Source organism: Theropithecus gelada, chromosome 15 (assembly GCF_003255815.1).
Source record: "Theropithecus gelada isolate Dixy chromosome 15, Tgel_1.0, whole genome shotgun sequence".
Classification (NCBI taxonomy): domain Eukaryota; kingdom Metazoa; phylum Chordata; class Mammalia; order Primates; family Cercopithecidae; genus Theropithecus; species Theropithecus gelada.
The window spans coordinates 2,345,065-2,473,345 of record NC_037683.1 but is presented as its reverse complement, the minus strand read 5'-3'; the positions used below and the strand labels follow the sequence as shown (position 1 = coordinate 2,473,345).

The following is a 128,281-nucleotide window of genomic DNA, read 5'->3' as shown; positions in this document are numbered from 1 at the left end:
CCCAGGCTGGAGTGCAGTGGCCGGATCTCAGCTCACTGCAAGCTCCGCCTCCCGGGTTCACTCCATTCTCCTGCCTCAGCCTCCCGAGTAGCTGGGACTACAGGCGCCCGCCACCTCGCCCGGCTAGTTTTTTGTATTTTTTAGTAGAGACGCGGTTTCACCGTGTTAGCCAGGATGGTCTCGATCTCCTGACCTCATGATCCGCCCGTCTCGGCCTCCCAAAGTGCTGGGATTACAGGCTTGAGCCACCACGCCCGGCCCATCTTCAACTTTGATTCCCCTTCCCTGTGTAACAAAACACCCAGAGGTCAGAATATGGACATCTCTGAGGGTGCAGGGAGAGCACTGCTCTGCTCACCAGAGACCAATGGACTTGAAGTACGGAAACAAAACCACAGCAAAACTGGCACTGCCAAACAGTGGAGGAGGGATGGCGTATCCAAGAAGTGGCTCTGGGATCATTAGATACCCTCATAGAAAACAAATTATATGGACCTTCCACCTCATTCACAAGCCCGATAAAAGCCAAATCCAGGTGCGTAATAATAGGCTGAAATACAAAACCCAAAGGAAAAAAGAAAAAGGTCTAGAAGGTAGTTTCAAAAATACCTTCATGACTCCACGGTAGGGAAAGAATTCTTTTTTTTTTTTTTTCTTCTCTGACAGGCAGTCTCAATCTGTCGCCGAGGCTGGAGTGCCGTGGCACTGTGTCAGCTCACTGCAACCTCCGTCTCCTGGGTTCAAGCGATTCTCCTGCCTCAACCTCCTGAGTAGCTGGGATTACAGGCGCCCACCACCACGCCCGGCTAGTTTTTATATTTTTAGTAGAGATGAGGTTTCACCATGTTGACCAGGCCGGTGGTCTTGAACTCCTGACCTCAGATGATCCACCTGCCTCGGCCTCCCAAAGTGCTGGGATTACAGGCGTGAGCCACTGTGCCAGGCCTAGATTTCTTTTTTTCTTTCTTTTTTTGAGACAGAGTCTTGCTCTGTTGCCCATGCTGGAGTGCAGTAGCATGATCTCGGCTCACTGCAAGCTCCGCCTCCCGGGTTCACGCCATTCTCCTGCCTCAGCCTCCCAGGTAGCTGGGACTACAGGTGCCCACCACCATGCCCGGCTAAGTTTTTGTATTTTTAGTAAAGATGGGGTTTCACCGCATTAGCCAGGATGGTCTCGATCTCCTGACCTCGTGATCCGCCCGCCTCGNACGTACACCCCCACCGGTGCTGTATACACTTCAACATCTTTGAAAGCAGAGCATCTTAACATCAACAACGTGGCATAGTTTCATGGGCAGCATTTCTTTCCTGGTGACACAAAATCATGATGCATCTTAAAATGAAGGACATCCTAGATTCCGTGAAATACGAAGTTGTCACTGGACGCTGCTATCCTCATCTGCCTGTGCACTGGCCGGCCCGTAAGCTCCAGGAGGGCAGGGTTGGTAAGCACTGGTGCAGGTGCATCTGCTCATGCGGTGACACCGGTGTGGGGTGCACGGTGTGGAGAGGGGTGTAGCCATTCAGAGAGTCTGGAGACACCAACAGCCATGTGCTGTGGGGAAGGGGCAGGGCAGGGCAGCTTTTTGTTCTGTTCTCTCCTGTGCACTTCCGAACTGTTTGCACAGCTGATACTTTCAAGGAAAGCATATATATATATATATCTCAAGGGCTGTGTATGCAATCAATTCACTTCCAGTGCAGGGCAAGGATATTAACTCCAAAGGAGAGACTGCAGCCCAGAGCTTCCTGCAGGGCACCCACCTGGGTGTGTTCCGGGAAGAAAAGAGGCGCCAGCGCCCACCACAGCCCCAGCCAGGCTTGTGGGAAACCCCCCTCACCCCTTGCCTCGCACTTCAGAACAAGGCCTTTCCTTTGTACCGTAAATCTCCAAGGCTGACATGCTACTTCTGTAGGGCTTCTAAAACAAGATCTACATGACCAGCTTTTATTTGAAAGCATAGAAGTCAGCCCTGCAGCTTCTCAGTAAATAGAGGAAAACCCATTTGCTTCTGAATTCTCAGACAAAAAAGAAGATGCAGACCGGGCTTGGTGGCTCACGCCTGTAATCCCAGCACTTTGGGAGGCCGAGATGGGCGGATCACCTGAGGTCAGGAGTTCGAGACCAGCCTGGCCAACATGGTGAAACCCTGTCTCTACCAAAAATACAAAAATCAGTCAGGCCAGGCGTGCTGGCGTGTGCCTGTAGTCACAGCTACTCGGGAGGCTGAGGCAGGAGAATCACTTGAACCTGGGAGGCGGAGGTTGTAGTGAGCTGAGATCGCACCACTGCACTCCAGCCTGGGTGACAGAGTGAGGGTCCATCTCAAAAAGAAAAAAACAAAAAGCAGATCCATCTTCAAAACAATACATGAACCCTCTACCACCCACTTGCCAGCTGGGTCCACACCTTGCCCAAGTGCTCTGCAGGGAGGGCGTGGCTGGTGCTGTCCCTAAGGGACGGAGTATGGGGAGGTGATCCTCAGCCTAACCGCCAATTGTCTGCTGTCGCCCCCTCCCAGCACCAGGTCGAAATCTGCACACTCACAAGACTGCTCCACCCACAACAGGCTGTTCACAGGCGGCGTTTGTGACACGGCTGCTCTGCAGGAACTGCCAGCCTGGCACACTGTGGGCTCTGCCCTGTGTACCCCCTGTTCCTCGCTTGACGTAGCTCCTGTACCTGCCACACACACACACACACACACACACACACACACACACTCCGCCCAAGCCTCCTCCTGAGGAAGTCAGTGGGAGGCTGACTGGAACAGCCCTCTCCACTGTGCCCAGCCCAGGACTAGGACTCAACCACGAGGCTCAGGGTGCCGCCGCCTCATCCCATGTCTGGCCTGCTGTGTGCACCGCAGCCCTCCAGAGGGCGCTCCCGAGCCACTGGGCACTGGGCGTGCGCGCAGCCCACGGGCTCTCACCGCTCCTGGAAGGCAGGGCTTAGGCCGGGAGCCCCACGGTCTCCACCGTTTAGACACAGTCTTTGCACCAAAGGACTTGAAGTTTTGCAGCTTAGTTTAAAAACCTGATTTGGGCCGGGCGCGGTGGCTCAAGCCTGTAATCCCAGCACTTTGGGAGGCCAAGGCGGGCAGATCACGAGGTCAGGAGATCGAGACCATGGTGAAACCCCGTCTCTACTAAAAATAGAAAAAATTAGCCGGGCGCAGCGGCGGGCGCCTGTAGTCCCAGCTACTCGGGAGGCTGAGGCAGGAGAATGGCGTGAACCCGGGAGGCGGAGCTTGCAGTGAGCTGAGATCTGGCCACTGCACTCCAGCCTGGGCGATAGAGCGAAACTCTGTCTCAAAAAAAAAAAAAAAAAAAAAAAACCCGATTTGTAGCCAAAATAGTCACATAAGTGGTGATCTCATTTCTTTTCTTTCCCTAACAGATAGACCCACAGTTATTAAGGCTAATTTTATCTGACTACTCCGTGGCTACCATTCTTCCCTAAAAAATGTTCCCCCTTCCCTTGAGAACATGGTGGCATTCTTACAACAAGCGGGCTTCCAGGCAGAGCCTCCACCAAGACCCGGGCCCAGGCCGGCATCCTCACCATGCACTGACTGTCCCGTGCGCCGGCCACTGGCACTCACCCAGCACCCGCAGGGAAGACAGCCCGGCCTCTGCCCACTGGCCCACGGCTGCTCTCTGACCCGAACTGCAAAGCTCAGGGTGGTCGCACCCTCCCCTTTGCCTTCCGCGGCCGCCACCACCACATCACCACATCCTGTGGGCTGCACGGGACGCTGATGTACACAACACAGGCTTCCTCTGTTGGAGGAGCGAGGGCGGTGTCGCTGACCTCACCCCAACAGGAGGCTTCACCGGCCTTTACCAACACCTCCTGGTGCAGCCACCACGATCTAAGAGCCAAGCACAGCCCACCAAGGAAAAGGCCTCGCCGTGCCCGCGGATGTGCATGGGTGGGTCCCCGCGTCCCTCACCTGGCTGTGTGCCACCTGGGGCTACACTGTCCACCTCTGGCCCTTGAAGACTGTCATGGAAGAACGACAGCAAAAGTCATCCTCAAGGAAAATAAACATCAAATGCCCAGGTCTGCAACCGGCAGGTCTGCTCCAGGACCGAGCGTGCAGCCAGCCGGCAGTCGGGAGTGTCTTCCCCAGGAATGACAACGCTTGTGCCCCAGCAAGTTGATTTCCTGGGATGAGGAAACACCACCCAAGAAACAACGCAGCGACCTGCAAGCTGAACGAGAGTCCGACCTGAAGAAACATACACAGAAATGATGTCAATAATGGAACAGAAATCCGCGTGCCCACCAGAGGCCCAACACTCTGCCTCCACAGCACCTCCAAGGGGCCACAGGGACTGTCCAGCTTGTCAGTCAACCTTGCCAGGCCGACTTGTACTGGCAGTCAGATGTCTACTAAAACAGAGCAAAGATATGTATCGAGAAATATAATTTAGGAGCCAGATGTTACAGGGGGGAACTTTGGTGACAAATATTGGGAACCACTGATTTTAAAACCAGAACACGTACTTTGCCAAAAGTTTATTGGGCTGGATGCTGGGAATCTGCTTTTCTCTAAGTATGTTCTACTTTAAACTTTGAAAGAATAAGGATTGCATTGTAATGAAAACAAAAATTTACCACCTGGCATAAAAAGAAAAAAAAAAAAAAAGGTCTCCTGGAAAAAATGGAAATTAGAGAGATTTATCAGCTCAACTAAAAAATCAGTTTTTAAAAAACCCAAGATGTATTTATTTATTTTTGAGACGGAGTCTCACTCTGTCATCCAGGCTGGAGTGTAGTGGCGCGATCTCAGCTCACTGCAAGCTCCGTCTCCCAGGTTCAAGCGATTCTCCTGCCGCTGGGACCACAGGCGCCCGCCACCGCACTCGGCTAATTTTTGTATTTTTAATGGAAATGGGGTTTCACCCTTTTGGCCAGGCTGGTCTCAAACTCCTGACCTGTCAGGTAATCTTCCCACCTCAGCCTCCCAAAGTGCTAGGATTACAGACGTGGGCCACCACACCCGGCCTGAAAAAACTCAAGACTTTAAATGCCCGTCCTGAAGCGTCAGCACCCCATGGTGCACACCGTCGCAGGCCCAGGGGCTGCCTGGGGAAGACATAAAGCAAGCACCCACTGGGGTCCTCTGGGCCCAACTCCAACAGCTGATGCCTCTGCCAGCACACCCATCGTACAGGAGTCTCCGTCCATCCAAACCCACCTTGTTATTAATCATTTCAACTATAAAGCGAACTTAACTTTTCATGATAGCATAAAACTAGAAGGATGTGTGTCCTTCTTGCCACAATGAGAGAGAAAGGACATGAGATCTCCAACTGGGAGTAAGCAAGATGGGTGCCACGTGGGCTTTTCTCGACCTTGCCCTGTGGCAGCAACATGGATCCTGCAAGCATCATCCCTGTGTGCCCCCGACAGCATGTCTGGAGCCCCGTTAGTGGCAAGCCACACTCAGAGCAGGATCATCATCCTCCTGAAGGCTGTGTGCACAGATGAAGCCAACACGCTATGCACATCTGAATGGCAGGCTGCACCCTGAATCTCAGGCTGTCAGAGCTAAAGTATCTTAGTTTGCAGTTCGGGAGCATCATTTACCAGATGAAAAAAGAGAGCTACTGAGAAGCGGCTCCAAGGCCAAACTGGTTAGTTGCTGACCATCATCGTGATACTAGCGTAGAAATTCATTCGTATGGGAAATGTGGTTTAATACTTTTGAACCAGAAGCAACCCAAATTTTTCATTGCAAATAAATGTTCTACCCTGAAACAAATCACTCAGCAATTCATTCACAAGTTTTGTGCCTGGGTTTGTCTACGTGGAGTCTGCTAATCTATTCCTTTCCCCTGTCATTCATTCCCATTATATGTTGCTTTGGCAAAGTATTGCTACATGAGAAATAACTGGGGAAATTTAACTTGCTCTTTCTAAAGGAGAAAGAACAAAACGAGGCATCTGCAAACAGCTTGCAGGTGGAGATCACCCCTCTTCTAGATGGTGGAGGGACGAGGGCACTCACTTCCACAGCTGAAATTTACTTTCCTAGTTCATAATCCTGAAAAATGGCACGAGGAGGAAGGAGAGGAACTTGCCATCTGTACGGCGAGATGCTCCCCAGAGTCCAAGTTTCTTACAAGAGCAAGTTCGGCTCTCTGAAACCTCTAACAAACCCCACAGCCTGGGCCTTCAAATGTGATAAATTGTAGCAAATGGAGACTGTGAATGACAGAGTATCCTACATGGCTCCGCTGATGACGTCCGAATCCCCTGGACTGTCCTTAAAAATACACCTCCACCTTCCACACCAGAAAAAACTCTAGACAACAGCAAGGCACCCACTCAAGCCCTATAAGAAAAGGCAGGTGTGAAAGTCAGAGATGCAGTCCTGGGTGTGTCTGCTTCCCAGTAACACAGACAGACTTGACCAAAACAATGATGGAGAGATACAGCTACTGTCCTTTTCAAAAACATTCCCAGAAAAGGTGAAACGCAACTGCTGTAGAGATGCCCGTTGGCACTTCTCACAAGTCAAATCCCATTGCACAAAATAAATCACAATCAATTGTAAAACATTCTCCAAGTTGATGAATTTTTAACAGAAAATTTTATTTCAATAAATATTTTGCCCTCCAAGTGACAACTACAATTTCAGGGAGGTAAAAGTATAACCTAGAAGTAATTTAGAATTATTCCACTTTTCAATTTTGCCTGAGTGAAGAATACAGTTTGGGCCTGAAGTCTGCTAAGAGACTGCACCGCAGTGACACGCGTAGAAAGTCAAAAGGACACATGGAAAGCAGTGCATTTGGTGCACGCACACAGCCATGTGCACGCACATGTGTGGGTAGAACGTATCTGCACATACACGTGTAAAATAATAGGACTCACACAAGTTTCATTTCTCTTTCAACCCTTCTGGGCTCCCAGAATTCTAGCATACCAAGGATTTACACATAAACTTTGTCATACATTGAATCATTTGGTTTACACTTTCTTTACAAAGTGATATCCTAAATGGGTAGAGCAGCTTGTCTTAAATAACAAGGTTAGAATTCTGAGAGGCAAGGAAAGATGTGCAAGCTTTCCGCTGAAAGAAATTTGCAACGAGACACAAATACCACTGCAGAGGCTTTGAAAATGGCAGACATTGATAACAGAGCTATCGGTCAGTGTTATCAACTGCAAAATCATGACTTTACCACCACCCAAGCCAGAAAGGCCCAAAGCACCACCACGAAAATTAATCCTGTGTCCGAACCTTTTCAAGACAAATTAAAAGGGTTGCTGTGTCCAAGCATGAAGAATGCAGGGACGGTTCTGTCAACCATTAGGCAAACAATGGCCTGGGGACTTGGGACATCAGGAATGTCCGTGCCATGTTGGTGCTTACTCGCAACAAACAGTGAAAAATCCTATATGCTCAAGGACAAGTTTCAGGATGTTCCACAAACTGACTCATTCCATGGAGAAAATCCAGAATTGACTCAGAAGTCCCATGGGAATGCAACTTTCCAGCTCTATGACAGACATTTTCTAGCTCTTCATTAAAAATAATCCAATTCCACTGACTTCAATAGGGCCATGGTTAAAAAAAAAAAAAAAAAAAAAACAACGTGAAACTCCTATAAAGCAAGGAGTTGGTGTCGCCTGGTCAGAGAAATGAGCCACAGCAACCTCACACATACGATTCAATGTAAAGCAAATTAGTTCATCACTTTATTACATCTTAGTGCTTTCTTAAAATAAATACGGTAATATCATATCAAACATACAGTGAGAAATAAAGCCCACGTGTGAAAGTATGGTAACAGAAAGCTCACTCAGGATGTGTAACTCAGCACTTGAGAAATCATACAGCCTTTAGTTCCCTATTTACAGGACAGAGAGCGGCTGTGTTGAACACGATATATACAAAATCGCAAGAGACTGTCCTTTTCTTCAAAGGACTGAGGAAAGGGGAATAAGACCTGTAATTCCTTCTAGCCTTCTGTACCACGTTCCCGCCTTCCTTATGTACACGACTCACGTTTCTTATCTAAAATTATGTAACAGTTACACTTGTCTCTAACTTTTTCTCCCTATTGATCTTTTTTTCTGCAGTTCGAGATAGATTCAAGTAACACTCCCAAGAAAATATGTGCAAAACTAATGTTAGTGGCTCCAGAATCTTCCGGCAGCTAGTCAGTCGCTGCAGTGTCTGGCAGCTGTGGCTGGCACGCACCTGCTCCCGGGAATGTCCGGTCCGCAGAAGCATCAACACCATTGGGACCAAGGCAGAAAGCACCCAAAGCCATCCACTTACTTGGAGTTCTGAAATAACTGCAAATAACCACTTGTTTTCAAATAGGCAACAAAACAAAACTATCCATCTACACGGAAAAGAGCATGCTCCTCTGAGAGCATGCAGCGCTTCCAGATGCAGAATCCAGACAGGACAAGCCGTGACCTAACAAAACCACTAAAGGGACTGTCAGCTTAAGTGCATCACCTTATGGGACAAACATGCTCAGAATGAAAAATATTCTACTTCACCAAAATCTGTCTTTATTACAGTGAACAAATCATTAGAGTACTATCTGAAACTTAATTAATGATGGCTGCAGTTGGCTTGGCTTGCCTACTTTAAATGAAGCAAACATCAGCTCCTAGTGCCATTCCCCATCCTCATGACTGTGTGCCAGAAATAATCATCTTCACATTTGTAAACGTTATTTTAGCAGAAGACAGACTTTGCAGATTTCAGTGCTTTTAGTGAACTGGTATTTTCAGTAAACTCTTTCTGAGCAGCAAGGGATAAGAATTTTTTTTCAGAAATCTTAGAATATAAATGTTGGCAGTAGACACAATCAATAAGTATCATACAATTTCTCAAATGAAAAAGATTTCCCATTATGAATTCCTTTGCTATAGACATTCAAACACCCCAAGCCAAGATTGAGCCTCAGTCCTACAGTCACATGAGATTACAGCTGGCCAACATGAGGGTGTCAGGCAATGTGCAAGGGGGTGAGGTGAGAAGCGAGAAAGCAAAGTGGATCGCATCTAATCTATGCTGAAGGAGAACTTCAAGTAAGGGAGCTCCGTGGCCTGGGACCTCGCTGTGAACACCCTCCTCCGGGAGCCTCAGTGGTCAGTGGTGGCCACAGCAGTGCGAGCCACTGCAAAGGCGGCATCTACTCCCCCATCCTCGCCCTGCCTGGCATCCTCTGCGTGAGATGAGCGCTGAGAGAAGGGTTTTCTTCTGTTGTCTAGAAACGTCTTTGCAAAAGGTCTGTGACTTTGCACACTTCGTACCCAAATAGATGAAAACAATAAATAAGGACCCCGTGGCACCCTCTGGATGCCAGCCACGAGGGCGTCATTTACGAGTCTGGGTCACCCTTCGGACACCGGCTGCACCGGGGTCATTTACGAGTCTGGCCCTTCTTTGGCACTGCGGGCCGCTTGGGCTGCCACAGGTGGTTGTGGATTGTGAGTGCATCCACACTGACAGACATGGTTTTGGCTGGGATCAAGTTAAACTGTTTTCGGTCTGAGCTGTATTTATACAGCTTGTCGATCATTTTCTTGGTGATGTTCTTTGGCCCCGTGCCAGTGAGTTTGTAGATTTCCTCAGTGTCAGGATAGTAGCAGTAAAGTGCCCTGAACTGGCAGCCAGCATCACGAAACAGTATGATGTAGTGATTGGCGTCACACTTCTCCAGCTCCTGTGTGGAGAGAGAAAAGAGAAAGAGACAAACACTTCAAGGCCACTCCAATCGCCATGAGTTAGGCTCCCACAGCGGCTCAACCGGCACTGCTCCGTGGGAAGCTCCCCCACCTGTCACCTACAGCCTGCCTGTTGTAAACAATTATGGCAGACCCGTCCTACAGCATTACGTGCCACTGAGACTTGACTTAAGAAGTCTAGGCAAGCAAGGGGAAAAAATGCTTTTACAATTAAGTGGAAAAGTCTATGAAAAGATGCTCATCATTAGCCACCAGAGAAATGCCAGTCAGAAAGAGACGCCGCGTCATGCCCACAAGGCGGCTGGAACCCAGAAACAGGGCGGCAATGAGTGCTGGCGAGCCACGGGGCTCGTTCACTGCGGAAGCATGCAGAGCACAGCAGCTGCTGTGAAAAACAACTTGGCCGCTCTCCAAACTGTCAGGCAGTTACCGTGGGACGCAGCAATTCCTCTCTCACGTATGTACTCAAGGGAAATGAAAACAGACATCCACACAAAACACTGCATACAAATAACAGCACCATCCCTCACAGGCAAAAAGCAGAAACAAAAACATCACATGTACCCCCAAAAACATGTACATCTGTTCTGTATCGATAAAAAATGTTTTAAGTAGAATCAACCCAAGTGTGCATCAGCAGATGACGAGATGAACAGTACGGGGTCCGAGCATGCAATGGAGCATTACCCAGCTGTGAAAAGGAACGGAGTCCCGGTACACATTACACTGAGAAACCTCAGAGCATCATGCTAAGTGAAAGAAGTCCAACCCAAAAGGTCATATAAATTATGATTCCATTTATATAAATGCCCAGAACAGACAAATCCATGGAGACAGACAGCAGACTGGTAACTGCCAAGAGCTGGGGCGCAGGAAGACTAGGGGAGTGACTGTTCACGGGGGCGGAGTTTCTTTTTGTGAGGATGAAAATGTTCTGGAATTAGGCGGTGGTGATGGTTCTGCTATTCTATGAATGTACTAAAAACCAATGAATGGTATAGTTTAAAAGGGTAAATTTTACGGTATATGAATGATATCTCACAAAGCTGTTTGGGCCGAGCGCCGTGGCTCACACCTGTAATGCCAGCACTTTGGGAGGCTAAGGTGGGCGGATCACTTGAGGTCAGGAGTTCAAGACTAGCCTGGCCAGTATGGTGAAACCCCATCTCTACTAACAATACAAAAATTAGCCAGGCATGGTGGCACATGCCTGTAGTCCCAGCTACTCAGAGAATCACTTGAGCCTGGAGGGGTGGAGGTTGCAGTGAGCTGAGGTCACATCACCACACTCCAGCCTGGGCGACAGAGCGAGATTCCATCTCAAAAAAAAAGAAGAATCTGAAGTAAATATGACAAACCGCTGATGCCTGTCGCAGTGTTTGTTGATTGTATTCTAAAGTTTAAAACATATCTTCAAGTGTTTTGGTAACTTTTAAAAACAGACCCTCCACATGCCTGGGAATGGGAGCACATGGGTCTGCCCCAGCAGTTCTCCACATGTGGCCCAGGCGTCCTGAGGCCTTCCCAGGAATCTCAGGGTCAAACCCTTGACCTCGAAAGGCTACGGCCTCATTGCCTCTCACGAGTGTGCGGCGGAACCTTCCCAAGGTCCTGGGCCGTGTGGCTGTAATGGACGGAGGGCACGAGCGGCTGAGATGTCAGCCCTCTTATGTCAATGCCACTCTTCTATTTATTTGCCTTTAGAAAAGTTACTTTTCATAAATACACAATGTATCAGCATATAATGGGGCTTATTATTTTAAATAATATATATATTTTAAAAGAATCCAAAAGTGTATATATAATACTGATTTCAACCCTACAAACACTGTGTTTAAATATGAACAGAATTAGATGCCAAAAAGAAAGAAACATTTAATTTGTAGGGGCAGTGGGACTGTGGGGAGTGGGGTTCATCTTATTTACTTATTGCTGCCTGCGCGGTAAGGAAGCATGTGGTGCCTACAGCTTACGTGGCACAGCTGAGATGGCTGCTGTCCTGCCTGCTGGGCGGCCCTCAGCGGGCGCCTGGGAACTTGCTATCTGCAGAGCTCCCAGTCACTCACTGGCTGACAGGAGGGCCTCCCTGAGTCTCAACTGCTGGTCCGCACGCTAACGCTGGTTTCCTCCCAGGCATCAGGCACACTGCTGGACACTAGGCAAGGGGTGTGCCTCGTGACCAGCCCCCAGCGAGAGCTCAGGACATCCAGTCTCAAAAGGGCTTTCCATGGCCCACAGGCTGCTGTGGATCTGCTGCTGGAAGAACGAGAACAGAGGGAGCTGCACAGGGACTGGCCCTGCCTCTGTCTTCTCCCTCTTCACCCTGTGGCTCTGGCTCCCTCCACAGTGCTGGAATAAATCTAAGCCATGGGTCGACTCCACACTGAGGGCCACGAGTCCTTCCAGTGCATCTCCGCATGCAAGGTGATCCTGGGGGCCACTAATACAAGGGGCCAACCACCTCTCCATGTGGAAATCTAAGCAGGAAGGGCATGACCATGGCCGCTTCTGTCCCCAGTCCCATGAGACCTGCCTAGGTCGGGGCCATTCTTAGTCCAGATGATCTTCTCTCCGTGTGGAAATCTAAGCAGGAAGGGCATGACCATGGCCACTTCCGTCCCCAGTCCCATGAGACCTGCCTAGGCTGGAGCCACTCTTAGTCTAGATGATCTTCACTACCAAGAAGAACACATCCGTTTTAAAGTGGGTCACAAATTCCGTATGTCACTTTAATTTTTACAACCAAACCACTAAGGACCAGGGGTTAGTCTTAATTATTAAAAAGCAGAATTTCTGGTGGGTGACAGACTGTTGCATAATTTTCATTCACAAGCTGTTGTATCCCAAGGTCAGCAACTTAAGGCCACACACGGGCCTGAATCTGGGGCGGGTTCCAGTGGCTCTGCCTCCTCTCCCCTGGAATTCCAGTCCTGCCCCTCAGGGGCCAGCCTAGACCCCACGCAGGACCCTCAGATTCCAGCTTCCAATCCCCTCCCTGGGCATGCACACTGTGTGCTCCGGAGTCCACACGCTCAGCAGGTGCATGCCTCCTCCCGCCCTCCCCGCTCCGTCCTCCCCACCCCACCACTCCGGCCCTGGCCCCTGTTCCTCACTCACCACCAGGCTGCCTCCCTGGCTTCCCTGCTGACTGCTCTGATCTACTGGGAAGGGCAGGTGGGTTCCTGGCTCTCCTCTGCCCACACCTGCATCCACTGTCTCACTCTGAGTAAAGCTGAGTCTTTCCTCAGCCCACAGAGGCCCCACACAGGGATGTAGCCTCTGAACCCCGCCCCGTCCTCCTGGGTGTTCCTCCAGCACAGGCTCGCTGCAGCCCCTGGACCTTGGCACGCCTCACTCCCACCTGCCTGGAACGGCCTTCCCTGAAATCTGCATCCTCCCTAGCAACTCTCGTTCATCAAAGATTTGGGGTGTTTTCTTGTAGAAGGAATGCTTAATTTATAAACATTTTTTACTTCACATAAAAACAGGTTGAAACGTGATACTTGCCTCCAATATGGAATTCTTGTGGGGTTCATTCACTTTTCCAGCCAGGCAGCAATGGGATATGGCATTGTGAATAATCGGCTTGTTTGATTTGCTACTGGGCTCCTTAAAGAGCTTGGGACCTAAGAAACGAGGCCAGGATTGGCAAAATTATTATTTCAAGGCACGAACACGCACACACAAAAAAACCCAACGATGTCTTAGAAGCAAGCAATGGGTAAGGTGAATTATAGATATTTATGATTATTTAAAAATGGGAAGTAAAAGTCACTTAAAATTTATTCAAAACAATTTTAAGTTATAAACTTTTAGACAACTAAAGACGAAAGTAATCAATAATTTATCCCCTTTCTAAATTCAGTGTCTTAACTATAAAAAAAAAGACAAAACCAGGAAAAAAACTTGTAAAAAGTCTAAAGTTCAAAGGCCCCAGGACAGACTCCTCAGCCACAGCAGCACCTCCAGTTCACCGTGCCCTGAGCCCACACCTGCTCCAAGGGCAGCTGGTGAGAGCCAAGCACTCCTACCACTCCCGGGCTCGGCTCTGCCACTCCCGGGCTCTGCCGCCCCCAGGTCTGCTGCCCCCTACACAGCAGACAGCAAGGCATATGGCTAGGAGGGCAAGGCAGGACTAAGAGCTTCTACTAAACTACATGCCAATTTCAGCACCAAAGAGCTAAAAATAGCTCTCTCTCACTAAATAAAACATCTTTGTTAGAAAAATACTTTTTAGACCAAAACAGAGAACAGACATTGAAAGAGCCACGCAAAGGCATGCGGCCATGCCCACGATGACCTCTAAGGAGGGCGAAGGCCGTCACCTGTGTACTCAGCCACCGAGGCCAAGGAAGACGCTGCCGATGCAGTCTCCCAGTCTCGGTCTGTGCTCCTGCTCGGGTTACGGCTCAGTATGGGCAGGGCTTCCATCGATTCCACTCTGCGGGCAGAAACAGACAAGAGACAGGCAGGTGAAGCGCTGGCTTCCTCTCACCACCGCTGGCAAGGGGCCGGCCCGCAACAAGGACAGGAAGCACATCAGCAGGGGAGGAGGCTTCCAGTGACGGTGAGGGCTTGGGTCGCCACAACCCCCACACAGTACAGACACTCCGAGCAAAATACAAAAGCAAACACTTCAGGTACTAGGGAGTGATGAGGACAGAGGGGAGTCAGTCCTTCAACGAAGGGGTTCACCTCCACGCAGCCCTTGCTCGAGGCATCACCCCCTTGAGCAGGGCACAGGCACAGAACAGGGCACAGTGCTGCAGGCTCAGAAAGCCAGAGGATGAAGTTTGGACCACTTGTGCTGCTGCCCAGCCAGGGATGAGGCCTAGGGAAGGAGGGGCCACAGTGGGCCGAGTCTGAAAACCTGGGCCCCAGTGACTCTGATCCCTGGAAGGCCTGAGCTCCACCCTGCAGGGAGTCTCCACTGAGCACCAAAGATGCCAAAAGGCTGAACACAGCTGCTCAGAGATGTCGGCTGCTGCTCTCACAAATCAGGCAGCCAGTGCCGGAGTCTGAATCCAGCCACGGTAACTGACCACCAGAACAAAACCCCAAACAGAATCTGCAGTCCCTCGGAGGGATCCGCCACAAAGCCCAGAGACAACAAGGAGCCACGAGTCGGGTGAAGAGACAAGAAAACATGGTCCATAGGTGCAGACAGAACAGGGGCCACACGGTGTGCACATAAAAATAAAGGGACACGGCCGGGCGCGGTGGCTCAAGCCTGTAATCCCAGCACTTTGGGAGGCCGAGACGGGCGGATCACGAGGTCAGGAGATCGAGACCATCCTGGTTAATATGGTGAAACCCCGTCTCTACTAAAAAGTACAAAAAAAAAACTAGCCGGGCGTGGTGACGGGCGCCTGTAGTCCCAGCTACTTGGGAGGCTGAGGCAGGAGAATGGCGTGAACCCGGGAGGCAGAGCTTGTAGTGAGCTGAGATCCGGCCACTGCACTCCAGCCTGGGCGATAGAGCGAAACTCCGTCTCAAAAAAAATAAAAAATAAAAAATAAAAATAAATAAAGGGACACATGGGCGGGGGAGGCCCTTGCTCCCACGGGAGCTGACAGCACACGTGGAGGAAGCAGTGAGCAGGAGCTCCACAGTGATCACTAAAGCCCTTGTGGACAGTTCCGTGAGGTCCAGACCAGTCCCCAGCCTCTCTCCCGAAGTTACTTCCTCACCACAGGAGCAGTCCTGGGGCCCACCTGAGAGGCTGCGTTGAGAAAGACACACGCTCACTTCTGGGCTGCTCAGTCAGAAGCGTGAGGCCCCAGTCTCATCACAGGAAACCGAAACTGAGAGGCAGCCAGAAGGATAACTGACCTGTGGTTACCAAAAGTCAAGGTCCAGAAAGGCACAGAAAGGCTAAGGAACTGCTCTGGATGGAAGGAGACTAAAGGGACATGGCATTTCAAGGCCATTCGTCACCCCAAACCAGATCCTAGACTAGGGAACACCACGGTTGTCAGGGACACTCTTGAGACAACTGAGGACAGCTGAATGGGGACCGCAAATTGGATGAAAGTGCTGGCTTGGTAACTGATTACACGAGAAAACTTCCTCGTTCCAGGAAATACACACTGAAGTATTAAAGCAAAAAAGGCCCAACATCTCCAACGGAGTGGTTTTTTTCTGTTTGGTTTTCAGGTTTTTGGCAGCATCTCACTGTCGCCCAGGCTGGAGTGCAGTAGTGTGAGCATAGCTCACTGCAGCCTCAACTTCCTGGGCTCAAGTGATGCTACCACCTCAGCTTCCTAAGTAGCTGGGACTATAGGTGCATACCACCACACCCAGCTAACTTTTTTTGTATTTTTTGTAGAGATGGGGGTCTCACTCTGTTGTGCAGGCTGGTCTGGGACTCCAGGGCCTAAGTGATCCTCCTGCCTCAGCCTCCAAAAGTGCTGGAATCATGGGGGTAAGCCACCATGCTTGGACTCCAAGGGACTCATAATGATGAAGAAGCAGGCGTGCATGTGTGGGGTGGGGGAAAGGGGAGGGTGATAAGGCAAAGGCTGCCAAGTTTAACCAGTTGGGGAGCCCGTGTGAAGGGCACTGGAATTCCTGATGACATTATTGCAACTGTTCTGTAAATGTGAAATTCTATCAAAACTAAAGTTACAAAAGTCTTTCTCATTGTTTTTAATCAGGAAGTCCCACCCTGGGCCCCGCCCACCCCCCCCACCAACGTGCTCCAGCCTCGGGCCTGCGGCCGTCTCCAGTCCCTTACCGCTGAGAGGGTGTGCCCCCAGAATGAACGCTCTCGGGTTCTGTCGTTGCCGCAGAGGCCAAGGACAGGCTGGAGCCTGACTGAGTCCGGCTCAAGTTATCAGCTGCCAGAGACAGAAACAGATGATGGTTCATGAACAGATTCCGACAGACACGTACCTGTCCTCTGTACCTTTACCCCTCACCTGGCTCTGCAGAGCTCGGCCAGAGAGGCCACGACCCCACCCCGCCCCAGGGAGCCAGGCTGTGCCTGGATGTGCCGCACATCTCAGAGCCTCTGGTCTCAACACTGTCATCCGTGAAACGGGGAAAATCATCCCCACCCTTCCTGCCTCACACCACTCTTGACAAAACTGCAATGAGCTGAAGAACATGAGGCCGCCGCCCACGGAAGGAAGCGCTGCCCGCGTGAGGGCCAGGGCCGCTTACGGGTGGAGGAGCACTTGGTGCCGGAGTCGCTGCACGACTCTTCCCGGTGCACCGACTTCGGCCGCGGCTTCTTCGGCTTTGACTTGGGCTTGCCGAGCCCCTGCTCCTCTAGGATCTGCTGCTGCTTCCTCCGCAGGTACTCCTGCTTGATGAGCTCGCGCCGCGCCTTCTCCTCCTCCTTCCGGACCCGGTCTTCCTCAGCTTTGCGCCTGAGAGAAACAGAGGCCCAGACACTGCTCGCTCACCGGGCTTCTTCTACGACGCCTGCGCCGCGGCGCTCTGTCCAGGCGCGTTTCTCGGGTTCTCCCCGGCCGCTGGGACCAAGGGTGGCCAGCCTCCACAAGCGGGCACAGAGGCTGCAAGGGCAGTCCTGCAGATGAGCCACCAGGCCACACAGCCTCACTGGCCACCGGCAACGCACATCCTCACTGCAGATCAGCAGGGGCCGTGAAAGTTCAGGGAGGCCACCCATGGGAGGAGTACGACCCTCAGAGGCACTCACTGCCATGGTCCATGGCCAGTGCCAGGAACGGGACGGGGGCCGCCAGGGACCCACCAGGCTCCTGCCCGGTCTGCTTTCCGCCGCCGCGGGAGGCTTACCGGGCTTCATCACGCTTGAGCTCCACCTCTGCTTCCAGCTGCTGCTTGCGCACACGGGCCTCCTCGGCCTTGCGCTGCTGCTTCAGGAGGAAGGCCGCCCGCTTCTTGGCGAGCTCATCTTCAGCTTTCTGTTCGTCCTGCAAGACAGAAGCCACACAGAGCATGACAGGAACCCCCTCAGACGCCCGACACGGCCGCACTCGACCCAGCAGCCGACTGTCACTACACCTTTAAAAGTTTAACGCATAAAGACTTCTACACTTTTCTTTAACTGTTACAGACTCTAAAATACGAATGAAGACAAACCAGTGCATTTCAAAGGCGCTCCGCATCAACCCAACTTTCCAAACATCTCACGTGAGATCCAGTTTGCCTTAAAAAGTACACGTATATTTCCAAAATAAGAGCGAGGCTGGGCACAGTGGCTCATTCCTGTAATCCCAGCACTTTGGGAGGCTGAAGTGGGTGAATCACTTGAGGTCAGGAGTTCAAGACCAGCCTGCCCAACATGGCGAAACCCTGTCTCTACTAAAAATACAAAAATTGGCTAGGTGGGGTGGCTCACACCTGTAATCCTAGCACTTTGGGAGGCCAAGGAGTGTGGATCACCTGAGGTCAGGAGTTCAAGACCAGTCTGGCCAACATGGCAAAACCCTGTCTCCACTAAAAAAAAAAAAAAAAAAAAAAAAAATTAGCCGGGCATGGTGGCACACGCCTGTAATCCCAGCTACTCAGGAGGCTGAGGCAGGAGAATCGTTTCAACTCGGGAGACAGAGGTTGCAGTGAGCCAAGATCATGCCCTTTTACTACAGCCTGGGTGACAGAGCCAGACTCTGTCCAAAAAAAAGCAAAAATGAGAATACTGAAATTGGTCACTAATTTGTTTACATTTCAGAAGTGCAACCACCAAATAAAGCTTGCCTCTTTTGCTAAGATCCGCCTGATGATTTGGTATCCTCTCAGTCAAATTCATAATTACCTGGAGGCAAAGCAGAAACAGTCGCGTGTCCCTTGCCGAGAGAAAACATTCTGAGAAATAGGTCCTTAGGCGACTTCGCTGTCCTGTGAGCATCACGCAGTGTGTGCGCACCTGGCTGGCAGCGCCCCCCACAGGCCTCAGTGAGGTCAGCCACTGCTCCTAGGCCACAGACCTGTATGGCACATTACTGCACCCAATACCGTAACTGTGTATCAACATCTGTCTCAACATTGAAAAGCTACAACAAAAATATGGTCTTATCATCTTAGGAGATGACGAATGTCACAGCGAAACATCATGTGATGCACTATTTAAACAGTTCAGTTTACGCTTCCCTTCATCTCTAAGAAAAAAAATTACAAGAAAGACATATAAAAAATGTTTTTTGAAGTTGCTGTATCAGAGGTTGGCAAACTTCAGCCCACAGGCCAGGCCTGGCCACCGCCAGAGCATTCTAACGATGAACGCTTTTTACACTTTGGGGTGGGATGGGGCGACAACAGGGTTTTGACTGGAAAACCAGCAAAGCAAACAATGTTGAAAATCACATGAAATTCCAGTTTTAGGGCTCATAACAAAGTCATCTCAGCCACGCCACGCTCCCTTGCATTCGTACTGCCCAGGGCTGCCTCTGGCCAAGTGGAGTCCTCGGGACAGAGACTCTGTGGCCCATAAGGCTAAACACACGCATCCCTTGGCCTCTTACAGGAGCGGCAGGCCAGCCTGGCACAGATCTGTGTTTTCTAACTCACTCACAATCACGAGTGCCTGAAACAGATGCTACTGATCCCTTACCTTGAAGAAGAAGCCGACCCCCGGCTTCTGGTCGCCTTCGCTGATGAGGTCCGCCGAGCCGTCGAGGCTTGCCAGCTCCCCGTCCTCGTCGGGGGCCTTCAGGTCAGAGAGGTCCACTTCAATGAGGCTGGCCCTGCTCCTCAGAGGCTCCTCCACGGGGATGCTCTCTTTTCCCGAGACATCTGAGGAGCTGGGCCCCGTCTCCTTCACACTTGCATCCAGAACTTCTTTGAGGCTCATCTGCTCCGAAAGAATGTTGGTGTCTTTGGAAGAGGAGAGAGTAAGTGTCCGCTGGTTGCTTTCATCGTGGAGCCTGTAACTATCGAAGAGACACTTCCCATGTGGGTCACTGCTGGGCTCCAGGGCACCGTCCAGGCCAGGGTCCGTGGGCGTCCGAGGGTGGCTGCTGGCAGGGAAGGGTCTCAAGTGCGGGAGCGTCTCTACACTGGGCGTTGGGGTTTTACTTCGGGAGGAGCCCTGTGGCCTGTCTTTTGGGACCTTCAGCTCCGCCGGCCTTCCGGAACGGGAATTCCGGCCCTGACCCAGCCGGGGGGCTTTGCGGTGGCCAGCCACGCCCGTAGGAGAGAGTGGCTCCACGAAGTGGACTGGCGCCTTCACTTTGTGGTCCTGCGAGTTACTCTTAGAGCCCGGCACTGGGACTGTGGGAGACTTCAGGAGAAGCTGCTCCTGCTGCTGAGAGATTTTCAGGATGGCCTGCTGCAGCGTACTGATGGTTTCGTTGAGCTTCTCGATGGAAAGGTCGCATTCGTTCACGTCAACCACCTCCCCAACGGTGTCCTCCAGGAGGGCGGCGGAGATCACCTTATTTCTCTCCAGCTCGTGCAGAGCCACAGGGTCTTTGGCTTTATGTTGCTGAGCAAAGGCCAGGCTCTCTTTGTCCACATCCTGAGGCTCCTGAAGGAGCTCCTCTCTTTGCTCCTCCTTCACGAGGAAGTCTTCAGTTTTGGAAACGCCATCCCCACAGTCCTCCCCGTTGTGCTGAGAGTACTCCTTTGAAAAGTGCTCCGGCCTGAGGGGCAGGGCAGCCTCGGCCTTGCCCTTCTTCACCACATGCAGGAACGCAGCCTTGCCGAGCTTCAGGCGCTGCCTTGCCGACAGCGCCTCCATCTTCTTCTTCTGGGCCTCGATGGCCCTGCGCTTCTCCTCCAGCTGCATGTGCAGCTGTACCAGCTCAGACGCCAAGAGGCTGGCGGGGTCCCTGCCGTGCCGGCCCGGGCTCTGCTCCCTTTTCTGCCTCCATGTCGTCAGAGGGGCCGGGCAGCTCTCGGACGCATCTGGTGTGGTCTTTTGGGAGCTGCTGGTGCTGGACTTGGTCTCGCAGCTGTTGAGTCTCTGGAGCTTCCTCTCTGCAAAGCTGGTCATCTTCACACTCCCACTCGCCACAGAGACGCTGCTCATCTGAGACGCTGTGCTCAGGCAGGGGCTCGAGCGGCCACTGGCGTCATCTTTGTCTTCATGTTCCTTCACCTTCATGTCCTCCTGCAGTTTAGCCGACTCTTCCTCCCCGATGTATCTGCTGAGAACCACAGGATGGGCCTCACCCAGGAAATCATGCTCGGCTTCCTCTATGTCCACCACATCCGAGTCAGAATCCTGCCTGAGGAGAGTCCACGGCTCTGAATCGTGGGAGTTGGGGCTTTTTGAACAACTAACATACAACCTTCCCTCAGTGTCCTCATCAGCCCTGTCTACATGAAGGAAGAAGCCATCTGTGGATGGTCCCAGGGGGAACGGATCGAATCCGCCAAGGGCCAGAGGCCCCCCACACACCTCTCCCACGGTCTCCACTGACTGCGGTCCTGTCTCGGTGGGGTCGATGCCCATGGGAAATTCTGAGCATGGAATTGGGGTAAAAGTCCTATTCAAGTCACGGCTACCAGTCACTTTCCTTCGTACCAAAGGCTGGGGGCCCTCGCTGGGCCTCCTGGACGCAATGCTCCTGGGTCTCCCTTCCCCCCGTTCATCCTCCTTGGTGATCACCTGCTTCTCCTTCGCTGGCTTAAGCACCGCTGGCATCAAAGGCTCCAAGAAAAAACTGTCAGGCTTACTTTCTGAGGTGTCCAGTTGTCCTTGGGGAGACCGGGCACTTGCTATAAGGCCTGAGGCCCGGGGTGAGGCCCTGGGGAACTCCAGGTCAGCCTGCTGGGGAGCCACATCTGCTCTAACGATAGCCACAAGCTCCTCTTCCTCATCCTCAATACTGACATTGTTCAGGAGGCTCTTCCCATGGGTCTTCACGGCCGTGGGGTGTGGCTGGTTCTGCGGGGTCAGATTAACAATATTGGATGCCAAGCTGTCTTTGCTGATGGAGCGGGCCAAGCTGACGCTGTCACCAGAGCTGGGATCCACTTCACAACTCGCAGCGTGATGGAGAGCAAAAGGTGTCGGCTGGGACGCAGGCCTGAAACACAGGGAAGGCCCACTGGGTGCGCTGCTGTATACACAGAGACCCCCAACACGGGCCGGCCATGCAACGAGAATACGCCTCTCATGCGCGGGAGATTTAAACTCATCCTTCCGCGAGGCAGAAGGAAATCAGAGATCATTTCAGCTTTGGGATTCTCACTCTAGTCCCAGGACCTCCTGATACCCTTAAAAATTACTGAGGACCCCAAAGAGCTTTTGTTTCTATTTATCAGTATTAATCTCTATTTATCATCCTAGAAATTAAAGCTCAGACATTTTCTAAACATTGATTGAAATTACAGTAATTAGTCCATTCCATGATAAATGACGACATTCTCCAGAAGGGAAGTTTCCAGTGTAAGGCCAGGCACTATTTGACACCTGTGTAGCTCTGGGATCTGGCTGGATCCTCATACCTGACTCCACCTGCTGCCACACCACATGGCGTGCAGACTCCGAAAAATCCCACGGCACACTCACGAGCATGAGGCTGCAGAGAGGCAGTAACTTCCTAGTGTTGTTATAAAAATAATTCTGATCACAGAGACTTCCTAAAAGGGTCTCGGTGATCCTCAGGGGGTTGGGGCGACATCTTAAGAACTGCTGTTTAGTATAAAGAAATTCCAAACAGAAACATCGCTGAAACAGAGACTCACCTGGTTTTTTTTTCTGGCCATGCTATTGCTGCTCCTCGAGGCTGACCATCAACTCGGGTCAAAGAATTCGATCGATGTCGCTGATCTGCAGTTCAGAGGAAACAGACAGTGCTGAGTAACCAATTTTCTATCACTGGAAATTCTTTCAGTATGACCATTTCTCCAGAAAAATGCCTCGCAAGTTAGTACACTAGAAGGGCCTCACGGAAAGCAGAGAGGCAAAACCACACACTTGTCCCACATTTTGATGGTCACACACGGTTCAACAGCGACCGACCCAACGAAGTAACCAGAACTGTGAGAGCTTCAGCGTGAGTGAGCTCCTGCTTATGTCGCAGTTACTCTGTGTCTACTACACAGAAGGTAATCGCTCTCAACGATAGTTTCACAGCAAGACTATAAATTCTGAGATACATCAACACAAGTTAAAATTTATCTGGCCACAGTCTTAACTAAAATGACTACATTGGCCAGGCACAGTGGCTCACACCTGTAATCCCAGTACTTTGGGAGGCCGAGGTGGGCAGATCACGAGGCTAGGAGATGGAGACCATCCTGGCCGACATGATGAAACCCTGTTTCTACTAAAAATACAAAAATTAGCTAGGCATGGTGGCAAGTGCTTGTAATCCCAGCTACATGGGAGCCTGAGGCAGGAGAATCGCTTGAACCAGGGAGCCTGGTTACAGAGCAAGACTCCATCTCAAAACAAAACAAAAAAAAATACATCAGAAAAAAATGAGTTAATTTTGAGAAATATGATTGTACTAATCTATAGTCACGAGAAATTAAGGAAAAAAGATGAGGAGGAAACATTCTTACCGGGGATGTCCTCTCCCTGTATGGATTTCTGCTGTTTCTGTCGCAGTGGCAATAAAGGATGAGATGGGCTGAAGGCAGCAGTTCCTTTCCCACTAAATGGAAAAAGAATTACAGGGAAAATCCCTCCTTTATCACACTTCAAGGTCAACAGCAAATGCACGAGTATACAGGACCATCCTGAATTCACACCAGGTTTTGAGAAACTCGGACTGTTTGGGAAAAATGAGCCAAGAGTACCAGGAACTTCCAACTTGGGATGGACATGCACACACCGTGAACAGGGGCACACCGACCCTCCGATGTGTCTACAACACAACCAGCTTCCACGGGAAAAGCAAAACCCAAGCGTGCAATTAGAGTGATTTTTTGAGATAAACGAAAGTAAAAAGAAAAAGTGATCCTTTGACAAGCAACAGTTTTCAAAAATGCACATTACTGCCTCAATAAAAAAATGAGAGAGAGAGAACTTCAGAGATAAAATAGACCACAAGGATGATGCCCACTGTACTAAGCCACAACTGTGAAGATACTGATGAGTAACTTAAACCCATCACAGACAGCAGCATGAACATTCCCACACTGCTGGTGGGAGGGTAAAAATGTACATTTTTAGAGGACAATATGGCAATATCTATAAAAACCTCTTAAAATCACTCACACCTTTACCACTCCTTGGATTACAGCTTAAGGGAAAGAACGATGAGAGGTGCACACAGAGGCACGGGTGTGAGAAGGATGAGAGGTGCACACAGAGGCACGGGTGTGAGGGCCTCAATCCCGGGAAGAACGGCACGTGCAGGAAAGGCCGAGGTCACACGTGTGCAGATCGCACAGTTCTGACAGAGAAACACCCGTGAGACCGGCACCCAGCAGCCCCTGCCACCCCACAGGCACCAGCTCCCGAGAAACAAGCACGCTCACACTGCAGGGCAGCTATCTTGGTTGTTTCACTTTGGGGAGAATTTGGTAAAGGGATAATTTGCCAGGTGCAGACGGGCTGGGGAAATCGCAGGGGACAGCTCAGCACCCTGGACCAGAGTTAGCACACCTAGGCCCGAAGAGGCAAAGACGGACAGAGGACACCAGAGTCAGGACACAGACACCACAGAGACACAGTGAGAGCACGTGTGCAGGAGCACATAAGCGAAAGGGCTGCGGAGAGAGGGGCTCAGGGCAGGGAGACCGGGGAAGCTGGGCAGAGCATCAATGGCACAGGGACCTGTGTCAGGGCCACAATGCAAACCCTGCAGCCTGGATACCGTGGGGACAGTGGACGCTCACAGCACACCCGTGACGTGAAAGACTGGGTAGCTGTTGAAACTGTGGCAGAGGAGGATGTACCAAGTGGGAAAATTCTCACCACAGGCTGCTGGGTGCAAACAGCAGGTCACAGAGCAGTGTGTACACGGGCACCAGCTTCTTGTGCGCGCGCGCACACACACACACACTGGGCTCAACAACAGACACGCAAAGACCAGAGAAAGGATGCCAAGTGTCCGCGCTGGCCCATGTGAGGGATGGCTCAGCCTCGAGGCATTCTCCTCACTCAGTGACCTCGCCTGTGCCCGCGGGCACGGAGTTACCGCCCCACCTCTGCTCTGAGCTCTGGGGACACACACCAGTCTCAAAGCCCCCCAACACAGAACACATCCAAACCCCTCCCTCAGCTAAGCCCCGCCCCTGGGTGTGCACCCGCCTCACTGCCTGTATCACAAGGCCTCTCAACTCCTTCCTCCCGGCTCCGGCAGCCCCGGCAGCCCAACCCTCAACACGGTCGCCAGTTTTAGCTCCTCAAACAACCTGAAACAAATGAGTTCGTTCTATGCCATGCTGTCCCACTGAACCATTCCTTTATGTGATTATTTAAAATCACTTTTAAATAGTGTTTTCCTCTGAAATCGCCACATGTTAACAGTGTTTATCCACTTTAGGTGTGCTAACTGGCTCCAGGCTGGAATCAGCTGTGGGCCCTCCTACCACATGAAACACAAAGCTCACTCTTACTCCAAGGGAAGGTGCCTTCATCCCCTCCCCCAGTTCTGGGACAATCACTCTAGCTCAGATATGGTTATCCAAATTAGGTCTTCGTGATGAAAATTCATTTTCCAAAAAACGCTTTTTAAACAACTCTTTTTCTAGAGTTGTTTAGCCTTTAAGCAGCTCTATAAACTTTTTCACTAGAATCAAATTAATTATTCCCCAAAGTTAATGAAGCAAACAAATACTCTTCTTTGAAGACTTCACAATATTTGAAATGCAAGAGGATCTCACTCTTTATGTCTATCAGACCATAAACAGCACATCTAAACCGTCAATTCAACTTTCTAATCTTTAGATCATTTCTTAAACAGTGTAACACATGGTGGAAAAGAGAAGAGAAAAACACCTGTTCCATAAACAATGTTAGAATTAGGTACACATCCTTGAAGGAATTTCCTGCTAGTATCATTCCCGGCCTCTGCAGAGGGGACCGAGTGGCCAGAAGGGCAGTGGCAGAAAGAAAACCTTTCATAAGCTACTACAGATTGCTTATGTTAAAAAAGGTAACTTCAATTAATATTTTAAAGTAACACAAATAGGGACACAAGATGGTGAACTGATTCTGAAAGCAGACAGACAGACTTACAGGTATTCAGGTTCTTCAGGGTGCAGGTAGTGCCTGTGACAGCCGTCCGCCGGCAGCTGCGCGGGGGGCTGCAGGTCAGCCGAGGTCCCTGCAGCAGGGCTGCCTAGGAAACTGCGTTTGGTCGCATTGGAGATAGGTACAGGAGGCCGGCTGCTTTTCTGGTGTAACACTGTTTTAGCTGCAGAAATAGTGTTTTTGCATCGTTACTTACAACACTAACTGAAAGCACAGAAAAATCCTGCAGCTTTTATAAGCACCAACTCAACCTTTTCTTGAAACCAAACTTCTGCCAAAAAAAAAAAAACAAACAAAAAACTGGTTTCAAGTTTAACAAATGCATTCTACAATAATAAGTACTGTAAATATTGTACAAAAATAAATACTAAAATTAAAAGACACAACACACATGAGAAGAAGAAGAACTGAGAGGAAACGTAAGCCCAGCTGATGGGCTCTGTCTTGGTCATCGTTTAGCACCCGCACAAAAGTCCTCCACTCCACTGGTGAGCTGCTTCCAAAACCACATGCCACCTTCACTAATCCTGGTGCTAGACAAGACGCCACCACCCAGGCTCCTGGGAGAAGGCTTGGGGCTCAGCTCCAGAGAGCCACCCAGTCAGCAAGGGGCCGAGGCAGGGTCTGAAGGGCACTTATCTAGGCCCAGCACGTGGGCAGCTGCTCTGGCGGGTCCCTTCAGCCCAGCCCCTGGGGGTCAGGTGAGGTGCTGAGCCTGGCTTGGGCACCATTCCCTTTCTTGGCCCATGCCTGCTCACCCACCTCTCTCCCAAACGGTCAGCCCCAAACAGTGACTCTGTCTCTAAGGCTGCTTCCCAGAGAACTAACCTATGGGAGGTGGTGCCAAGAGCAGCTCAAGAAGGCAAGAGGTGGGGCCATATGGTGGGGACCAGTGGTGGGGACCAGTGGGAGGGCACCCACTAGGTGATGTGTTGTGAACATGGAGGCAGGAAGTGTAAGGACGAGGGGGTGGCGGCTGCACTGAGCTCTGCAGATGCTCTAGGGAAAAGACAAAGAAGGCTGAGAGGCAGCAATGTGACCAAAAGCCAAGGGCACTGAGCTGTGCTCTCTGGCAGCCAGGGGCCGGGACCAGAAATGAATGGCTGCCAGGGAAGCTAAACCCCCAACCCAAGAAGGCTGCAAGGCCAAGGTGAGACCCTAGATGGGAAGGAAAGAGACTATGACTCGTGGCATACAAACTTCTAGGCCTGTAGAACCTCAGATTCTCAGATTACCTAAAATTCTCTGAGCCTACAGAAGAGGGCTCCCCTCCCTGTTAAGGGCCAGCATCCCTGCTGGCCCCATATTTAGATGATACAGAGGCATCTCTCTCAAGATGACATGTGCTCCCCGAGGCACGTATAATCAAATTGTCAAAGACAAAAAGAATTCTGAAAGCAGCAAGAGAAAAGTGATTCATCACATACATGGGAACCTCATTAGACTATCAGTAGATTTCTCAGCAGAAACCTTCAGGCCAGAAAGAAATGGGATGATATATTCAAAATGCTGAAAGGAAGGGAAAAAAAACCCTTCCTTTCAGATGGGTGTTCAGATATAATGTTCCAAGAACATTATATCTGGCGAAGCAACACTTCAGAAACACGGGAAAAAAAACATTCCCAGACAAACAAAAGTTGAGGGAGTTCATCACCACTGCACCTGCCTTCCAAGAATGACTAAAAGGAATTCTTCATACTGAATCAAGAGAACACTAAATAGCAACACAAAAGCATAAAAAATATGAAACTTACTGGTCAAGGGACATACACAGACACAAACATAATACTGTATTACCCTAACAGTGGTAGATACATCACTTTTAATTCCATTATAAAAGTTAAAAGAGGCCAGGCACAGTGGCCCATGCCTGTAATCCCAACACTTTGGGAGGCTGAGGTGGGAAGAGCACTTGAGCTCAGGAGTTCCAGACTAGCCTGGGCAAGACAGCAAGACCTCATCTCTACTAAAAAAAAAAAAAAAAAAAAAAGTAGCTAGGCGTGGTGGCACAAGTCTGTAGTCCCAGCTACTTGGGAGGCTGAGGTGGGAGGATTGCTTGAGCCCAGGAGTCTGAGGTTACAGTGAGCAATGATCAAGCCACTGTACTTCAGTCCAGCCTGGGCAACAGAGTAAGACCTTGTCCTAAAGAAGAAAAAAAGGTAAAAGACAAAAATATTTAAAATAACAATAAATTGGCCGGGCATGGTGGCTCACACCTGTAACACCAGTACTTTGGGAGGCTGAAGCAGGTGGATCACCTGAGTTCGGGAGTTCAAGACCAGCCTGACCACATGGTGAAACCCTATGTCTACTGAAAATACAAAAATTAGCCGGGCGTGGTGGCAGATACCTGTAGTCCCAGCTACTGAGGAGGCTGAGGCAGGAGAATCACTTGAACCTGGAGGCGGAGGTTGCAGTGAGCTGAGATTGTGCCCCTGCATTCCAGCCTGGGTGACAGTGAGAATCTGTCATTCATAAATAAATAAATAAATAACAAGTTATGTTAACGATTACATAAATAGCTGTGAATGGTGGCATTAACTGCATACTATGTAGAAGGGGGAGGTAAAAGCTGAGAGGTCTAGCATATAAGTGAAGGTGAGTTGCCATCATAAAACAGACAACTGTATTTTATGTAAGTCCCAGGTAATGACTACGGAAGTTACACAAAAGGAAAAGAGAAGGGAAAACAAAGACCATTAACATAAAAACAACAACAAAACACAAATGAAGACAGCAAGAGACAAAGACATGCAAAAGAACTGTTAGATAGACAAAACAGTTAACAAAATGGAAAAAGGAAATCCTTTCCTATCAATAATTACTTTGAATAAAAACGGATTCAACTCACTAATCAAAAGATAGAGAGCAGCTAAATGATTCAACAGTATACTGCCTACAGGAAACTCACTTTTGAGTGAAGAACACATACAGGCTGAAAGTGACGGGATGAAAAGATATTCCATGTGTAAGAATGGTAACCCAAAGAAAGCAGGAATGGCTATACTTATCTCAGACACAACAGACTTTAAGTCAAAAACTGTCTCGAGACAAAAAAGTCATTACGTCATGACAAAGGGTCAATTCAACAGAAAGCTGTAACAACTGTAAGTATCTGTGTACCCACATCAGACCCAAATATATAAAGCAATACTGACAGATCTCAAAGGAGAAACAGAAATACAGTAATAGCAGAAGGCTTCAATACCCCACTTTAAATAATGGATGGAATACCCAGACAGGAAATTTAACAGTGACAAAAACAAAGAACAGAAGGCTTACACAGCGCTCCAGACTAAACGACCTCACAGAGACATACACACTTTTCACCCAACGGCAGCAGAAGACGTATTTTTCTCAAGCACACGTGGCCCGTTCTCCAGCACAGATCACATGTTAGGTCATAAAACCAGTCATAAAAAATTTAAGAAGATCAAAATCATGTCACGTATCTTTTCCAACCACAACGGAATGAACCTAAAATTAATTACAGCAAGAAGGCCGGGCGCAGGGGCTCACACCTATAATCCCAGCACTTTGGGAGGCTGAGGCGGGCAGATCACTGGAGGTCAGGAGTTCAAGACCAGCTTGGCCAACACGTTGAAAACGCTGTCTTGGCCGGGCACGGTGGCTCATGCCTGTAATCCCAGCACTTCGGGAGGCTGAAGTGAGAGGACTGCTTGAGGCCAGGAGTTCAAGACAAATCTGGCCAACATAGTGAGATTCCATCTCTCTTTTTTTAATTGTTTAAAAAAAGGAATTCTGTAGCAATCAACACCTCCATTAACAAAGAAGCAGGACTTTAAATAACAACCTAACTTCATACCTCAAGGACTAGGAAAGGAAGAACAAAGTAAGCTCAAAGTCAGCAGAAGGAAGGAAATAATAAAGACCAGAGCAGAAACAGATCAAATAGAGAAAAACAATAGAAAAAAATCAACAAAACTAGGTTGGTGAAGATAAAATCGACTAATGAAGAAAAAGAAGACTCAAAATCAGAAATAAAAAAGGAGATATTATAATAGATGCCTCAGAAATAAAAATGATCACAAGGGCCTATTACAAACACTTATATGCCAACAAACTGAATAATGCAGAAGTAGTGGATAACTCTCTAGAAATATACAATCTATGAAGACTGAACAAAGGAGATCTAAAGCCCAAACAGATAGTAATAAACAAAGAGATCGGAGCAAGATCTAAAGCCCAAACAGATAGTAATAAATAGATTGAAGCAATAATCACAAACCTCCCAACAAAGAAAAAGCCCAGGACCAGATGGCTTCACTACGGAATTCTACCAATTCTTCTTAAATCCTTCCAAAAAAGAGAAAACGCTTTGAAACTCATGTTATGAAGACAGCATCACCCTGATACCAAAGGCAGACACAGACACCAGAAGGAAAGAAAACTACAGGCCAATATCTCTGATTAGCACAGATGTAAAAATCCTCAATAAGATACTAACAAACCAAATTCAACATTACATCAAAAAGAGGATACACCATGATTAAGTGGAATTCTTCCCTGGAATGCCAGGTTGGCTCAACACAGGCAAATCAACGCAGAACACACCAACAGAATTACAGATAAAAACCACAAGATCATCTCAATGGTATGCAGAAAAAGCATCTGACGAAGTTCAACATCTACTCATGATTTAAAAGAAACAACTCTACACGAAACGGTTAGAGAAGGAGCTTACCTCCTCACAATAAAAACCACTTATGAAAAGCCCACAGTCAGTACCATAATAAATGGGGGAAAACTGAAAGGTTTTCCTCTAAGATCTGGAACAAGACAAGCATGCCCACTCTTACCTCTTCTGTCCAACACAGTACTGGGAATTCTAGTCAGATAAATTAGTCAAAATAAATAAATAAATAAGAAAGAAAAAAGGAAATCCAAATTGGAAAGGAAGAAATAAAATTGTTTCACTGCAGATCCAAGGTCCTATACACAGAAAACTCTAAAGGCTCCATAAAATAAGTGTTAGAGCTAATCAACAAATTCAGTCAAGTTGCAGGATACAAAATCAACATTAAAAAAAAAATGTAGCATTTCTATACACTAACAATTGACTATCTAAAAAAGAAATCAAGAAAACAATCCAATTTTTAATAGTATCAAAAAGAATAAATACTTAGGAATCAATATAACCAATGACTAAAAGATCTCTACACTGAAAACAATAAAACACTGATGAAAGAAACTGAAGACAACAAAATTAGTATAAGGATATCCCATATTCATGGATTGAAGTGATATTGTCAAAATGTCCATACTACCAAAAATGATCTACAAATTCACTGCAATCCCTATCAAAATCCCAATGGCATTTTCCACCAAAACAGAAAAACAAACCTAAAATCTGTATGGAACCACAAAAGACCCAAAATAGCCACAGTAATCTTGAGAAAGAACAACAAAGGTAAAAACATCACACTTCCTGATTTCAAATTATACTACGAAGCTATAGTAAAACAGTATCATACTGGCATAAAAACAGACACAAGCCAAAGAAACAGAATTGAGATATATGGTTAACTAATCTTTGACAAAGGTGCCAAAAATACACCATGGGGAAAGGACAGTAGTACCTTCAATAAATGTTGTTGGGAAAACTGGATAACCAGATGTAGAAGAATGAAACTGGACCTTTATTTCACACCATATACAAAAATCAACTCAAAATGGACTGAAGACTTAAACTAAGAGTAATTAATTTAATTAAGACCTCAAACTGTAAAACTCTAGAGAAACAAGCTCCTTGACAGTAGCCTTGGCAATTATTTGATTATCACACCAACAGCACAACTAATGAAAACAAAAATAAACCACAGGAACGACACCAAATGAAAAAGGTTCTGCAAAGCAAAGGAAACAAACAAAACGAAATGGCAGCCCACAGACTGAGAAACTATTTACAAACAGTATGGCTGATAAGGGGTTAGCATCCAAAATACATAAGTAACTCAACTCAACAGCAAAAATACAAATAACCCAAATAAAAAACAGGCTAAGGTCTTAAATAGGCATTTTTTCCAAAGAAGACATACAGGTGGCCGATAGGTATGTGAAGAGCTGCTCAACATGACCAACCATCAAGGAATGCAAATCAAAACCACAATAAGGCATCACTCACGCCTGTCAGGATGGCTATTATCAAAAAGACAGGAGATGAGTATTGAGGAGAATGTGGAGAAAAAGTGAACCTTTGTATACTGTTGGTGGGAACACAAATTGGCATAGCCATTCTGAAAAACATATGGAGGTTACTCAAAAAACTGAAAATAGAATTACCATATGATCCAGCAATCCCTCTTCTGGGTATATATCCAGGAAATGAAATCAATGTCGCTAAGAGTTATCCGCACTCCCATGTTTACTGCAGCACGACTCATGATTGCCCAGATACATAATCAATCCGTTTGTCAACAGATGAATAAAGAAATTGTGCTATACAGAGACATACAATGGAATATTACTCAACCTCAAAAAAGAAGGAAGTCTTGTCATTTGAGACAACACAAATGGACCTGGAAGATACTATGTACAGTAAATAAGCCAGACACAGAAAGAAAAATACTGCTTGATCACAAGTGTATGTGGAATCTAAAAAGTAGAACTTAAGCAGAGAAGTGTTTGCCAGGGGCTGGAGGGTGAGGGGAATAAGGAGATGATGGTCAAAGGGTACCAGGTTTCCATTTTTAAGGTGAGTAAGGCAGCATGGGAATATAGTTAGCAATACTGTGTTGTATACTTGAAATCTGCTGAGAGATTGTAAGTGGTCTCACCACATACAAAGGTAACTATGTGAGGAGATGGACGTTAACTAGCTTGACTGTGGTAACCAGTTCACTATGTATACGTGTATCAAAACATCATGCTGTACACCTTAAATATATACACTTTTAATCTTCAATAGGACCTGTTCCCATCTCCCCTCCCGGTCACCAGGCCTATAACCAGGGTGATATCCAACAAAGCCCTTGCCTGGGAGAAAAGGGCCACATACCCACCCACCCTGTGGAGTTGCAGGGTGTAGCCAGCCAGTTTCAGCAGCCAGGGGAGGCTGAGAGGTGCTGGACTCAGGGCCTCTGTCAAGGGAGCGGGTTGAGGAAGAATGTGTCCATTTGGGAGGACCCCTGAGCACAGGATTTGGCAGGAACGGAGTGATGATGGCCCTTACCAAGTAAGGGAGAAGTACCGTAACTGCCACGGGACAGCAGAGGAGGGGCCAGGACCCCCCGCACCTCCCAACACACACACACACAGCAGAAGCATGGGGAGCGTGCCCGTCAGAAAGGTACCCACAGCAGCACCAGGCAGCCCTGTGGTCGCCCCTTTCAGTACACCAGGGCTGTCTGAAGCAACGATTGGATTGGTGGGGAAGCAATCACCGTGGCAAGAGGGAGACAGAGTTCCAAAGTGAGAGGCTTCACGGAGGTATCAGAAACCAGGTGGCCGCAGTGACTATGGTGAATGGCAAGGCTGAAGGGGCAGCCATGGGGCCTGGTCAGCAGAGTCACAGAATTGAGAACTGTTTCACTAGGCACAAAATGCAGAGCCAACAAGGGCACTGGTGTGCTTATCCCATGAGAAGAAACCAAGAAAGGATGACTGGATGCTAAGGGCCGCTGCACCCCCACTGGAATTCAGTATGCCATGCTGGACGGATCCAAATTACACCCTAGTGGCATAAAAATTATTTTGATGGCCGGGCGCGGTGGCTCACGCCTGTAATCCCAGCACTTTGGGAGGCCAGGGTGGGCATATCACCTGAGGTCAGGAGTTCTAGCCAGCCTGGCCAACATGGCGAAACCCTGTCTCTACTACAAAATGCAAAAATTAGCCAGGCGTGGTGGTGTACACCTGTAATCCCAGCTACTCAGCAGGCTGAGGCAGGAGAATCACTTGAACCCAGGAGGTGGAGGTTGCAGAGAGCTGAGATCATGCCACTTCTCTCCAGCCTGGGTGACAAAGCAAGACCCTGTCTAAAAAAGAAAAATAAAAAAATTATTTTGACATTTGCTATCCAACAGACTCAAAAAACAGCTTTTTCAGAGCTTCTCTTATTTAACCAGGGGCAGAAACTTCGGAAGGAGAGGTGCCAAAATCCCCTCTGGGGCAGACTTCCTGCCCAAAAGCACCCAGAGAAGCCCATGTGCATCTACAGACACACGTCACCACGTCCCTTTACCCATTCCGCAGCCACACATTGCCACGTACCTTCTACCCTGTTCTACAGAGACACACGTCACCACGTACCTTTACCCATTCCACAGCCACATCGCCACATACCTTCTACCCTGTTCTACAGACACACGTCACCATGTACCTTCTACCCTGTTCTACAGACACACGTCACCATGTACCGTCTACCCTGTTCTACAGACACACATCACCACACACTTTCTACTGGTTCTACAGACACACATCATCACGCACTTTCTACCCCGTTCTACAGACACACATCAACATGCACTTTCTACCCGTTCTACAGCCACACATCAACCCGCACCTTCTACCCATTCTACAGACACACATTCTATAGACACACATCAAGCACTTTCTGCCCGTTCCACAGACACACGTCATCACACACTTTCTACCATTCTGTAGCCACACGTCACCACGTACCTTCTCCCCTGTTCTACAGACACACGTCACCACGCAGTTTCTACCCATTCTGCAGAGACATGTCACCGCACACTTTATAGCCGTTCTGCAGACACACATCATCACACACTTTATAGCCGTTCTGCAGACACACATCATCACACACTTTCTACCCGTTCTGCAGACACACATCGCCACACACTTTCTACTCGGTTCGGCTCCCTTCAGTTGTGCTACCCTACGAACCTATCTGCCTTTCCTGAGGAAACTGATTTGTCCTTCCCATACAAGCTGCTTCTCTCCCTGCCTCTCCCTGCTGATGCAGGGTGTATGAGTCCCTATTTCTAGTTATTCAGCAATTCACTGCTTCTGTGCCCGCCACATGCATATGAATAGCTGTGAGACTGTTTGTGTCTGTATTTCCTCCCAACAATGCCGTCTCTGGGACCAGCAACACTCAGGTGAGCATGCATGGCAATGGTTCCCCAGTCATTCCCAGAGGGACCACCAGCTACGTTCACAGATGAGTGTGCACTGGGAAAGGGAGAGGACATCACACCCCACGGCCTTACAGGTATCAGGGAAGGGAGAACACGCCACAGGAGTCTCTGGCAAGTCAGGTGGGAGAGCACGACGCAAGATTCTGGGACTCTAGAGCCACAGAGAATCACATGACATTAACAACAGCCCCTGATGTGCACAGGGCACTGCACGCCTGCTGGCAGTGTGTTCAGAACTGCCCATCACAAGCTGGGTTCTGCCACTCACTCCAGGGCATAAGGCCGAGTGCACCAGTAAGATGGGGTTGTGCCTTGGGACCGAGCCTGCACGAGCCGCCACCAGGGCACCAGCAGCCCACCAAACTCCTCTCTACAGCCACACAAGGGCCCCTGACGACCACAGATGGAAAAGGGGAAAGCCTGGGTACGGTTAACAGTGGGTCAACTGGGAATGCAGACAAACTCTGCCATCAGCCACTCTCAGGCCAGGACAACAGGCGCACACATGAAACAGCTAGAGGTAGGCAGGTATGGAGACTAAGAGCACAGACTACCACCTGCCAAGACCAGTGCTGACTCCTAATATGGCACCGTCCTTGAGAAGACCAGCCAATCACTTGACAGCAAGGTAACTACAATAGACCCCTTGCAGCCTGGAAGGGCCAGCAATTCACTTTTCCAAGAGCAGACCTGCATTCTGCATCTGAGTGTTGGTTTCTCCTGGCCATAGGGCTTCAGCAGGCACCACTACCCAACAGCTGGCGGTAGGACCCACTGCACAGGGCCCCACGTAATACTGTATCAGACCAGAGACACTCCCCAGCCTCGGAGGTACAGAGCAGGCCCAGGACTACTAGACGCCCCCTCCCCGGCTATGTCTCATCCCAGAGTGAACTGGAGCTACAGCTGCTTCCTAGCATTCCTGACTCCTCATTCCTAAGGACCAGCAGGCAAGAAGAGGAGCCCCGCAGGAAGAACAGGGCTCCAGCCACGACTCACGATGGGGTCCGATGGGACGAGGCCTTTCCCACAAGGCAGAACGAGTGAAACTGCTCTGTAAGCAGCAGGAAAAACAAGACTTCCTTCTTAAGCTGGACACTATCATGAAAAAGGTGAAGAAAGGCAGGAGGAAGGTGGCTGGCAAGATCAAACAGCTCAATCTGCAGCTCCCAACGAGACCAACACAGAAGACGAGTGATTTCTCCATTTCCAGCTGAGGTACCCGGCTCATTTCACTGGGGCTGATTAGACAGTAGGTGCAGCCCACCGAGGGCAAAGCCGAAGCAGGGTGGGGAATCACTTCACCCAGGAAGCACAGTGGGTCGGGGAACTCCCTCCTCCAGCCAAGGGAAGCCGTGAGGAACGGTGCATTCTGGTCCAAATACTATGCTTTTCCCACAGTCTTCGCAACCCGCAGACCAGGAGATTCCCTCAGGTGCCTACACTACCAGGGCCGTGGGTTTCCAGCACAAAACTGGGCGGCCATTCGGGCAGACACCGAGCTAGCTGCAGGAGTTTTTTTCATACCCCAGTGGCACCTGGAAAGTCAGCGAGGCAGAACTGTTCACTCCCCTGGAAAGGGGGCTGAAGCCAGGGAGCCAAGTGGTCTAGCTCAGTGGATCCCACCCCCACAGAGCCCAGCAAGCTAAGATCCACTGGCTTGAAATTCTCACTGCCAGCACAGCAGTCTGAAGTCTACCCGGGGTGCTCGAGCTTGGTGGGAGGAGGGACGTCCACCATTACTGAGGATTGAGTAGGTGGTTTTTCCCCCACAGTGTAAACAAAGCCTCCAGGAAGTTCTAACTGGATGGAGCCCTCCACATCTCGGCAAAGCCGCTATAGCCAGACTGTCTCTCTAGATTCCTCCTCTCTGAGCAGGGCATCTCTGAAAGAAAGGCAGCAGCCCCAGTCAGGGGCTTATACATAAAACTCCCATCTCCCTGGGACAGAGCACCTGGGGGAAGAGGCGGCTATGGGTGCCGCCTCAGCAGACTTAAACATCACTGCCTGCTGGCTCTGAAGAGAGCAGTAGATCTCCCAGCACAGCACTCGGGCTCTGCTAAGGGACAGACTGCCTCAAGTAGGTCCCTGATCCCCGTGCCTCTTGACTAGGAGACACCTCCCATCGGGGGTCAACAGACACCTCATACAGGAGAGCTCCGGCTGACACCTGGAGGGTACCCTTCTGGGACGAAGCTTCCAGAGGGAGGAACAGGCAGCAATCTTTGCTGTTCTGCAGCCTCTGCTGGTGATACCCAGGAAAACAGGGTCTGGAGTGGACCTCCAGCAAACTGCAGCAGACCTGCAGCAAAGGGACCTGACTTTTAGAAGGAAAACTAACAAACGGAAAGGAATAGCATCAACATCAACAAAAAGGACGTCCACACAAAAACCCCATCCGAAGGTCACCATCAAAAACCAAAGACAGATAAATCCACGAAGATGAGAAATAACCAGTGCAAAAAGGTTGAAAATTCCAAAAACCAGAATGCCTCTTCTCCTCCAAAGGATCACAACTCCTTGCCAGCAAGGGAACAAAGCTGGACAAAGAATGTGTTTGACAAATTGACAGAAGTAGGCTTCAGAAGGTGGGTTATAACAAACTCCTCTGAGCTAAAGAAGCATGTTCTAACTTAATGCAAGGAAGGTAAGGACCTTGAAATAAAGTTAGAGGGATTGCTAACTAGAATAACCGGTTTAGAGAAGAACATAAATGACCTGATGGAGCTGAAAAACACAGCACGGGAACTTCATGTAGCATACACAAGTATCAATAGCCGAATCGATCAAGCAGAAGAAAGGATAGATTGAAGATCAACTTAATGAAATAAGGCATGAAGACAAGATTAGAGAAAAAAGAATGAAAAGGAACAAACAAAGCCTCCAAGAAATATGGGACTATGTGAAAAGACCAAACCTACATTTGACTGATGTACCTGAAAGTGATGGGGAGAATGGAACCAAGTTGGAAAACAAACTTCAGAATATTATCCAGGAGAATTTCCCCAACCTAGCAAGACAGGCCAACGTTCAAATTCAGGAAATACAGAGACCACCACAAAGATACTCCTCGAGAAGAGCAACCCCAAAACACATAATCGTCAGATTCACCAAGGTTGAAATGAAGGAAAGAACGTTAAGGGCAGCCAGACAGAAAGGTCGGGTTACCCACAAAGGGACACCCATCAGACAAACAGCAGATCTCTCTGCAGATACCCTAAAAGACAGAAGAGCGTGAGGGCCAATATTCAACATACTTAAAGAACATAGGCTGGGTGCGGTGGCTCAAGCCTGTAATCCCAGCACTTTGGGAGGCCGAGACGGGTGGATCACGAGGTCGGGAGATCGAGACCATCCTGGCTAACACGGTGAAACCCCGTCTCTACTAAAAAAATACAAAAAACTAGCCGGGCGAGGTGGCGGGCGCCTGTAGTCCCAGCTACTCGGGAGGCTGAGGCAGGAGAATGGCGTGAACCCGGGAGGCGGAGCTTGCAGTGAGCTGAGATCCAGCCACTGCACTCCAGCCTGGGCGACAGAGCAAGACTCCGTCTCAAAAAAAAAAAAAAAAAAAAAGAGAACATAATTTTCAACTCAGAATTTCATATCCAGCCAAACTAAGCTTCATAAGCGAAGGAGAAATAAAATCCTTTACAGAGAAGCAAATACTGAGAGATTTTGTCACCTCCAGGCCTTACAAGAGCTCCTAAAGGAAGCACTAAACATGGAAAGGAAAAACCGGTACCAGCCACTGCAAAAACATCCCAAACTGTAAAGACCATCGACACTATCTATGAATAAACTGCATCAACTAACAGGCAAAATAACCAGCTAGCATCATAATGACAGGATTGAATTCACACATAACAATATTAACCTTAAATGTAAATGGGCTAAATGCCCCAATTAAAAGACACAGACTGGGCTGGGCGTGGTGGCTCACACCTGTAATCCCAGCACCTTGGGAGGCTGTGGCAGGTGAATCACCTGAGGTTGGGAGTTCAAGACCAGCCTGACCAACATGGAGAAACCCCATCTCTACTAAAAATACAAAATTAGCCAGGCATGGTGGCACATGCCTGTAATCCCAGCTACTTGGGAGGCTGAGGCAGGAGAATCACTTGAACCCAGGAGGCGGACGCTGCAGTGAGCCAAGACCACGCCATTGCACTCCAGCCTGGGAAACAAGAGCAAAACTCCATCTCAAAAAAATAAATAAATAAAAAGACAGATTGCAAATTGGGTAAAGAGTCAAGACCCATCAGTATGCTGTATTCCGGAGATCCATCTCATGTACAAAGATACAAAAAAACTCAAAATAAAGGGATGAAGGAATATTTACCAAGCAAATGGAAAGCAAAACAAAGGCAAGAGGTGCAATCCTAGTCTCTGATAAAACAGACTTTAAACCAACTAAGATCAAAAAAGATGAAGAAGGGTATTACATAATGGTAAAGGAATCAATGCAACAAGAAGAGTTAACTATCCTAAATATATATGCACCCAATACAGGAGCACCCAGATTCATAAAGCAAGTTCTTAGAGACCTAGAAAGAGACTTAGACTGCCACACAATAATAGTGGGAGACTTTAACACCCCACTGTCAATACTAGACAAATCAACAAGACAGAAAATTAACAACGATATTCAGGACTTGAACTCAGTTCTGGACCAAGCAGATCTAATAGACATCTACAGAACTCTCCACCCCAAATCAACAGAATATACATTCTTCTCAGCACCACATAGCACTTATTCTAAAATTGACCACGTAATTGGAAGTAAAACACTCCTCAGCAAATGCCAAAGAACGGAAATCATAATGAACAGTCTCTCAGACCACGGTGCAATCAAATTAGAACTCAGGATGAAGAAACTCACTCAAAACCGCACAACTACATGGAAATCGAACAACCTGCTTCTGAATGACTACTGAGTAAATAACTAAATTAAGGCAGAAACAAAGAAGTTCTTTGAAACAAATGAGAACAAAGAGATAACGTACCAGAATCTCTGGGACACAGCTAAAGCAGTGTTTAGAGGGAAATTTATAGCACTAAATGCCCATATCAGAAAGCTGGAAAGATCTGAAATCGACACCCAAACATCACAATTGAAAGAACTAGAGAAGCGAGAGCAAAGAAACTCTTTGCTAGCAAAGCTAGCAGAAGACAAGAAATAACTAGGATCAGAGCAGAACTGAAGGAGATAGAGACATGAAAAACCCTTAAAAAATGCAATGAATCCAGGAGCTGGTTTTTTGAATTAACAAACTAGACTGCTAGCCACACTAATGAAGAAGAAAAGAGAGAAGAGTCAAATAGACACAAAAAAAAAATAATAAAGGGATATCACCATTGATCCCACAGAAATACAAACTACCATCAGAGAATACTACAAACACCTCAGTGCAAATAAACTAGAAAATCTAGAAAAAACGGATAAATTCCTGGACACATATACCCTCCCAAGACTAAACCAGAAAAAGTCAAATCCCTGAAAAGACCAATAACAAGTTCTGAAATTAAGGCAGTAATTAATAGCCTACCAACCGAAAAAAGCCCAGGAACAGACGGATTCACAGCCGAATTCTACCAGAGGTACAAAGAGGAGCTGGTACCATTCCTTCTGAAACTATTCCAAACGACAGAAAAAGAGGAAATCCTTCCTAACTCATTTTATGAGGCCAGCATCATCCTGATGCCAAACCCCGGCAGAGACACAACAACAAAAAAGAAAATTTCAGGCCAATATCTCTGATGAACATCGATGCAAAAATCCTCAATAAAATAACTGGCAAACCGAATCCAGCAGCACATCAGAAATCTTATCCACCACGATCAAGTTGGCTTCATCCCTGATGCAGGGCTGGTTCAACATACACAAATCAATAAATGTAATCCATCACATAAACAGAGCCAATGACAAAAACCACATGATTATCTGAATAGATGAAGAAAAGGTCTTCAATAAAATTCAACACCACTTCATGCTAAAAACTCTCAATAAACTAGGTATTGATGGAACGTATCTCAAAATAGTAAGAACTATTTATGACGAACCCAGAGCCAACATCATACTGAATGGGCAAAAGCTGGAAGTATTCCCTTTGAAAACTGGTACCAGACAAGGAATGCCCTCTCTCACCACTCCTATTCAACACAGTATTGGAAGTTCTGGCCAGGGCAATCAGGCAAGAGAAAGAAATAAAGGGTATTCAGATAGGAAGAGAGGAAGTCAAGCCTCTGTTTGTAGATGACATGATCGTATATTTAGAAAACCCCATCATCTCAACCCAAAATCTCCTTAAGCTGATAAGCAACTTCAGCAAGTCTCAGGATACAAAAATCAATGTGCAAAAATCACAAGCATTCCTATACACCAATAACAGATGAACAGAGAGCCAAATCATGAGTGAACTCCCATTCGCAACTGCTACAAAGACAATAAAATACCTAGGAATACAACTTACAAGGGATGTGAAGGACCTATCAAGAACTACAAACCACTGCTCAAGGAAATAAGAGAGGACACAAACAAATGGAAAAACATTCCATGGTCATGGATAGAAAGAACCAATATTGTGAAAATGTCTATGCTGCCCAAAGTAATTTACAGATTCAATGCTATCCCCATCAAGCTACCATTGACTTTCTTCACAGAATTAGAAAAAACTACTTTAAATGTCATATGGAACCAAAAGAGAGCCCTCATAGCCAAGACAATCCTAAGGAAAAAGAACAAAGCTGGAGGCATCACGCTACCTGACTTCAAACTATACTACAAGGCTACAGTAACCAAAACAGCATGGTACTGGTACCAAAACAGATATATAGACCAATGTAACAGAACAGAGGCCTCAGAAATAATGCCACACATCTACAACCATCTGATCTTTGACAAATCTGACAAAAACAAGCAACGGGGAAAGGATTCCTTATTTAATAAATGGTGTTGGGAAAACTGGCTAGCCATATGCAGAAAACTGATACTGGATCCCTTCCTTACAGCTTATACAAAAATTAAGTCAAGATGGATTAAAAACTTAATTAAACATAAGACCTAAAACCATAAAAAACCTAGAAGAAAACCTAGGCAATACCATTCAGGACACAGGCATGGGCAAAGACCTCAAGACTAAAACATCAAAAACAATGGCAACAAAAGCCAAAATTGACAAATGAATCTAATTAAACTAAAGAGCTTCTGCACAGCAAAAGAAACTATCATCAGAGTGAACAGGCAACCTACAGAATGGGAGAAAATTTTTGCAGTCTATCCATCTGACAAAGGGCTAATATCCAGAATCTACAAGGAACTTAAAACAAATCTACAAAAACAAACAAACAAACAAACAACCCCATCAAAAAGTGGGCAAAGGATCTGAATAGACACTTCTCAAAAGAAGACGTTTATGCGGCCAACGAACATAGGAAAAAAGTTCATCATCACTGGTCATTAGAGAAATGAAAATCAAAACCACAATGAGATACCATCTCATGCCAGTTAGAAAGGCGATATTAAAAAGTCAGGAAACAACAGATGCTGGTGAGGCTGTGGAGAAATAGGAACACTTTTACACTGTTGGTGGGAGTGTAAATTAGTTCAACCATTGTGGAAGACACTGTGGCGATTCCTCAAGGATCTAGAAACTGAAATACCATTCGACCCAGCAATCTCATTACTGGGTATATACCCAAAGGATTATAAATCATCCTACTATAAAGACACACGCACACGTATGTTTACTGCAGCACTATTCATAATGGCAAAGACTTGGAACCAACCTAAATGCCCATCTGGATAACGAAAATGTGGCACATACACACCATGGAATACTATGCAGCCACAAAAAAAAGGATGAGTTCATGTCCTTTGCAGGGACATGGATGAAGCTGGAAACCATCATTCTCAGCAAACTAACACAGGAACAGACAACCAAACACCGCATGTTCTCACTCATAAGTGGGAGTTGAACAATGAGAACACATGGACACAGGGAGGGGAACATCACACACCGTGGCCTGTCAAGGGGTGGCGGGGGCTAGGAGAGGGAGAGCATTAGGAAAAATACCTAATGTACATGGGTTGATGGGTGCAGCAAACCACCATGGCACGTGTATACCTAGGCAACCAACCTGCAGGTTCCACACAAGTATCCCAGAACAGGGGAGGGGAAGAGGGGAAGAGGGGAAGAGAGGAGGGGGAAGGGAGGGGAGGCGGAGGAGGGGAGGAGTGAAGGGAAGCCAGAGAGCATGGAGCAGTGGAGACGGTGCGGCAGTCATGAAGGCATCAAACGAGGAAAGCCTATTCTACCTTAAATTCAAGAAGGATAGAAACTAATCTGAAAACAGGAGTTAGCAATAGCCTTGACTTAGGGCTAAACTCAAAGAAAATGAAGGAAGCAAGTTTAACAGCACTACAGTGTTTCCTGCTATAAGATGGAATTGTTACGGCAGAAGAAGAGTTGGGAAGGAAAGTTAGTCCAGGGATGAAAAATTAGTTCAAGGTCACCCATGAGGAAATGAGATGACTTAAAAACATTCTAACAGCAAGGTAACCCAGTTCTAAGCTTTTTGCCATTACTCTTTCTTATTGTAAAATAGCACGCGCGCGCACACACACACACACACACACAGAGAGAGAGAGAGAGAGACAGAAACTGCATAAAACATACATAGAGCTTAACAAATAATTATAAAGCAAACTCCAGGTAACCACCACTTGGGTCCAGAAGAAAGTCACCAGTCTGCCAAGAGCACCCAACATGCCCAATTAACCACTGCTTTTTACCCCCCTACACACACACACGCACACACACACGTGCACGTGCACGCACACACACGCACCTACACACCCCCTGGAAAACACAGTGGAGCTCTGCCTGCTCTCCAGCCTGTCCATGTGATTCTGTGCCTTCATTATCAGGAGAATCTTCCTTGCAGCTGCTCGTGGCTGTGGCTCACACATGCCCAGTGCTGTATAGCATCTTGTGGCATGGACATAGAACAATGCACCCCTCTGACTGCAGAGGCACATTTGGGAGCTTCTTTTTAGCTATCATGAGCAGAGCTGCTCTGAGCATCCTTTCCCTGTGTCCTGACACACAAGTACCAAGTTTCCCTGGGGATACACCAGAGGAATTGGCTTGCTGAGCCAAAGGGCAGACAACCCACAGGACTGGGTAACACACTCAACAGCTTCAGAGGCTGCTCCAAGTAACACTCTTGCCAGCAGTGGTGAAAGGTGCACTCTCAGACACTATCCCATACCTGGTCCCGTTCTACCATTTTGCCACAAATAGATCGGGAGGATATATACACACACAGATGCTCCTCAGCTTACAGTGTGGTAATGACCCAATAAACCCATCGTAAAACGAAAATATCGGTGAGTAGAAAACACACTGAATACACTTAACCTAGCAAACATCACGGCTTAGCCTAGGCGCCTTCAGTGTGCTCAGAACACTGACATTAGCCTACAGCAAGGAGAAATCTAACACACAGCCTGTTTTAGAATAAAGTGCTGAATATCTCGTGTAATTTACTGAATGCTGTACTGACAGTGAAAAACAAAATGCTCGTAGGACACGGGAAGCACGGTTTCCACTGAACACGCATCGCTTTTGGACCACTGTGAAGCTGAAAAATCTTAAGCATTATAAGCTGCAGGCCGTCTGGGTGTCATCTTTAATTTGCATATCCTTGATGATTGATGCTAAGCAGCGTTTCATAAATCAGTTAGGCACATGGGGTCCCACTCTCATCAAGTGTTTGTTCTTTTGCCTTTTTTTTCTGTTGGTTCTTCTTTTTTTTTTTTTTTTTTTTTTTGAGACGGAGTCTCGCTCTGTAGCCCAGGCTGGAGTGCAGTGGCCGGATCTCAGCTCACTGCAAGCTCCGCCTCCCGGGTTCACGCCATTCTCCGGCCTCAGCCTCCTGAGTAGCTGGGACTACAGGCGCCCGCCACCTCGCCCGGCTAGTTTTTTGTATTTCTTAGTAGAGACGGGGTTTCACCGTGTTAGCCAGGATGGTCTTGATCTCCTGACCTCGTGATCCGCCCGTCTCGGCCTCCCAAAGTGCTGGGATTACAGGCTTGAGCCACCGCGCCCGGCCTGTTCTTCTTTTTTCTTATTGCTATGAATGAGCTCTTTATATATTCTGGATCCTAGCTCTTTACTACATGCACTGCAAGTACCTTTTCCCCCTCTATGGTTATTAATAGTTGGGTTTTTTTTTTTAATTATCTTTATCATCTTTCAAGGAAAAGAAGGTCCAAACTTTAACGTGGCTGAATTTGCAATCTTTTCCTTTGTGGCTAATACTTTCATATTCTTTGTAAGAAATAATTTCTTAATCCAAGGTTATAAAGATATTCTTCTATACTATCTTCTTAAAACTTTCCAGATTGTCAAGCCTGGCAGATTATTTTCATCTGTAGTAAACAGATTTTTTTTTCAGTTTGTTCATTCTGGCGGTGAGAACAGCCATCCTGGAACTTTTAGAGTTGTGCAATTTTTAGAGCTGTGATTCGTAACTGAGTAGTTCATCAAAATCACTTAGAAAGTCTTTCCCCAAACTCTCACGCCCATCCCTGGGATTCTGACTGCACAGGGCAAGGCAAGGCCCAGGGCTGTGCAGCTGTACAGAGCCCTTCCAAGAACTCTGCTGTGCGAGAAACAAGGACCCACTGGAGAGCACTTTCGGATACTCTATCTGGGCTCGCAAGGAAGCCGCTGCCAACCTGAGGAATGTCTGTCACTCACCGTCTTTCAGCTCCTGAACATCCCTGGGCTGAACAAAATCTGGCTTGACATTCTCAAACCACCAAAAGAGCTCCGCAATAAAAACCATAACATTCGGCTAAAAGACAAAAACAAAAAACCAAAGTATGGTAAGTAGTTATCCACACACGGTTTTAAAACTGCATGCCAAGTAATTCGTTATTACCTTCAACACTAAGGGCGCATACAGCATATCTTCCAAGGTGAGATAAAAACATTTATTAAGATATTCATTGGAGAATTCTCTCAGAAGCCGAATATTATACAGACTGTCAGCCATCGACGTTACCTCCTTTAAGCATATATCTAATAGACGAAAAGAAAATCACAATTTATTATAAAGGTATTCTGCTTCAAAAGAGAGAGAGAGAGAGAGAGGAAGAAGCATTCTGAACTGAAAACCATTTTATATAAAGGTAGTAATGAAGGTAATGACATTGAGAAATGTAGGGAGTACAGGATGTATAACAAATAATACTAAGTATAAAAAGAAAACAAGACAAGTCCAGGAACCTCTCAAGTCTGAATTTGACGGTGAACATCCAGAAAGCATAATAGAAAGCGCCCAGATCTCAAGAGTGGGCGTCCAAAACAAACTGCAACAATCACCTTTCGGTTTACAGCAGAGCCCTGCTGCATGTAGCCAGTAAATGTTGAGCCAAGTTTCTTCCACCCATCAAAACCCTCTGTTTCCGTGTTTGTAAGGGGCAGGGGGAAGGGAAATGAATAAAATGTAAAGCATCAGGCTCATCCACGCCCACTCAGTGGTAACACAGGAATGTGACTAATCACAAAGATCAAGGACGATGCATAGCCCGAGTCTCCTTCCAGGAAGAGGTGGAGACTGGTGGCTGTAAGCATCTGCAGGGCAACTTTCCACTGCACACGACTTTGCAGACCCTCCATGGAGGAAGCGCCAGTACGGGCAACAAGTCACAGGACCAAAGAGAACGCCCCTCCCCAGTCTCGGCACCCTGGTGTGGACTCGGGTGGCCCTCCGATAAAGAGCCCTGCGGAGAGCAGGGTGCAGCTCAGGACTCCCTGGGAAGTGACTTGACTTTATTTTGCTTGTAAATATATACATAGTGAAAAAAAAAATTTTTTCAGAAATAACTTTTTACATAAATTTTATTTCTAAGGAAAAAACCATTTTCAAGGCTTTAGAAGTGTGCACAAACTGGACCCACAGCATCCAGAGTCATTCATGAATTCTGTCCTCCTCGGCCACCTAAGCAGATTCATTCTCAAAAGAGACCTTTAAAGCTGAGGAACTGCGCACACTTACACCGCTAAGGATGTTTCCTTTGCCACGGTTCTGACCATCAAATGTTAACGTCTTATGGGCTTCAGATCTTTTCTTTTAGAAAAAAAACAGCCGACATCATCTCCATCTCCAAAGGGAACCACTCTCCGAACGCTGCCGCGAACCCTTCCCACTCCTCCTGAGTATTCTACACTGTCTGCATCCACAAGTAACACAGTGTTGTCTCAGCCTTGAGAAACTTACATTAATGGTATCAAGCTATGCCTTATTTTAGCAGCCAGTTTTTCCCCCAAAACTCATGATGTTTGCAAACAGATCTATATTGACATGCGGAGATTTCCGTCACTCATCTTGACCGCTATGTGATCCTCCATGATTTCTCACCATTATGACACATGCTGCCATCACAGTGTTTGCGTGTGCTGTCTATGCGTGTACAGACGGGTGTTGCCCAGGCACACTCCAAGAGGGTACTCACTGGGCCACGAGCTAGGCACGCCCTCCTGCGTCACCTCGCAGCGCCCTTCTGCGTGGTTGTGCCTAGCTCCAGTCCCATCAGCGGCACTCCATAGCTTGTCCCTTCCCACCTGCACCTCAGAATGACCGACCTGTCCATGTCTGCCAGGTGGAGGGCGTGAGCACCTCCTTCTCAAAGAGCATGCCTCTGACGACTGGTGTGTTTTACTTCTTCATGGTTACTGGCCATGAAGGGTCCTCTCCTGTGGGCCCTGTCCATATTGGCCTTGGGTTGTGCATCTTTTTCTTACCGATTCTGGAATCCTTTCTGGATTGTGATTATGAAAGGACTGGGTGACAGTCCTTCATCAGGCCACATGTGCTGCAAATATTTTCAATGGGTACAGTTTATCATTTCATTTTGTTTATGATGTGCTTTTGTCACAGGAAAGTTTTACATTTTAATATGGTTGCATTTAACAATCTTTTCTATTTGTGCTTTTTATAATTTCGGCAATCCATCTCTACACGAATATCATAAAAGTATTTTCCTTTATCTTCTCAAAATTCTTAAATTTTACTTCTCAGGTTCGCATCTTTACTCCAAGGAAGGGGTGTTTCTGGCTCGGGTGGGGTGGGGTTTTACGGCACTTTCCCACAGAGACGTCAATGCCGCCATGTGCTTGGCCAGCCAGGGTGGCTCCCCTCAGTGAGGCCACCTCAAAGGCACCAGATTCCCTGCAAAGCATCTCTTTTCTCGGTTCTACTTGTGGTTCATTCATCTGGTCCACGTGACTGTCCCGGAACCAAAACCACACTGTTTTTGGTAATGTCAAGTTAAGCAAAACTTGGTATTTTTAGGGCACATACCCCCGCACATTCTTATTCTACAAAACTACTCAGCTAAAATCTGGGACAATTTAAGCAACAAAATAAAAATGAAAGTAATGAATTATGACCTACTGAATAAAATAAGATCCATGATGCCATCCGGATATAAACAAATACATGAATAAAGAAGCAAACAAGCGGGGCAAATGCTGACAAGACGGGAAGACGCACTGAGGCTGGAAGCCATCCGCAGGTGGAGACCAGCAGGTGAGAATCTGATGAGAAACATGATATTCATAGTCCAAAGCCTCTCCCCACAAATTACTAATGCATTCTAAAGCAAAAACAGCAAGCTTAGAAGCGGGGAAGGCCAGCACATGCCACCTGCACCAAGGGGTGAAGCTAGAGTCACCAACACGGAGATGTCCCAGTACTATGCCCCTGAGGTGACACGCTGGGAGGACACACCGCAAGGAAACTCCAGACAAACACACCAAGGGCCACTACTCACAACCTTACTCTTCGAAAACATCAAGAGTCAAGAGAGGTAAAGGCTGGAAACGACTCCAGATGAAGGGAAACTATGAGGGGACGCTGGGCCAAGCAGGTGCTCCTGGGTAGCTGAGCGAGTCTGGACCAGGCTGGGGATCTGTGTGCCAACGTTAGCTTTCCCAACTTTTGCTGTGTTACTCTCAAATGGTGGAGAGAGACAAAGAATAACACAATCCAAGAGAATTTCTGCATTGCCTTGTTAATATCTGTGAAGACAAAAGTATTCACTGGACTGGCAACAAGTTTTCAGAACAACCTGGAGAAAACACAAGTTTTAATATGGACTGGGGATCTAAGAACACTTGTTTCAGTCTTCTCCCAAGAGAAATACGAAAGCGTATGGATTTTCCTCGCCTCTTTTCTGCTGCACTCACTCCCAAGTGCCTCCCAGTTCTCACATGACAAGAGAATGCTCATACGGAGTGGGCACTGAAGTGCAGGGCAGGGGTACAGGGCAGCCCTGGCTACGGCTCCCGCTACCTGCCCCCTGCCAGGCTTGGAGAACCCGCTGTCAGGACACAAAGGCACCGCTGCTCCTGGGCCTTCACTGGAACTGCACCTGCCACGGGTGGGGTCAAAAGTCTATGAGGTCCCATCACGTCCCTACAAGGCCCAGAGCCACCATCAGAAGGGGGCGGTGACTGCCCACAAGTCACTGCCACAGAAATGTGTTCAATTTGTTCTAACATTTTACATAGGATTTTCAATCTATACGAACATAGAAAGCCAGCCTAGAATCTCCTCTCATAGTCTACTTGGTGTCAGGGAATAATCCCCCGCTTTCGGGCCACTCCATCTTTTCCTATTATCTAGGACAGGGGACATAACACAGGAGCTGACAATTCCTTGAGAGTCTGGGAAATGCCCCAGGAAGAAGCTGGTCCCTGTGGATGCATTTGTTGACTCCTGAGTCCGTTTTCTTTGTAGTTATAGGTCTATTTAGACTGCCCACCACTTTTGGCTTCAAAGAAGATTGCCCATTTTGTCTAACATTTCAAACACATATGGCACACAAATATTCTCAGTATTTTTATTTTAGTAGCTGCTATACATGTATTCTTGATCAATCTTTCCAGATTATCTATTTTGTTAATTCTTTAAAACAATAAGCTTTTAGTTTTACATATTCTCTAGAACTTTGGAATTTTTTCTACTTTATTCACTTTTTGCTGTTAAATTTGCCAAAACTTTTTTTTTTTTTTTTTTTTTTTTTGAGAGCAGGTCTCACTCTGTCATCTGGAGTGCAGTGGCACAATCACAGCTCATTGTGGCCTCAGCCTCCTGAGCTCAAGTGATCCTCCTGTCTCAGCCTCCTGAGTATCTGGGACTACAGGTGCACGTCACCAGGCCAAGCTAACTTTTTAATTTTTGGGCTCTCATTATGTTGCCCAGGCTGGTCTTGAACTCACTGCCTCAGCCTCCCAAAGTGCTAGAATTACAGGCATGAGCTACCACATCGAGCAAATCTGCCAATTTTTTTTTAACTTTTATTTTAGGTTTGGGAGGGTACATATGAAGGCTTGTTACATAGGTAACCTCACGTCACAGGGGTTTGTTGTACAAATTATTTCATCACCCACGAATTAAGTCCAGTACCCAACAGTTATCTTTTCTGCTCCTCTCCCTCCTCCCACCCTCCACCCTCAAGGAGATCCCAGTGTCTTGTGTTTCCTTCTTTGTGTTCTTAAGTTCTTATCATTTAGCTCCCATTGTTTTTACTGAGACAGAGCCTCACTCTGTCACCCAGGCTGGAGTACAGTGGCATGATCTCAGCTCACTGCAACCTCCACCTCCCGGGTTCAAGCAATTTTCCTGCCTCAGCTTCCCGAGTGGCTGAGACTACACGTGTGCATCACCACGCCCAGCTAATTTTTGTATTTTTAGTAGAGACGGGTTTCACCATGTTGGCCAGGCTGGTCTCGAACTCCTGACCTCTGGTGATCCGCCCACCTTGGCCTCCCAAAGTGCTGGAATTACAGGCGTGAGTGACTGCGCCTGGCCTTAGCTCCCACTTCTTAAGTGAGAACATGCAGTACTTGGTTTTCTGTTCCTCTGTTAGTTTGCTAAGGATAATGGCTTCCAGCTCCATCCACATTCCTGCAAAAAACATGATCACAATCTTTTCTATCGCTGCATGGCAAAATTTTAAAATTTTTATTTTACTTTAAGAAGCTGGCTGGGCTCATGCCTGTAATCGCAGCACTCTGGGAGGCCAAGGCTCCCAGGAAGACCACCTGAAGTCAGGAGTTCGAGACCAGCCTGGCCAACATGGTGAAATCCCATCTCTACTAAAAATATTTAAAAATTGGCCGGGTGTGATGGTGCGCGACTGTAGTCCCAGCTACTTGGGAGGCTGAGACACAAGAATTGCTTGAATCTGGGTGGTGACAGAGGTTGCAGTGAGCAGAGATCGGGCCACTGCACTCCAGCCTGGGCAACCAAGCAAGATTTCATCTCAATTTAAAAAAAAAAAAAAAAAAGCCAAACCATTTGTTTTGAAAAGCTTAAGAGAAATAGGTCTCTGCCTATATTAGTCCATTTTCACGCTGCTGATAAAGACATACCTGAGACTGGGCATTTACAAAAGAAAGAGGTTTACTGGACTCACAGTTCCACATGGCTGGGGAGGCCTCACCATCATGGCAGAAGATGAAAGGTACATGTCACACGGTGGCGGCATGAGAGAGAATGAGAGCCAAGCGAAATGGGTTTCCCCTTATTAAACCATCAGATCTCGTGAGATTTATTCACTACCACAAGAACAGCTGGGGGGAAACCGCCCCTGTGATTCAATTATCTCCCACCAGCTCCCTCCCACAGCGCATGGGAATTATGTGAGTACAATTCAAGAAGAGATTTGGGCGGGGACACAGAGCCAAACCTTATCACTGCCCGTTCCACTCCTTCTGCCTGTGGCCTTGGTAAGAGAACATGCAGCCCCATCCCCTACCCTATCACTAAGAGGCTACAGCCCACTGTCACAGCAGACAACAACCACAGTGTGGGTGGTCCTCTGTGTGCCTCCCCAGCTGCCACACAGCCAAGGATGTGTGATTAAACCCAGACTGAGTCTCTGTACACCATAACTATGTAACCATCTTCCACAGCTGGGCTACACAGTATCTCTACTTACACTCCTTGGACAACTCTTCATTTTTCCTGGATTTAATACTTGGCTCAGTTATTCACCTATGTTACTGCCTCTGGGCCAGACAGGCCAACTGCCTTCTACTGATCTGTGCCTCTGTCCCACGTTCCTGGCCCATCCATGGGAAGGCTGGCACTGTGGATTTCGGCCCAAGCCTCCCTCCACCTCCTCTTCAGGATGGTGTGCATGGGCACGCTCCCCGGCACTGGGAAGGCACCACCCAGTCATCTTCCTTCCAGGACTGTGGCTGAGGAATCTGGTGTCATTGGGGCTGTCTGCCTTGTGTGTAACCCGCTTGGTCTCTCCACAGTTATTTGGGATCTCCTCTTTCCCAGGGGTTCTGGAGTTCATCGTGGTATGCTTTGCCATGGCCCTTCTTCAGGAATCCTGCTGGCCACCCAGTGGGTCCTTCCTACTTGCCACTCATGTCCTTGGGACACTTTTCTGCATTTTATGTTGACTGAGTTCTTTTCTCCTACTTTCTCCTCTCTTTCTTCGTACACTGATCCTTATTTTTCTATCTTTTTTCCCTTATTTCCTATCTCTTTGCTTTTCTGGTTCTACTTTCTGGGAGATTTCTTCAACTCTGTCCTCTAGCACTTCAGTGGCTCTCCCGTCTTAGCACCAAAGATTTCCTTCCCAAGAACTGGTTTTCGGGGGCTCTTCAGACTTTGCCAGAGAATTCTAAACAAGCTGTAGCACTCCAACAGCTGTTTTGAGTCTGATGATTCTGTACATACTTACGTGCCACTACCTTGCAGACATCGTTTCCAGAGTCCTGCTGTTGGTTCTGAGGTCCAAACCCTCTCATCTCTAACATTTTCTGCTGCTCACCTGCACCATCTCTGTTGATTTGGGTTCTCATTCAGGTCAGTGATTTTCCTCAAATGTCAGGAATCTTTGGCTGCCGCTCTTAGTAAGGAGTGAGTCACTGTGGGTCTTTTTCCTGAGGCCGATTTCTGCAGAGAAGAATCCTTCCCTGTGCTGCATGTGGGGCAGGTCTGCATCATGGAGTCAAGCAAGAGAAATGGTGGCTTCTGGGGCAGGGTGCACTGGGAGGAGAACCAGTCTCATCTTCAAGTATGAAGAATTTTACACAAAAGCCCTGATTTCAGTGTCACCTCATCCCCGCCTGCACCTGGGGTCTGAGGCTAGAGTTTATCTGGCTCAGTTCTCCTCAAGAGTGTCCCGCATCTACTAAGGGCATGTGAGGAGAAAGGCACGAGAAGCAAAGTGAACCAGAGCTCTCACTGCTATAGACCAACTTTCAAAGAATCCACCCCAGGTACTGCTGTCCACCAGCATCCTTGGTGCTCCATTCTGCTGTCCAGGGTCCTACAGGATGAGCCTCTTTGCTTCCCCAGCTTGACACCCACCCCTCCTCCGCTTTGCTTTTCTTTTTTTTTTTTTTTAATTACTTCTCCATTAGTGGACTTGTTCAGAGTCCAGATATATCCTAGTTTCATCCAAAATGGAATCTGCAATTCAGTTCCTTATTCTCCTTGTTTGGGAGTGACTTCTGACTAACAGAAATGGACAGAAAACTGCCCTTCATTTCTCCTTCAACTTTTTTTGGGTTTACTTCTATGTTCTTTTTCTGATAACAAACACCTACTCAACACCAACTGGCCCCAAACACTACTTCAGATGACTGGGATACATCAGTGAGCAAACCAGGTAAAACTCTGCCCCTGCTGAGCTCACACTAACAAGTACCACTACGTTTTCCCCTACGGTCCATGAAATATTTAAATGTCTTCTCTGGCTTTCAGGCACTCAATCTTTTAAGATTTTAGAATAACTGTGCATTTGTCAGGGTTCTCCAGACAGACAGAACCAATAGGACATACGAGAGAAGTTTGCTCACAAGATCACAAAGACAGAGCAATCCCACGACAGGCCAACTGCAAGCTAGGGACTCAGGGGTGGCAGCATGCCTGGGTCCAAGTCTGGAAGCCTCAGAGCCAGCGAAGCTGATGTGCAGCCCCCAGGCCAAGGCCAAAGGCCTAAAATCCCCCAGAAGGCCATGGTGCAAGTCCCAGAGTCTAAAAGTCAAAACACCTGGAGTGTGATGTCCAAGGACAGGAAGAGAGAAGGTGCCCCACTCAGGAAGGGAGAGAGAGCAGAGAGGGAGAGTCCCCCTCCTCCACCCACACTGAGGGCAGGTCTTCCTTTCTCAAGCCACACCCATCACCCCTGGAAAAACCCTCAGACACACACCCAGAAACAATGCTTCACCAGTCACCTAGGCATCTCTCAATCCAGTCAAATTCACACCTGAAATGAACCATCATTAATTCACAGGCAGGAAAAGAGGCTGCATCTTCTAGCTGGTGAGTTCTCACTTGACCTTACTGTGGAGAATGTACTGGTTCTTTGGGATCTGCTGCAGTCTCACCTGTGGCCTTAATCGACTGCACATTTTATAAAGGCTCCAGTGCTTGTCTTTACTGTCTCTAAGTGAGCAGATTCCACAGTGGCTGGTGCACTGGATAAAGCCTGAAGTCCTCTATGGCCTTACTAAATTGTCTGCTTTATCAATCAGTTTCTGCTACAAAAGTCAGCAATGTGGCTCTGTCCATTTCTCCTTGTAACTCTGTCATTTTTGTTTGTTTGTTTGCTTTTTTGAGACAGAGTCTCACTCTGTTGCCCAGGCTGGAGTGCAGTGGCGCAATCTCGGCTCACTGCAAGCTCCGCCTCCCAGGTTCACGCCATTCTCCTGCCTCAGCCTGCGGAGTAGCTGGGACTACAGGCCCCTGCCACCTCACCCGGCTAGTTTTCTGTGTTTTTAGTAGAAACAGGGTTTCCCTGTGTTAGCCAGGATGGTCTCGATCTCCCAATCTCGTGACCCACCCACCTCGGCCTCCCAAAGTGCTGGGATTACAGGCGTGAGCCACCGCACCTGGCCATAACTTTGCCATTATTTAAAATCCATTTTGATGTTCTGCTCTTACATATAATGAGTTTCAATACAGTCACACCTTCCCGTAAACCGTTCACATGATTATAATTGGTAATGAGCCTGTATCCTTAGCAATTCGCTCTGTCTTAAGATCCCCAACAGACATACAGGGCAGGCCGCACACAATGAAGGAAAAGTCAAATTTATGAACTAGAAGGTAGACTTCAGAAAGCATCCAGGACCAGATGCGGTGGCTCACACGGAATCCCGGCACTTTGGGAGGCCAAGGCAAGCAGATCGCTTGAACCCAGGAGTTCAAGACCAGCCCGGGCAACATGGCAAAACCCCATCTCCACACACACACAAAAAAATACAAAAGTTAGCCAGGCATGGTTGTATGTGCCTGTAGTCCTGGCTACTCAGAAGGTTGAGGTGGGATAATCACCTGAGCCTGAGAAGTCAAGAGAAGTCAAGGCTGCAGTGAACCATGATCACACCACTCTACTCCACCCTCCACCCTGGGTGACAGAGTGAGTGAGACGTCGTCTCCAAAATAAATAAATAAATAAAATAAAAGGCATCCAGAACTCAGCAGGGAGAATATAAGAGATGAACACATAAAAGAAGGTCCCATGGCCGGGCGCGGTGGCTCACGCCTGTCATCCCAGCACTTTGGGAGGCCAAGGCAGGTGGATCACCTGAGGTCAGGAGTTCAAGACCGGTCTGGCCAACATGGTGAAACCCCATCTCTACTAAAAATAAAAAAATTAGCTGGCTGTGGTGGCGGACACCCGTAATCCTAGCTACTCAGGAGGCTGAGGTGGAAGAATCGCTTGAACCTGGGAAATGGAGGTTGCAGTGAGTCGAGATCACGCAGTTGCATTCCAGCCTGGGTGACACAGCAAGACTCCGGCTCAAAAAGAAAAAAAAAAAAAAAGTGCCAAGATAAGACCTGGGGGATGAAGAAAATCGCAACACAGCTCAAGACTCCATCCCCCATCCCCAGTCTTCTTTAATTTGTCTAGTTCTCCTTTTATGTCCATCATTTTAAACATCCTGTTATCTTTCACCCATGTCCTGGTGCCAAATTAGCTGCAGTACCTGCTTTCCCTGCATGGTTTCTGATTTCTCAGAGTTCGTCTTCCAGCAGGGGCTCTTCTCAGTGGGCAGCCAGCATCCCCCGGCTCATGGAAATGTCCCTGTATAGCCAAGCTGTGCTTTATCCCTGCCAGGGTCCATGAGCTTCACTAGTCCTAGACTACTTGTTGCACTAACGTTCAACTGGCATTCCCACGCCATATGGGTGACACACATCTCAACCGTCCTCTGATCCACTGTGTACCCAAGAGCTGCATTTCCTCCTTAAAGAGCTTCTCCTCCACATCCCCAGAGCCAAGGGCATCTGTCAGACCTCCTTGGTTCACTCCTGGGCAGTAGGTGGAGTTTTCCAGTTCTCTTCCCAAGAGGTCCCAGTCACAGCTCCTGACAGCACACAGGCCCAGGGCCAAACGAACATGGAAACTCAGGCCCAGGGGCCCCAGGGCACCTACCTGTCCTCCACTGAGGAGTTTTCACTCAATGACAGATCATCTCCTGGTACCTGAGGCTCTCTCCTTCTTCCTTTTTTTTTTTTTTTTTTTTTGGAGACAGAGTCTCGCTCTGTCACCCAGGCTGGAATGCAGTGGTGCAATCTCGGCTCACCACAGTGTCTGCCTCCCGGGTTCAGACAATTCTCCTGTCTCAGCCTCCCAAGTAGCTGGGACTACAGGCACGTGCCACCACACCCGGCTAATTTTTAGTAGAGACGGGGTTTTGCCCCGTTGGTCAGGCTGGTCTCTAACTCCTGACCTCAGGTGATCCACCTGCCTTGGCCTCCCAAAGTGCTGGGATTACAGGTATGAGCCACCGTGCCCAGCCTCTTCCTTTAACTGCAGCTATATATTTGTGAAACTATTTTGTCTAAAAAACTGTATTTTCTAGCACTTTTACGCTCAGCAGGAACAAGATCAATGTTAGCTCAATGCACCCAGCGCCTGAAGTCCGACACAAATGCTTCCATATTAGTTCGGGGGGCACCTCTTGGCCTGGTATCTGCCTACTTCAGAATGAAGGGTGCTTAGCAAAACCTAAATCAGAATTCATGCTCCCCCTGGCCCCTGTCCAGACAGCCACTGTCGTGCTGGTGATAGTCATTCACTGTCTCTCTCCTCGTTGTTAGGTTGTAAACACCTGAAGGGAGATATGCTGTCATCGGAATGTCCCTAACACCAAGCGTGTGGCAGTTGTTCATAAATGGTTCATAAACAGACTCAATTTTGCATTAATTTTCCCATCCTCAAACTAAGTTCTAGATGATTTAAATCAGTTGAGGAAGGATTTACAAAAGCTACCCATTCTGAGACATAGGTAAAGTCACAAATACTTTCACACATCACTCAAATACTTTCAAGTACGATTTCTCTCTCCCTCTCCACCACCCCCCGCCCCTGCCCCGGGCTAAGGTGATCATCTCTCCTTAGCCTCCCAAGTAGCTGGGACCACAGGCGTGCACCACCACACCCGGCTAATTTCAAAGTGCAGTTTTGTCATCAGATAAAATGCAGGTTAAGTATGAGCACATCATCCCCCGATTTTTTCATCTATAGGCTAACATCCCCATTTATATTAAGGATTCCATTTTCTTTCTTTTTTTTTTTTATATGTGGATTAATGTACACTGTAATTTTCTGTTAACCCTTTCGGGTCTGTTTCAGGGAAGCGTTCTCCACTCACCATCCAGTTTCATCTGCTCTGGGCAATAATAGTGAATCACAGCTAAGAGAGCAGCACCATCACTGCCGTCTCTCATCAAATCCTCCAACAACGGGAAGTAGGGTGACTGCCTAGCAGAAAGGTGCTCTCGTCGATAGCGGACCTGTAGTTGATAAAAGGAAAACGGTCTCTGCATGTGATGTCTCTTCACTACCATATATGTTACAGGCACACTGTTAGATCAAGAATTAACATAACGCCTAACAGACAACATAGAGAACAATTGCAATCATCTAGAAAAAGTTAGAAACGTCTGGATTACGTACTTTGCCTGGAACATATATGTCAAGATCCAAGTAGCTGGGCTTCATGGCTACACTGGGTAACAGCAACTACTTGCCAGCAATACCAGAGCCAGTCTACTCTAAACTGACCTGGAAGCAGAGGCTGCCACTAGTGCAGGCACACACGGGAAAGGAGACAGAACACACACCTACACTACCGAAAGCTGACGTACTAGACACTAACGAGAAACAAGTTAAATGGTGAACATCCTGACGCTAAGAAGACCCAAGTTACTGTTACTTTTCTAAGTAATATCACTAGCCTCAGTCATTAAGAAAAACACAAAACAGCATTAATATTTAGCTTGAGAAATTTCAGAAGCCAGGTTAGACAAAATTTCTCGTAACATAACCACCACCACTCTATTAACGGCAATGAAGCATCAGGAGATGAAATCCATGCAAGGTGTTCCAGAAGACAAGTGTCTGCTCAAGGATTCTGTGTTTCTGCATTCAGAGGAAGCCACACGTGTGGCCTTCTGCGCTCCATCAAACCCTCAGATCCGCCCCGTATCTGCATGTCAGCGTACAAGAGTACAGACACAGGCGACTGAGGGCAGGACGCTCAGCCCCAGCCCCACTGCCAAACAGCCTGCAGTACACTCGTGTTTTCTGCATTAACAGCCACAATACAGCTTTAAAATATGGCATTTCTTGCCAACCACATTTTCTCCACAGGAGGAAAATACACGATGCAAACTAGAGGAAAAAACCAGCAATCTACAATAAAAATGACTGAATTCTGAGAGTCATGCAGCTGAATCAACTTGAGGAGAAATTGTCTAAAATCAATAATTTCAAGTTGTTATGTCAGTAAGTACATCATACAGAATAATCAATACTGATGTTTAGCAAAAAACATGTGTAACACATTCTCAAATTTAGCAATAAGGCTTATTTTATGTCAGTAAAATCCGTTTCAGCACACACTTTAACTTGTTTCTCGGAGCCCACGGCACACTCTACGAAACGTGACCCGCCTCATACTGTACCACGCGTGCAAACTCCACGGGTTCCAGCATGCAGTGCACCACAGCATGCGCCAGGCCAGGCTTCCACACAGACAGCAGACACGTGAGGGGTGGCCACAGGCATGCGGGAAAGCACATGGTTTCTTGATTAAAGATGGATGGGGTGGGCTTAAGGTCAGGTGAAACACTCCTGAACTACGAGAGTCCAGGAACTTGTACAGCTGCCTTGCAAATCAGGTGGTCTGAACCTCTAGGCTGTACAGTGTTGAGGTTAGACCTCTAAATCTGTCCGTCTTTCCCAGGCCTTTCCACGCTTCTCCTCACTGACCTACTTACCGAACACTGGGGTCAGAAAGTTAGGGTTACGAACTATCTAATAAAAAAGCATTAAGGGACCTACTGCTCTTGGTAACACGTTTCTGTTTTTATAAAACTCCCAAGTGAAACCTCACTTCCTGTAGGACAGATGAAGTCTGTGAGCCCTTGACTAAATCACATAAGTGCTTTGATATTTAGCTCTTCAGTCTTCAGGATTCAAAAAGTTAAAAGATCTATACTGATTTAAAATGCTTTCTTCTTCCGTCTTATTAATATATTTCAAGAGAAGCAAAATGATCTGTGAGCTCCGCAGCAGAATCTACCGCTGCTCAAAGGAGCCCTGTCTCCCAGCTTACTCCCACTGAGGACGGACTTCAAAGGAAAACAGGGGCCCAATAATGACACTGAAGGATGCAGGCAGTTAATGGAGTACGCATAAAGCCCTCTGGAAGATCTGCATCCAAAATTCCTGAGACAGGCACCACTGGCACCAAGTACTCTCCCCAGGGGCCTGGGTAACAAACTGGCTCTGCTTCCAGAATGGGCCACCAGGTGGAGCACAACTAGGGTTGGAAAACCAAATGCTATTTTCACCTTTCTTTTTATGTGAAAATTCACACTTAACTACAGAAAGCCTGTGGCCAGGCTGACCTAAACTCAGACCCTTTCCTGACAATAAGGAAATGTCCCTTCGCCACTCCATGCAGACCAAGGCAGCAGGAACAGAGGAGAACAGAGGAATCTGACACGCTGGTGAGAGCCCCTCTCTGCAGCCCTCCAGCCCTAGTCTACCAGGTGCATCACCCGCATACCTGGACCACCCAGCTGATGGCTCCTAATAGATGTCATGTTAAATACCACAGTCAGGCAAGGTAACATCAGAAATAACAAAATATAAAGAGTAACTTGGGCAACTAGACCACTTCTCATTCTCTCTGTATCTATCACAAAAGAGAACGCCTTCTCATTACGTGCATGTTGATCACTTAAAGAAGTAACTAGGAAACAGGGTGAAATGTAACTTAGAGTTCCAAAGTGCCATATTACAAGGCCTATTCGGCTCAGAATCAGGCCAATTCTTGTACTATATAAATAACTCCAAGGTGGGACATTTAAACAACAACAACAACAAAAAAAAAAAAAAACACTTTTGGGTGCGAGCAATTTTTAATGGAAGCAAGTGATCGCGACAGGATGGCTCTGTAGATGGCAGCTGGAGGCTCGGGGTTCACTTACAGGCACTAACTTCCAATACCACTTGGAGGGAGACTGCTCAGGAAGCGAGAGAAGGAAGGCAGGAGAGGAGCATCAGCAGAGCAGGTCCACGTGTGGACGAGGTAACACACACTTCCCCACGGCGTTTACACGGCAGAGGCGGGAGGGCCTCTGGTAAGCAAAGTCTTCCCAGTGTGCGTGGCCATAGGCATGTTGTATTAGCAGATGATTAAAGTGGAAGATCACGAGTCACCTCCACAACACTATTCTTTGCAGTAGCAAAGAATACTTCGGAAACTTGGTATGGGCTGGGTACCAAAAGGCAAGAAGTCAGCTCTGACGCGGGAAGGGCCTAGTGCTTAGTCTGTACCCATGTGTTAAACATGACCATCTGAGGAACAGGGAGGAAGCTCGATGCTTAAGATCCAGACGAGGGAGGCACACCAGGCAGCCTGACACACCCGCCCACCCAGCTAACAAATGCATGGCCAGGGGCCGGTGCCCCTGGACGGGGAAAAAGGAACAGGGGAAGGCGGCACACTGCCCTCCAAAGGCGAGAACTTATAGATGGTCGGGCTGCATCTTGTGTGCACTGAACTGAGTGAATTCAGTCACATGTGCTTGCAAAAGAGAAAATAATGTCAGAGGAAGAAAAAGGCTAATGGCTGGAAGGTGCAGCCCAGCCATCACGCCACTTCAGGAGGCATGTAGGGTTCATCCAGCAGAGTGATGGCACAGGCACACAGGTACGCCACCAGCTACGCTGCACCTCACGGGCCATTCAAGGACTTTCCGGGGGCATCTTTAGCAATGGGCAATTTTCCCCTTGTTTGTTGACTTGTGGAAGCTAGCGCCCAGGTGGGCCCTACGTCCCTCACTCAAGGTTCCCAATTCCCCCAAATACCCTCACCCACCATAAAGTTCAATACAAAACACCCCTTCCCAGGGAGAGACAGGACAGGCTGCCGTGGTCACATCTCACTGAGGTGTGGAGAATCAGCCCACCAGGTGAATCCAAGAGACTAGCTGCTTCTTTGGTGAGTAAAAATAGAGAATAAGCAAATGATGGGAACTAACAGAATTCTTTAAGATTGGGAGCAACATTAACTTAGCGCATTCCAGAGAAACTAAATTCACCCTTTACCTTTTGATGAGCTGGACTCTCCAATAACTGCTGTTTTAATTTCACTTCTTTCTCTGTTATCTCTCTCATTTTAAGATTTACCTAAAGTAGAAGAGAAATGCATTAAAGAGGTAATTGCTGTCCCGCACCACTGTATCTCCACAATTATCCCCCAGAGACCCCCACTTCACCTGATCTACCTCTGACTCCTAGACATGGGCATTGTTTAGGCCAATTACACGGACACAGAAGTACATGGACTCCCTGTGATCCACAACAAGGTCCACCTGTTACCACCAGGAAACCACCTGCCCCGACCCCCACTCCGACGCCAGCGCAGTGCTCCCCCTTCACTGCGGGGCGGAGTCACTGCATCTTGGCAGTGGTCACCCACCGAACAACTGCTGTCAAACAGCTCAGCTTCTCCAACACGAACAGCAAGTGCCACTTACAAAACAGTCTGGTGGAGACATCTCACCGAAGAGCCTGAGTTGTGACAGGATGACCAGGTCACACATCCCAGACCATGCAAAAATCATACCAAATCAAATCTAATTATAAAAGTTTAACTATAAACCCCTTACAAATTACTTCAACTTCTTAGAAATTTAAGTATTCTCTCCTATAATTCCTAACTCAGTATCAAAATTGCAATTATGACGTATGGAAAACACACTCAGCAGTGCTTAAAGGGACGAGGTAAAAGCCATGATCAGACGAAAAGGCACAGAGCTGAATGCTTCGTCATCAAACAACACAGACAAGGGAGTCCACCATGCACATCAAATCAGGAGAATGAAAAGTGTCTTTAAAACTAAAAAAAAAAAGACAAAAAAATCAATATAGATAATGTAAAATTCAATCAACGAGAAAGTAGAAGAAAGGATATTTAAATCCACAACGAAGTTTTGTATGCATGATTGACAGAGTCCTTCGTAAAGGACGAGTGTGGCTGCTCACACGTATAATCTCAGCTACTCGGAAGGCTGAGGCACGAGGATCATTTGGGCCCAAAAACTGGAGGCCAGCCTGGGCAACACAGCAAGACCCTGTCTCTCTTTTAAAAAAAAAAAAAAAAAAAAGGCCTTTGGAAAATCTAATCAAGAAAATGAATGAAAATACCAATACATAACATGAAACAAATAGTCACATTTTTGGAGGAAAGTCAAAGCCACTAAAAAAGCACCATGTAAAAACACACCCTTCTTAAAATGCAAATTAATTTGAAATTTTTAATGAAACTAACATTTTAAAGGAAAATATAATTATACATTACCAAAAAATCAAGAAGACTAAACATAGTAAATCAAACATTTGCTTGTAACTCTGATCCCTGTAAAAACAACACAGAAAAGAAAATCTAAAAGCTGAAAATCCACAGGACAAAGAAGGAAAGAGGGGAACCCTATAAGCAAGGGAAAGCTACACAGAGCAGAGTCAGTGCAGTCCCAGTGCTGGGGAAGAGATGCCAGGCAGGGGCCGTGCAAACACCCCCAAGATGCCTCCCATCCTCAGACCAGAGACAAGGCTGCAGACAAGACAACGGTTGAGAGTCAGTGTCTAAAACAGTTGGAGCAAGAACTGTCAGCCCAGTCCCACCTCATCTCACAAAGCAACCCCAGCAGCACCACAGAATGGAGCCACATTTTCACCTGAAAGAAAATTCAGACAACCTAAAATTTTATATCCAGCCATATCTTTGGAAAATGAAAGCAAAATAATGTCTTTTTCAGAAGAAAAAGCTGAGAGAATTCAGTAGAACTGCCTGTAAAAAAAAAAAAAAAAATGCTAAAAGAAGTTTTTTGGGCTGAAGGAAACGATACAGATGGAAAACAGTTTTATTAAATCTCTACCTTATCGTACAACTTATTTTGTATTCCGTGACCACATGGTCAGCAGGCACCAAGCACCTCTCCTGTGGACCAAATGACAACAGTGACCTTGGGACATGCATCTGTGCACCTGACTTGAGTTACAAGCTGAGCCACTAGCAAATCAGTTATTCATATTTGCAAACATGTTAAGACATCAACAAAAAACCAAAGAAGTGTTTTTTTTTTTTAAATGAATGTCTGTCACTAAAGGAAAACTACTTGTTTCCAGTAATAAAATATGAATTTCAGAAAAAAATAAATAAATTTTGGAAAACTTATTTCTGCCACCAAAAGCTAGATAACTTCCTAATATATAAAGGCTTTTCTGATGAGATTGACGAATTTTTTTTTTTTTTTTTTTTTTGAGACGGTGTCTCGCTCTGTTGCCCAGGCTGGAGTGCAGTGGCACGATCTCGGCTCACTGCAAGCTCCTCCTCCCGGGTTCACACATGGCAGGGTTCTCCTGCCTTAGCCTCCCGAGTAGCTGGGACTACAGGCGCCCACTACCATGCCCCGCTAATTTTTTGCATTTTTAGTAGAGACGGGGTTTCACCGTGTTAGCCAGGATGTTCTCGATCTCTTGACCTCGTGAGCCACCTGCCTTGGCCTCCCAAAGTGCTGGGATTACAGGCATGAGCCACCACGCCAGGCCGAGATTGGTGATATTAAAGAATATAAGTTTTGATACTGTAACATGAAGTGTGACAACATTTGGAACATCTACATAACTCAGTGAAACAATTTTCCAAATGACCAAAGCATGAAGGTGCAAAACCCTGGGTGGGTAAAAAGTCCAGGAAGAATGCAAGAACCAGAAATGGTTACTATAGCAATAATAGAGTATAAAAAACTCACTGATCTAGTACCCAGAATCTACAAAGAGCAATGCAATAATAAAAAGGCAATCCAATTTTTAAATAGGCAAAGGGTATGAATTCCTCCAAAGAAGATATACAGCCAGGCACGGTGGCCCATACCTGTAATCCCAGCACTTGGGGAGGCCAAAGCAGGTGGATCTCTCAAGCTCAGGAGTTCGAGACCAGCCTGGGCAACATGACAAAACCCTGTCTCTACAAAAAATACAAAAATTAGGCGTGGCGGCCCACACCTGTAATCCTAGTTACTTGAGAGGCTGAGGCAGGTGAACTGCTTGAACCCAGGGGGCAGAAGTTGCAGCGAGCCGAGATTGCATCACTGCACTCCAGCCTGGGCGAAAGAGTGAGACTCTTGTCTCAAAAAAAAAAAAAGCCAGAAAATAATAAATGTTAGCAAGGATGGGGAAAACTAGAACCTTCAGATGCAGCTAGTGGGAATGTAAAATGGCACAGCTGCTGTGGAAGACAGTCTGGAAGTTCCTCAAAAAGCTAAACACAGAATGAATACATGACCCAGCAATTCCACCCCACGTACATACCCAAGAGAAACGAAAACGTGTATTCACATAGGAAGCTTGTACATGAAAGCAGCATTATTCACAACAGCCAACACGCAGAAACACCACAAACGCCCATCAATTGATAAATGAATAAACAAAATAAGGTGTAAGCACACAGTGGAATATTATTCAGGCATGAAAAGGAGTGAAACACTGACACCCGCTACAACACGGATGAACCCTGGAAACATGCTCCGTGAAAGATGCCAGGCATGCAAGATCACATGCTATATGATACCATTCATGAAAACTGTCCATCCAGACTGAGCAAACCCATGGATACGGAGTAGACTGGTGGTTGCCAGGGGCTGAGGAGGGAATGAGGTCTGGCTGCTAATAGGTACGGAGAGTTTTTCGGGAGTGATAAAAATGCTCTGGAATTAGCCAGTGATTATGACTATATAGCTGATATGGTTTGGCTCTGTGTCCCCACCCAAATCTTACCTCAAACTGTAATCCCCATAATTCCCACATGTTGAGGGAGGGACGAGATGGGAGGTGACTGAATCATGGGGAGGTTTTCCCCATGCTGTTCTTGTGATAGTGAGCGAGCTCTCGTAAGACCCGATGGTTTTATAAGGCAGTTTTCCCCACTCTTGCTTGCTCTCTCACACCTGCCACCATGTAAGATGTGCCTCTTTCCCTTCCGCCACGATTGTAAGTTTCCTGAGGCCTCCCCAGCCATGTGGAACTGAGTCAATTAAACCTCTTTTCTTTATAAATTACCCAGTCTTGGACAGTTCTTTAGGCAGTGTGAAAACAGATTAATACAACATCCTTATGAATATATTAAAAACCACTGACTAGGCCAGGCACAATGGCTCACACTTGTAATCCCAGCAATTTGGGAGCCCGAGGCAGGCGGATCACTTGAGGCCAGGATATCAAGACAAGTCTGGCCAACATGGCAAAAACCTGGCCTCTACAAAAAATAAAAAAATTACCCAGGCACAGTACCACACACCTGCAATCTCAGTTACTCGGGAGGCTAAGGCAGGAGAATCCCTTCAACCCAGGAGGCAGAGGTGACAGTGAGCCAAGATCACACCACGGCACTCCAGCCTAGGTGACAGAGCCAGAGTCTCTCTCTCTCTCTCTCAAAAAAACAAAACAAAACAAAAATCCACTGACTAGTACACTTTAACAATAGTGAAGTTTATGGCATGTGAATTATCTCTCAAATTTTTAAAAACATTAATTGATGATAGTTTCAAATTCCACATAATAATCTTTGAGAAACTATTGTTTGTCAAGTTTTGGTGTAACAGCAAAAACAGATTTGCATACTTCTCAGAAAAGACTGAAAATACTATCCCCTCTTCCAATTATATATCTACATGAAGCCAGATTTTGTTCATGAACTTCAATAAAAACAACATATTGTAACAGATTAAATGCAAAAGCAGATAGGAGAATCAGCTATCTTCTCGCAAGCCAGATAGTAAGACACTTGCAAAACTGTAAAATACTGCCATCTTCTTTATTTCCTTAATTTATTCTGAGATGGGGGTCTCACCCTGTCACCCCGCCTGAAGTGCAGTGGCACGATCATGGCTCATTGCAGCCTCAATCTCCCTGGCTCAAGCAATCCTCCTGCTTCGGTCTCCCAAGTAGCTGGGACTACAGGTACACACCACCATGCCTGGTTAATTTTAATAATTTTTGTAGATGGGGCCTCACCATGTTGTCAGGGATGGTCTTGAACTCCTGGGCTCAAGAAATCCTCCCACCTCAGCCTACCAAAGTGCTGAGATTCCAGATGTGAGCCACACACAGCCCCTTCTAATTTGTTTTGAAAAATAGTTATTTTTCACTAAAACATTATTAGTATTAATATGAAATCAACTTACTGTTATTTTTAAATAAGTATTTTTAAACTTTCTGATTTTTAACTTCTAGTATGGCAAACATTGATAGATTAAAATTGTCTTTACAACTTCAGCAAGATGCATTAGCTCACACCTGTAATCCCAGAACTCTAGGAGACCAAGGCAGGAAGCTCGCTGGAGGTCAGGTGTTTGAGAACAGCCTGGGCAACACAGCAAGGCCCCATCTCTATCAAAAAAAAAAAAAAAAAAAAAAATGTAAGTTATCTGAGGTCCACAGCAATTTAAGAATATAAAGAGGTCCTGGCGAGGCGCGGTGGCTCACGCCTGTAATCCCAGCACTTTAGGAGACCAAGGTGGGCAGATCACCTGAGGTCGGAAGTTCGAGACCAGCCTGACCAACATGGAGAAACTCCATCTCTACTAAAAATACAAAACTAGCTGGGCATAGTGGCAGGCGCCTGTAATCCCAGCTATTCCGGAGGCTGGCAGGAGAACTGCCTGAACCCAGGAGGGGGAGGTTGCAGTGAACCGAGATCACGCCATTGCACTCCAACCTGGGTAACAAAAGCAAAACTCCATCTCAAAAAAAAAAGAAATAAAAAGAAAAATAAAAAAGAAAAGGTCCTGGCCGGGCGCGGTGGCTCAAGCCTGTAATCCCAGCACTTTGGGAAACGGGTGGATCACGAGGTCAGGAGATCGAGACCATCCTGGCTAGCAGGGTGAAACCCCGTCTCTACTAAAAAATACAAAAAACTAGCTGGGCGAGGTGGCGGGCGCCTGTAGTCCCAGCTACTCGGGAGGCCGAGGCAGGAGAATGGCGTAAACCTGGGAGGCGGAGCTTGCAGTGAGCTGAGATCCGGCCACTGCACTCCAGCCTGGGCGACAGAGCGAGACTCCGTCTCAAAAAAAAAAAAAAGAAAAGAAAAGGTCCTGAGACCAAAATGTGTGAAACTCTTGATGTATGCAAAAGAATTAAGAACAACAAGAATGAAAATTATATGGATACATATTAATGACTTTTGTTCTCAATTTTTAAATACTTTAAAAGACAAAAGAAAGCCATAACAGCACAGCTGGGGTTGCAGCAAAATGAATGACAACAGTGACACAAAGGTCAGCAAGGAAAAGACGCATCTTCTATTTGTGCGGTGGCATCACTTGGACTTGCAGGCAGCCTGCGATGGTCTAAAGATGCAGACAGGAAGCCTAAAGCAACCCCTACACAATACTGGAGGATAAAAGGGAATACTAAAAAAATCCAACATGAGCCTTAAAAGAGGAAAGAAAAAGAAAAGAGAGAAACAGAAACAGACCAGATGGTAAAACCAAGCCTTATGGATAATCACATTAAATGCAATTGGTCTAAACACTCCAAGAGATTATCAGATGAATAAAAAAGCAAGAGCAACTATACAGCATCTACAAAAAATTCACTTTAAAGAGAAAGACGAGAGGTTAAAAGTGAAAGGAATGAAACACACCGTGCAGCCACAATTCACAAGCACTCTTGAATCCACATCCACATTAAATGAAGTAGACTTTTGGGACAACGATTATCACCAGTGATAAAAAGCGACATCTCATAATGACAAAAGGGTTAATTCATCAACTAATATCAAAAACATGAATATGTGTAAACATAACAGACTTTGAAAACACACAAAGCAAAAACTGACAGAACCAAATGGCAGGTTACAAGCGCACAGCTCAGGACCTTCCACCCTCCTCTCAGATTAACCTACTAATAGGACCAAAAACAGGAAAACGGTGAAGGAGACGCAAACACCACCAACAACCAATCTGCACTGACACTGAAGACACGCTACCTTCAAACAGCAGAATATTCTTTTCAAATGCATATTAAACATTCTGCAATGGAAGGCACGTGGCGGACCCTAAGTCCCAATAAACTTAAAAGGTTGAAAATCACACAGAGTATGTTCCCTGACAACAGAATTAAACCAGAAATCACAACACAAAAAGCTATCTGGAACCTCTCTTTAAGTGTTTGGAAGTTAAACATCCGACTTCTAGATAACCCAGTGATAAAACAAGAACTCACAGGAGAAACAAAATATTTTAAAGAGAATGATGAAAGACACGGCCTATAAAAATATATAACGCACAGCTAAAGCACTGCTTAGAGAGGAATCAACAGCTTTAAATACCTGTCTTAAAAATGAAAACCGGCTTCAATAACTAACTCCCCCCTTAAAAAATTAGACAAGGAGAACAAATTAAACCCAGAATAGAAAATAATAATAAAGGTAAAAGAAAATTAAGTATTAAATAGAGAAAATAAAAACTAAAAGCAGATTTTTAGAAGATTAATAAACTTGATAAATCGGACTAATCAATGTAAAGAAAAATAAAAGAAATTGCCAACCTCAGGAAACAAACAGGACTCTGTCACTAGAGATCGCAGGTATATTAAAAGGAAAATAAAGAAATACAAACCTTATGCCAATGAATTCAACTACTGAAATAAAACTGACCCCTTGAAAGTCACAAATTACCAAAGCTGACACAATGCTAAATAGAAAATCTATTATCATATGTATATTAAAGAAATTAAATTCATAATTAAAATCTTCTAGGAAAACTCCACTTCCAGATTGCTTTACCAGTGAATTTAATATTTAATTTCCTTTTACTTTATTAATACTTCCCAACTCACTTTTTTAGCCCAACATTACTCTGACACCAAAACAAGAGAAATACATTATGAGAAAAAAAACTACAGACCAATATCTGCCAAGAACATTGACAGGAAAATCATCAACAATACATTAGCAAATAGGATCCATCAATATACAAAACAAATAATAAACACAACCAATTTGTATCTGTCCTGGGGATGGAAGGGCTGGTTCAACATCTGAAAATCAATTAACATAAATCATTGTACCAACACACTAAAAATGAAAAGCCATATAGGCCGGGCGCGGTGGCTCAAGCCTGTAATCCCAGCACTTTGGGAGGCCGAGACGGGCGGATCACGAGGTCAGGAGATCGAGACCATCCTGGCTAACACGGTGAAACCCCGTCTCTACTAAAAAATACAAAAAACTAGCCGGGCGAGATGGCGAGCGCCTGTAGTCCCAGCTACTCGGGAGGCTGAGGCAGGAGAATGGCGTAAACCCAGGAGGCGGAGCTTGCAGTGAGCTGAGATCCGGCCACTGCACTCCAGCCTGGGCGACAGAGCGAGACTCCGTCTCAAAAAAAAAAAAAAAAAAAAGAAAAGCCATATAATCATCTCAATAAATACAGAAAGGCATCTGACAAAATTCAATATGTATTCGTGAAAAAAATACCCTAAGCAAACTCAAAATAGAAGGGAACTCCTGGCCAGGGGTCGGAGGCCGAGGTGGGCGGATCCTTTGAGCTCAGGAGTTCCAGATCAGCCTGGTCAACATGGCAAAAATCCCCTCTACAAAAACTGTTTTAAAACTTAGCCAGGCGTGGTGGTGTGTGCCTGTAGTCCCAGCTATTCAGGAGGCTGAGGCAGGATTGCTTGAGCTCAGGAGGATGAGGCTACAGTGAGCTATGATCATACCACTGTACTCCAGCCTGGGCCACAGGGTGAGACCATGTCTCAAAAAAAAAAAAGAGGGGGCACAGGGGCAGGGAACTCCTAATAAAGGGCACCGATGAAAAAAAATTACAACCAACATTCATCATTTCAATGGTTAATACAGTAAATCTTTATTCCCTAAGATTAAGTACAAACAAAAATGTCTTCTTTCACCAATTCTATTCAACATTCTACCTGAGGTACTAAACAGTGCAATAAGGAAAAAAAAAAAAAAACCTTTATAATTAAAAAAGAGCATACACCTTAAATAGCAATACAAATGACTTTATACACAGACAACATGATCACATACGTAGAAAATCTTAAGGAATTTTCTCAATGCCACTAGAACAAATAAGTTGAGCAAGGTCACAAAATATAAAGTCAATATACAAATTATTAATTACATTTCTACAGACTAGTAAACAACTGGAAAATGAAATTAGGAGAACACCATTTATAACAGAATCCAAAACACAAAAGAGAATAAAGTTAAACTATACACAAAACGTTACCCTGAAAAACCATGAAACATGGCTGAGAGAAGCTGTGAAGCTGTCAAGTCTACACAAAATGAGCGATACAAGCATGTCTGTGGGGACCTAGAATAGTAAAAACAATTTTTTTCCCCTGAAATGGAGTTTCACTCTTGTCACCCAGGCTGGAGTGCAGTGGCATGATCTCGGCTCACTGCAACCTCTGCTTCCCAGGTTCAAGAGATTCTCCTGTCTCAACCTCCCGAGTAGCTAGGATTACAGGCATGCACCACCATGCCTGGCTAGTTTTTTTTTTTTTTTTTTTGAGACGGAGTCTCGCTCTGTTCCCCTGGCTGGAGTGCAGTGGCGCGATCTCGGCTCACTGCAAGCTCCACCTCCCGGGTTCCTGCCATTCTCCTGCCTCAGCCTCCCAAGTAGCTGGGACTACAGGCACCCGCCACTGCGCCCAGCTAATTTTTTTGTATTTTTAGTAGAGACGGGGTTTCACCATGTTAGGCAGGCTGATCTTGAACTCCTGACCTCAAGTGACCCACCCACCTCAGCCGCTCAAAGCGCTGAGATTACAGGTGTGAGCCACCACGCCCAGCCAAAAACAATTATTTTTTAATACAAAGGATATGGCTGGAAGACTTAACATTGTCCAATTACAAGTATTCCTATAAACCAGACACAAACATCAGCGGAACAGAACAGAATCCAGAAACAGACTCACATATATGTGGTTTACTGATTTTCAACAAAGCTGTCAAAGTAATTCAATAAGGAAAGAAAAATCTCTTCCATAAATGGTTTCAGAATTGCTATCTATATAAAGAAAAAAATGAATCTCAACCCTTCCCTCACATCATTCATAAAAATGAACTCAAAATGGGTCATAGAGGCAAACGTAAGAGCTAAAACAATAAAACTTCTAGAAGAAAACGTAGGAGAAACTCCTCACAACCTTGGAGTTGGTCAAGATTTCTTCTGTAAGACACAAAAGGACAAACCATAAAAGGAAATACTGATAAATCAGGCTACAAAGAAAACTTCAAAAGCCTTTGCTTGGTTTTTGAAACACAGTCTTGCTCTGTCGTCCAGACTAGAGTGCAGTGGCATGATCTCAGCTCACTGCAACCTCCACCTCCCTGGTTCAAGTCTTGCCCGCCTCAGTCTCCCGAGTGGCTGGGATTACAGGCACCTGCCATCATGCCTGACTAATTTTTGTATTTTTAGTAGAGACAGGGTTTCACCACTTTTGGCCAAGCTGGTCTTGAACTCCTGACCTCAGGCAATCTGCCCGCCTCGGCCTCCTAAAGTGCTGTGATTACAGGTGTGAACCACCACACCCTGCCAACCTTTGCTTTTTAACAGACACTGTTAAGGAAACAAAAAGGTGGCCGGCCTGGGAGAAGATCTTCACGATACACACATCTGACAAGGCACTTGATTCTCAATATATACATTTCTAAAAACTCTTGCAACTTGATAAGACAACCCAGTTAAAAACTGGGCAAAATATTTGAAAAAGCACCTCACAAAAGAATGGAGACAAGCATCTTAGGAAAACACAAATTAAAACGACAATGAGAGACAGTTACACATCCACTCAAAGGGCTAAAGAGAAAAGACGGACAATAACAAATGTAGAGCAACTGGAATTCTATCTTGCTAGTGAGAGTTCTAAATGCTACAATCACTGGAAAACATTTTGGCCATTTATTCTGAAGATTGAACTCACATATACTTATATTAAGTTATATATAATCATCACATGACCCAGCGATTCTACTCCTAAATTTTTACTTAAAGAAATAAAAATATGGCTGGGCACAGTAGCTGACACCTGTAATCCCAGCACTTTGGGAGGCTAAGATGGGTGGATCATCTGAGGTCAGGAGTTCAAGACCAGCCTGGCCAACATGGTGAAACTCCGTCCCTACTAAAAATACAAAAATTAGCCAGGTGTGGCGGCGGGCAACTGTAATCTCAGCTACTCGGAGGCTGAGGCAAGAGAATTGCCTGAACCCAGGAGGCGAAGGGTGCAGTGAGCCGAGACCTCGCCACTGACCCTCTAGCCTGGGCGGCAGAGTGAGACTACGTCTAAAAACAAAAAAGAGAGAGAGAAATAAAAATATATCTGCACACAGAGACTTGCACACAAATGTCCCTAGTCGTTTTATTCAAAATCGGCAAAAACTGGAAACAACCCAAGTGTCCGTCAACAGGTGGACGGATAAACGAACCAGGGTATGCACACGACGGAACTCCACCAAGCTCCAGCAGAACTTCCGACAGACGCAGCGCCACGCGCCAGTCTCAGAAACACTTGGTTCACTGGAAGAAGTCAAACACAAGAAGAGCACGTGCCACACAACTTCACTTTTATCAAAACCAACCCACAGTGAAGAAGGCAGATGAGTAGTTACCTGCATTGGGGTAGAGGATTAACTGCAAAGGACCATGGAAGAGCTTGTTGAGGGTGATGGAAACATTACCTTGATCGTGGCGAATGCTAAACAAACGACTGCTTATCAAACCTCAAGGAAACAGATCCACTGACTTCATATAAAATACATCTCAGTACAGCTGTCTTTAAAAAAAAAAAAAAGACAAAAAGAGGCCAGGCGTGGTGGCTCACACCTGTAATCCCACCATTTTGGGAAGCCAAGGCAGGAGAATTGCTTGAGCCCAGTAGTTCAAAACTAGCCTGGGCAATATAGCAAGACCACGTCTCTAATTAAAAAAAAAAAAAAATTTAATCAGCCAGGCACTGTGGTGCATGCCTGTAGTCCCAGCTACTCAGGAGGCTGGGGTGGGAGAATTGCTTGAGCCTGGGAGGTCAGGCTGCAGTGAGCCGCAATGGCACAACTACACTCCAGCCCAGGCCACAGAAGGAGACTCTGTCTCCAAAAAAAAAACAGAGAGAAAGAGACAACAACTGGCTGGGCATCAATAAAAAATAAAAAGAGCCCCTGCAAGGTGGTTCACGGTGAAACTTCAGAGCACCCAGGAAGGAGGAGAACCTGAGTGAGGTCATCTGGGTCACACACAGGACAGGGAACCCACACAGTAGCGGATTCCTCAGCCTGGAAGACAGAAGACATTTGGGCAACCCCCTCAAGCTGGGGAAAGCGCTTCCATCTAGTTACACAATCACCAAGGAAAGGTGGAGGAAGGCTCCGTCAGAAGCTCTCTCAGAAATGGTCATGGAAATGCACAGCATCAGCCTTTCCTCAGACGGCAGGAAGGCTCCTGCACCCAGGGTGGGGACCCCGGCCAGGAGGAGGCGGGTGAGCGGCCTGGAGCAGAGGTGAAGGGAGGAAAGTTCAGGATGGCAGACACGCAGGTGGCCGGAGCAGAAACCATGCAGGCAGGGGCAGGACACAGTCCCAGAGGGACGCCACAGAGACTCAGAACGTGGCCACTCCCCCACAGCTGCTGCAGAGGATGACACAGAGCCAAACCCAAGGAGGGAGTGACCCAGGTGTGGGTGTGAGAAGCTGAAACCTGCACTCAAATGCAGCCGCGCACAGCAGGCATCTTGGAAACACGGTATCTATGCCCAGAAGGAATTCAGACCTTATGCATCAAAGAATTGATGCTGGAGAAAAAACTCACCCTTATGGAAATCATACCAACCGCCCCAAGCTTATTAAACATGCAGCGATTTCCAGTGGGGAGAAAACCCACCTGAACGGTGTAAGCTTTGGGGCACAGCTCAAAGCCAGTGAAGCATCTGAGAACCCATCATGGAGAGCGCCTAGGAACACAGCGCGGGTGAGAGGCTGCTCAGGGAACTGGTGCTTCCCACACACCCGGGCGTTCACACTGCAAAAGGTGCTCTGGAAGCATTCAGCCGGCATCGCATCCTGCATTGAGGACTCACACCCAGGAGAAAGTCACACAAGCAGAAACCACTAACGTAAGGAACTGAAATTCCTATGGAAATGCCAAGAAAACAGTAAAACATGGAAAACACTGAATACAAATGTAACTAATGCATGAGAAAAAAGAAAAGGTCATGAAAACTAAAGCAAATATTAACTCCCGGAAAAACAAAGCATAATAAAGGAAAGGCACATGAGCTGTGAAAACGGTGCCTGACCACAGGAACATCAAGTCTGACCGTGAATGTGTCCAAAGCTGTCAGTGCAACCACAGGGGAATGAGGAGGACGGCAATGGAGGGCCACTGTAACTGCTGTTTGTCACAATCCTACCTCAGTAGATCATGTCCACAAATGAGGAGTCAGGAGCCGGAAATACAATGTATTTCTTTAAAATACGGAGGTAGAAACAGTAGAAACGAGAATAGCACGGAAGGAAAATGATGCCTCTGGGTTACAAGGAGACTACCTTCTATTTATCTGCCAAGTCCACAGAAACACAGAGGCCACAACAGCCTGAAAAGTCACTTATAAATGCACAGCAAATATGAAAAACGTGACCAAGCAAAGGAAAAAGAAACACCCTCCTGCCCAAAGAAATACGGCAAAGAAAAATAAACATACTCTCCTGCCCAAAGAAACACGGGCAAAATAACGAACAAGTGATTCACCAGAGAAGTAGGGTAAAGAGTCAGACAGATGCTCTATTTTCTAAACTGCAATTTTACCCAGAATTAAGTTTTTCTATGCCTTTACCATAGAAAAAGACACTATTGGCCGGGCGCGGTGGCTCAAGCCTGTAATCCCAGCACTTTGGGAGGCCGAGACGGGCGGATCACGAGGTCAGCAGATCGAGACCATCCTGGCTAACCCGGTGAAACCCCGTCTCTACTAAAAAATACAAAAAACTAGCCGGGCGAGGTGGCGGGCGCCTGTAGTCCCAGCTACTCGGGAGGCTGAGGCAGGAGAATGGCGTAAACCCGGGAGGCGGAGTTTGCAGTGAGCTGAGATCCGGCCACTGCATTCCAGCCTGGGCGACAGAGTGAGACTCCGTCTCAAAAAAAAAAAAAAAAAAAAAAAAAAAGACACTATTTTTCACCTCGCAAATGGGCAAGTAATTTTTAATAATGTCCAAGATATGGGAAAACATGGGAAAAGACAGCTACACAAACTAATAGGAAGGAAAATGTTACAATCTTTAGGATCAGATTTGGCCAAAAAAAAAAAAAAAACAAGCAAACAAAAAAAAAGTCCTTAAATAGGAACAACCATTCCCCTCGCACAAACGCGGCCTGAGGGAAATCATCGTGGCTGGACAGAGACTACTGGACAGACAGAGAAGGGACAACTTGACCTCCAGCAACACTGAGATCACAGAAGGGCCACGGGGGAGTCACTGGAACGGCTGGCATCAAGTATCTGGCCAATGGGCAGAAACTCACTGCACCGTACCGCACCAAGTAGAAACGTGGCTCACGACAGAATGTACAGTAAGCTCCCCACTGGGCTGCAGACCTATATAACACATACAAAAAAAGAAAAACTACCAGAATTTTTACCAAAATGTTAACCATTTGCATAGGTGATAAGATTATGGGTAATTTACATTTTATTCTTTTTGCTCATCCATAGTTTCTATATTTTCTATAACTATGTCATTTCTAATATAAGGAAAAAATCGATAAAAGATGTTAAAGAAAAGCTAAAATTTGACTTTTGATCACAGGAAGCTTCCGCTAGTATACAGGAGCGTCCCCAAAGCTCAGGCTCCTCTGGAAACGTGAGCTAGTCCTGAACACCATTTTTCACAGAATTCTTGCAAGCACTTCCCACACGCACGCTGTCAGGTGAGAGCCAGGGATGAGTAAGACGTGGCGCTCGCCACCAAGAGGCGTCCTCATGGGCAGAGGCAGAGTGGGGCGGAGATGGTACTGACTGGCACCCAAATCTGAACTAGGGCCCAGAGGCTCCAGTGAGTCCTAGAAAACCCTGTGGCTTTCTGTCCCCACCTCACTGCAGGATAAGCAAATGTAAGACCTGCTTCCCCAACCCCAAGCTTGGGGAGGAAAACAGCTAAAAAGCAGAGCAACTGTCTTAGAACAAGTCAAAGCACAAACCTTTGCCAACTCCTGACAAAGACCCGCCTGTCACAAAAGGCCTTGAGACAGAGGGGCCTTCCAGGGAACCAGCAGATGGAGCACTGGCCTGGCTCTGCGTGTGCAAGCTAACCATCAGTAACTCCAGAGCCATCCCGCGTGAGCCTCCTCCTCAGGTGCACTAATACAGCCTTACACAGGCCACACAATCCTCTAGTTCCTTCGCTGTGTTAACACACAAACTTCAACACCTTTTTACATACATAACAGGATGCTTACTAACCAAAACCTCTGGTAAAGTAACCCTATAAATAATTACACTACTAAAAATAAACATTCTTCACATATATTGTATTAAAAATTACACTATGAGCTTCTAAATGTAAAAGGAGAAAATAGCGTTTGGGAAAATGCCATGTTTTTTTCTTAATAATCAAAATGCCTTCTAAAGGCATTTTGATAAATTCCTTTATTGCATGTAGGTGCATACTATGAAAATAAAAAGAAATTATTCACTGGCCGGGTGTGGTAGCTCATTCCTGTAATCCCAGCACTTTAAGAGGCCAAAGAGGTAGGACTGCTTGAGCCTGGGAGTTCAAGACCAGCCTGGGCAACAGAGTGAGACTCCATCTCTACTAAAAATAAAAATAAAAAATAAATTAGCCAAGCATAGTAGCACGTGCCTGTGATCCCAGCTACTCAGGAGGCTGAGGCGGGAGGATCACTTGGAGCCTGGGAGGTCAAGGCTGTAGTAAGCCACGATTGTGCCACTGCACTCCAGCCTGGGGGACAGAGTGAGACCCTGTCTCAAAAAAAAAATTTTTTTTAAGGCACTTAAATCACCGACATGTGCTGCATTTTCAGACATAAATGCATCACCCTCTACTCTCGGCCTGCGGGAACAACGTCTGCTTGCTTTGCTTCTTTTTAACTACAGCAGACACATTTCTGGACACAAAATATGATTTGTCCCGAATGAAGAGCTGGGTCTCAGCATGACAAAGTGTGCTGCTCTCAAGTGAAAAGGGGACCAGACACAGGAGCAGAGTCACACGCCACATCTAGGCAGGGCACTCACCTTGTTGATCCAGAACACCATGGCGTCCTCGAGGTCGTACGGAAGTTCTTTCGAGGCACTGAACGTTGAGAAGCGCTTGACACTGGCCACCACCTTCTCGATGCTGATCATCTCCACAGTGTAGGCCATCATCAGGGCGTCCACCATCGCCATGTGGGCACTCTAGGGGCAGAGGCAGCAGCTATAATCCCTCAAACCCACCCCTCTTACCAGGTTCTGATGCAGAGAACCTGCTCATACTCAGAATCCTGGCCTAATTTCTTCATCCCTCGCCCTTTCCGTCTGAAGAGATACTCAGATCTGAGACCTGCCTCCCCCTCACCATCACTATTTCAAGCCTGGCATTTCTGGCCAACCCTCGAGACCGCTAGGAAACAGGAGTCCGTTCTCAGGCAGGCAGGCCAGCCCTGCGGCCCATGGTGCACTGTCTCACACTGTCATTTATTATTTCCTCAACAGCCCTGTGGGACTCCCAGGAAAGGCAATGCGATTCCCACATCATGGCTGTGGGAAGGCAGACAGGAGACCTGTCCCAGGCCAACTGCCCACCAAAGGGCTCAGGCTCCTAGTCCAGAGCTCTACCTGCTAGAGCTGCACCACGACTTAGTGCAGCTTCCTCACGACAGGAGTAACACTCTCTTCACCCACCACATGGCACCCGGTCTCAGCGGGAATGCCATGGGAGCAACCAAACAAAGGCAGTGCAGGAGGCACCGAGAATGGCCCTGACCCAGAACACTCTGCAAAAGGCACACCAGTAGCAAGCCTTCAGAGAAAGATGGGGGCGGGATACTTTGGTGAGAAAAAGGCAGACTGAGTTATTTTAGCACAAAGTATGCATGAAACAACCTAACAGAATGGGCGCGACAATCACATTTCTCACCTGTATAGAGTCTGCCTCAAGTATCTGTATGAATACGCCTCACTCCAATCTCAGCATTCACAGAGCATTCCCAATGAGAAAAAGGGCTCAGTGGAAGCTCTCTTTTCCCCATCCTCCACAACAGTCATGTGCTTTAAAAGAGATGCAGTTTCCTAAGGAACGACAGTGTGCAAAAGCACGGGTCTCCACCACCTCGCTGCACACCGTGTTCACACCATCCACGCGCCAGGTGCGCCACACAAGAGCCCACAGCTCCAGAGGATGGCCCCTGGGGGCGGCCACCGCAGACCACTCACCATTTTTATGGGTGCGCGACTGAGGTCGGACTCTGTCACGGGGGTGTCATCACTCTCCATCACATAGATCCCTTTCCGGGACAGGGCCTGGATGACAGACTGGTGTCCCTGTAAGGCGGCCACCTGGTCCCCTTTCAGGATGAGGCTGCAGACACGGCAGTACAGCTCGCTGGACAGGAGAAGCTTGATAACAGGCGGCTTAATGTGCTCCTGCTCATACTGGTCAACGTAGAAAGGGTCTCTGAGGTCCTCGGGGATGTTATCTAAGACAGGGAGGGGATGACCAGGTGAGCATGACATACAAGATCCACATGCGTCCTGAGCAGCACCACGACAAGGGCCCACATGGGAGCCCCTTCCAGTGCAATCCCAGACAAAAGGCACAATCAAGAAAAGGAGAATGGCTGGGCGCAGTGGTGTGCCACTGTAGTCCCAGCACTTTGGGAGGCTGGGGCAGGACGATTGCTTCAGTCAGGAGTTCAAGGTTGCAGTGAACTGTCACTGTACCACTGTACTCCAGCCTGGGCAACAGAGGGAGACCAAGTCTCAAAAAAACTAATTGATTGATTGATTGATTAAATGGGCAACTAACAACATGAAAAGGCTCCAGGTGTCTCAATAATTCTGTTGTCTTCTGTGCTTACAAAGGCAACTGTAGCATCTCAGCCTACTCTGTGAACACAGACAACTGAAATCATTTTGTGTCCTCCACCACTTGACCTCAATGGACAACTGTCCTAACTTAAGAGTAGTAAGAAGGTAGGCATGAGAGCCCTGAGGGTGTTAATGGGGCTGAGGGGAAACCAGCACAGGCGAGGACCATGTAGTGCCTGGTGACACCAGCAGAGAGGGCATGTGGGCATGGCCAGCATCAGCCCAGGGAGGGAGCCCAGCATCCTCTTTCTGACATGAAAATCGGAAGTAATAACAGAGGCTGGACACCCATGGTCTTTACAGAAGAGGCAGCCAGGCAGGCGTGGTGCCACTGTAACCATGACAACGACACAGCAGCAGCAGCAATCAGCCTTCTTCCATTTTTGGACCCGGCAGCATCAAATTCTTGACATGAACTATGCTACTTAATCTTGCCACTGCAGTGCCCTCAAATGAGGACTACCATCCACACATTACAAATGAGAAACTGAGGCACAGAGAAAGTAAGTGACTTGCTGAAGGCCACAGGAGGCAGAGACCAGCCTGAACCTACACAATCTGATCCAGAGAGCCTACTGTATACTTCCGGCTGCAACATACGCCACCTCCCACACAAACACCACAGGAGCAGCATACACACAGGACACTAAATGTGTCATGGCTGGCCTCACCCAGTTTTCTAGCCGTGCCACTATGCCCCTCACACTGTCTCACAAGACGTCAACAGCTGTCTCAATGAAGACGGAGGACGAGGGACATCTCTACGGTCAGATGCATTTGGGAAACATGTGACCCCCAGGTCTTTAATGTGCCCCATGCTCAACAATCTGCCAGGAGGTGCAGACACTCCCACCTCACAGAGTTTAGAAAGGACTACCATCTCCACAGAACAGCTTATGAAGAAATCCCACTGATTCCCCGTATTGAGACAACCGGTAACACCAGAGGCGTTCACGGGGACACTAACAAACCTGTCTTGAGCTCAGAGCCAAGCTCTCCTAAGCTCTTCCCCGGGGAAGAACCAGCTGTGGCCATGGTCCCCACAGCACCCCTCTCTCTCTCTGCTGCCATCTCTTCTGGCTTCCTTCACTGTTTTCCTGAGCCCTGAGTCACTTCATTATGGTCCCGTGGAGTCTGGTCATTTCCCCACAATCTGAGCACCTCACAGCTGGTTTATTTCTAAATGGCCGCAGCCACCGTTTACACAGCATTTTTGTTTTAAGCACCATTGTACACGATGATTAGGTCACCACAGCAACCCAAGGGCGGACAGGGCTCCAGCTATGGCAGGCTGGCTTAGCAGACGTTAACAGACTCACATCCTATACTTGCTGACCACATCGAGTAGCCCCCTAGTCTGAAATCGTCGGAACTTTTGAAATACAACAGGGCCCAGCAGTGACACAAGGAACAGAACCCAACGCCAAGCACAGGGGAAGACTTCTGTTCTCCTTACAAACTGCTCAAGGAAAGCTGACCTGCAGAGGAGCGCACAGGGCCACCCTGCACACGCCTGAGACGTCCCAGGAAACAGGAGCAAGGTGGCCAGGGACAGGCGGCCTGTGGAGTGTGCACCCATGGGTCGTGGAGGGAAGTCAGGGGAGGGCACTGAGCGAGGGATCCCATAACCTGACAACGTGTGCAGCAGTTCACACCGGCTGCTGGGGGAAAGATGCAACAGTCACTCTCAGCCTTCCTCTTACTCAACTGACCACACCAGCAGCCCACCTAGTCAGGGCTCTTGGAGGGAGCCTTTCTCCTGACTTTCGGGACACCTGACCTCTGTCTCTTGATCTCACTGCCCACTCCATCCCCATCTCCTAGGCCAGCTGCCCCGCATTTCCCCAAATACTGGAAGGGGCACTTCCTATCTCCTCTCTAATGACGTGATTCAGTCTCATGGCTAGAAATACCACAGACACACAGTCATCCCCAAATGTACAGTTCTGGCCCCGACCACTGCCCTGAACTGCCTACCTGACATCTCCATGCAGATGTCTGGGGACACCTCGAGCCTAACCAGCCTGGTCCAAGTCACCCTCTCCTCCCACTTGGACAGTTGCGATGCAGCCCCCTAGGAGAGCAGAAACTGGCACAGCTGAGGAGAAAGTCCCCCGGGGACCCCTCAGAGTGATGGCTCTGTGCAGAGGGGGCAATGGAACAGGCACGTAAGTGGAGGGCTGGCCTTAGATGGAAGCAGAGTGAGCCCCAGGGAGAATGGCAGAGCCTACGTCACAGATCCAGAAACCTGGCTAGGCTGGAAAAAGCAACCACGGCTCTGATTTAAGTTTCTCTTTTACAATCCACCAAGCAGAAACGTTTGCCATAGGGTGGCCCACTTTTAAAATCAATCAATATAAAGGGATTCATATAATCACCTTTTTGACTCATATATGAATATGCATAACACAACTAATTCACATCAACTTCAGATGTAGGAAAATGAGAATTAAAGGCAAACGACACACTTCCTAAAGATAAAAGCTTCAGACAGTGGCGAAGCCCTCCTAAATGTATGTCACTCCTTCCCATCCGACCTAAGGAAGACCCTGGCCAGACCCGCCACAGGGTGACAGTGGCCACGCTCCTCCATGGCCCTGCCATGGCAGTTCTGCCCTCAGATACTGAACTTGTCCATGAGTAACCGACTTCAATGAAGGCAGCTACTGCAAGAGTTGGATGTGCACAGTTCTAGAACGTTTAATGTTCTATCAAAATCAATACCTACTTAAAAAAAAAAAAAAAAAAACTCTTTCTAATGCCTTCAATGCACTTCTAGTAGTTTCTTGTTGTTGTTGTTCTTTCTACAAACTAGTAAGACTGTCAGAATTAATACACATTCATTCGACAATTACTAAGTACCCATGTTAGCCAGAAAATGTACAAAAATGTCACAGAGTCAAACAGAAAGAGAGAAAGTCAGTGTTCTCAGGCTGAGCTTCGTAAGACAACTGAAAAGTCAACAGGTAATTTCCACGCAATACGGAGGGATGTCACACAGGGTGAGTGCTGGGGGACTGAGGTGCAACAGACACCAGTCCTGCACTGAGGAGTAGGGCAGGGGGGCAGTGGGATGTGCAGATGGAGAAACTTCTTAGGGAAGGAAGCAGCCAGCAGGGGGGTGGGTAGGAGAGACGGAGACGAAAACATGAAAATGAACCTGTTAAGAGAATTTTAGCAAATGACAACAGTTCAGAATTGCACAGGAGAGGCAAACTGGATGTTTCATTCATTAACTCACCAGGTTTTTATGCATGCCTGCACCAGGAGGAACTGGACACTGTGGGATCTGTGAGCAGAGCGAGACAGGCTTAGGCAGGCACACAAGGAATGGAACGAGACCACGTCAAGTAAGGGGGTCAGAGAAGCCAGAGGACAAGGAGACCCCATCTGCTAGAGTTCCCTGTAAACAAGACTGGAGAATGAGCCTGGACTCAGGAGGCTGCTGTGGTCATCGCCAGGAGAGACAATGGAGGCTGACACAGGCAGGCAGCCCCGGGAAGGGGCGCCACCACCAAGGAGGCGCTAGCAGCAGGCCTGTGCCTGATGCAGTATGACAAAGACACCAAACTTGTAATTCCTGCTAGCCTGGAGCAGGACGGTCCCTTTTCCTAATACAGGAAACCAGCAGCGTGGAGGAGGAGGGCAGTCGGGGACAGGAGAGATGAGCCTGTGGGACCCAAAGGGAGCTTTCCAACGGGGAGGCGTGGAGACTGGAAGCACTAGAGTAAAAGGACCAGCTGGAGACGTGGTTTGGAACCCATTACATATACACAGCCATTGATGCCCAGGGGGACGAGTCATCCAGTGAGAGCCGGGCACGGTGGGAGAAGCTGGTCAAGGCAACTTGAGGACACCAAGCCCACAGGACAGACATCGGGAGAGAAGCCAAAAAAACAGACAAGTGAACCGAGAGCGGGGCGGGGCCAGAACATGGTGCTGCCAAGGCCACAGGAGAAGGTTTTGAAGGGGCAGCGAGCAACTGGGAAGGCTCAGAAGGATGCATGCATGAATACCACAGAGCCCGCCGGACTCAGCTGGCAGCCTCAAGAAGAGCATTCTGAGAACTGGTGAAGAGACGGCCGCAGGCACACAAGGAAGGAAGTAAGGATAGCGGGAATTATGCCTCTGCTCTGAGGGGAAAGTGTGGTCAAAAGAGATGTGTCTGTTTTAAGGATTGGAGAAATGTTGACGAAAAGAAAACCCAATCAACGGGAGCGGCTGAAGAGGAGGGGGCTGCTCCTGAGGAAGGAGGCCCCTCGGGAGGCGGAGGGGAGGGACAGAGGGCCCAGGCGAGGCAGCGTCTTCCACTGGGTCAGGGTACAGACGCAGGGAAGGGGTGGGCGGCCCATCAGCACCTGCAGTTTGTCTTACTACGTTAAGCAGGAGACAGGGCATCTGCTGAGTGGGAGGGCCCGGCCTGGAGGAAGTAGGGAGAAGTGCGGCTACAGGGGGCAGAGTGAAAGTCAAACAAGGACACGGGCAGGGCAGGGACCCACAGAGACTAGAGACTGAGTCGGCAACAGCACTGTCAGGGTGGCAGCGCTGTCTGTCACTCCTCGGACTGCTGCATCAGTACCCATGAGCAGCACATTTGCGGTGGCTGCCGGACTGCTACGGGGCAGGCCTCAGTGGGAGCTGCAAAGAAAGGCCCTGGGAAGGGGTCAGAAGACTCTAACCAGTCTGCAGTGGGGTCAACACCAAGTGCAGGAGGAACTCAGAAGGGTGGCAGCTGACGGAGAGTAGGAGGTGGAGCGCTGGGGTCTCCCAAGGGCAGGGCCCAGCAAAGCCACCTGGCCCAGAGTCCTAGCTCGGCCTCCTACTGGATCCTCTGAACCTTGGCCCCCTACCTGTCCATTCCGAACTATGAAAGGGTCCATCTCCTGTCCTGCGCCAGCTGAGCCTAAGCTCCATGGACGCAAACGGGAGTCTCAGCTGTTATTCCTTCCGTCACTATTATTGCAATGAGGATGAAAGGGCAGGTGAGGAAGTGGCCATCTGTCGACTGCAGCCCTCCCGCGGCACCTGCACAGGGTTCGGGAGGAGGTGCCCACACCAACCGCCGGCTCTTCCATGGCGGCACACGGCAAAGACCCCTCTGGCAGGTGCCACAACTGTGGCCACTGCCCAACCTAAAGCCAGCTCCTCCCGCAGCCTCCAACTCAGCCCCAGGAAAAGAGATCAGGCCACTGCAGTGCCAGGCACAGCCCCGAGCTGTGCAGGACAGTGAGTCTCTGCTCTGCTGCTTGTCTGAGCCACCTGGGAGCTGAGACCAACTCACCCAGAATGTCCCCGTGGGCGGACTGGCTATCAGCATTTGACACTGAGAGAGTCACCTCCACAGAGGCCCCAAAGGTGGCTGTGAGCATCAACACCTGGAAAACGTGGATACTCTTCCTGTTTGGATGTAAGGAGCCAACGGAAATAATTCCAACTCGAGGTAAAAGCAACCAGTGGTCCATGCCCCAGCTCCATCCTGGAGGGGCCAGACACAAGGATAAGAAAAGTTGATGTAATGGTCCCCACAGGGCCAAGACCACCTGACCCCCACCCAGGGACAACCAGTAACAAACGGCACCTCAACAGCGGAGCAGCAGGTGCACAGACAAGCGCGCACCCCACAGGGCGCTGGCCCGGCCACGCCACACCAGGCTCAGATGCAGACCTGGCTTCCAGCCAGAAGGCCAGCAAGGGAGACCCTCAGGAACCTTCAGGTTCCTCCCCTCCCAGGGAGGGGAGAGGGTCCCAGAGAACAGGGGGCTGGAGAGAGGGACCCTTTAAATCTGCATCACATCCTGGCCACTCCTAAAACAACTACAGTGGTACAGCAGCCACTCTGAGAGCCACAGCCTGCAGCCCAGCCAGAGCAGCAGGACAAAGACCGAAAATGAAACCCACGCTCAACTGTAGCCCCCAGAAGGCAGGCCGGGGCCTGCAGACTCGACGTAACTGGGTGGACTAACTGCTGGAACAAACCAAAACCAACATCTCAGGCTACCAACAGGACCCGTGGCCTCCAAATACAATATTCCAAATGCCCAACACACAACCCAAAGCTCCTTGCCAAAAAAGAAAGACCCACAGGAAAACCTGCAACCCCCAGGAGAAAAAGCAACGTCCCCAAGGTTGGGACTGACTGACAAGGAATCCAAAGTGACTGTGGAACAATGCCCCAAGAAGCACATGCAGAAGCCCGAACGAAACAAAAACACTCCCAGAAACTCAGAGAACTCTCAGCAAAGAGAAGCCCCAGTGTGGAGAAAGAGCAAGCCTGGAGCAGAGGCCATGTGCTGGTGAGGAGAGGCTGGAGGGGCCGCAGAGCCCGCCTGCCAGCAGTCACCCTGGGCCATCTCATGAGCACAGTGGCAGTGACCCCAATGGGCCGGGAGGCAGACACTAAGGGGCAACCCTCATAGCCTCTCCTCCTCCTTCCCCTGAGCTCTTCTGAGAGGCCGTGGGAGGGCATGGGATCGTAAGAGCGGAGCACAAACTCTAAGGCCAGAGGTTCTGCACCTGAGGCCTGGCCGGCCATCCTCATTCACACCTCAGAAACCCATCAGGAAAAGTGCTGGCACCAGGTTCTCTCCTCATAAGCTCCCACCCGTAGCTCACTCCCCCAAGCTCACAAAGAAATCTCGAGACCCCCAAGAGGCACAGCCACTGCAACCGAAACACAAACTGCACAGCCTGAGCCTGGAAAGGAAGCACGGAGCAAATGTGGGCAAAGGAGCATGGGAGGCCCCTCGGGACGGGGTGGGAGGAAGCCTCCTTCCAGGCACAGTGGACCCCACGCTAGGCCAGCAAGCCCCAGTGGCAGACACAGCAGGACGGTGCACACAGCTCACACCCACGGAGGCTCCACACGCCCAACCCACACCCTTGGAGGCTCCGCACGCACAACTGACACCCATAGGATGCTACACACACACAGCTCACACCCACAGAGCCTCCGCACACACAATCCACACCTGCAGGAGGCTACACACACACACACACACACACACACACACACACACCCCTCATACCCACAGAGGCTCCGCACACACAATCCATACCTGCGGGGGGCTCTGGTCACCCAACCGGGTGGTGAGGAATCACCAGGCCAAGTTCAGGAAGAAGACGCAATCCAGAGAACCCGTCCCGCTTCCTGGACCACGCCCTCCCCCGAGGGTGCCTGGGAGGAGCTGTCCATCCCAGGAGAGGTGGTAAAGACGGAAGGCTGCGTTTCTGGCACCACACCTTTCTAAGGACAAAATCTGGACTCCGGGGCCTGCCCAGTGACACCTACCGCACACTCTGGGTGGGAAACTTGAAGGGCTGCACCCAGGAGCAGGAGCGAACTTGAAGCAGCCCAGCCTCAGGGGGACTAGAGCACAGCTCTGAGGCACCTCCACCAGGGCCTCGCGTGGGATGACCAGATCTGTTCCTGTCTCTAAAAGGACCACTGAAAGTCGACGGACACTGCCCCTGGGAAAAGAGGACATCTTAGGCCTCAGATTATTTCCAAATCTTTCACATACAATGGTCAGTTAAGCAAAATGACAAGACATCATGAGCAAACACCAGCAGAAACAGTAATAGAAGCAAGCTCCCAGACTCCTGAAGTCTGCCAAGATGAAGACAGTTCAAGACAGCCCCTCTCTCCCGCTGACGACAGCTAAAAACTCTAGGCAAGAGACAAACACTTACCTAAGGACTCTGGAAAGTAAGCCACAGCAGGCACATTGGGGAGGAGGGTCCATCCTGAAGACGGAACCCGAAACAGGGGACTCCTCAGGTTCATTTTCTCTTTCCTGCCCTGGCTGGACCTGAGGGCAGCCCCAGACAGCCAGGCTCGGAGAGAAACCCTGTCTTTCTCTGGCCAGAGGACCAGGAAAAGGGGCCCCTACAAGCTGGAGGGGCAATCCTGAGGGCTCCCACTTTTCTCTCCCAGCCTGACCCAGCTGGTTGCAGTCACAGAGCTGTGCAGTAGCGGCACGAGCAGCGGAAACAGGGAAGCCCAGGCGTGGGGTGAGGAAGGAGAAAAGCCCCATCTTTCTAGGCAGTGGCTGAGGAAGAAGGGTTCCTCGGAGCCAGAAAGTGTGGAGGGAATCCACAAAAGGAGAGCTGGAGAGGGATCCCCAGAGACACGCATGAGCCTGCACGATCCGGGCTGACTCCTGAGCTGTGTGTGCCTTGGGCAAGCCTGGGGCCACAGGCCAAGGCTGTGAAAGCTGAACCAACACTGCAGCCACCACCCATGACAGCAAAACGGACTCCTGGGCTGAACCCAATGGGCTTTATTGCAACCCAGCTGCAAAGCAAAATCAACATTATCCAAAGGACTTTAACAGGACCCAGAAACCAGTCTCACAGCATGATGTTCAAAATGTCCAGAGCCCAATCCATAATTATTCAACAAAGAACAAGGAAAATGTGACCAATTTTCAAGGGAAAAGAAAACCAACAGAGGCCAACCCCAAAATGACCCAGATGTTAGTTATCAAAGACTTTAAAACAGCTATTATAAGTTCCATGAGGTAAAGCTACATACACTCTCTTAAAATATATGAAAAAATAGAAGTTCTCAGTAGAGAAATTAAAAACTAGAACGAAAATTTCAGGACTAAAAAGTACAATGGCAACCTAAAATTCACCGGATGCGCTCAACAGAATGGCGACGACAGAGGAGTCAGTGAATCTGAAAATAGATCAACAGAAACAATCCCAATCTGAAGAACAGAGAGAAGAAACTGATGGGATAAAATGGCAAGTATGAGATGATGTCAAAAGTTCCAACACTGTGTCAGTAGAGAAAAGGTTGGCGCAAAAAAGTATATGAATAAACATGGCCCAAATCTCCCCAAATCTGGTGAAAGACACCCATTTACAGGCTCAGGAAGCCTAGAAAACCACGTGCAGACACTTCATAATAAACTGCTGGAGACCAAAGGTGATGAAACAGGCCCGCAGGACCCTACAACTTGAGGTATCAGCCATAGACTTTCAGTTACCATGCTTCAAACAATGGCAACAAAAAAGACACAATTAAAATTTTGGACAGAAAAGTAGAAATTACAAAAAATCAAAAGAAGAAGAAAAAAGAACTTGACAGATTAGAAAAAGAACAAAACAGGCTGGGTGTGGTGGCTCACACCTGGAATCCCAGCACTTTGGAAAGCTAAGGCAGGTGGATCACTTGAGCCCAGGAGACCAGCCTGGGTAACATAGCAAGACCCCAACTCTATAAATAAATTTTTCAAAAAAGAACAAATCATGGACCGATACAGTGGCTCATGCCTGTAATCCCAACACTCTGGGAGGCCAAGGTGGGTGGATCACGAGGTCAGGAGACCGAGAACATCCTGGCCAACGTGGTGAAACCCCGTCTCTACTAAAAGCACAAAAATTAGCCAGGCGTGGTGGCATGCACCTGTAATCCCAGCTACTCGGGAGACTAAGGCAGGAGAATCTCTTGAACTCGGGAAGCAGAGGTTGCAGTAAGCCAAGATCCACGATTGCACTCCAACCTGGGCGACAGAGAGAGACTCTGTCTCAAAAAAAAAAAAAAAAAAAAAAAAAAAAAAAAATGAACAAATCAGAAATCCTAGGCTGGGCACAGTGGCTCACATCTATAATCTCAATACTTTGAGAGGCCAAGGTAGGAAGATCATTTGAGTTCAGGAGTTTGAGACCAACCTAGGCAACACGGCGAGACCCTATCTCTACAAAAAGCTTTAAAAATTAGGCGGGCAAGGTGGTCCTTGCCTTGCCTGTGGTCCCTGCCTGTGGTCCCTGCTCCTCAGGAAGCTGCGACTGGAGGATCACTTGAGCCCAGGAGTTCAAGGCTACACTGAGCCATGACTGCACCACTGCACTCCAGCCTGGGAGAGAGAAAGAGATCCTGTCAAAAGAAGAAAAGAAGAGAAAAGAGAAGAGAAGGAGAGAGAAGGACAGTAAAAGAAGAAAAGAAGAGAGGAGAAGAGAAGAGGGATGAGAAGGAGAGAGGAGAGAGAGGAAAGAAAGAAAAGAAGAAAAAAATGAAAAGAGAAAAAGAAAGAAAAGCACAGGAAAGGCAAGAAGAAAGAAAAGGAGAAAGGAAAAAAGAAAAGAAGAGAAAGGTAAAATCAAAAGAGAAGAAAGAAAAGTTATAGAACAGAAAAACATAGTAACTAAATTTAACTTTATACAATTGACTGATGAACAGATTAGATACACACGAGAGAATTAAAGCATCCTGAGTGAAGAACAATGAGAGAGAAGAATGGAAATTAGAGAAGAGAAGATAAGTAACATACCCTATGCCACCGAAATGTAACTGGAGGCCCACGAAGGAGAAGAAAAAATGGGGCAGAAACAGTAAACATACAATGGATGAGAATCTTCCAATACCTGTAAAACTCATGAAACCATAGTCTCAAGAGGCACTACAAAATGCCAGCAGGATTCAAAAAAAGACATCTACAGACCAAAGAACTCACAGGAATACTGATGAAATCCAAAGACAAAGAGAAGATTTTTCAAGCAGCCAGAAGGAATTTCTGGCCAGGATAAAACGGCACAGACTTGTCTCTCCCTGCTCCCCTCCTCTAAGCCCAATCACAAACCCTGGAGAGAACCCAAGAGACAAAGGAGGACTCTGAAAGGTGGAAGAGGAAGGCAAACTGGCTTGGAGCCCCAGACTGGAGGACCAACACAGCAACAGGGTGTTCTTACGACCCCCACCCAACAGGAGGTGACCCAGGCCTGATGCTTCCTGACTCCCTGCCTAGCAACAGAGGCAACCCAGGTACACTTATTCTGGCCTGGATCGAGTGGGAGTCCCACCTACCACCCCAGGTGAGCCCAAGCCCTACTAACAATCAGCAGGCAGGGACAACAGCAAGAGAGCACTCAGCCCAGAGGCACTCTCCTTCCCCATCGGGTGGACCTGAGACACCCTCCCACAAACTAGACACACCCTGCACCAGGGTAATCCAGCAAGTGGGACCACCATCACCAGCATCTGGCTTAGGAGGCACTCTCCTTCCCCACTGGTCATGGGACTCCTCTCCCCACTGAGGGAAGCCATCCAGCTGAGGGGAGGGGTGGACACCGGCACAGGAGCCACACTCCACGCACCTGGTGGTGATGCTGAAATGTTCCACCCCTCAGAGGCAGGGGTATAAAACAAACACCCAGCCTGGGAAGCTCTTGGTCCTGTGCGCAGAGACTCCCATGTCCACCCAGAGGAAGCATGCTGCCCAGCCTAGGAAGTTGCTTCTGCCCTCGAGCAACATCAGCAGGGACCCGCGGGAGCCCCAGGGGAGAGGCTAAGTCAAGCGACTGAAAAAGCACCACAAAGGCTAGGAAGGTCAGACTATCACCAGAACCACGGTCACAAAAGTAGGACAGGCCTGCATGCTAAACCTCAACAAGGTGACTGCTGCTAAAATAAAACCAGGACCCAGAGCTTCCTAACAAAATAGCCAAAATGATCGGGAAGCCATCAGAAATGACTTTAACCAGAGGACAATGAACTGGCACAACCACCATGATAAATCAAATGTTGGAACTATCTGACAAGGATTTTAAAGCAACTAGCATGAAATCACTCCCAAGTAATCACAAATTCTCCTGAAACAAAACCAGAAAATTTTGGTAATGAGAGCCAAATGAAGAACTGGAAAATATAGTAACAGACATTTTAAAACTCACTGCATGGGCTGAGCAATAGCTGAGATGACAGAAGACAGAATCACTGAACTTGAGGTCAGATCAAGAGAATTTACCCAATCTGAACAACAGGCAGAAAATGCAATGAAGAAAAGAAGAACAGAGCCTCCCAGACCTGCGGGAGAATAACAAAAGACCCAAGGGTTCTATCACCCGAGGCCAGATCAAAGTGGAGAAAGAGCAACAGAAAGAGAAAATCTTCCCAAACATGCTGAATGACACAAATGAATGAAATGTTTTAAGAAACTGAGTGAACTCCAAAAAAGATAAACTTCTTTAAGAAATCCACACGAGGACACATCATGACTATACTTCTAAAACTAAAGACAAAATATTTTGAAGCAGTCAGAGGGGAATGACACGATACATACAGGGGAACACCAACTCCAATGACTATGACTTCTCACCTGAAGCTATGGAGGCCAGAGGGAAGTGGCACAGTTTTCAAGTGCTGAAGGAAAATAACTGTCAATCAACCACAAATTCTACAGCCAGCAAGAGTATCCTTAAAAAAATGAAGAGGAAATAAAGATGTTCTCTGTTGAAGGAAAATAAAATAATCTGCCAAACCTTAAAGAATGGCTAAAGGAAGCTGTCCAAACAGCAAGAAAATAAGGAATCTTGGAGGACCAGAAAGAAAAAATAATGGAGATATGTGAGTAATGAGTAAACACAACAGACTACCCTCCTGATGAGTTTTTTAAATTACACACAATGACAAAAATTATAACACCGTCAGATGGTCAAGACAGTGGTATTTAAAAGTAGGGAGAGTAAGGGCAGCTAAATGGAAAAAAGGTCTCCGCATTTCACTGACAATAGTAAAAAAAGGATATCAGTAAACTGTTATAAGTCACGTAAGTATACCGTAATACCCAGAGCAATCACTAAGAAATTATACAAAGAGATACACCCAAAAACAATATAAATAAGTCTAGATAAAAATCCTAAAAAATGGTCATTTAACCAATAAGAAGTCAAGAGAAGAGAAACAGGAACAAGAAACAGAGGAAACAAACAGAAAACAAGCAATAAAATGTCAGGCTCAAGTCCTACATACCAATACTAATTGTTAACAATATAATATTATTAGTAAATGTAAATACTCTAAATACACCAATCAAAAGACAGACTGGTGGAGGGTAGATTAAAAAACATGACATCATTACATGCTCTTTACAAGAAATACACTTCAAATTCAACAACTTAAGTAGGTTAAAAAATAAAAGGAGGGAAAAAAAGATATGCCATGCAAACACTTAAAAAAAAAAAAAAGCAGAACTGCATTAATAAAGTAGAAAAATTATGAGAAGCAAAAAGGGACATTACATAATGATAAAAGCATCGATCTACCAGAAAGACCTTAAAATCCTGAAAGTTCATGCACCAAACTACAGAGCCTCAAAGTACACGGAAGAAGCTGACACAGCTAAAAAGAGGAACAGATCTACAAGTATAGCTACAGACTCAACACCCCCTAGACAGAATTACTAGACATAAAATCAACAAAGATATAAAGTAGAACACAAACAACTAGCAGAATACAACTGATAAAGCACTCCACCAAACAGCAGAACACTCATTTTTTTCCAAATGCCCATGCAACATTCACTAAAAGAGACCATATCCTAGGCCACAAAACAAACCTTAACGAGTATAAAAGAACAGAAATCAAACTAGGTTATCTTACTGAAATCATATGGGAAATAGTAAGACAAAACAGGAAAATCTCTCAACACTTGCAAATCAGAGTTTGAAATCACTGAGGAGTGCTGTGGTCTAAGTGTTTTCTGTCCCTCCAAAATTCATGCTGCAACCTAATCCCCAATGTGGCAGTGTTGAGAGGTGGGGCCTTTTGGGGGTGATCAGATCGCCAGGGCCTCACTCTCGTGAATGAGACTAAGGAGGCTTGAGGGAGCCTCTCCCTTCTGACATATGAGGACGCTCAGAAGGTGCCATCTATAAGGAACGGGCCCTCGCCACACGCCAAATCTGTTGGCACTTTAATCTTGGGCTTCTCAGCCTCCAGAACCGTGAACAATCAATTTCTGTCATTTATAAATTACTCAAAAGTACAGCAGTTCCCTCTTATCCCCAAGGGATAAGCTCCAAGACCCTCAGTGGATTCCTGAAACAAAATACATACATATTGGGCTCAGTACTATACTTTCCTACACACAAAAAATTTTTTGAGACAGGGTCTCACTCTGTTACCCAGGCTGGAGTGCAGTGGTACTGTAATCTCAAATCCCGACTCAAACGATCCTCCCACCTCAGCCTCCTTAGTAGCTGGGACTACAGGCCCACAGCCACCACGCCCAGCTAATTCTCTTTTTAATGTGGAGACTATGTCTTGTTATGTTGCCCAGGCTGGTCTCAAATTCCTAGACTCAAGCAATCGTCCTACCTTGGCTTCCCAAAGTGCTTGGATTACAGGTGTCAGCCACCACGCTTGGCCCTCAAAACATCTTTTACTGTACTATACTCACACTTCTTAGGAGGATGTGAGATGAGAAAATGCCTAGATGATGAGATGAAGTGAGGTGAACGACATAGGCGTAGTAGTGACCTAGCTTTAGGCTACCCCCAATCTTCTGACAATAGGTCAGACAGAGGACTGACTATCTGCTTGGGGAGATCCTGGGTCATCAAGCCATGACGATGTCCACAGTGGGAGGTCAGGAGCAGATGATATCAATGACTTACGAGGACAGCATATACAGTGTGGACATGCTGGACAAAGGGATGAGTCACGTACCAGGCAAGATGGTGCGAGACGTCATCATGCTACTCAGAATAGCATGCGATTTAAAACTTATGAATTATTTCTGAATTTTCCATGTAATATATTCAGGCCACAGTTGACCAAAGGTTACTGGTAAGAGGGGACTACTCTATTTTGTTATAGCAGCCCAAATGGACTAAGACAATGCATCAAAGAAGTAGTTATCAAAGAAAATTTTTTTAAAATACCTAGAACTGAACGAACATGAAAATACAACACATATGTGTGATGCAGCTGTGGCAGTAGTAAGTGGGAAATTTATAGCACTAAACTCTTCCATCAGAAGAGGAAAGGTCTCAAATCAATAATACAAGTTCCTAGCTCAAGAAACTAGAAAGGGCCGGGCGCGGTGGCTCAAGCCTGTAATCCCAGCACTTTGGGAGGCCGAGACGGGCGGATCACGAGGTCAGGAGATCAAGACCATCCTGGCTAACACGGTGAAACCCCGTCTCTACTAAAAATACAAAAAACTAGCCGGGCGCAGTGGCGGGCGCCTGTAGTCCCAGCTACTCGGGAGGCTGAGGCAGGAGAATGGCGTGAACCCAGGAGGCGGAGCTTGCAGTGAGCTGAGATCTGGCCACTGCACTCCAGCCTGGGCGACAGAGCGAGACTCCGTCTCAGAAAAAAAAAAAAAAAAAAAGAAACTAGAAAGAGACGAGCAAAATAAACCCAAAAGCAGCAGAAGGAAGGGAGACAGGCATGGCTAGAAAAGGCAACAGAAGAGGTCCTCGTGGGATGGAATGATCTATACTTAGGTTAGATAAATGTCAATATCCTGGTGTAATATTATGCTATAATTTTAGAACAAGTCATCATTAGGGAAACTGAATAAAGGGTACCAAGGATCTCTGTATTTCTTTAAAATGCATGTTAATATACAATTGTCTCCAACTGGCCAGGCGTGGTGGCTCCCGCCTGTAATCCTAGCACTTTGGGAGGCTGAGGTGGAAGAATCACTTAAGTCCAGAAGTTCCAAACTAGTCTGGGCAACACAGTGAGATCCCATTTCTACAAAAATAAAAATTGTTTAAAGAAAAATATATACATACACAATTAACTCAAAACTAAAATTTAATTTTTTAAATTAGCCAAGGATTTTAAGATACTTCATAGAAAAAGGTACTCGAATGGCCAATAAGCATATAAAAATGCTCATCATTAGTCATCAGGAAATGCATACAAAAACTACGGTGAGATATAACCCACCCACTTAAATAACTAAAATCAAAAAGACTGACATCATCAAGTGTTGGCAAGGACGCAAAGCAACTGGAACTCACATACACTGCTGGCCAAATAAATAAGTCAATTTGGAAAACAACTGGGCACTTTCTAAGAAAGTTACACATATGTATCTTATTATTACCCAGTAATCCCAAGCACAGCTGTTTAAGATAAATGAAAACATCTGTCCACATAGATGAATGTTCACAGAAGCTCTATTCATAATAGCCAAAAGCTGGAAATGTCCCCAGATAATCACCAACAGATGAATGGAGATATAAAACGTGAGCTAGCCATACCATGGAATATTATTACTAAGCAAAAAAGATCTACACAACATGAATTTCAAAAATACTATGCCAGTCGGCCGGGCGCGGTGGCTCAAGCCTGTAATCCCAGCACTTTGGGAGGCCGAGGCGGGTGGATCACGAGGTCAGGAGATCGAGACTATCCTGGCTAACATGGTGAAACCCCGTCTCTACTAAAAATACAAGAAAATTAGCCAGGCGTGGTGGCGGGTGCCTGTAGTCCCAGCTACTCGGGAGGCTGACGCAAGAGAATGGCGTGAACCCGGGGGATGGAGCTTGCAGTGAGCCGAGATCACGCCACTGCACTCCAGCCTGGGCGACAGAGCAAAACTCTGTCTCAAAAAAAAAAAAAAAAAAAATTCCTCAAACTACACTATTAAAACATGTGTGCTTTACCACATGTAAATTACACCTCAGTAAAAGTGGTTCTCTCAAAGGTCCAAAATGGCCGGATGCGGGGACTCACACCTGTAATCCCAGCACTTTGGGAGGCCAAGACAGGAGGATCACTTGAGCCCAGGAATTCGAGCCCATCCCTGGCAGAACTTGTCTCTACTTTAAAAAAAAAAAAAAAAAAGGCCAAAACAAAAGTCAAGTCTTTACTTTATGCCTTACAATGGGCATTAACCATTGTATCCTAGCAGGGACTTCTCTGAAAAGCTCAAATTTCATACATCTCTCCCCTCCTCAGAAACCTTCGGTGGTTCCCCAATTCATCAATCAGCCCCTCAAAACATTCCACGCTCTGGCCTCAGTACTTTTTTCAGTCTAATTTTGCCTTCCAACTCTGCAGCCTCTACCCCTATGAGGCCACCAGCCTTTCCTACATCGTGTGCTCTTCACGCTCTCCCCTCCACTTCCCCGTCTTTGCTTCTCTTAATTCATTCCCTTACCGCCATCTGATTCTCACACAACTAGACTACAAACTCAGTTTTCACTCTAATGGAACATTCTAGATTCACTCAGGGGAGTCTCCCTCCCTCTGCTCCTCCCCTGTTCTGCCAGTAGCATCTGCCCTTTAGAGAGCCAGCCTCCTCAGCCTGTCACTATGGGTCTCTGTACATGTGGACAGTTCCATCACTACAGGAGGCCTGAAAAGGATACTAAGGGCCCCACCGTTCAAAATGTAATGCCCAACTGAACTCATGTAAGTTTAATTCTTTTTGAGACAGGATCTTGCTCTGTCACCCAGGCTGAAGTGCAGTGTGACAATCATGGCTCACTGCAGCCTCGATCTTCTGGGCTCAACTGATCTTCCCACCTCAGCCTCCCAAGTAACTGGGACCACAGGCATGCACCACCATGCCCAGTTAACTTTTACGTTCTTTGTAGACACAGTCTCACTCTGCTGCCCAGACTGTCTCAATCTCCTGGGCTCAAGCAATCCTCCCACCTCAGCCTCCCAAAGTGCAGAGATTTCAGGTGTGAGCCACCACATTCTGCCCCCAGATACAAGTTTAATTTTGACTACTTGAGTATGAAGTGATGGGAAGAGAGTGACTGGGGAATAGCAAACCACTCTAAGAAAAAGAGGGCCAGGCGTAGTGGCTCACGCCTGTAATCCCAGCACTTTGGGAGGCCAAGGTGGGCGGATCACAAGGTCAGGAGATTGAGACCATCCCGGCTAACACGGTGAAACCCCATCTCTACTAAAAAAAATACAAAAAATTAGCCGGGCATTGTGGTGAACGCCTGTAGTCCCAGCTACTCAGCAGGCTGAGGCAGAAGAATGGCGTGAACCCGGGAGGCGGAGTTTGCAGTGAGCCGAGATTGTGCCACTGCACTCCAGCCTGGGCGACAGAGCAAGACTCCAACTCAAAAAAAAACAAAAAAAAAAGAAAAAGAAAGAAGAAGAGGACTAGGTGGGAGCTCAGGAAAGCCAAAAATAGAAAAAGCTCAAAGATCTTTCTTTCTTTTTTCTGAGACAGGGTCTCACTCTGTTGCCCAGGCTGGAATGCAGTGGTGTACTCTCGGCTCACCACAGCCTCCGCCTCCTGGGTTTAAGCAATTCTCCTGCCTCAGCCTCCTGAATAGCTGGGATTACAGGCGCCTGCCACCACACCTGGCTAATTTTGTATTTTTAGTAGAGACGAGGTTTCACCATGTTGGCCAGGCTGGTCTCCAACTCCTGACTTCAGGTGATCTGCCTGCCTCAACTTCCCAAAATGCTGGGATTACAGGCATGAGCTACCACGCCCGGCCTCAAAGATCTTTTCTGTAGTGATAACAAAAGTTACGAAAGCAGAAAAATACTATGAAATAATGACTAAATATTCTTGTCAAGGGCACCATCGTTCCTATGTCTGGGCTCCCCATGGCAGTCCAGCTGACCGTAACTCACCCTTGGCTGCCTCCCACACCCACTGTCAATCAGTCCAGCTCCATGGATTCAGCGTGTATATCTGCTGCTCTGTGTACCCTTCCTATTCCCTCTGCCGACAGACAGGCAAGTCCATCCGGGCACAGTGGACTCACTCACTCACTCAACTCATACCTGTGATCCCAGCACTTTGGGAGGCCAAGGTGGGTGGGAGCACTGCTTGAGCCCAGGAGTTTGAGACCAGCCTGGGCAACACAGGAAAACTCCACCTCTACAAAAAATAATAATAATTAACCGGACCTGGAGGTGCAGGCCTGTGGTCCTAACTGTGATCCTAGCTACTCGGGAGGCTAAGGTAGGAGGATCACTTGAGCTCAAGGAGGTCAAGGTTGCAGTAAGCTATGATCATGCCACTGCACTCCAGCCTGGGCAACAGAGCAAGACCTTGTCCCAAAAAAATACAAAGAAGAACAGCCAAGTCTTTGGCATTTCCAGCCTAACGACATCAGCTCTCAGGTAGTACACCTGTCTATGGCCTCTACCCACTCCAACCTGCTAAAAACATCTTCCCAGGCTCGCTCTCTCAGCACGACATCCCCCTACTTAAAAACCCTCCCAGGCACACATTATCAAAGAAATCCCCAGCCAACCTGAGCACCACAAACAATCTGGCCCCAGAGTATTTTCCAAACTAATCACTTACTATTTCAGTCCACAAATCCTCCACCTCAACAAAGTTAATCTACTCAGTACACGCGAAGACACCTCTCCTCTGCACAGGGCTGCAGCCAGCCGCCCTCCCCTCTGCTCTTGGGGGCTAACCATTCAACAAGTATTTGAGCACTCTGTGCTGTGGACACAGCAGTAAGTGGGACAACCATAATCCCTGGCCTCACAGAGATGCACACATAACTAGGCAGCAGGTGGTTCTCAGGACACCTCTGCAGAGGAAAGGTCATGCTAGCTGGACCAACCAGCACCTCCCACAGTATCTAGTACCCCCTAACAGGTGCTCAGGAAGCATTTGAAGATGCTCTGTAACCTCCATCTTGGAAACACCCAAATCGCTTATCAAGAACAACCAAAGACGATTTAAATATACAATCTAAACTCAAAAACCAATCATCCGAACAAGTCACCACCTTCAGAAATGTGACAATGTGCTCACAAGTGTGCTGCCATCCAGAGCAGGCTCTTCACACCAAGACTCCAGCCACTGCTGCCCTCCTGCCAATGCAGGGAGGAAGAGGCACAGTGGCTTCATAGCCAGTTCTGGAGTTGGAAAGGGGCTCTGAGTACAGATTTCATTTTAACCCAAAGTCACTACAACGAAATATGGCGACCCTCCGGAGTTGATTACAAAGGGGTTTTGCTCATCACGTCAAGTAAGCAAACCGGAGTCTGAACTCTTCTTGTTGCCTACATAATGAAACTGCTGGTCCCTGAGATGGGGACTAAAACCCAGGCTTCACAGGCCACAGCATCCTCACACTGATTTCTTATTTCATAACATAGTTTCCAAATCAGTAGTTCAAATTACTCTAGCAAGACTGAGCAAAAAAGGAGGAGGGGACCAGACAACTCCTCCCAACAGTGTGCCTCTGGGCAGGCCATGTGGCTTCTGGGCAGGGCCATGTGCTGTCAGTAAGGTGAGGAGATGAACTCCCGAACCCTAAACTCCCATCCAGTGCCCTAGGGTTCACGGCAGCTTAGCTCTGCAAGCAAAGGGAAAACCTGGTTTCCACTGAGCTACACCACAACATCCTTGCAAAGAATGGAGTGCATGCTAGTACTTGCCCCGGGTTGTTTTTTAACATTGTCCTTGAGAGATAATAAAAGCTTGCTCTCCACATTGTCCCCTGAAACCAAGGTCTAGATACCTGAGTTTCCTAAGGGCATGTACAAAATGCACAGTGGCCAAGATCAACGCCAGGACTGCACTGCTCTAGTCCAGCATGCTATCCTGTAAAATAAACAGAACTTCAGCCACCCTTCTCAACTTCTTTCACCAATGTATTACAACTTTCACTCAAACATCATCACAAAATGTACTGACTAAGCAGCTTCCACACCTTCTTACAGACATTTTTAACCAGACCATTTTCAACATGTCCAATACATTATTTCTTAAAAAAAAATGAAAACACTGTCAATGAAACAAGAGAGTTACCAAAAGAAAGGGAGAGGGGACCTAAAAATAAAAGCCTAAGGCGGCCCACAATTCTTGGCTGTGGCCCCAGAGACAAATGAAACTGGAGGAAGTGTTTCTGCACAGCCATATGCCACAAGGCCTCGCCAAGGGCAAGCTCTCCTGAGCCTACCCACTTACTACAATGGCAGACTGGTGGCCCCAGGAACACCAAAACTCTCAAAAGGCAAATGCAAAGCGAGACAGCAGCCAGCCCTGGAGTTTCAGCATGCTTTCAATCTTTATACAAATGGAAGATGGGCCTTATTTAGCAACCTAATGAACAACCCTCTAACAAGTTAAACATTTAAGCCACTTTCACCATCACCCCCAAAAGCGATTTCCAATTAAAGCATCCATATTGAAAGAACCATGTCCGATTAACTGAAAACTAAGCTGGAGAGGCACATGGAGACATTCAAAAGAAGAAACAGAGCAAAAGGTGCTGGAGTAGAAGAAGTGTTGGGGGGACACACACTATCCTACCAAAACCCCCTCCCCACTCAGTCTCTTACAAGACACAAGCACACTGGGTAATAGCGAATCTCACACCCAGGCTGTGACCACCCCCCCCAACAACATAAATCACTTCAGCTGAGCTGAGGCAAGTCTTTCGGTCATCTGAATTGGGATCTCTTCAACCTGTAAATTTAAATAAAGATTCTCAATTTTTACACAGTTTTACACAGGACGGCCAAGTGCGGTGCCTCACCCTGTAATCCCAGCACTTTGGGAGGCCGAGGCAGGCAGATCACCTGAGCCCAGGAGTTCAAAACTAGCCTGGGCAAATAGACCCCATTTTTACAAAACTAAAAATTGTTTAAAGAAAACCCCCATGTCTACAAAAAAAACAAAAAGTTAGCCAGGCGTGGTGGTGACTACTCGGGAGGCTGAGGCGGGAAGATCACTTGAGCCTGGGAGGCAGAGATTGCAGTGAGTCGAGGTCACACCACTGCACTCCATCCTGGCCGACAGAGTGAGACCCTGTCCCCTACAGAAAAAAAAAAAAAAAAGTAAAAAAGAAAATTACACAGGAAGCTGAAGCAGGAGGATCACTCCAGCCCAGGAGTTGGAGACCAGCCTGGGAAACCCAAGCAGACTCCATCTCAAACACCTGGCCTCAAGTGATCGTCCCACCTTTGTCTCTAATTCACTAGAATTATAAATATAAATCACCACACCTGGCTTAATTTTTTTTTTTTTTTTTTTTTTTTTTTTGTAATTACACATGCTCCCCTGTTCCCTCGGCAAAAAGAAGTGGAAACCAGCCAGGCGCGGTGGCTGACACCTGTAATCCCAGCGCTTTGGGAGGCCAAGGCGGGCGGATCATGAGGTCAGGAGTTTGAGACCAGCCTGGCAATACGGAGAAATCCCGTCTCTATTAAAAATACAAAAACTGGCCGGGTGTGGGGGCGCACACCTGTAATCCCAGCTACTCGGGATGCTGAGGCAGAAGAAACACTTGAACCCAGTAGGCAGTGGTTGCGGTGAGCTGAGATCGCGCCACTGCACTCCAGCATGGAAGATAGAGACTCAGTTTCAAAAAAAAAAAAAAGTGGAAACGAGACCTCCTGAAATCAGGGTCTGATGTGCAAAGGCACTGCCACCCACCAGGAAGGGGCACTCCAGTCTCAGCTCCTAAGATGGTATCCAGTCTTCCCCAGCTCCTGTTCGTGTTTCTTTTCTTTAAATGCCCACCTTTTAATAATTCCAAAACTCGAAAGCCCATTTTAGTATAAGATTCTGAATTCATCATCTGATGAGTCAACAAGTATTAAAGAGTGATCTGGTACCGGAACTGAAACTAGACGAACCCAATACTAACACAGAAACATGCATATTTATTGCTGGACGGCTGACAAATTCCATGCTGAATGCCAAAACTAAATGCAACGACATAAAAATGCATGCACCTTGCTGAAGAAATTGGGAAGCAGATCATGAAAGTTCTTTTTATAGCAATTTGTCTAACATCCGCTGCCTGAGCCCTCAGCCCTCTCCACATATAAAATCTTAAAAAAAACATGCAGGAGTAAAACTTTGTGCTCGGACCCCAGGAGCCATGCCCAAGAATGCCCTGGGCTCCACTGCATCTGCAGGAGCCCAGCCAGCGCCCACAAGCAGCTGCGGTGGACGGGCCTCGGTGGGACACTCCCACAGCAGCGGAAAATACAGTGGAAAAGTATAGATGAAGTCGAGAAGAACCTAAGAACACAACGTGGGATAATGGAATAGCAAAAGCCAGTCTCAGAAAGAGACATCACTGGCAAAGGTGTAAAAACTATAGTGGTGTAAGCACATACGGCAAAATACAAAGAAAAGCAAAACAGTGAGCAACACAAGGTGTGAGGCAAGTGAGCTCATGCAACCGGCAGTGACTGCAAGATAACCAAGGTCTGCTCTCGGATGGTTGTTTGCACCTGACTCAGGTTTTATACATACATCTTACCAATTCCGTTCTCAAAAACTCATGCGAAGTCTTGGATGTAGCACTGTTTCTTCATCATTACAACATAGAAACTAAGGTTCCACTGAGCCAGTAAACAAGAACTGTAAACCTGAAAACTATCAAAGAAAGGAAAAACTCTTTCCCAATTACTACTTACACAGTACAAAAACCAGTTTGAAATAAGGCGAGGTATTTAATCCCTAAAACTTACAAAACGCGTTTGTCCTTATGACTAACTAGAGTCTAGCTGGGGCACAGGCCACTGTCAAACAGGGTAACGCCTGCTCAGCGTTTTCCAAACTGGTCAACTGAACTCCTCTCTGGAATGGCTCTCTGTCTCCTTTAGTCATACTCTAAAAAGGTTAATTTTTCACCAGGATAAAGGCAAATTGTTGAAGAATGCTTCAAATGAAAAGAGGATTACAGAAATATTAACCCTTAATATGGTACCTGAAACAAAGCACCTGAAATTAATAAAGAAGTCAGCCACTTATGAGAATCACCAGGTCTGTCCTGTTCCCAGGGCACGAAACAGAAGCGTCTTAATCCACTAAGCACATTAGGGCCTAACAAATTGGACTCGGTAACAAGGTTACCTAGTTCTTCCAAACAGGAATTAAGCAAAGGGGATCATTATGATTAAGCACAATCCGCGGAATACGCAATTTCTAGTTGGGGAATTCAACAGCTGATGGATGGTAACCATCAAAATTCTTAACAAGTGAAAGGCTCGGAATCACAGGTCCAGCACTTGGCGATGCCCGGCGCGCTGGGAAGCGGCGTCTCAGACGGCGGCCCCGCGTCCCCATGGTCCCTCCCTGCGCCCAAAACCGGGCAGGCTCCCTCCCGCCGCCGCCGCCGCCAACGGGAGGCTGGGGGCACTCCCGAAATAGGAGCGGAAGCCCCGACCCACGCCGCCCTCCGCCGCGGGGACGCCCACTCGCCAGGTGACCGCGTCCCCACGCTCCGCGTTGCCCGGGCGCCGCCGGGATCTCGGAGGCGGCCAGCCCAGCCCCGACCCTGTGCGGACGCGGCACAAAGGCGCGGCGCGCGGACCCCCGACCCGGCCCGACCCCGGCCGCGTCCCCCGGCCCCGGCCCGCGCCCCCCGCCCGGCCCACCTCGGCCGTAGGCCTTGGCGCAGATCCACTGCAGGTTGGCGGCGATCTTGGCGCGCGCCGCGTCGTAGCGGTCCAGGGGCACGAGGTCGGCGGCGCCGTCCGGCGGGGCCTCCATCTTCCTCCAGCCCTCGGCGGCGGCGCGGCCGCCCGCGTCCACCATCTGCAGACAAAGGGCTGAGGCGGCGGCCCGGCCGCAACAAAGGCGCCGCCGCCCCTCGCCGCGCGGGGCCCGGTGCGCCCCGAGCCCCCACTCGGCCCCGCAGCCGGCCCGCCGGGAGGGGCGCCCGAGCGCGGCCCCCGCCTCACCTCACAGCCGCCGCCGTCGCCGCCCCCGCGGCTGCTGCATGCTGCGGGCGCCGAGCCCGGGCGGAGGAGGAGCCGAGCCCGCGGCCCAGAGAGGCGGCGGCAGGAGGGCGCGGGCCGGGGGCGGAGGCGGGGGCGGGCGCGGGCCGGGGGCGGTGGCAGCGCGTGCGCGGCCCCGGGTGAGCGGCGGCGGCGACAGCGGCTGAGGCGGCGGCCAAGGAGCAGGAGCGCGCTCACCGCCGCGGCCTCGCACAGGCGCAGTAGGCACCGCCCGCCACCCCGCCCTCGACCCCGCCCCCAGCTGCGCTCCCTTCTTGCGCCCGCCCCGCCCCTTCCCGCAGGCGCACTAGGCACCGCCTGCAAGCTCGCGCCGGCCCCGCCCCTTTCCGCAGGCGCAGTAGGTGGCACCCGCCGGCCGGTGCCCGCCCCGCCCCTTTCCGCAGGCGCAGTGAGCGTCGACCCGCCTCTCTCCGCCCCCTTTCGCAGGCCCAATAGGACCCGCCCCGGTCCGCGCCTGCTCCGCTGCTTCCATCACGTTCTGAGGCCTGCGGTGCCGGGCGCTGGATCGGCGGCGCGGGGTGGGCGGAGTGGGTTGGCGACGGGGACCCTGCTGAGCCTGCAGCAGCCATCTCTCCGCGCCGTGCCTCCTCCCCGGCCCTGGCTCGTCCCACCTCAGCCGCAGCCCGGCCCCCTGGCCGGCCGAGCTCTCGCCGCCTGCACCCTGGGGACCTCGTGGGTGTGGCCGGCGGCGACCTCGGCAGGCGACAGCCCGTGGACGGGCACCAGATGGACGTGCCACGGTCTCCAGGCCCCAGTACCGGTGCAGGGAAGATGGGCGTTTGGACCCCTGAGGCAGAAACAGGTGCAGCGCAGCCGGCGCATCCCCCGGAAGGGACGCTGACTTCGTTCCCCTGGAGCCTGCGTCGGGGCCCGCGCTGGGCTGAGAATTACGGGAACGCCGTGAGAGTTTGCATTCCGAGGATTTGGTCTGAGAACCTCATGGCCGGAATAGAGAACTGCCCCCGGGAGAGCCGGCCCACGTGCCGCCCACCGGCGCCTTGACTGCAGGGAGAGGTGGAGCTTCCCGGGAGCGGGCACCCGGCACGGGGCTCCCAACCTGTCTGTACCTGGTCGAGACACCCTGTGCCAGAGTCAAAGCGTGTAGGAAATGCCGAGTGCCCAGAGGACCCGGGCAGTCCATCATTCACATACCAACCCACGTGCAGGCTTCAATTCAGCGTTGAAGCCGTTTGGGACTGGGCTTTTTTGATGACTTATTTGAGTTGTAGTTTTTTGGTTACTAATTGAGACTCTTCACTTGTTATAGGTCTGTTAAGATTGTCTATTTTTTCTTGAGTCAGCCGTCTGAAAAGAACACGAGGTGGACAGGGCGGAACAGTCAAGGAAAGCCACAGGAGGAGGGCACTTATTTGAGCAAAGACCGGCGGGAAGTAGGCGTCGAGGGTGAAGATATCTGCAGAAGTGTCTTGAGCAGGGGGCACGGCAGACAGCGCCTCTGAGAGACATGAGAGCCTGGAGTGTAAGAAACAGCAGAGGCCGCTAAGTCGAGAACCCAGGAGCTGGAAGGACTGGTGGGAAATGGGAGGTGGGGACATGGAGGGATGCAGGCAGGTCCTGCACAGTCAGAACTGTGGCCCCTTCTCTGCAGGAAATGGGCAGCCTTCGGAAGACTGAGCACAGGGAAGGATGTGACTAAGTCTTTAAAAGGGTCATTCTGACTCCTCGGTGAAGAACAGACTAGGAAGGACTGAGAAGGAGGCAGGAGGCCGGAGGCCATCCACTGTCAGATGGGATGTGGAGTGTGACCCAGAAAGGTCAAGGGTGACTCCAAGGGCTTTTTGTATATTGATCTTTTATCCTGCAACCTTGTTAAACCCGTTTATTAGTTCTTCTAGTCTTTTAGTGGCATTTATTAGTTCTTCTAGTCTTTTAGTGGATTCCTTGGGATTTTATACAAAAGCGTGTCATCTGTGAATAGAGAACATTTTACCTCTTCCTTTCTAATCTGGATGCCTTTTATTTCTCCTCCTTGCCTAGCTGCCCTGGCTAGAACCTCCAGTACAATATTGACTAGCAGCAGCGAGAGTGGACATCCTTGTCTTGCTCCTGATCTCAGATCCAGTCTTTCACCATTGGGTATGATAATAGCTGTGGGTGCTTCAAAAATAGGTTTTATCAGGCTGGGTGTGGTGGCTCACGCCTGTAATTCCAACCCTCTGGGAGGTCGAGGCGGCCGGATCACTTGGGGTCCGGAGTTTGAGACCAGCTTGGCCAACATGGAGAAATCCCATCTCTACTAAAAATACAAAAAGTTAGCTGGGGGTGGTGGCAGGTGCCTGTAATCCCAGCTAAAAGAGGGAAACTCCGTCTAAAAAAAAAAAGGTACTTCCTCAACCTGATAAAACCTATTTTTTGTTTGAGACAGTGTCTCATTCTGTCACCCAGACTGGAGTGCAGTGGCTGGGTCTTGGCTCACTGCAACCTCTGCCTCCCAGGTTCAAGTGATTCTCCTGCCTCAGTCTCCCGAGTAGCTGGGATTACAGGCACACACGGCCACATCCAGCTAATTTTGTATTTTTAGTAGAGATGGGGTTTTACCATGTTGGCCAGGCTGGTCTTGAACTCCTGACCTCCAGTAATCCACCCCGCTTCAGCCCCTCAAAATGCTGGGATTATAGGCATGAGCTACCACGCCCAGCTGAGGAAGTATCTTTTATTTCTAGTTTGTTGAGTGTGTTTATCATGAAAAGGTGTCAGATTTGGTTAAATGATTTTTCCACGTCCATTGAGATAATCATAGGTTTTTTTTCTTTGTTCTAGGAATGTGGTGTGTTACATTAATTGACTTTCAGATATTGAAAAGATATTTATCCCCTGCATTCAGATAAATTCCAGTTGGTCATAGAGTATCTCTCTTCCTGGATTCGGGTTAATCCAGTTTTTTTGGGTGATTTTTTTTTTAATCCATATTCGTCATAGATATTGGTCTGAAGTTTTCTTGTGGTGTCTGTGTCTGGTTGTGGAATTAATGTCCTGCTGGCCTCATAAAATGAGTTGTAAGTGTTCTTTTTTTTTTTTTTTTTTTTTTTGGAAGAGTTTGTTATTAATTTTTTTCTTTTAGAAGATCGGTGTTCACTATACCATCCAGGCTGGTCACCAACTCCTGGCTTCAACTGATCCTCCCACCTCAAGCCTCCTGAGTAGCTGGGATCACAGGCACAAGCCAGTGGACTCAGCTTTAATTGTTTAAGTGTTTGGTAGAATTCATTATTGAAGCCATTTGGGTTTGGGCTTTTTTGATTACTAATTCAATCTCTATTTGTTATAGGTCTTTCCAGATCCTCTGTTTGTGTCTTTAGAGGAATTTGTCCATTTTATTTAAGTTACAGTGTTTTGGGCGTAAGCAATTTTAAGGAGAACGTTATCCTTAACCAAGATGGAAAAGGTGAGGGCAGGGTATGCAGGGATTTTACCTCCCACCGGGTCCCTCCCACAAACTTCTCCTAATATAATACCGGTGGAGTTTGGGCTGTGGCTTTGGATGTGTGAGCCTCAGATGCCTGTTGGGCCCCCTCATGGAAACGCTGGTGAGTGGTTGGATGAACAACTTACCGGCGTGGCCCATGTTGGAGACTGGGAATTGTGACCACAGAGAGAGCCTTTAGAGCTGTCAGACAGGAAGAGGCACCAAGGAGCCATTGCTCAGGTGGAGGGGAAGTTGAGGCATGGTGCTTGGGCCTAGGGAGCCAGCCTGAAAGGTGAGAAGTCAGGAGAGGGGTCCCCAGCTTACGGCCTGGGAGCTGACTCAGATTTGGCGAGTGCAGGTTTTGTGGAATGGTGGTGTATTAGTCCGTTTTCACAATGCTAATAAAGACACACCCGAGACTGGGCAATTTACAAAAGAGAAAGGTTTAATGACTCACAGTTCCACATGGCTGGGGAGTCCTCACAATCATGGTGGAAGGCAAGGAGGAGCAAGTCACATCTTACGTGGATGGCGGCAGGCAAAGAGCAAGAGTGGGCAGGGAAACTCGCCCTAATTGAATACTGTCAGATCTCGTGAGACTTACTCGCTATCACGAGAACAGCATGGGAAAGACCTGCCCCATTATTCAATTACGTCCCACCGGGTCCCTCCCACAACACGTGGGAATTCAAGATGAGATTTGGGTGGGGACAAAAGACAGGCAGGAGTTCTGAGGATGCGTATTTGGATTCCATGCCTGAGTTTGCTGTAAAGGAGAGCAGCGAGACAGGCATGGGGTGCAGAATGGTGTGTTTAAAATGGGAGTGATGACAGGTTCCCATTGGAGTGATGCAGTAGACAGGATCTGATGATGGGGAGCAGGCGTTGTGTGCCCTTGAGCAGGAGCCCAGCAGAGAGACCCTTTTTCCTCTTGTAGCAGAAGAGAAGGCAGCAGGGTGCAGGACTGAAGGAGGGTTGGGCTGGGCTGGGATGGGAGCCTGGCTGGTTTTCCCCTGGTGGCCCTGGAACTGGTTAAGGGCAGGGCAGGGCAGAGGCACGGCAGGTTGGAGGCACAGAAGGCCCGGGATAGTTATCTGGGCTGGATGTGGGGCAGTATTCTCACCTCCTTGGGGACATCCCTTAAGTGGACAGGAAGGCCGGGTGGTACAGGTGTATGTCCACTCACCAAGAACACAGGATGAAGGTGGGGCCTAGAGAGTGGCTGGTTTGACCAGGGCAGAACAGTTGAGGGCGCATGTGAGGATCCATGCTGATGCCAGACCTCAGTGGGGAGTGAGAAAAGGGGAGAGTCCAGGGACCAGAAGTCCCCCTAGGCTTAAAGAGCAAGCCACAAGGAGAAGAGGAAGAAGTCTCGATATCATCGAAGTTTCATTATCAGGGCTGCTATAATGCTTCTCATTGCTTATTAAAACCCAGTTCTGCAAGACCAGCCTAGCCAACATGGTGAAACCCCGTCTCTACTAAAAATACAAAAATTAGCTGGGCACAGTGGCATGTGCCAGTAATCCCAGCTACCCAGGAGACTGAGGCAGGAGAATTGCTTTAAACCTGGGAGGGCGAGGTTGCAGTTAGCCAAGATCGTGCCACTGTACTCCAGCCTGGGAGACAGAGGGAGACTCCGTCTCAAAAAAAAAAAAAAAAAAAAAAAAAAAAAAACTAATTCTGGTCCAGCATGGTGGTTCACACCTGTAATCCCAGCACTTTGGGAGGCCAAGGCAGAAGGATCGCTTGAGCCCAGGAGTTCAAGACCATTCTGGGCAACAAAATAAGACCCCACCTCTACAAAAAATAAAAATAAATAAAAAGCAGGAAGCAATAGTGTGCACCTGTGGTCCCAGCTACTCAGGAGGCTGAGGTAGGAGGATCACTTGAGCCCAGGAAGTCAAGGCTGCAGTGAGCCAGGATTGTCCTGCTGTACTCCAGCCTAAGTGACAAAACAAGACCCTCTGACTCAAAAAAAAAAAAGAGGAGAAAAATATTTTTGTTAGAGCAAAACAGGCTGACCTTTTTTTGTTTTGTTTTGTTTTGTTTTTTGAGACAGAGTCTCACTCTGTTGCCCGGACTGGAGTGCAGTGGCTCACTGCAAGCTCCGCTTCCCAGGTTCACACCATTCTCCTGCCTCAGCCTCCCGAGTAGCTGGGACTACAGGCACCCGCCACCACGCCCGGCTAATTTTTTGTATTTTTAGTAGAGACGGGGTTTCACCATGTTAGTCTTGATCTCCTGACCTCGTGATCTGCCCGCCTCGGCCTCCCAAAGTGCTGGGATTACAGGCATGAGCCACCGCACCTGGCCCTTTTTTCCATCTTTAATGTTGAGACCAAGTTACAGCATCATTAGACATGACGAAGGTAGAGGGAAGGTGCTCAGAAGTCTCCTACAAGCACAGCAGCAGCTCAGGCACAGCTCCAGTAACTCCAGGGCCCCGTCTTCTGGGGAGGAGTTGGGTGGGCACATACCTTGAGGGGCTCCCGCCTGCCCACGGAAAGCACAAGAGGAGAACTCATCCTGTTTGCCCTGCTGTTTCCCTCTTGTTCCTAGACACATCCTGAGGGTCCCACCAAGTGGACATTGGCTTATGATGCAAGCAAAAGGATGAGGCCCCTGGACTCCTCACTAGCAAAACAGTGCAGTAACAGCAACGGTGCCGCCCCCCCAAAAAATGTCCACATCTTAATTCCTGGAACCTGTGAATGTGTGACCTTACCTGGTGTCTTAGTTCATTTGTGCCACTATAACAAAATGCCACAGACTGGGTGATTTATAAACAATATAAATTTGTTTCTCATGGTTCTGAAGGCTGGGAAGTCCAAGATCAAGGCACTGGCAGGTCCTGTGTCTGGTGAGGGCACCTCGTTGCTGTTTCCTCTGGAGGGAAGAATGCTGTGTCCTCAAGGTGGGATGAACAGAGTGGCAAGAAAAAGCCAAACTCCACAGGACGCCTCTTTTATAAGAGGAGCCCTAGTGACCTAGTCCTAAATGGCCCTACCTCTTCTGTCACCACAGTGGGTACCAAGTTTGTTGTTAGTTAACCTAAATAACAGACGAGCTCTCTAAAAAGATATTTATTCAGGAAGAGGGCCTTGCAACGGGAACACGCATATTACAGTAACTGTGCATGTTCAAGGAAGACAAAGGTTTTTTGGGTTTTTTTGTTTTTTTGTTTGTTTGAGACGGAGTCTCGCTCTGTCGCCCAGGCTGGAGTGCAGTGGCCGGATCTCAGCTCACTACAAGCTCCGCCTCCCGGGTTTACGCCATTCTCCTGCCTCAGCCTCCCGAGTAGCTGGGACTACAGGCGCCCGCCACCTCGCCCGGCTGGTTTTTTGTATTTTTAGTAGAGACGGGGTTTCACCGTGTTAGCCAGGATGATCTCAATCTCCTGACCCTGTGATCCGCCCGTCTTGGCCTCCCAAAGTGCTGGGATTACAGGCATGAGCCACCGCGCCCGGCCAACTTTCAGTTTCAACATGAATTTTGGAGGGGATGACATCTTTTAAATCATCGTACCTGGTAAAAGGGACTTTGGAGATGGGATTAAGTGAAGGGCCTTGAGAAGGGGGTTTGTCCTGCATTATCCAGGTAGGTCCCATGTAATCATGATCATAAGAGGGAGGCAGGAGCTTCACAGTTGGACAGAAGATGTGACCACAGAAGCAGGGGTCAGAGGAGAGAAGATGCTGGCTTTGAAGGCAGAGGGAGGGGCCACAAGCCAAGGAATGTGGAGACCCCTAGAAGCTGGAAAAGGCAGAGACAGATTCCCCCCTACCCTAGAGCCTCCAGTAGGAGCCAGCCCTGCCAACACCTTGACTTTACCAGAGTGAGATAATTTAGACTTCTGACCTCAGAACTGTAAGAGAATAAATGTTTGTGTTTCAGCCACTGAATTTGTGGTAATTTGCCACAGCAGCTGAAGGAAACATATACACGTGGTGACTAATTACTGAGTTCCTTCCCCAAACACACTCAGGAGCATGTAACCACCCCAGCCTCCTAGTGGAAGCACAGGTCCTGCAGAGAGGCCATGCCTGTGCACCCTAGAGCCAAGGCCACCCTCCTGCATAGGGCACCACCCCCTGCACCTGCACACTCCAGCCTCCACATGGCCCTTGGTCAGGGCTGGGTACACCAGTGAATGTTTCAAAGTAAAACGTCCCTTACTGTGGTAATTCTCAGCATTTTTTTTTTCTGGAAAGATATAACAGAATCTGTTCATGTGTGACATGGGCCCATGGGGGTGTTTGGGATAGTTGCCATACCCAGCACACCAAGAAGGTTGATACTGAGAACTGGGACAGGAAAAAATACCATCTTTACCATCACTGACCGTTAATCAAAATTTAACATTTTCCTGAATTATGAATCTAGGCAACCAACTGCTGCAGCAGCAGCAGCAGTGTCTGGGACTCCACCTCCTACAGAAGTCATGGATGTCTCACATCACATCACCATTGCTGCAGATGCCACAGAATACCATTCTGCTCATCATCGCTTCAAAATTACCATAACTCCTAGACCAGCTGCTCGCTTACATTATTTAATGCATTCATAAAGAAGCACATGCAGTGCTGTACCACCATTTAAAATTTGCGATGAAAGTCTTTTAATTTCATTTTTAATCTTTATAGGCATCAAAAGCATTATCTGAATCTCAAAGAAAAGTACCAGACCTGATGGTTTCCTGGTGAATTCTACCAAACATGTAAAGAAGAACTAATACCAGCCCTTCTCAAACATTTCCAAAAAACTGAAGATAAGGGAACACTTCCTAACTCGTTCTGTGAGGCCCACTTTACCCTGGTACCAAAGCCAGACATACACACCACAAGAAAAGAAAACTATAGACCAATATTCCTTGTGAACGCTGATGCAAAAAACCTCAACAAAGTACTGGCAAACTTCAGCAGGATATTAAAGGGTTATACACTATGACCAAGGGGATTTATTCCTGGAATTCAAGGATGGCTCAGCATAAAAAAAAAATAAAAATAAAAAATCAATGTATTACACTATACTAACAGAATGAAGGAAAAAACTACATGATCATCTCAATGCAGAAAAAGCATTTGACAAAACTCAACACCCTTTCATGATAAAACCACTGAACAGATTAGGAATAGAAGGAAACTTCCTCAACATAATAAAAGCCATTTATGCAAAGCCCACATCTAACACTGCTCAGTGATGAAAGGCTGAAAACTTTTCCTGTAAAATCAGGAATAAGAGGCTGGGTGTGGTGGCTCATGCCTGTAATCCCAGCACTTTGGGGCTGAGGCGAGCAGATCACCTGAGGTTGGGAGTTCAAGACCAGCCTGAGCAACATGGAGAAACCATGTCTCTACTAAAAATAGAAAACTAGCCAGGCATGGTGGCACACACCTGTAATCCCAGCTACTCAGGAGGCTGAGACAGGAGAATCACTTGAACCCAGGAGGCAGAGGTTGTGGTGAGCCGAGATCACACCATTGCACTCCAGCCTGGGCAACAAGAGCAAAACTCCATCTCAAAAAAAATTAAAATCAGGAATAAGGCAAAATATCCACTTCTGCCCCTTCCATGAAGATCTAGCCAGAGCAATTAGGCAAGAAAAGTAAAAGGCATCCAAATGGAAAAGGGAGAAGTAAAATTATGAATATTTTTAGATTATATGATCCTATATGAAGAAAATCCTAAAGATTCCACAAAAGATCTGTTAGAACTAATGAATGAATTCAGCAAAGCAGCAGGATACAAAGAACAATCTGAAAAGGAAATTATGAAAACAGTTCCACATACAATAGCATAAAAACAATAAAACAAGAATTAAGGAGGTGAAAGACTAGTACAACGAAAGCTACAAAACAGTGCTGAAAAAAATTAAAAGACAGATAAATGGAGAGACATTTTGTGTTGGAAGACTTAATATGGTTAAGACATCAGTACTACCTGAAGCAATCTACAGATTTAATGCAATCCCTATAAAATCCCAATGACATTTTTTGCAGAAACAGAAAAGCATCTTAAAATTCATTTGGAATCTCAAGGGACCCTGACTAGCCAAAACAGTCTGAAAAAGAACAAAGTTTAAGGACTTTTACTTCCTAATCTCAAAACTTTCTACACAGCTATAGTAAGCAACGTGGCACTGGCATAAAGACAGACATACAAACCAATGGAATAGAATAGCGAGCCCAGAAACAAACCCTTGCATACATGGCCAAATGATGTTTAATAAGGGTGCCAAGGCCGGGCGCGGTGGCTCAAGCCTGTAATCCCAGCACTTTGGGAGGCCGAGGCGGGTGGATCATGAGGTCAGGAGATCGAGACCATCCTGGCTAACATGGTGAAACCCCGTCTCTACTAAAAATACAAAAAACTAGCCGGGCGTGGTGGCGGGCGCCTGTAGTCCCAGCTACTGGGGAGGCTGAGGCAGGAGAATGGCGTGAACCTGGGAGGCGGAGCTTGCAGTGAGCCGAGATCGCGCCACTGCACTCCAGCCTGGGTGACACAGCGCGAGACTCCGTCTCAAAAATAAAAAATAAAAAAAAAAAATAAGGGTGCCAAGACCATTCAGTGGGGAAAGGACAGTCTTTTTCAGCAAATGGTGCTGGGAATAGTAGATATCCACACGCAGAAAAATAAAGTTTGGCCCTTACCACAGATAGAAAGATTCAAAATGGATCCAAGACCTAAATGTAAGATCCAAAACTATAAAATTCTAAGAAGAAAATAAACGGCAAAGCCGGGCACAGTGGCTCACACCTGTAATGCCAGCACTTTGGGAGGCTGAGAAAGGAGGACCCCCCCCAACCCTGAGGCCGGGTGCAGTCATTCACGCCTGTAATCCCAGCACTTTGGGAGGCTGAGGCGGGTGGATCACAAGCAAGAGATCAAGACCATCCTGGCCAAAGTGGTGAAACCCTGTCTCTACCAAAACGACAAAAATTAGCTGGGCATGGTGGCGTGCGCTGTAGTCCCAGCTACTCAGGAGGCTGAGGCAGGAGAACTGCTTAAACCCAGGAGGGAGAAGTTGCAGTGAGCCGAGATTGCACCACTGCACTCCAGCTTGGCAACAGCAAGACTCCATCTCGAAAAATAAGAAAGGAGGACCTCTTGAGCCCAGGAGTTTGAATCCTACCTGGGCAACAGAGAGAGAGAGCCCGGCTCTACAATACATTTAAAAATTAGCCAGGTGTGGTGGTGTACACCTGTAGTCCCAGCTACTCAGGAGGCTGAGGTGGGAGGATCACTTGAGTCCAGGAGTTTGTGGCTGCAGAGAGCCGTGATCGCACCACTGCACTCCAGCCTGGATTACAGAGTAAGACCCTGTAGCAAAAAAATATACATATATGTATATATGTGGCAAAAGCTTCGTAACACTGAATTTGGCAATGATTTCTTGGATATGACATCAAAGGCACAGGCAACAAAAGAAAAGATAAATTGGAAATCAAGAAAATTAAAACATTGCTTGCATTAAAAGACACTGTCAGCAGAGGCTGGGCATGGTGGCTCATGCCTGTAATCCCAGCACTTTGGGAGGCCGAGACGGGCGGATCATGAGGTCAGGAGATCGAGACCATCCTGGCTAACACGGTGAAACCCCGTCTCTACTAAAAAATACAAAAAAACTAGCCGGGCGAGCTGGCGGGCACCTGTAGTCCCAGCTACCCGGGAGGCTGAGGCAGGAGAATGGCGGGAACCCAGGAGGCGGAGCTTGCAGTGAGCTGAGATCCGGCCACTGCACTCCAGCCTTGGCGACAGAGCGAGACTCCGTCTCAAAAAAAAAAAAAAAAAAAAAGAAAGCAGGGTCTCCAAGGGGTGTTTGGACACCCCTGTTCATGGCACCTTATTCCACTTGGGTGGGAACAGCTGAAGTGTCTGTGGACAGATGATGGACAAGGAAAATGTGGCCTCGCCACACAAGAAAATACTACTCAGCCCTAAAAAGGAAGAAAACTTGGACCCACACTACAATACGGATGAGCCTTGAGAACATTATGCAGAGTGAAATGAGCCAGTCACGAAGGACACATCCTGTGGTTCCGCTTATTGACAGTCCCCAGAGTCATCAGGTTCATAGAGACAAGAAGGTGAAAGGTGGCTGCCGGGCTGGGGAAGGGACAGAAGTGAGTGTTTCATGGGGACAGAGTGGGCAAATGGAAAGTTCTGTGGATGGAGGGAAGTGACGGTCCTGCGTTGCAGTGACTGCTTAGTGCCACTGACCTGCGCACCTGCAATGGTCAATCTCTGCCCTCCAGCGGGTGCCCCGTGGTGCCAGGCCCCCCTCATCTTGAGGTGCACAGTGCAGCAACTTCTTATCAGGTTGGGATCCGCTGAGGGTTGGAGCCTCAGCTCAGGCCAGGGCCCTGCACCTGTCCCCACCACACCATACACACCTCCCCCACTCTGTTCCCCATGGGCCCCCTTCTCGCTCCACCCGTGCTGTCTGGCCCCTTCTCCCCTAGGTTCTGCACCACCCCCCGAGAAAAATAGGGTGGTTGTGGTGGGCCCACTTGCAGTCCCAGCTCCTGGGGAAATGGCAGGGGCTGCTGGAACCCAAGAAATCCCAGCTTACTGGGCATCTTGAACCTACCAAAACACACCCTCAGCAGAAAATGAGAGCAGGAAGGACATTGACAGAGCCCCTGTGGACTCTTCCACGGGAGGGAGGACTCTCATGCTAACTTGCAAGGAGGCGCCCCGGAAGACCCCAGTCCAGGAATGATGTGGGAAGGGTAGTTCGGAGGGCAGGTTTCTGACCCCTCTGGCCTCCATCGGAGCCAACGCAAAAACTCCACCTGTTAAATAAAAACGGACTGAGGCCGTGGTGCGCTCTTGTAATCCCAGCCCTTTGGGAGGCCGAGGTGGGAGGATCGCTTGAACCCAAGAGTTCAAGACCAGCCTGGGCAACATAGCAAGACCCCACCTCTACAAAAAAATTAGCCAGGTGTGGTGGCATGTGGCCGTGGTCCCAGCTACCCAGGAGGCCGAGGCAGGAGGATTGCTTTGGCCCACTGGATTGTTCTGCCAGGAGGGGGTAGTTTACAGCCTGTGAGCCATGGCAGTGAGCACTGCGAGCAAGAACAATGGGGGCTGGGGTTGGGGTGGGCTCCACGAGCGCTGAAAGCTGAGCTATCACCTGGGAGGTGCCCCTGCGGCTGCCGAGTTTCTCTCTGGATGCGCACCGTATCTATGAACCCTAAGGATGGATCCCCACTTCGCTGGGAGCCTTGGAGGCTGGGGGCACCATCCCCAGTCCCTCGGGGCAGGCTCAGATCCTGGCACACTGACATTGCCAGCCACTCCTGGGCACTTGCTGTGTGCCGAGTCAGGACTGGGAGCTGCACCCAGGCCCCACGATGTCCCCTAGTTTGCAAATGTGGAAACTTGAGTCTCAGAGACTCAGGGACATTGGCCTCTGTGAATCTCAGGGCTGCTTCTCCTGAGGCCTGAACCAGGCCTGGCACTGTCTGCTGGGTTTTGGGCCCAGCCCTGGGAGGACCCAGCAGGGGTGCTCACAGACCTCCCATCCCACGGCTAACCCACCGCTGGGGAGGAAACCTGTGGACGCTTCCACTGAAAAATGTCACTCTCTACAAGTATGCAAGAGAATCGGACCGTCTCCCATCAGACCTGGACACCCACCCAACACCACAGCCCCTAACACTCCCACCAGGCCGCTCCAGGCTGGCACAGGTGGCGCCCAGGCAGGCACACTTAAAGCAGGGCTTCCCGGCCTCACCACGTCATCACTCCCCCAAGGGGGAAATGCTAATTTAATTAAGTGAATTAAATGCTAATTTAATTAAGTGAATTAAATTCAATTTCTCCCTTGTGAGAGAAATTAAATAGTAAGGAATGCAATTTTGCCAGGTACGGGTGAGCTTTGAACGGCCACGCCATGGAACAGCTAAGAGGTCTGTGCCACCCGAGACCTGGTGAACGCCCAAGTTTCAGCCTCACACACGTTCCTTCCCCCAAGAGCGGCTGTGCTCTGTTCTCCCACGGGAGAAGCTGTCTGCTCTTGGTGCTCCCAGACACCTCCTGGGTTTGCCCGTCCGGCACTGGGCTCTGTCCTCTCTCACACTGCTCGGCCGGCCATCAGGCTCCTGGGACGGGCGAGTCCAGGACACCCCCGGGCCTCCCTCCACACAGGTGCTCTCTGAGGCCACCTCGGGCTCCCCAGCTCTGGCCCTGCTCCTCTACCCTGCTTGCCTGTCCTCATGCTGCGTGGATCATCCCCCCGTGTTTCATGATTTCTGGTGGTCAGCGACCTGAGAAGTGGGGTGAGTAGGCGCTGTTTCCTTATGCGTCAGGAATCTGGGGGCCTTGCAGGGAGGTGCCATCACCCTCACCAGCCCCAGGTTCCCACCTCCATGGGGGGAGGTAGAGGGACGAATGGGACACCCTCGTGTGGATTGTGGCACATGGACCCAGTCCCTGTCACCCTCATCCAACATCGTCAGGTGCCAGCCCTTTCTGGAACCCTGGCCTCTGGTCACCCCACCCTCCTGGGTGACCTGATCCCCAAGCATTTCAGACCCAGCTGCTGGGGAAGGCAAAATGCACCATCACGCACACATTCCCTCCCCTCCTTCATAACCCTAACCCTAACCGCACACCTGCCTCCTGGGGCTCTTCCCCCGGAGCCTGCCTGCCTCCCTTTTGCTCCCATGCCCCCAGCTCACCTCCCGCTCTGGGTGGTGACCCAGGTGAGGCCTTCTGGCCCTCACAGCCTCTGGGCGGCCCCAGGCCAGCCCCGCAGATGCCCCTGGGCATGGACGGAGGAGTGGGGAGTGATGAGAGAGGAAACCCTGGCCTGGCTGAGCTCTGCGCCCTTTGCCTTCTCAGTGGCCCCAGGATGGCCCAGCTGGTAGCCCAGATATCCCCAGCGGGCCAGCCCATTCAGACCTTCCCCTGGCAACAAGGTCACACAAGCTTGGTAAAGGTGGCAGTGTCCCGCCCTGGACCCAGGCCTTCCAAATCGGGCCCTGTTCCCCCTCAGGAGGGGCACAGGACTTTTCCCCACCTGGCCTCCAGCCTAGCTGGAAGTCAGGGCAGGGTGAGCCCATGCTCCTGGGCATCTGGCCTGCAGGCTGACGCTTGCTCACCTCATCCTAAGGAGGTCTTTTCTTTCATTATCAATAACAATAATAATAATAATAATAATAGAGACAGAGTCTTATGTTGCGCAGCCTGGTCTCGAACTCCTGGGCTCAAGCAATCCTGCCACCTTGGTCTCCCAAAGCACTGGGATTACAGGTGTGAGCCACCATGCCCAGCCTTTCTTTCTTTTTTTTAATAATTTTTGTAAAGAGATAATTTCAACATTACCATCTCCCCTAATGACAGTGGTTTGTTTTGTTTTGTTTTTTAGGTGTTTTTTTTGTTGTTGTTTTGTTTTTTGAGTCTCCTTCTGTTGCCAGGCTGGAGTGCAGTGGCTCAATCTCGGCTCGCTGCAACCTCCACCTCCCAGGTTCGAGTGATTCTACTGTCTCAGCCTCCCAAGTAGCTGGGATTATAGATGCCCGCCACCACGCCCAGCTAATGTTTATACTTTTAGCAGTGTTTTATCATGTTGGCCAGGCTGGTGTTAAACTCCTGACCTCATGTGATCTGCCTGCCTCAGTCGCCCAAAGTGCTGGGATTACAGGCATGAGCCACCCCGCATAGACTTTCTTTTTTGAAATGGAGTTTCCCTCTTGTTGCCCAGGCTGGAGTGCAATGGCGTGATCTCGGCTCACCGCAACCTCTGCCTCCCGGGTTCAAGCAATTCTCCTGCCTCAGCCTCCCAAGTAACTGGGATTACAGGAGTGCACCACCACGCCTGGCTAATTTATTTATTTATTTATTTGTGTGTGTCTGTGTGTGTGTGTATTTTTAGTAGATGTGGTGTTTCACTATGTTGGCCAGGATGGTCTCCATCTCCTGACCTTGTGATCTGCCCGCCTCGGCCTCCCAAAGTGCTGGGATTACAGGCGTAAGCCACTGTGCCCGGCCGACTTTCTTTTTTTAATTTTTGCAAAGGTAATTTCAACATATTACCACTTCTCCTGATAATAGGGTTTTAACAAATATTATTAGGCAGCTTCATTTTTGCTTTGAGTTGTGCTTTTAAAAGAACTAAATTAGGTCGCTGGAGATTAAAACATTTACCATTTAGCAGGCAGGGCCTGTCCACAGCGCCGGTCAGGAAAACAGGCTAAACAGCTGGCTTAGCTTTAGGACTTCCGCGTTTCCTCCTCTCCCTCCAGTCCTGGGGACGGAGGCCTGGTGTGGGGGTCAGCGTGGCCACCGCCCACTCATGCATAGGAGTGCGGCACAGCCCACTCCCCTGCGACCCCCAGACTGGGCTCCAGGAGTTGGTGGGGAGCCCCGGGTTGGGGATCTCCGTGCCCCAGCCCTTCCCGGTCAGGCTAGTTACCTCCCACAGCGCAGCACGCACCTCTGTCTCCACTGACTTGCAAGGCTAAAACTGTGCAGAACCCAAACCAAAATGTGCCTGCCCATCATGTTTATAATACCACTGTTGGCCGCGCACGGTGGCTCACGCCTGTAATCCCAGCACTTTGGGAGGCCGAGACGGGCAGATCACGAGGTCAGGAGATCGAGACCATCCTGGCTAACACAGTGAAACCCCGTCTCTACTAAAAAATGCAAAAAACTAGCCAGGCGAGGTGGTGGACGCCTGTAGACCCAGCTACTCGGGAGGCCGAGGCAGGAGAATGGCGTAAACCCGGGAGGCGGAGCTTGCAGTGAGCTGAGATCGTGCCACTGCACTCCAGCCTGGGCGGCAGAGCGAGTCTCCGTCTCAAAAAAAATAAAAATAAAAAATAAAATAAAATAAAATATACCACTGTTGCAGATGTATTATTGTATAACGTCTGGCACGGTGGCTCACACCTGTAATTCTGGATCACTTGAGGTCAAGAGTTCGAGATCAACCTGGCCCACATGGCGAAACACCCCCCACCCCATCTCTACTAAAAATACAAAAATTAGCTGGGCATGGTGGCGCACGCCTGTAATCTCAGCTACTGAGGAGGCTGAGGCAGGAGAATGGCCTGAACCCGGGAGGCGGAGCTTCCAGTGAGCCGAGATCGCACCACTGTACTCCAGCCTGGCGACAGAGTGAGACTCCGTCTCAAAAAAAAAAAAAAAAAAAAAAAGAGAGAAATTCACATAACAAACGCAGCCTTGTTAAGGTGGACAATTCAGTGCCGTCTGATCCATTCCCAATGCACCGCAGCCAGCACCTCCACCTAGTTCCAGAACACCGTCATGCCCCCCATGAGCACTCACTCCCCATTCCTCCCTCCCCCAGCGCCTGGTAACCACCCATCTTTGTGTCTCTGTGGATTCGCCTGTTGTGGACATTTCATAGAAATGGAATCAGACAACATGTGGCCCTTCGTACCTGGCTTGCCCTGCTCAGCATGATGCCTTCAAGGTTCACACCTGTCGCTGCATCAGGACTCACCTCCTCGCGTGCAGAACACCCCACTGTCTGGTCGACCACACGTTGCCCACCCACTCCTCCACCGGTGGGCTTCGTGTTGCCTCCACCTCTTGGCTGCTGTGAACCCCTTTGACTTTTTGAACTAACTTTCAGATTCACTCTTGTAGTTTCAAGGTGTGAAACACCGAACCATGTCGAATCTACAGAAGGTGAAAGAAACCCACAGGTTCAGGAACGGTGCAACCAGTGGCCTGGCAGCTGCAGGTCCCCCATGCTGGGGGCCTTTTTTTTTTTTTTTTTTTTGAGATGGAGTCTTGCTCTGTTGCCCAGGCTGGAGTGCGGTGGCGCAATCTCCGCTCACTGCAAGCTCCGCCGCCTCCCGGGTTAACGCCATTCTCTTGCCTCAGCCTCCCTAGAAGCTGGGACTACAGGCGCCCGCCACCACATCCCGCTAAGTTTTTTGTATTTTCAGTACAGACGAGGTTTCACCGTGTTTGCCAGGATGGTCTCGATCTCCTAACCTCGTGATCCACCCGCCTCGGCCTCCCAAAGCACTGGGATTACAGGCGTGAGCTGTGATGGTTTCCCAGATGCCTGGGATTACAGGTCTTGACTGCCCGCCCAACCTTTTGACAGTTCTTTGGTTCTATTTAGGTGCCAACCAGCAGCACCTCTTCCTTGCAGCACCTAAAATGTTCTGAGCATTGGTGCCAGGAAAAACCACAAATCTAAATTCCAGATCCTGGCCAGTACCGTGCACCCCTACAGACACCACCAGACACAATGACAATTTCACTTAAATAAAAAATTCAGGCCGGGCGCGGTGGCTCACACCTGTAAACCCAGCACTTTGGGAGGCTAAGGTAGGAGGATCACGAGGTCAGGAGATCGAGACCATCCTGGCTAACACGGTGAAACCCCATCTCCACTAAAAATACAAAAATATTAGCTGGGTGTGGTGGCGGGCACCTATAGTCCCAGCGACTTGGGAGGCGGAGGCAGGAGAATGGCGTGAACCCAGGGGGCGGAGCTTGCAGTGAGCCGAGATCATGCCACTGCACTCCAGCCTGGGCGACAAAGCGAGACTCCGTCTCAAAAAAAAAAAAAATTCAGCTCCTCCAGTGCTCAGGAGTCTCATGCAGCCTGTGCTACAGTACTGGACAGGGCACCCATGGAGCACTTCCCTCCAAGAGAAAGTTAACTGGACAGCACAAAAAGAGGCAAAAAGAGGGAATTCGCATACGTGCACTGTGTGTGCCTGTGTATATACATGTGCAAGCACATGCGTGCGTATAGGCATGCCTGTGCACACACATGCACATCTGTGTTCATGCATGTAGGTGTGAGTACAGATGCATGCATGTAGACGTGTGCATGCATGTGCATGTGTATGTAGGTGTGTGTGCATATGCCGGTATGTTCATATGTGTAGGTGTGTGCTTGCATCTATGGAGGTGTGTGCAGGCATGTGCATGGATGTAGCTGTGTACATGCATGTAGGAATGCATGCAATGGATATAGGCATATGCATATAAGTGTGCACACAGGTGCATGTATGTAGGTGTGTGAGCATGTGTGGGTGTGCATGCATGTGCATGTGTGTGTGCATGTGTGTGGGTGTGCATGCATGTGCATTTGTGTGTGCACATGCATATAGGTGTGTGAGCATGTATGTAGGTGTGCATGCATGTGCATGCGTGTGGGTGTGTGTGCATGCGTGTGGGTGTGGGTGTGTGTGTGCATGCATGTAGGTGTGAGCATGTGTGTAGGTGTGCGTGCATGTGCATGTGTGTGGGTGTGTGCATGTGTGGGTACATGTGTGTGCATGTGTGTAGGTGTGAGCATGTGTGTAGGTGTGCGTGCATGTGCATGTGTGTGGGTGCGTGCATGTGCATGTGTGTAGGGGGCGTACTTGCATGCTCTCAGGAGGTGGATGCTCTGACAAAGGACAGTGCCATCCTTCCCACGATGACCCAGTGCAGGCAGAGGCAGTGCGCTCATGAAGGCATCGGAAGCAGCTGAGAGCTGGGGCAGCCAGGTTTGGTTGCACTGAGTGAAGTGAGTGGGAATCTGAGAGCCATTTTCATGGGGGTTACACCTGGGCACCCTGGTGCAGTGTGTCATGGGATGCAGGCTGGACAGCCAGTGTCAGAGCTGGGGACAAAGGCCAGGTGAGGAGGGCACAGTCCTCCCTTCCAGTGGGTGGCAGCAACCTCCTCTGCAGTGAGTGCCTCCAGCAGGAGCACCCACAGCTGTAGCTCAGGGCTTGTGTGCATTTTTCACGAAAATCCCCAGCCCTAAGTGGCACGCACGGAGTCGCCCCGTCCTGCCCCCCGTCCTCACCACCCTCTCAGGGCCCTGCTCAAACCCACAAGCCCAAACCCGTTCCTGCCCCTGGGGACTGTAAATCAGCCATAGTCCCTCCCCACCATGCACCACCTGCTCCCCAGCCTCTGAGAGGCCAGTGACACAGCAGACAGCTCCAGGGCTGGCAGTGGCGTGAGGGCAGCCGCATCACGGATGTGGCGGGGCCAGCCTGGATAGGAGGGAAGCAGCCAGAGCGTCCGCCGTCAGCGAGGGTCACCTTGGCCCCAGATTCACTCCTGGGTAGGGCCTGTGGGGTCAGATCCCCTCCCTCAGCGAGCCCCAGGGAAGCATGGGGTCTGACGACCTCCATCCCAGGACTGAGTTTGGAGGCCTCAGTGCTTGGCTGGCAAGAGCAGCCACCTGGGGACACGGTGATTAATTCAGCATCAGAATGCAAGTGTGGGCGTTTCCAGGAGCGCTGAGGTTCAGGTTTGGGGACGGAGGAGAAAAGCAGCTCATTTTCAAAAAGCACTGAGAGGCTGGACCCTGTGGCTCATGCCTGTAATCCCAGTGCTTTGGGAGGCTGAGGCAGGACTGCTTGAGGCCAGAGTTCAAGACCAGCCTGGGCAACGTAGCAAGACCCCCTCTCTAGAGAAATTTAAAAAGTGGCTGAGGGCAGTGGTGCACACCTGCGGTCCCAGCTACCCTGGAGGCTGAGGCGGGAGGATGGCTTGAGCCCAGGAGTTCCGGGCTACAATGAGCCGTGACAGCTCCACTGCACTCCAGCCTGGGTGACAGAATGAGACCTAGTCTCTAAAGTAAATACATAAAACCTAAAAAAAAAAAAACGGCCAGTTGCGGTGGCCCACGCCTATAATCCCAGCACTCTGGGAGGCTGAGGCGAGCGGATCATGAGGTGAGTAGTTAAAGACCAGCCTGGCCAGCATGGTGAAACCCCATCTCTACTAAAAATAAAAAAATTAACTGGGTGTGGTGGTGGGCGCCTGTGGTCCCAGCTGCTCAGGAGGCTAAGGCAGGAGAATGGCGTGAACCCGGGAGGCGGAGGTTGCAGTGAGCGGAGATCTTGCCACTGCACTCCAGCCTGGGTGACGGAGCGAGACTCTACCTCTGTGTGCAAAAAACAAAAACAAAAACAAACAAACAAAGAAAAAACAAGGAGAGCCCTGCAGGTCCTCCTTAGGCTGGCCTCAGAGGTCTTCAGTGGTCAGAGGGTGCGAGGAACTGTGGCACGTGCTGATTGGGGCGGCTCCCACCACGCCCTGGGATGCACCCTGGCTGGGACCAGTCTCCAAATTCCCCTGCATCCGTCCCAGGCTGGGAAACTCTCCAACAGAGTTGCCTCCAGTCACTGCATGGGAAGCGGTGTCTCAGCTGAGCCGGACCCTCTCGCCTCCAGCTGGTGCTGTGGTGACTTCAAGTGACCAGTGACACCAGGTGTGACAGCTTCACACAGCATTTATGCTGCACTCAAGGGCTCTCTGAGTGGCCTCTCCACGTGGCCTGGGCTTCCTGGCAATGCAGCCGCCTCGGGGCAGTGTGACTTCCCGCGTGGTGGTGACTCAGGACAACAAAAGCAAGAGGCAAGCAGGTACCACAGGGCCTTGCTGAGGCAGCCGGGGATCTGCTGACACCATTGGTGGCCAGTGAGTCAGAGGCGGAGGTGCCAGAGACCCCGCCCGACGGGAGGAGATCTGAGAGCCTGCAGCCACAGGCTCCTCCAGGACTCGAGCACCAGGGCCACACAGAGAGCCCTTTCTCTCCTGGGCAGGCCAGGCCGGGATCCCCCAGTGCCCTAACCTGCTCTGTGACCACAGGGATGTGGCCGTGGGATGTGCCCTGCCGTGCTGGGTTCCAGTGCAGGACTCAGGGCTGGCCACCTGAGAAGCATCTCCAGGACATTCCAAACCTGGAACACAGACAGCATTGTGGCCCTGCTCTGGAAGGCCGCGTGGAAGCCAAGAAGTTGTCCTGGCCTGTCCTGGCGGTGCCTTTGGCCTTGCTTCCTGTCCTTGTCCCCAGGGGCTGCGCCCCTCCTACTGCCTTCGCCAGCAGTGCCAGCCCGGTCCCAGGCACCCTGGAGCTGCTCCATCCCCATCAGGGGCCAAGAGCTGCCGGTCCACACCAGAGGCCCCGGTCCCACAGGAGCCACGGGACAGCCGGAAGGGAAGCCAGGAGGCCTTGTTTGGGGAGTTGGGCACACGCCTGGCCTCCCCGTGATGCTCCCCCACACAGAGCACACAGGCACACACACACACACCTGTGCATGCACACACGCATGCCACAACACCACACACACACCTCACAGGCCACACACGGGCGATGCCGCAGAGTGTACCACAGCCCCACAGCCAACACCCCTGCCCTCCGGGCGAGTCCGCTTCCAAGCTCACTTCGAGGAGGATCTTTCTGGTGACAGAGCCAGTGCTGTGGGCGGGAAGGCCCCACCTGACCATACCTCCTGCTCTGTGGCACCTGTGTCCCCCCCACCCCGAGCCCGAGTAAAATTGTTTCTCTAGACTCTGAGGCTGGGCCCTGGAAGTCAGGATCACCTCGACCTGCCACGGCAGTGCCTGCTGCAGCGGAGCCAGGACGCCGGGTCTCCTGTCTCCATCCATCTCCACTCAAGGACGGGGGTGCAGATCCCAGAGCTTCTGTCAGGACCCTGTCAGCTTGCAGAGCTGCTACGGCCACAGGGCTCCTGGTCCAGTGCCTGCTCCACCACAGCCCTCGGCACCCCTGGCTGCGGCCCTGGTGCCCCAGACTCACACCGGGGCAGGAGCGTGCTCTTGGGTGTGGGTGGGGTCCACTCTGACAGGGAACTGGAAGGGCCCTCACAAGTCTGGGATCCAGGCCCTTGTCATTCAGGAGCCCACGAGGGGTCAGCCAGGTCCCCAGAGGGGAAGGGGATATGCCTGGGCTGTGCAGTCCACAGCCTCTGGGTGAAGCAGAGGCCAGCCCAGGATGGGGCTCGCAGTTCTCGGGAGCCTGGGAGGCGGCAGTGGGAGGGTGGACATCCCCGCCCACCCCACAGAGAAGCCAAGTGCAGGGCAGGAGCGGGGCCCCACGGCCCAGGGGGCGCGTGGTTGCTGAGAGGAAGAGCGCAGCTGCCTGGGGGAGGCTGGGCACGATGCAGGGCGGACAGAGACCCACTGCTGGGGGACAGCCAGGCTCATGCCCCGCTGGCACCAGAGCCTGCCCACAGCCCAGGGACTGCCTGGGAGGTGTGGGAGGACCACACTGGGGGCCCTACACAGGCTGGGACTCATTTTGAGCCCCTAAGGACAGGTTGTGGGAGAAGGGAGCCTCTCTTGGGAATGTGGAGAAGACAGTGGGGCACCTGCTGGCCAAAGAAAGCCCTGGGCCCACATCCAGTTGTGTGGCAGTGACAGTTGGGGTCAGGGCACTCAGCCATGCTCCCCGGCGACTGTTGGGTGATGAGCAGCCCGACTGCAGGCCCTGGCCCTGCCAGCCCTGGGCTTAGGCTAAACCCAGCAAAAAAGGTCCTGTCTGGCCTTGGAGAGCCCACCGTGCCCACCGTGCCCTGCGGGGTATGAGGCTGGCAGGCCCTTGAGGACCAAGCCAGGAGACATCCCTGGCGGAGACTCGATCCCAGGAAGGTGCCGGGGGTGCACTGGCAGGTTCCTCTGCAGGGAGCCAGCTCTTGGGAGCCCAGAATGCAGACACCACCTCCCACAACCCCACAGGGGGCTCCCACCAGCTACCTTGTGTGCCAGGCCAGGGAGCCCCCCTGGGAGTGGGGCAAGGGTGGACCTCACTTAAGTGCAGCTGTTCAAGGGGAGACTGTGAGGCGGGAAACCAAAGCGAGCTCTGAGAGCACCTCGAAGAGCCACTCACTGCCTCGGATCCCCGCCCGCCAGCCCTGCCCAGTCTGCAGCATCCAAACCCTTGTCTCCCAGAGCCACACGGCTGTGTTCTCCTCTGAGGAGCCAGGCCCCAGCCAGGCACCAGGCATCCTCACCTGGAGGCGGCTGTGCCTTCCAAGCCTCCGCTGGGCACAGAAAGCTGCTTGCAGGTGCCACACCTCACCCCCAGCCCTAACCTGGGAAAGAGCCCCTGGGTGGGTGGGGGCACGCCGGGCACACGCTGTCTCTGGGCGGCGCTCTCATGGCTAGGAGGCTCTCATGGTTAGGAGACTCGGCCACGTCTGCACATGGGGTTCCTTCTCACCAGCCTGCGCTGGGCCCACAATGACAACCGTGCCCTTCCTCTGGCTGAAGCTGTGCCCAGCACATGAATGCTCTGCCCACCCCATACCCCACAAATGGCAGCTCATCCTCCTGCCTTCCTGTGGGACTGAGCACACCTCCGAGGGCAGCAAAGGGCACAGGTGCGAACCCCACGGCTGGGCTGAGGCGGACCCAGGCAGGCCCCACCTGCTCCCTGGATGCACAGAGGCCCCGATGGTGCTGTCCCCACACCCCCAGCAGGACTGTCCTCTGGGATTCGGGCTCCTGCGGTCTATGGCTCCCATGCTCCCCGTCCCAGCCCCACCTCCCACCCGCCTGTTCCAGCTAGTGTTGTCCCAGTGCCGCCACGACCAGCCAGCCCTGAAACGGGACAGAGCAGGGCCCTGACCTCGAGAAGGATGCGGACTGGTGGACCCCCAGCCTGTCCCCCAACCGGTACCTCCTGGAGCCCCCCAGTCCCCACCAGCTAACAGTGAGCCCCACCCCTGCCTTCAGACTCCTCACCCAGGGTCCCACCACCATGCCATCTCGCTGTAGTGGCCCAAGTGGCTGGGCCACCTCGCTCTGTGCCTGGGGGGAGGAATGCCCTGCTTGCGTGGACGGCGGCTACAGCAGGCGCGGCAATGTCTTGAGCACACGATCTCAGGGGAAGTCACCCCTCCAGCGGCTGACCCACGCTGTCCTGGAATCTCAGCGTGATCCCACTCCACGAGGAAACACGTGTGTCATCGC

The 128,281-nt window shown here is 48.8% G+C and overlaps 1 protein-coding gene across 3 annotated transcripts; it reads right to left on the bottom strand.

Moving 5' to 3' along the window:
• Window positions 1–6,586: 6,586 nt before the first annotated feature.
• Window positions 6,587–103,933, bottom strand: CAMSAP1 (calmodulin regulated spectrin associated protein 1). 3 transcript variants are annotated; one of them, XM_025359975.1, is made up of 18 exons: window positions 103,765–103,933; window positions 79,023–79,285; window positions 77,844–78,005; window positions 61,614–61,694; window positions 60,491–60,523; window positions 57,643–57,784; window positions 45,884–46,023; window positions 45,700–45,796; window positions 25,800–25,977; window positions 23,174–23,265; window positions 22,352–22,436; window positions 19,269–21,690; window positions 17,495–17,631; window positions 16,895–17,103; window positions 16,467–16,569; window positions 14,056–14,171; window positions 13,238–13,356; window positions 6,587–9,708 (listed from the first exon to the last, which is right to left on the bottom strand). In XM_025359975.1, the coding sequence occupies exons 1-18, from the start codon at window positions 103,922–103,924 to the stop codon at window positions 9,406–9,408; spliced, it is 4,842 nt and encodes a 1,613-aa protein (XP_025215760.1). In that variant the 5' UTR covers window positions 103,925–103,933; the 3' UTR covers window positions 6,587–9,405. The 3 variants fall into 3 exon arrangements, with proteins under 3 accessions (XP_025215760.1, XP_025215761.1, XP_025215762.1); XM_025359976.1 differs by lacking the exon at window positions 60,491–60,523 and having other exon boundaries at window positions 103,765–103,924; XM_025359977.1 differs by lacking the exons at window positions 57,643–57,784; window positions 60,491–60,523; window positions 103,765–103,933 and having other exon boundaries at window positions 79,023–79,113.
• Window positions 103,934–128,281: the final 24,348 nt, after the last annotated feature.

Coding starts and splice junctions, on each gene's coding strand:
- CAMSAP1 (XM_025359975.1), bottom strand. CDS start 103,924: ATGGTGGACGCGGGCGGCCGCGCCGCCGCCGAGGGCTGGAGGAAGATG. Junction 61,695..77,843: donor TGGTGTTCTGGATCAACAAG/GTGAGTGCCCTG, acceptor CTTCTACTTTAG/GTAAATCTTAAAATGAGAGA. Junction 14,172..16,466: donor GGGGGCACACCCTCTCAGCG/GTAAGGGACTGG, acceptor TTCTGCCCGCAG/AGTGGAATCGATGGAAGCCC.